A 133509-nucleotide genomic window follows, 5' to 3' on the forward strand; every position below is an offset into this window, starting at 1 on the left:
CCTTTTTCCCATTTAAACCCCATTTATGTTTTTTTGTTTTGGATGTGGTTTTTTCTTTGGCTACTGCGGTTATGCTTTCTTCTTTAACAAAATGAGAATTCATTGTATTATTCTTTGCCGTTATGGCGACTTGAATTCTATTAATGGAGTTTTATTTTGTTTTATTTTATTTCACGTATTAAGCTTTGAATGCAGGATTTGTCAGGATATGGCACTAAAGAGCTGAATCTTAAAGGAAAGATCGTGGTGCCCGGATTTATTGATTCTCACGTGCACTTGATCTCTGCAGGACTTCAGATTTTGAAATTTCACCTACTGATATTCTTTTCTTTGTGCCATTTTTTTTTCAAATGGCTTCACCTTCACTGAGCTGATATTGTGCACAGTAGAGACTAGAGATCATTCTTGACTGTTTTTAAATCCCGGTTGTAAATGAAGCACGGACACTTGGTATTGGGGGTTGTCCAAGTGTTGGACATGTGCTCAACACAGGCACTTCTCCGGCACGGCATTTGCGACGGCTGTCGAAAACTAAATGATTGTGGGTGAATTCCTTATCCTTATAGCCAGCATGCAAGCTCGTAGTCGTGCATCACTTTTTTGTAGCCAGTTGCTACTAGATAGAACAGATATCCTGGACAGAAACTTTGCTCGATCTTCATACATGATAGGGTATGGCAACATGGGATGATAATCAGTCAGTTGAGAACCCTTTAGTTTTATCATAGGTGTCGTTATTACTTATTAGCATGCTGGTGTTAAAACTATGACAGACTAAGATTTCAGTATTCTTACATGGCATTCCCTATAAGTTTCTTTATGAATGCCTATCTTTCACAAGCATTAACCATAGATAAAAGAAAAGGAATCTCATGCGATATCCCTTTCGTTGTCAAACATATCAATCATCTAGAAGTTTTCCCAAAACATGCCTATATTTTTACTTTTGAGAGGTAGTTTTTTTGCTTTTAACGTCCTAGTAAGGTAGTTTTATGTTTATGCTTTACTTAGTTTATAGGTGCGGAGGGTTAGGTGTTGTCCCTATTTGTTCATTGCTATCCATGACCATGGTCTATGTTGCAACTCTATGTTTTTGTTGAAGTGTCGTGTCTGAAACTCATGTCCAATACATGAAAATAGGGATATGACCACCAAAGATCAGAGGTGAAATTATGCACACAGTCCCTTTAAAAATTAGAAGTTAGTGGTCAAAAACATTTTGTCCCCCCTTAAAATGATAAAATTATGATTTAGTCCAAAAAGTTGTAAAGGTAGAAGCCAATACAGTGGTAAAATCTGACGATACCGGTGTAGTTATGTAATTGAATAAAGTTACTTCCCGTGTTTTTGCTTCTTACATGCTTTTGTCAATATCGTGTAACTTTCTCAATTGCCTTGTTCTTCTGAATAATTGTAGATGCCAAAAGGGGTTCATGGATACTGGGTGGTTGATGGAACAATGATCTTTGGGGAGGGGAACTGCCAGTGGCATCTTGGATAGACGAGGTCACAGCTGATAATCCTATAAGAAGCTGGAATTTGACTGAGAATATCTATTTATGTCAACATGAGGGTAATTTATATATCGAGCATGGTAATGATATCTTATTTTGCAGGTTTGGCTGACAAGGATGGATGGTCATATGGGCTTGGCTAATTCGGTGGCGCTAAAGTTGGCTGGAGTCACTAATTTATCAAAAGATCCGAATGGTGGTACAATTATGAGTACAGCTAATGGAGGTATGTGTATTTAGTTGCTTCTGGTTTCAGGGTTGATATTTCTTGGTGGAAGAAATACAACCGTTCCATAGCTAAACAAAATTGAAAATATAGTCTAAATCTATGTTGCTCTTACTCTTCAATTTTCTCTAAATAAATGAGCTTGACCGGGTTTTCTCCTTTTTGATTATGATTTCAGAATGAGCATGCCCAGCATTTGACCCCGGGCACAGCGGCTAGATTGTTGCATCAGTACAGGTTTTAATTCTTTTTGGCACTCCGTTTATATTTTCGTGATTCATGCTAAGACACTGCTAATAAAATGTGAACGTATCTTTGTCCGGATTTTTAACTCCAGGGGTGAATTCATGTCTGAACCATGAATTCGGAATTCCATCTCCTCTTTTGCATTCTGTTCTATCGTTTACTAAAAACTTGAAATTATCGTTGCATCCAATGTGATGGTGATCTTAGTTACTTAGATACTCTTATATTATTCTACTGGAAATGATTTCAGTTTGATGATACTTGGATGTTGTTATTGCCAACAGCCCGATCACTTGCTCGATGATGAAGATGCAGCGATCAGAAAGCTTGGGGTGGATAGGGCTCAAAAGGGATCTTATCGTTTCCGCTCACTTCTATCAAGCAATGCATTGTTGGCTCTAGGTTCTGACTGGCCTGTGAGCATCATCTTCTGGTTAATATTTGTTTATCGTCTTTACTTGTGTTACTTGGACTCTTCATTTCCCTAAAGTCTCTGGTTAACTTAACATCTATGTCCGAAACATATTCGGACATGTGTAAAGCATATGAGATTCTTTAAACATATGGGAAAAGCTCAAAACAATCGAGCAGGCCCATGTCGGACACATATATCGACAATCATCCAAACTCCGGGTAACATATTTTTCTACGCCTTCTCGAGACCTCATTTATTGTTGTTACTCCGGGTTACAAGTGCTTATCCTTTGCGTGCCATAAGAACAGCAATGAAAAGAATTCCTCCTGGCTGGGGAAATGCTTGGATTCCGTCCGAACGCCTTTCACTGAACGACGCCTTAATCGGGTAAGCAACATTAGAACTACATTTTCTCCGAGTCTTCGATGCGTACTTATTCGTTCTCGACATATAAACGCTTGCTGCATGCTGCTTGTACCATAATCTCTAGGAAGTAACCATACATTCCTTGATAAAAAAAATCATTTGAGCTTTCGAATTGAACTGTTAAAAACTTAAAATCATTGTTCTCAATAGCATTCCTATGCTTCTCTTCGGATTTTGCATCGGCTTTTCATCGAAGCACGTTTACTTTATCATGATTTGCTTCTATCTGCACTGGCTTTAAATTTCTATACCTGGAATTGGTGTTGGATATATATGGATATATGATTGTCACAAGTATGCTTGATTTTTTCCCTATATTTGAGGATCATACCTCCATATCCATGTCCGAAATGTACCGAACACTGACGCGGATATCGGACATGGGTGCTTTTGAGAAAACGAAATCCCCCGGTCTTCGTTCCAATGCTTTTAGCAGATGCTTTTCCTGGTTTCATCATGACAGGCACACGATTTCAGCTGCTCGAGCATGCTTTCTCGAGAACGAAATGGGATCTCTATACAACGGAAAATTCTCTGATTTCGTCGTACTGTCAACCGATTCGTGGGACGACTTTGCTACTGAAGGATCTGCATCGGTTAATGCAACATATCTTGGTGGTGTCCAAGCCTATCCATGAAAGCTTTTGATCTTAAAACTGTCGGACTATATCCCAGAAGGTTCATGTTGTGGACTCTTGGAATAGAAGTCATGTTAGCTTTTCTGATAAAAAGTTTTGGGTAAATTATACGTTCATAGTTTGGGATGAAATTACAATGTTCAAATATTTAAGGATTAATTTAAAATGAGTCATAGTTTGAGGATTTAATTGGAATGTTTAAAAGTTTAAGGATTAATTTGAAATGAGTGTCATAGTTTGGGGATATATGATGCAATTGGCTATTAAAATTTTAATAATCCAGTGCCTAAAATGAAAGGGTCTCTATAATTCAACGACTAATGTAAATAAATAATTAATCACTCTAGACACTCCTGGTTCTATAATTAATTAATTAAGTACAAAAATAAATAAATAAATTTGATTATTAATCACTCTAGACACTCCTGGTTCTCGTCGCCATTAACGAAGCAACGATGAGTTCATCTTGTTCACTAACGATTCTCAATCCTTTTCCTCCTAAATCCTCCAAGATTCATTGAATCACGTCATTATCTCCGCCGTCTTACCTCCATCTCGTCCGCTGTGGTCGATCCTTTCCGGGCTTTGCTGCTGCTTCCACCGATTTCGACTTCGCCTTGAAAGATGCCCTTGAATCTTCTGGAATCGATACCTCTCACGCTAGAGTACTCCTCCTCCTCCTCCTTTTCTACTGTAAAGAGGAAACTATTGTTTGCATTTCGGAATGTAGTTGGAGAAATGTTAGAATTAGTTTAATCTAATGGATTTTGAGTAGTTTCCCATGGAAATTTCTTTTTAAAACTCAGTTGATTGCTTCTAATCAATGTTAAATGAACTTTATTCATCCTCTATGTCATTGTTTTGGTTTTTTTATCATCTGCCAAGAATTGATAAAGTTACGGCTGACTCTCAATTTGATTAGGAATGGAAACTCTCGATTTGAATGTTATAGTTTTGATTCTTGTGGAGGATAGAGGTTTTGATTTAGGTCTTTATGCCCCACTTAGAGTCACACATATACGAGAACGAACAACATGATAGGTTAAGCTCAATGATGTTTGAATGATATATCAAGTTTGATATAGTTAATTGTTTAAAGTTTATATCTAAAATGTTTTCTTCTGAATGATCTTTGAGCAGGAAGGGCTTCATTTAACAAATTAAAGAATTATCCAATATCGAGAGGGAAACAAGTATTAGTATAAATAGAGGCGTTGATCTCTGGAAAACTGCTCTTTACATAGCAGCGGAGGATGATTCTCTCGTTTCGCGTTCTTCTATTCCTTTGCCGGTGGATGCTTTTCTCGAAAGATTGGACGATCTTTCCATGGGCTACTGCTCTCACTATAATTCGTTATACAGGTCGTAACGGGAGAATTTTTTGGAGAGCATAGAGAAATATTTGTATGTCGGAAAGGTATTTGTAAGATTTTTTTTGTTTGCTAATAACTTAATGTCTTACCAAATGGTAAATGCCATTTTCAAGTCTATGGAGCATATAAAGAAAAAATGGCTGTCCCTTGTTCCCATATGTAATGAGGTAAGGGGAGGTAAGATAGTAGATAAGAGCAGCTTCCGTAAAAGACCTCTGAATTATGCAATGCCCTCCGTGGGACTTGATCCCACGACCTCAAGGTTAAAAACATTATGCTCTATCAACTGAGCCGGATGTTTATTTATTAACTGTTCATGTGACCGTCTGTTTTTCTAACTGGTTAATCCAATAACTTCTTCGCAGGGCTTTTGGAGATCTATAACCAAGAACCAAGCAGAGCCACGAGCCCTCTATCTTCACTCTTTATGAAGGACAGCCTTTCTATCTTATCATTTTTTATTTACTTCTGAATGACATACCCTTTTATGGGAAATTTTTTCTGTTAGTTAATCTTTACGGTTTGAGAAGATTTTGATGCATCGTTCAGGTTCTGCTTTAATGCTATCGCTCATACACAGTGAGATCCTGAAAATGTTTCAAATGTGGGGCCTTTTGGATTTTGATGTAGAGATTTTCTTTCCTCGTGATAATGATGGTCTTCCGAGAGCCTATGATAAGCAAAAGAGCAAAGATCTGATCAGCCCCACATATTGACAGTACAAATGTTATTGGAAGAGGTGATTTTTATACTCTTGCCCTTTGATTTCTTACATTTTTATACATTAAATCTTATCTAAGTGAAGTTAAAGAAAAACTTACACTTGATGCTTACAATAAGTTATGACCATTTCTCTGTTTTTCGTTCTTTTTGCTTTTTTTAATTTACTCTCATGCTGGGACAAGTGGAACATGAGTTGAAAACAAGAAACTGATCACCTAAAATGACTGCTAATTGTTTGATTAATTATAACCTCTCTCTTTTGCTGTTCTTTTTCTCCTGTCTCATGAGAAGCTAATGATGATATTTTAGATTCCAACTACATTCAAGTGATGCCATAACGGTTTTAAGTTTTGCCATGTTGCTTCGAGTTTTCATGTTCCATAAAATATCCGTGTCCAATACTTGTATCCAACACATTTGCATATGGATATGATGATATGTTTCCCCAAATATTGTTTTTATCTGTACTTTTGAAGTCTTTGGTTGTATTTTCACATTCGATTTCTTGTAGTGCCTATCTGCTTGCATCCGCAAAGGCTGCTCAACATAGGCTAGAGTGGGATGTTTGGACCAGAGTACGTTTTGGGGATATGAGACGTGCTTTGTCTGGTAATATACATTAAAGCATGATTGTCTAGAGGTGGGAAAAGTTAACCTGATTTTGATCCGAAGGAAATGAGAGATTACAGCATTCTCCTCTACCATTGTGGATTGTATGATCAATCTCTGAAATACCTCAAGTTGTACCAAGACGCAAAGGTAAGTTTCAGAGTGTGATGTAAATATCCGCCTTTGATTCGAACTTTTACAGACTATGATAGAGAAGTTTTATAAACTATTGCAGAGCTCTTCCCCGCAAGGACGGTCCACAAAGTCAATTAGCATCCTGGAAGAGGAGGCTGTTCAGAAATTACTCGTGCGTCTGAATCTCATTACAATGGAGAATGGTTGGTCCCAACGTCATGTCCGGAATTTTCTTGGCAACAGCTCCGAGCCATGGTAACGCATTAATACTTGCTTTTCCGTTTGTGTCCGAAAGTTTAACTTATATCTTGTACGAGTTGAATGAGGGACACTATGTTCACCAATCCAGAAAGGGGTGTGATAGATCTCTAAACCGATCCTATCACAAGGCTAAACTCAGGGATTTAAATAACGGCCGTAGTTATGTGACATTATCGACTTTCTCGGTCTTGGATAGTCACCGCAATTGACCACGATTTGTTACATCTATATGATGAATCTGGTATTACAGAATTAACATATGTATGCCATTGGAAAAAATTAGTTTGAGAGTATTGTATTGCCTTATTTGTTTTTTTAGCAAGAATATAAAATTACAATATTTGGTTAGAGGAATATAAAGATTACTTGAATGCATATTTTTTTAATTATCTTTGTGATATATGTTTTTTTATAAAAAAAAGTTAAATTTTAATATTAAATTGTAAATATTTGAATGAAAATTTATAGAAATATTTTAATCATTACATTATTTGATAAAAAAAGCCTTTAATATATAATTAATTAGTATATTAAACTTATATTTTTTAAATGATTTTTATAAATATCATATTTATTTATGTAAAATATAAAATAATCTGAAAATGAATAAATTTTCAATTTATAAGATCTACTTTTTAGTAACTTAAAGTAAGATATTATTTTAAATAATTACATTTTTACAATAATATTATTTTTCTTCTCATAAAATTAAAAATGATTAATATATTGAATAATAAAAATATAAAATAATTCTAAATAATCAAATTTATTAATATTTTACTAATTAAACTCTTAGTATATTATTATTATGTTTATAATTTTTCGTAAATTACAAAAAATAAGAATCGAGTATGATCACTATAAAAAGAATTTATTATAGGGGTGTTATTGTCCAAAGTTGTTGGAATTGTCTAATATCTAAGAATTTTGAGGTAATGACATTCCCACCATTTTAAATAATTTTTTTATTGAATCATTAGTTAACACACGATTAACGCTTCAAAATAGAAGTTTTTTTAACCTAAAATGGTCATTTTGATCCTATTTTTTTCATTTTGACCCTCAACATTTCTCTTTGGGACAAAAATAAATGAAAATCATTAGTTAACACATGATTAACGGTCTAAAATATGAGATTTTTTAACCTAAAATTAAATGATGAGGTCGAAAATGCCTCGAAAAAAAGAATAAGTAACAAAGTGATTATTCTATCAAATGTTAGGAGCCTTTTTATTCTAAAATGAAACGTTGAGAGCAAAAAAGGCTAAAAAATGACCATTTTGATAAATGTTGGGGGCTAATTTTGATACTAATAAAAAAGGCTAATTTTATTTATTTATTTAAACATGCATTGTATTTTATCTTTATTATTATTTTTTTTTACTGCCGGAGGTCTTCCACGGAAGTTGCTCTCAACTTGGCGTTGGGGGACAGCCTACTACCCTACCTCCCCCTTACCCCATTGCATATGAGAATAGAGTTTTGTTGTTGTTGTTGTGATTTGTACCTATAATACATGAGATTTGAGGATAAAATCCCACATTCTTTTGTCTATTTGTTGTTTGTTTGTGTTTGCTTATCATTTTAGCGAACGGACACGAACAAGCTACATTTTTTAACAAATGAACACGAACAATAAATTTTGTTCATTTAGTACTTTGTGCTCGTCGATTAAAGTTAAAGGAATGAACATGAATATATATCCGTTCGTGTTTGTTTACAGACCTACTTAGTTTTCTCATCGGTTAATCTTTAAAATATTTATAATAATTATTCATATATAAAAAATATATTTTATAAATTTTAAAAATAATAAAAGGGAGTTCACCCCTTCAAAAATCTTAGCAAAAGCAAAAGTAAGAATAAAAGTGATTAATTACTTTACCCTTACATTTTAGGAAAGCACAATACTTCAATAAAGAAATTATTTTTTAATAATTTATCATATCAAGATTTTAATTTTTGCATATATACCTTATTTTCCAGGAATTTTGGTAAGATAGCTTCCTCTTAATCTTGTCATTTTTCACTTAAATATTATAACCTTGTAATTTATTTTCTAAAATCATATAATTGTGCTTATATTTATTACTATTTTTTGTTAATTACTCATCAAGATATTCGTAATTATAATTTATATGTATAAAATTATGGAGAAGCCATTGAATTTTTTTAAAAGTGTTATGAATTCTAGCAAAAGGTTTTAGGGTTGTTCTTGCAAATAAGCAAAGCACAATGCTTTAACCAAAGAGAAGAGTAAATCTTTAGGATACTTTAGTTTATCAAAGTTTAGCTTTCAATTCAAGTCACTCTTGTTTGTACCTTACTTGCCAAGATTAATGTTAGAAATACTTTTTTTTTAAAGAAATTCCTATTTATTGTTAGAACAACAAGTCATAATTCATTTCCATCTCATTCATTACTCACAGAACACAAATGGAGATGGAGAAGAAGAGAGAGATTAAGCATCTTTTTCACGAGCATCCCTTGGTGTTTGTGGAAGATCAAAGCAATGAAGGTGAGAAAGCTTACTGCTCAGCCTGTGGGGATGTGATTTCAGATCCATGCTTTAGTTGTGCACCCTGCAATTATCACCTTCATCAGTGCCCTCGCACCCCAGACAATTTCCAGTCACCCTCTCCATCCCCAGCATAGATATGGTCTTTTTCTTCGAGAAAGGCCACATCCTGGTAATCGGGTATATGGTTGTGCATTATGCAAGGAGAAACGCAACATGTTCTTTTATGAATGTAATGGTTGTTACTTTTCCCTTGACATCAAATGTGCTAATTTGTCTTCTTCATTTAGTAAGGTCAACCAAGAGCCCAAACATGACTTCCACCCACATCCATTGACCTTCATTCAAAGTACCAAAGATAAACTCAAAAGCTTGTATTGCTCTTGCTGCCATGAACCCTTAGTTGGTCCATTATATAGTTGTGATTATTGTCCTCTCATCTTTCATAAGACATGCATTGATGGATCCAATAAATTTAAACACCCTTCCCATCGCATACACCCTATTTTTCTCGAGTCTAAAGAGGATTTTCTCTTTTGCAAACTATGCCGAAACGAACATTTTGGATTCTTTTATTGTTGTTCTCTTTGCGATTTTAAGATCAATAATTTTTGTGCTCGGCCTAAGCTCATTGTTGAAGATAAAAGCCGCCATCAGCACCCATTTACCTTATATTGGAGACAAGGCTCATTCATTTGTGATGCATGTGACACTGAGGGGAACTATATGTCTTATATATGTTCGACATGCAGCATCACAGTCCATAAAGATTGCATTTCACTCCCACGCATTATCAAATTTTCACGACATGATCACTGCCTTTTTCACAAATATTTTCTTGAAATTCAAGAGCTTACAAGAAAAAGATTGTAAGATTTGTTTCAATGAAATGAATCTTGAGCGTGGGAGTTACTCTTGTGTGAAGTCCGGTTGCAATTACATTGTTCACGTGAATTGTGCCTTGGAGGATGACAGATTTTACGAGGTGGTTGAGCGAGAAAGCCAATGCGAGGAGCTCTATGGAAGTTCAGCTGAGTCTACGCAGTCTTCCATCACTCGCGTTGTTGAGGTGAGTGAAGATGGGGAAGCCACAAAGATTGAACATTTCAGCCATGAAGGTCATTGCTTGGTGTTAGCAGACAAGATGGAGGAGGAAACTGATAGAAGATGTGATGGGTGCATGCTACCTGTCTCAACTCTGTTTTATTATTGTTCTGAATCAGAATGCCATTTCTATCTCCACAAAAACTGTGCCGAGCTGCCAAGAGCAAAGCGTCATTGGATTGATCGATATACTGCCAATCTCGACTCCACAAGCTTCATGTGGTGTTCCTTATGTCGTCGATATTGTAGCGGTTTCTTCTACGAAATGGGAGGATTAGGCGTTTGCTTAAGGTGTGCTGAAGTACCTGACGTGATTGAATTTCGAGGACACGAGCACTTTCTGTTTTATGATTTCAAATGCAGGGAGCGATGCAATGGTTGTGGCGCTGACCCAGGCCGATATGTTGCATTCAGATGTGGAAAGTGCAGTTTTACTTTGGATTTCGCATGCTTATCATTACCACAATCAGTTGTTCACAAAATTGATGAACATCAGCTAAACCTCACCTATCACGATGATAATGATTATTCAAAGCATCTTCGTTGTGATATATGTGAAGGAAAAAGAGACCGGAGCCTCTGGTATTATTGTTGTTCGATCTGTGATACTTCTGCTCATCCCGATTGTATTCTTGGAGAAGCTCCATTTCTCAAGGATGGGATCATATTGCCTCCTTATTCTTGGCACATACATCGTCATGATGTTCAGTTTCATAGGAAGGCTGAGGACTACCCTAACTGCTCTTCATGCCGTCAGCGTTGCCGAAGAGAAAATTCTCAAGTGTACTGAGTCTGCGTGCAACTATATTGTTCACTTCAAATGTTGGTGGCTTTGATTCTAAAATGTCTGCAGCGTAAGTTCTTCAGATAATTATAGAGCCATTGCTATGGTTGATTGCTGAGATGGTGTTGTCTTATTTGCATCCATTGACATTAACTTCAATGGTGTTGATGATTGTAGATGTGTTTGGCTCAAAATGGAAGGTTTAGAGGAATTCAAAGGATTTCGCATTGGAAAACTTTGAGTGAGCTTTATCTATGAGTGTTATTAGTGTGTGATTAATGGATTTGTGGGATTATGTTTCAATGTAATGATTCCCAGTGTTATTATTGTGTGATTATGTTTCCATGTAATGATTCCCAGTGTTATTATTGTGTGATTATGTTTGAATGTCAATTTAAGAATATTTCTTACACAGTTTTTATTACACTTTCAACCAACAAAGTAATTTATAAATGAATGTTAATGATGGGCACAACATACTAAAGGGTAAATTACACATTTAGTACTATACTAAAGGATAAATTACACATTTAGTACTTAAACTATCAATTTTAGTTTGTTTTAGGATATAAACTTATTTTTTTAAAATTATACCTAACGTTTAATTTTTGTTTCATTTTAGTATCACACTGTTAAAAACTTAACTCGTTTAGTACCCAAACTATCAAATTTACTCCGTTTTAGTACCTAAACTATTAATTTTTTTTTCAAAAGTTAGCGTTAAATTTTGAACGTGATATTAAAATGAAACAAAAACCTAAACTTTAGGTATGGTTTCAAGAAATTAAAAATTTAGGTACTTAAAAAAACTAAAATTGATCTTTTAAATACTAAACGTGTAATCTACACATATATAAAATATATGGATCAAATAATAAACATATATGTATATATCTATAACTCGAATAGAAAGTAGGGGTGAGCAAAACTTGACTCGACTCAAAAAATCAAATTTCTTTTTTTAATTTTGAGTTATTCGAGTCAACTCGAATTATCAATTCGGTTTTCGAGTTCAAGTTGATTTGAAATTTTGAAATTCCGATTTATTCAAAAACTTGAATTAGTATTTTGACTGTTTTACGATTTAGTCCTTGATATCATTATTCATTCAATTCCTCATTCATTTTAAGTTCATTTTTTGTCAAATTTGAACCACGTGCTCCTAAATCATCTCATAATACATATGCATTTTCAATGTTTTTCTTTAAAAATTGTACAGATACCATGTGATAACGTTGTATCATGACACCATGTATTGTAAATAAAAAAAAATCATTAATACTGAACAATCAAATAATCAAAATAATACTTAATTAGCATTTTTAATTGAAAACAATTGAATTTTCTAAACTAATTTGAAGACTTATTGTACCTTGTGGCTTCTACCTTAGAAAAAACTCATAATAAGGTGGGTAATATTTTTAATTTTAATGCTAATGGGAAGAATCTTGTAAAGCAAAATTTCCATTCAAAAAAGGAAAATGAATATTGTACTTTGAATTGAATGTGTGGATATGTATATATATATATATATATATATATATATATGAAAGGTGCATAGTAGGATTCAATACATGTATATGTAGGTATGATGCTTGTATGTGATATGTTAGTAGAAATTGTTCAAGCATGATTACGAGTTAGAGTTTTATTATATGTTTTATGCCTCACTAAGTCAACGACTTAGCGTGTGATTGTTTCACACGTAGGTTACAGAAGTGAGAAGAGTAAAGAGCTAAGAGGAGCTAAGAGGAGTAAAAAGCTCAATACAAGTATGTTTTATGCTCATCCAATTCATATTGTATAACATATGTCAATTGCATATGTTCACATGTCATCCATCATATCATATAAACATATATATAGATTTCATAAATCATTCTTAGTATTCACTTATCTTATATAACATAACAATTTAACTCTATTAACAAGACAGCACACTCCTTATCCTATCAGATCAGAAATATATATTTTTTTCTCACTTTGTGTTGGCATGTACACTTTTTAAAACACTTTCGACTTCGTTTTAAGCCTAGAATCGGCTAAACCGTAGCTCTGATACCATTAAATGTAACACCCCCAACCCGTATCCGATCCGTATACGAGTCCGAAGTGTCACATTGACTTTTCAAACATTTATTCGTATAAAATAGTGAGTAATTTAAAAACTTTGATAACATTTAACTTATTCAAAACGTTTACAAAATATATATCAGAGTTCATACAATTTATGTCTTTAGACTACATGCTAACTACACTCTATATACAGTACATATATTTTCTGATCTGATAATTGGGTAAGGAGAACTGACCTGTCTTGCTCCTCTTAGCTCTTTACTCTTCTCACTTCTGTAACCTACGTGTGAAACAATCACACGCTAAGTCGTTGACTTAGTGAGGCATAAAACATATAATAAAACTCTAACTCGTAATCATGCTTGAACAATTTCTACTAACATATCACATACAAGCATCATACCTACATATACATGTATTGAATCCTACTATGCACCTTTCATATATATATATATATATATACATCGTTTGTTTTCCATAAAAAATGCTTTGATGAGTTACCTGCTGAAATTCATCACCCTTCCCATCTAATACACTCTCTTTTTCTTGACTCGAATGTGACTGATTCCTTTTGCAAGCTATGCCAAAAGCAACATCCTGGATATTTTTATTATTGTTCTCTTTGTAATTTTAATATCAATATTATATGTGCTTGGCCGAGATCCATTGTTGAAGATAAAAGCCACCATCAACACTCATTCACATTATTTTGGAGAAGAAGTTCATTCATTTGTGATGCATGTAGTACCGAGGGGAACTATATGTCTTACATATGTTCGACATGCAGCATCACAGTCCATAAAGATTGCATTTCACTCCCACGCATTATCAAATTTTCACGACATGATCATTGTCTTTTTCACAAATATTTTCTTCAAACACGAGAGCTTACAAAGCAAGATTGCAAGATTTGTTTCAAAGAAGTGAAGTTTGAGCGTGGGAGTTACTCTTGTGTGAAGTCCGGTTGCAGTTACATCGTTCACGTGAATTGTGCCTTGGAGGATTACAGATTTTACGAGGTGGTTGAGCGAGAAAGCCGATGCGAGGAGCTCTATGGAAGTTCATCTAAGTCTACGCAGCCTTCCATCACTCGCGTTGTTGAGGTGAGTGAAGATGGGGAAGCCACAAAGATTGAACATTTCAGTCATGAAGGTCATTGCTTGGTGTTAGCAGACAAGATGGAGGAGGAAACTGATAGAAGATGTGATGGGTGCATGCTACCTGTCTCAACTCTGTTTTATTATTGTTCTGAATCAGAATGCCATTTCTATCTCCACAAAAACTGTGCCGAGCTGCCAGGAGTAAAGCGTCATTGGTTTCGTCGATATACTGCCGATCTGGACTCCAGAAGCTTCATGAGGTGTGCCTTGTGCAAACGACCTTGTAGCGGTTTCTTCTACGAAGTCGAAGGATATTTAGACGTTTGCTTAAGGTGTGCTGAAGTACCTGACGTGATTGAATTTCAAGGACACGAGCACTTGCTGTTTTATGATTTCAAATGCAGGGAGCGATGCAATGGTTGTGGCGCTGATCCAGGTGGAGAAGGTGCATTCAGATGTGGAAAGTGCAGTTTTACTTTGGATTTCAAATGCTTATCGTTACCGCATTCAGTTGTTCACAAAATTGATCAACATCAGCTAAACCTCACCTATCACGATGATAATGATTATTCAAAGCATCTTCATTGTGATATATGTGAAGTAAAAAGAGACCGGAGCCTCTGGTATTATTGTTGTTCGATCTGTGATACTTCTGCTCATCCCGATTGTATTCTTGGAGAATTTCCATTTCTCAAGGATGGGATCACATTGTCTCCTTATTATGGGTACAGACATTATCATGATGTTCAGTTTCTTAGGAAGGCTGAGGACTACCCTAACTGCTCTTCATGCCGTCAGCGTTGCCGAAGAGAAATTGTCAAGTGTACTGAGTCTACGTGCAACTATATTGCTCACTTCAAATGTTGCTGGCTTAGAATCTAAAATGTCGGCGGCGTAAGTTCTTCAGGTAATCATAGAGCCATTGTTATGGTTGATTGCTGAGATGGTGTTGTCTTATTTGCATCCATTGACATTAACTTCAATGGTGTTGATGATTGTAGATGTGTTTGGCTCAAAATGGAAGGTTTAGAGGAATTCAAAGGATTTCGCATTTCGTTCCTACTGCTTCGTGGGCTGGAAAACTTTGAGTGAGCTTTATCTATGAGTGTTATTAGTGTGTGATTAATGGATTTGTGTGATTATGATTCCGAGTGTTATTAGTGTGTGATTATATTTCAATGTAATGATTCCCAGTGTTATTATTGTGTGATTATGTTTCAATGTAATGATTCCCAGTGTTATTATTGTGTGATTATGTTTGAATGTCAATTTAAGAATATTTCTTACACAGTTTTTATTACACTTTCAACCCGAACATCAAAGTAATTTATAAATGAATGTTAATGATGGGCACAACATACTTAAGGGTAAATTACGTATTTAGTACCTAAACTATCAATTTTAGTTTGTTTTAGTATCTAAACTTATTTTTTTAAATCATACCTAACGTTTAATTTTTGTTTCATTTTAGTATCTCACTGTTAAAAACTTAACGTGTTTAGTACCCAAACTATAAAATTTACTCCGTTTTAGTATCTAAAATTTTAATTTTTATAAAATATATGGATCAAATAATAAACATACATGTATATATCTATAACTCGAATAGAAAGTAGGGGTGAGCCGGGAGCAAATCTTGACTCGACTCGAAAAAATCGAATTTCTTTTTTTTTAATTTTGAGTTATTCGAGTTAACTCGATTTATCAATTCGGTTTTCGAGATTGAGTCGATTTGAAATTTTGAAATTTCGAGTTACTCAAAAAACTGAAAAATTGAATTAGTATTTTGATTGTTTTACGATTTAATCCTTGATTTCATTATTCCTTCAATTCCTCCTTCATTTTAAGTTCATTTTTCATCAAATTTGAACCATGTGGTCTTAAACTATCATAGAATACATATGCATTTTCAATTCATCTTTTTTATTATATATATATAACAAATTATTTTTTTTTCAATTTAGTCCCTCAATTTTTCATGATTTCGTTTTTTCTTCATTTCATCATTTATTTTAAGTATGTTTTTACCAAATTTAAACAACATGCTCATATACCACAATAAAATACATATATAACTTCAGTTCTCACTTTTTTTACTAAAAATGTTCTCTCTCTTTTTATTTAGTCCCTTAACTTTACATTTTACTCAATTTGGTCTTTTCACTACAATTGTTCGCAAATTCTTTATTCCCATCAATTCATTGACTCCTATACTCTCATCAATATTTTTCCCTTAAAATACTTTCTTTTAAATATCATGGAATATCGGACGAGCCAGAATTATTTCCTTATTCGATAAGACACTAATTTTCCAAGTACACCCCCACTAGGACGAAGCCAATAGTTCCCAAGAATCGGTCTTAATTGGTGAAGGACACATGATGGTGCGTTGGGCTGGTGGCACTGACCTACACAAATTATCCATATCGTCGGGGCAATTTTGAAGCTGAGAAGGTGGCAATGGCATTGTTGTTTTAAAGCAGAAACGAATCTCCTTGAGGTATAGCTGCTTTATGCCTCTAATTGGCAGTAATGCCTCTAATTGGCATACTGCATGAGATTTGAGGATAGAATCCCACTTTCCTTTTTCACATTTTGTATTAAAGTGTCCATGTCATGTGCAGTATCTGATGGTTTTACTCCCAAAACTGCATGTTCAACAATGAAAACAAGGGTAAAATATAAGAAATACAGGGAATTTTTTTATTTAAGTCCCTAAACTATTTAATGGTTAAAATAAATACTTAATTTTATATGACGTGTCAACGTCTTATTGATCAAAAAAAATTCTAAATGAAAAACAATAGGACTTAAAATGATTAAATATAATAGTTTAAAGGCTTAGTTTGACCAAAAAAATAGTTTTAAGTACTTAAAGCAATATATATATATATATATATATATAATTTCAGTACTTATTTTTACTTTAGGCTTAATACAAAAATGAGTGTCTAAACTATACCCCAAATTGAATTTTCTAAACTAATTTAAAGACTTATTGTACCTTGTGGCTTCTACCTTAGAAAAAATCCATAAAAAGGTGGGTAATAAATGCTAACGAGAACAACTTGTAAAGCAAAATTTCCATTCAAAAGAGGAAAACGAATATTGTACTTTAAATTGAACTTAATTTCCAACATATTCACTTTGGTATTCATGGAATTCCATTCCATTTTTTATTATTTTATGATCCATCTTTATTCTTTTCTTTTTCAATTAAACTTTGGGTAAATTACAAATATTTTTAATTTATTCATTGAACTTAATATATTGGGTTTCTTTGGTCACTCACTTACTAAGTCGTTTTCTCACTAATGACGTTATAAATAGGTTTTTATATAAATACAAATTGATGTCATTTTTTAAAAATTTTATTTTCTTAAAAAATCATTTTGATGCTGTTATCTATTTAATGATGGGTGATTAAAAAATTAAGTATATTAAGTTTAGTAAAAAAAAAAATTATATTTTCAGTAAATAAAATAAGAGAGAATGTAAAATTTAGTGATAAGTTATCATTAACGTTAAACCCCACCATTGACATTGACTAGCTCCTCCATTAATTATAAATTTAAAACCCAAGTTTCAGGCACAGAGACTTCAATCAATCCCACCCTTTACTGCTGTAAGTTTCTCTCTCTAAGCAGCATATGGTGTAATTAAAAACTTGGTTTTTTTTTTAAGTTTTTCCCCATGTTTTATGGCTTATGCCATGCAAATGTCATTAAAGTATGAGCATGGGGTTTTCAAGCTCATAAGCTTTAAAATACTGCATATTCACTTCCCAAGTTGTTATCTTAAATCTGGGTTTTTCTTATTTACCCTGTTTGTGTGTTGAAAATCATTGCTTTGTTGTCAAAGTTTGACTTTTTCTCTATTTTTAATCAGAATTCTTGAAATTTTCATTTTTTTTGAATCGTTTGAATCGTGCTTAGTAAGCCCTTTAAATTGTAATCACCAGTGGCAAGCCTTTGTCTATTTTTTATTCACTTGTTTTCTGACAAAGTTGCCTGTAAGTGGGCTCTTTCAGCTCAATTTTGCCTGTTGTGTCCTATTTTTGACTTTCTGGTTTGGTTCTTGTTTGATCCTGGTATGTCTCCGACGGTTGCTTGATCTCATGTTTCGATTTCTTTTTCAGGTTCGATCCTTGTAGAAACAGTGCTTAATTTGCCAATTGCATTGGTCTTTTTTGATTGATTTTGAATGATTTTTGTTTGTTTGTATGGAAATAAGGATCCCCTTTTGTTGTTTTTCGATTTACATTTCGACAAGTCCCGAATTCGATCTTGAATTTTGTTATGCCTGTGAGCCTTTGATTCAGTTTTTCATCTCAGTAATTGATGTCAAAGTAGTAGTTCATGTTCTGATTGATTAAAACTTCTTGCTTGATTTTGATTTCTGGTGGATTACTCTTAATAGTTCACTTTGTTCGATTCTTGATCCGTGTCTAATTGGATTGCAGTAATTCTCCTGAAGCCGGTTTTCGAGTTTGCCTTGTCCTGTAAGTCAACCGGAACTTCGATCATTAACTGGTTCGGACTTTTGGGTGTATAGAACTCGTTTTAAAGCCGTTTCGTCCTCGTTTAAGTTTGATTACAACCATCGATGATACTGCAAAAGAACGTGGGAAGTCCTTCCCCGTTCCTTCTTATTGCATTAGCTCTCGGGTTTTCCTTCGCCACTTACAATCTGGTAACAATGGTAATGCACAATAGATCTCTTTTGGAACGGATAGTTGGCGACTCCAATGGTGGGATATTTTTTGATCCGGTCATCGAGATGCCCGAGAGTGTAAAGAAATCGAAGAGTGCCAAACTGCCTTTTCATGTTGCCTTAACAGCTACTGATGCTCCATACAGCAAGTGGCAGTGTCGGATCATGTACTATTGGTATAAGAAGCAGAAGGACTTGCCCAGGTCGGAGATGGAAGGGTTCAACCGTATTCTACACTCCGGGAGTCCTGACAACTTGATGGATGAGATTCCTACCGTTGTAGTTGATCCTCTTCCGGTAGGGCTCAGTCGGGTACGTTTTTCACATCACTATGTTCTTGGTTGGGGCTAGTCGTTTCTTCTTTTTTGTGTGTTTAAATGCTTAGAATAGTCTTGGACTTTTAGTTTAATTTGTTCGAGTCATCGGTCTAAACGAATTGAACTATTTGAACGGTTGGATTTAGAATTCTTGTTTAGTAATTTCGGATATTCCATTGATCATCGTTTCACTTCTCAGGGATACATCGTCTTGAATCGACCCTGGGCCTTTGTGCAATGGCTTGAAAAGGCTACAATCGAAGAAGAGTGAGTGCTTGCTTTTACATGTCATGATTTTGTTATCCATTTCATGGTACCTTGTCCGGCTTTACTTATGTTACTCGGATTCGAGTGTGAGTGCATTTTGTCTCTGTGAGTTTTCCCATGTATTTGGTGCTCGTCGGAAGTTAATGTCTCCGTATCTATGTGTCGGACATCAGTACTTTGAGAAAAACGAAAGTCGGAGCAATATTGGTATTTAAAGCATGCTCAGTCCGAATCGAAGTCCGTTTCATTAAATTCGAACTCGGTAAACAGTTTTTCAGCTTTTTAACTTACGATTCGATCTATTTTTCCGATTAAACTCCGTTTCTGACGTAATTTCTATTGCATTGTATCCGAAATATTTTGGGGCGTCGAATTCATGTTCGAGAGAAATCGAAAGGAGTCTAAATGGTTGATCGGTGTTTGATCCGGATTAGACTTCTTTGCCTCTACAGTATTTGATCTGGATTAGTCGTCTTTGCCTCTACAATATTTGATTCGTATTATTCGATCAATAAACCAGATAGCGGTTGTAATACGAAAAAAACTAATCTTAATAAAATTTTCTGTTTTTTGAGTTTGACAAATTAAACTTTCATAATTTGAGTTTTTGAAAAATTGATTAAACGAGGCTTAAACCCAAAAAAAAGTACTCAAATTATGTCTTTTTTTTTTTCTTTAGCTACCTAAATTATTGTTTGGTCAAACTAAGTCTTTAAACTATTATCTTTAGGAACAACATTGTTAGAATGCATCATTCTATGAGAAATATAAAATTACAATGTTTGGTTAGAGAAATATAAGATTATTTGAATGCATATTTCACTTAATTATTCTTGTAATATGTGTTTTTTTAATAAAAAAAGTTAAACTTTAATATTAAATTATAAATATTTGAATGAAAACTCATAGAAATATTTTAATAGTTATACTAGTCTAACTTTTGACAAAAAAAATACATTTAATATATAATTAGTATATTAAACTTATATTTTTTTAAAAATTCATAAGTATCATGTTTATTTATATAAAATATAATATAATATAAATAATATTATGGTCTCGAGTGGACAAAAATGTTATTTTTCAATGTATAAGATCTATATTTTAATTTTTTTCACCTCATAAAATTACATATAATTAATATATTGAATATTAAAAATATAAAATAATTTTAAATACTCAAATTTATTAATATTTTACTAAATTAAACTCTTTGTATGTTATTATCATGTTTATAATTTTGTGTAAAGTACAAAAGATAAGAATCAAGAATGACCATTATAAAAAGAATTTATTAGTTAAAGGTATTATTGTTTAAAGTGGTGAGAATTGTCTAATACCTAAGAATTTAAAAGTATGACATTCCCACCATTTTAAACCAAAAAGTGCAACTATTGAGAATAGATTATTCCATGATAATAATCTTTTTCATGAATCAAACGTGAGAATGCAATTCCGCAAAAAGATTATTTCCCTTAGTAATGATCTTTTCCTTGAATCAAATGCCCCTTAAGGTACAGTTGATTTGTGCCTATATTGCATGAGATTTGAGGATTAAATCCCGCTTTTTTTTAACATTTTCTAATAAATATTTAATTTAATGTGAAGTGTCAACATTTTATTGGTCGAAAAATATTTTTTTGAAAATAATAGGACTTTAAATGATTAAATATAATAGTTTAAAGAACTAGTTTGACCAAAAAATAGTTTAAGTACTTAAGCAAAAAGAATGCATAGTTTGAGTACTTATTTTTTACTTTAGGATTAATACAAAAATAAATGTCTAAACTATAACCTATATTGACTTTTGGCGTCTAAAAATTTTTTCGTTAAAAATAGATATCTAGCGTTTCCAATATTACACTTTTAGATGTATGATCTCGCCGACCATCGTGAAAATCACCGCAAAGGGTCGTCGGTGTTTTGGGTTCCCTTTTTTTTGGCAATTACGAAGGCTCTAGTTTTCATGCTTTACACGACCGCACCATTGAGTTCCTCACCCTGCTTCGATCAAAACCCAACAGGTGGTAACCTTTCGCCATCAAAGGTGGGGGAATGGGAGAGAGGGGATGACGCGAGAGGTTCGATTTTTTAAATTTTTTTAGCAAAATCAAATTTTTATTTAAAAAATAAAAAATAAATATAACGGTAAGTTTCTAAAAGTGTAACAAAGAAAACATTATACATCTATTTTTAACGAAAAAAATTTTAGACACTAAAAGTCAATTTGGGATATAATTTAGGCACTTATTTTGTATCAAAGGACTAACTTTTGATAGGCGAATGGTTCAACAAACAACACTATATAGTGTGAAGACCTTTTTGTAACTTCTAATAGTCGAGAGATATAATAAAGTAGTACCCTATAATCAAAGACATTTGTAAAGTACAAATGGTCAAAAACAGTGTGGGATTCTATCCTCAAATCTCATGCAGTATGCCAATTGAAGGCTCAACCCAACTATACCTGAGGGAGATTCGTTTATGCTTTAAAAGAGTAATGTCACCTTCTGTGCTTCAAGATTGTCACAACGATATGAATGATGTGTGCAGGCCAGTGCCACCTCTCCAGCGCCAAGTTTTGTTTCCTCTACCCAATACTATCAATGCTGCCCACAATGTCACTTGGGGATCTTTGGCTTCTGCCCAGTGGGGATGGAGTAATTGCCAATTAGTATGGCAACGGATAAGGAAATAATCGTGTAGTTTTAATCAGCGATTTAAATTATAGTTGCGATTGTATTTTCGATCGGGTTGCTTTTATGTAAGCATTTATGGTACTAGTCTTCTCTCTAGTGGGTTTGTGCCTAGTGCGAGTCGAAAATTAATACGATAACGAATAAACAAGTCCTCATTAACTTGAAATGTTCGCGTTATGTGTACAGGCTTTCCAAAGCATTGTATGGAATGAAAGTCTGTGGAAGTTCTTGATCCAAATGGGGTTCATGAGGGTAATGGTGACAAAATCTTATTTTACAGATGCGGAATTTTATATTAACGGGCGAATTTGAACTTTTAAAATTTAGGGGACGAAATTGGATTTTAAAAATGAGAGGACTAGTACGAGAAAAACATATATAATATTTTATTCAACGTGTTAATGTTTTGACCTTTGTGTCGATATTGCTTATATTTATAAACTTATCTTTGTCGTGCCAAAAAATTCTTTCATTCAACGTGCTAAAAACTACACGATTACGACACATGATAATACATAATACAGATCATGGAATATCGGATGTTGTCGAAAATATTCCCTTATTCAAAACATTACTAAAGGTGAATATTCGATTGAGTGCAATCGAGTCGAGTCAATATATATTTAAGTTAGTCGAGTTGACAAATCTTATTTTATGATTCAAACTTTATTTGAATATTTTTTCCGAGTCAAATTTAGTTTATAAAATTCGAGTTGAGTCAAGTTATTCGATTTTTTATTTAAATTTAATTATAAATATTTATATTGTTATGATACTAATTGATTTAAATTTAAACGGCTTTAAATAACCATATATATATATATATATATATATATATATATATATATATATATATATATATATATATATATATATATATCGTTACCACAATCAGTTGTTCACAAAATTGATGAACATCAGCTAAACCTCACCTATCACGATGATAATGATTATTCAAAGCATCTTCGTTGTGATATATGTGAAGGAAAAAGAGACCGGAGCCTCTGGTATTATTGTTGTTCGATCTGTGATACTTCTGCTCATCCCGATTGTATTCTTGGAGAATTTCCATTTCTCAAGGATGGGATCACATTGCCTTATTCTCATCACGGATATCATCATGGTGTTCGGTTTCTTAGGAAGGCTGAGGACTACCCTAACTGCTCCTCATGCGGTGAGCGTTGCCGAAGAGAAATTGTCAAGTGTACTGAGTCTACGTGCAACTATATTGCTCACTTCGAATGTTGGTGGCCTTGATTCTAAAATGTCTGAAGCGTAAGTTGTTCAGATAATTATAGAGCCATTGCTATGGTTGATTGCTGAGATGGTGTTGTCTTATTTGCATCCATTGACATTAACTTCAATGGTGTTGATGATTGTAGATGTGTTTGGCTCAAAATGGAAGGTTTAGAGGAATTCAAAGGATTTCGCATTTCGTTCCTACTGCTTCGAGGGCTGGAAAACTTTGAGTGAGCTTTATCTATGAGTGTTATTAGTGTGTGATTAATGGATTTGTGTGATTATGATTCCGAGTGTTATTAGTGTGTGATTATATTTCAATGTAATGATTCCCAGTGTTATTATTGTGTGATTATGTTTCAATGTAATGATTCCCAGTGTTATTATTGTGTGATTATGTTTCAATGTCAATTTAAGAATATTTCTTACACAGTTTTTATTACACATTCAACCCGCAAAGTAATTTATAAATGAATGTTAATGATGGGCACAACATACAAAAGGGTAAATTACACATTTAGTACTATACTAAAGGATAAATTACACATTTAGTACTTAAACTATCAATTTTAGTTTGTTTTAGGATATAAACTTATTTTTTTAAAATTATACCTAACGTTTAATTTTTGTTTCATTTTAGTATCATACTGTTAAAAACTTAACTCGTTTAGTACCCAAACTATCAAATTTACTCCGTTTTAGTACCTAAACTATTAATTTTTTTTTCAAAAGTTAACGTTAAATTTTGAACGTGATATTAAAATGAAACAAAAACCTAAACTTTAGGTATGGTTTCAAGAAATTAAAAATTTAGGTACTTAAAAAAACTAAAATTGATCTTTTAAATACTAAACGTGTAATCTACACATATATAAAATGTATAGATCAAATAATAAACATATATGTATATATCTATAACTCGAATAGAAAGTAGGGGTGAGCAAAACTTGACTCGACTCAAAAATCAAATTTCTTTTTATAATTTTGAGTTATTCGAGTCAACTAGAATTATCAATTCAGTTTTCGAGTTCAAGTTGATTTGAAATTTTGAAATTTCGATTTATTCAAAAACTTGAATTAGTATTTTGACTGTTTTACGATTTAGTCCTTGATATCATTATTCATTCAATTCCTCATTCATTTTAAGTTCATTTTTTATAAAATTTGAACCACGTGCTCCTAAATCATCTCATAATACATATGCATTTTCAATGTTTTTCTTTAAAAATTGTACAGATACCATGTGATAACGTTGTATCATGACACCATGTATTGTAAATAAAAAAAATCATTAATACTGAACAATCAAATAATCAAAATAATACTTAATTAGCATTTTTAATTGAAAACAATTGATTTTTCTAAACTAATTTGAAGACTTATTGTACCTTGTGGCTTCTACCTTAGAAAAAACTCATAATAAGGTGGGTAATATTTTTAATTTTAATGCTAATGGAAAGAATCTTGTAAAGCAAAATTTCCATTCAAAAAAGGAAAATGAATATTGTACTTTAAATTGAACTTAATTTCCAATAGATTCACTTTATTCTTTTCTTTTTCGATTAAACTTAGGGTAAATTACAAATTTGATATCTAAATTTTACTGTCTCTCCTATTTTACTTATTGTACTTTAATTTTTTTTTAATTTATTCACTGAACTTAATATATTAGGTTTCTTTGGCCACTTACTCACTCAGTCATTTTCTTACTAACGACGTTATAAATAGGTTTTTATGTAGATACAAAACGATGTCATTTTTGTGAAAATTTTATTTTCTTAAAAAAGTATCGTTTTGACGCTGTTAACTGTTTAATGATGGGTGACTAAAAAATTCAGTATATTAAGTTTAGTGAAAAATTAAAACTTTTAAAGTTCAGTGAATAAAATAAGATATAGTAAAATTTTGTGATGAAATTTGTAAGTTATCCTCAAAGTTAAACCCCACCATTGACATTGACTAGCTCCTCCATTAATTATAAATTTAAAACCCAAGTTTCAGGCACAGAGACTTCAATCAATCCCACCCTTTACTGCTGTAAGTTTCTCTCTCTAAGCAGCATATGGTGTAATTAAAAACTTGGGTTTTTTTTTTTAATGTTTTTCCCCCCATGTTTTATGGCTTATGCCATGCAAATGTCATTAAAGTATGAGCATGGGGTTTTCGAGCTCATAAGCTTTAAAATACTGCATATTCACTTCCCAAGTTGTTATCTTAAATCTGGGTTTTTTCTTATTTACCCTGTTTGTGTGTTGAAAATCATTGCTTTGCTGTCAAAGTTTGACTTTTTCTGCATTTTTAATCAGAATTCTTGAAATTTTCATTTTTTTTGAATCGTTTGAATCGTGCTTAGTAAGCCCTTTAAATTGTAATCACTAGTGGCAAGCCTTTGTCTATTTTTTATTCACTTGTTTTCTGACAAAGTTGCCTGTAAGTGGGCTCTTTCAGCTCAATTTTGCCTGTTGTGTCCTGTTTTTGACTTTCTGGTTTGGTTCTTGTTTGATCCTGCGATGGATGCTTGATCTCATGTTTCGATTTCTTTTTTCAGGTTCGATCCTTGTAGAAACAGTGCTTAATTTGCCAATTGCATTGGTCTTTTTTGATTGATTTTGAATGATTTTTGTTTGTTTGTATGGAAATAAGGATCCCCTTTTGTTGTTTTCCGATTTACATTTCGACAAGTCCCGAATTCGATCTTGAATTTTGTTATGCTTGTGAGCCTTTGATTCAGTTTTTCATCTCAGTAATTGATGTCAAAGTAGTAGTTCATATTCTGATTGATTAAAACTTCTTGCTTGATTTTGATTTCTGGTGGATTACTCTTAATAGTTCACTTTGTTCGATTCTTGATCCGTGTCTAATTGGATTGCAGTAATTCTCCTGAAGCCGGTTTTCGAGTTTGCCTTGTTCTGTAAGTCAACCGGAACTTCGATCATTAACTGGTTCGGACTTTTGGGTGTATAGAACTCGTTTTAAAGCCGTTTCGTCCTCGTTTAAGTTTGATTACAACCATCGATGATACTGCAAAAGAACGTGGGAAGTCCTCATAAAATTACATATAATTAATATATTGAATATTAAAAATATAAAATAATTTTAAATACTCAAATTTATTAATATTTTACTAAATTAAACTCTTTGTATGTTATTATCATGTTTATAATTTTGTGTAAAGTACAAAAGATAAGAATCAAGAATGATCATTATAAAAAGAATTCATTAGTTAAAGGTATTATTGTTCAAAGTGGTGAGAATTGTCTAATACCTAAGAATTTGAAAGTATGACATTCCCACCATTTTAAACCAAAAAGTGCAACTATTGAGAATAGATTATTCCATGATAATAATCTTTTTCATGAATCAAACGTGAGAATGCAATTCCGTAAAAAGATTATTTCCCTTAGTAATGATCTTTTCCTTGAATCAAATGCCCCTTAAGGTATAGTTGATTTGTGCCTATATTGCATGAGATTTGAGGATTAAATCCCGCTTTTTTTTTTAACATTTTCTAATAAATATTTAATTTAATGTGAAGTGTCAACATTTTATTGGTCGAAAAATATTTTTTTGAAAATAATAGTACTTTAAATGATTAAATATAATAGTTTAAAGAAGTAGTTAAGCACATAGTTTGAGTACTTATTTTTTACTTTAGGATTAATACTAAATGTCTAAACTATAACCTATATTGACTTTGGCGTCTAAAAATAAATGATATCTAGCGTTTCCAATATTACACTTTTAGATGTATGATCTCGCCGACCATCGTGAAAATCACCGCAAAGGGTCGTCGGTTTTTTGGCAATTACGAAGGCTCTAGTTTTCATGCTTTACACGACCGCACCATTGAGTTCCTCACCCTGCTTCGATCAAAACCCAACAGGTGGTAACCTTTCGCCATCAAAGGTGGGGGAATGGGAGAGAGGGGGATGACGCGAGAGGTTCGATTTTTTAAATTTTTTTAGCAAAATCAAATTTTTATTTAAAAAATAAAAAATAAATATAACGGTAAGTTTCTAAAAGTGTAACAAAGAAAACATTATACATCTATTTTTAACGAAAAAAATTTTAGACACTAAAAGTCAATTTGGGATATAATTTAGGCACTTATTTTTGTATCAAAAGGACTAACTTTTGATAGGCGAATGGTTCAACAAACAACACTGTATAGTGTGAAGACCTTTTTGTAACTTCTAATAGTCGAGAGATATAATAAAGTAGTACCCTATAATCAAAGACATTTGTAAAGTACAAATGGTCAAAAACAGTGTGGGATTCTATCCTCAAATCTCATGCAGTATGCCAATTGAAGGCTCAACCCAACTATACCTGAGGGAGATTCGTTTATGCTTTAAAAGAGTAATGTCACCTTCTGTGCTTCAAGATTGTCACAACGATATGAATGATGTGTGCAGGCCAGTGCCACCTCTCCAGCGCCAAGTTTTGTTTCCTCTACCCAATACTATCAATGCTGCCCACAATGTCACTTGGGGATCTTTGGCTTCTGCCCAGTGGGGATGGAGTAATTGCCAATTAGTATGGCAACGGATAAGGAAATAATCGTGTAGTTTTAATCAGCGATTTAAATTATAGTTGCGATTGTATTTTCGATCGGGTTGCTTTTATGTAAGCATTTCTGATACTAGTCTTCTCTCTAATGGGTTTGTGCCTAGTGCGAGTCGAAAATTAATACGATAACGAATAAACAAGTCCTCATTAACTTGAAATGTTCGCGTTATGTGAACAGGCTTTCCAAAGCATTGTATGGAATGAAAGTCTGTGGAAGTTCTTGATCCAAATGGGGTTCATGAGGGTAATGGTGACAAAATCTTATTTACTACAGATGCGGAATTTTATATTAACGGGCGAATTTGAACTTTTAAAATTTAGGGGACGAAATTGGATTTTAAAAGTGAGGGGACTAGTACGAGAAAAACATATATAATATTTTATTCAACGTGTTAATGTTTTGACCTTTGTGTCGATATTGCTTATATTTATAAACTTATCTTTGTCGTGCCAAAAAATTCTTTCATTCAATGTGCTAAAAACTACACGATTACGACACATGATAATACATAATACAGATCATGGAATATCGGATGTTGTCGAAAATATTCCCTTATTCAAAATATTACTAAAGGTGAGTATTCGATTGAGTGGAATCGAGTCGAGTCAATATATATTTAAGTTAGTCGAGTTGACAAATCTTATTTTATGATTCAAACTTTATTTGAATATTTTTTCCGAGTCAAATTTAGTTTATAAAATTCGAGTCGAGTCAAGTTATTCGATTTTTTATTTAAATTTAATTGTAAATATTTATATTGTTATGATACTAATTGATTTAAATTTAAACGGCTTTAAATAACCATATATGATATATGATATATATATATATATATATTCCTTCATATTTTTTCATATGTGATATATATATAACCTGCAAAATCAATAGACTCGAAAGATATTCTTTTTATTTTTTTATTATAGAGTTTTTAAACTCTTTTTTTTCCTCATCAGACGCTCCTCAAATATTTATAATAATTATTTATTTATTAAAATATGTTTTATATATTTTGAAGGGAAAAAAAAGAGAATGGTTATTTAAAGATCTTCGGTCATAGCAAAAGCAAAAGCAAAAGCAAAAGCTAAAGAGATTACCTTACCCTTACAATTAAGTAAAGCACATGACTTTAACAAAGAAAATATTCTTCAAGTAATTTAGCATACCAACCTTTCAATTTTCCTTTTCTTATAGTCCTTACTTGTTATGAAATTTGGTGAGACTTATTAACCACATATCAAATCTTATAACTAATCACTCACATCCCATCAAAAAAGAGTTAACTGTATTATGTGTCTCCAAAACTATAACTTTCATTTTAAATTGATCCTTAAACTTTAAAATATTCCAATTTCATCCCTAAACTATGACTCTCATTCTAAATTAGTCCTTACACTTTTGAACGTTCTAATTTCATCTATTATTCTCCTTCTAAATTAAGTTTGAGGACTAATTTAGAACGATAGTCATAGTTTAGTGATAAATTTAGAACATTTAAAAGTTTAGGGATGAGTTTAAAATAAGGGTTATGCTTTGAGTATATGTGATGCAATTAACTCAAAAAATATTCAATCACTTATACGTTACAATCTCGTAATTTATTTTTTTAAATATTTTTATTTTAAAATTTAATTTGTTAACTTCTTAATCTTTAATTATATTTCAAAAAACTTAATACGAAAATAAGTGTTCAAACTATACCGCTTTTCAAGAATAAGTGCCTAGACTATTTTTCGATACATCCAGGTGTTTAATTTTATAAATGCTACTATTTTAGGCCCCTCGACTATAACGGCCGTTATAAAACGACACATGTCACAATTTTAAAATTTTATTTTTCTTAAAAAATAAAAATATTGTTAAAAAATTTAAAAAGAACAACCCGCGTGCAATCCCCTTGATGGTTGGAGTAAATGAGACTAAAATAACAAATTTTAAGAGTTTGGGTTTTTTTTGGTATTTTAGGAGAAAAAATTGAGGCTTTTCAGAAATAAAATATTTTTATTTTTTTAAAATTAAATTTTAAAATTATTAGATTGTGACATTTGTCACTTAACGGACTTTTTTAATGGCCGTTACCTAAAGTGGTAACGTTTGTAATGTTAGGCACTTAGATGAGTCGAAAAATAAACTAATCACCTATTCGTGAAAAGCGGTATAGTTTGGGAACTTATTTTAGTATTAAGCCTTCAAAAAATGGTAGTAAATATATTGTAAAAAAACTTAATTTAATAAACAATTTTTTATATATCAATTGTTTTTATATATAATTTTCAATTTTTATCCTTCAAAAATTGCTGTCCATTTTTCCCATATGTATGGGGTAAGGGGATGTAAGATAGTACACTGTCCTCAACACCAGGTTGAGAGCAGCTTCTGTAGGAGACCTCCGAATTATGAAATGCCCTCCGTGGGACTCGATTCCACGACCTCAAGATTAAGAACCTTGTGCTCTAAAACCTTCAAAAAAAATGATAGTAAATAAATTAAATAGATATTTTTTTATTTTTTTACTAAGGGTTTTTCAAACCCTTAAATCTAATTCTTTAAAAAACGATTGGATTGTTTGAAGTGTCCAAAGTTCTAGCAAAAGGAAAAGGGTTAACCTTGCAAATAAGCAAAGCACAATGCTTTAACCAAAAGAGAGGAGTGAATTTTTAAGATGCTTTAACCAAAGTTTATCTTTCAGTTCAAGTCACTATTGTTTGTACCTTACTTGTATTAATGTTAAAATGCTTTATTCTTTCTTTCTTTTCTTTAATTGCTTTTTTGAAAGAAATTCTTAGTTATTGTTAGAACAACTAGTCATCATTCACTGCCTTCTCATGCTTCATTCATTACACAAAACACAAATGGAGAAGGAGAAGGAGAAGAAGAGAGAGATTCAACATCCTTTTCATGAGTATCCCTTGGTGTTTGTGGCAGAGCAAAGCAACATTTTTATGTCAGAAAGGTATTTGTGAGAGATTTTTTGTTTGCTGATAACTTAATGTCTTACCACATAGTTAATGCCGTTTTCAAGTCCATTGAGCTCATAAAGAAGTTGCTTATTTCTTAACTGTTAATGTGATCATCTGTTTTTCTAACTGGTTAATCCGATAACTTATTCGTAGGGCTTTCGGAGATCTATGACCAAGAACCCAGCAGAGCCACGAGCCCTTTATCTTCATTCGGTATGAAAGACAGCCTTTCTGTCATATCATTTTGTTTGCTCATAACATCTCTTTTGCTATTCTTTTTCTCCTATGTCTCATGAGAAGCTAATGATGCTATTTTAGATCCCAACTACATTCATGTGATGCCATAACTGTCATAAGTTTTGCCATTTTGCTTCATGTCCCATGCAATATCGTCGTCCAATGCTTGTTTCCAACACATAGATGCCTGTATAAGCTACCCTCTTTTAACCCAAACATTACCATTAGATCCCTGTATGAGCTACCATCTTTTAACCCACGGTAGGCAATTCATAACTCTGATTGCCGGAGGTCTTCCACGGAAACTGCTCTCAACCTAGCGTTGGGGGCAGCCTACTATCCTACCTCCCCTTATCCCATTACATATGGGAATAGGGTCAGCTAATTTTTATTACCATTAGACTATTCGATTTCTCGAAGTCTTCGTGTCCTATACCTATGTTCGACATATCTAGACATGATCTTAAGTCATGTCACGTCTCAATTATTTCAGAATTGGATCGAATAATTTGTCTTCTCTGTTTACGAGATTCGAAACCGAGACCTTGCTTAATTAGCACAAAGTTTCTTACTAAACTATGCTTAATGGATGGTATGGCTTGTAAAATGAATCATAACATTAGTGGCGTTATTAAGGGATTATTCTTATAATTATTCCTTTTTATTTTGTGAAAATTAAAGTAAAACAAGAAACAAATAAAAAAAACAACATTATTTCATGAATTTGATTTATTTTTGAATTAATAATTATTAATAAAAAATATATTTTATACAGTACTTAAATTATCACTTTTGTTCTATTTTAGTACCTAAACTTTCAATTTTTTCAAAATCACACCTAACATTTATTTTAGAACCCCGCCGTTAAAAATTTAGATACTAAAATGAAACAAAAAAAGGTAACAGCGGGGTATTAAAATGAAACAAAAAGTTAACGAAGGGTACTAAAATGAAATGAAAAGTAAATATTAGGTATGATTTTAAAAAATATTGAAAGTTTAGGTACTAAAACGGAACAAAAATGATAATGTAGGTACTAAACATGTAGTTTACCCTAAAAATTGATAGCCTGCCTCATAAAACTGGGGTTGGGAAAAGTCAACTAAAAGGGTAATATTGCCATTTTCTTCCACCTCCCATGCAAGCAACAAACGGTAAACGTGTTATCTATCTGTACGTCCATATTTAAAGTGTATCACCAAACAGAGCAAAAACCGGTGAAAAACAAAGAAGAAGAAGCATGAATCTTCCCATTGTCATTTCAGCTTCGATTTCCATTCTCCTTTCCATCGTCTTCTTTCCTCTGCCAAGCTCCGATTGTAACTAAAAACCCAACCTTTTTCCCTTCGTTTTTTTGATTCTTCTCATTTCCCACTTCTTTTTTACCATTCATCAACAGGTTACTCCTTAAAATCCTGATGCATAACCTTATTTTTTTTCTTTTTTTCCCGCAGATTGGCTGCAATGGAGAGCTTCTCTGATTCCATCGACTAAACTAGGTGCTGATTTGATAGTTAAAAATGGGGTCATTTTCACCAGCGACCCTTCTTTTCCTTTTGCCGATTCCATGGCCATTCGTGACGGTAGAATCCTTCGTGTTGGAAACTATTCCTCTCTTCAGGTTGTTTATCATTCTTTTTCCTTTTTCCCATTTAAACCCCATTTATGTATTTGTGTTTTGGATGTGGCTTTTTCTTTGGCTACTGCGGTTATGCTTTCTTCTTTAACAAAATGAGAATTCATTGTTTTATTCTTTGCCGTTATGGTTACTTGAATTCTATTAATGGAGTTTTATTTTGTTTTATTTTATTTCACGTATTAAGCTTTGATTGCAGGATTTGTCAGGATATGGCACTAAATAGCTGAATCTTGAAGGAAAGATCGTGGTGCCCGGATTTGTTGATTCTCACGTGCACTTGATCTCTGCAGGACTTCAGGTTTTGAAATTTCACCTACTGATGTTCTTTTCTTTTGTGCCATTTCTTTTTCAAATGGCTTCACCTTCACTGACACTAATTGGTATGGGGGGTGTCCAAGTGTTGGACATGTGCTCAACAGGCACTTCTCCGGCACGGCATTTGTGAGGGCTGTCGAAAAATAAATAAATAGAAATCAGACAGGAAAACTAGTCAAAGCACTCCTAGACATGCCTGAACATGCAATGAAGAATTATGGAATCAGCTATGAGTAATTATAATGCAACTACTAATTTTTTGTGGGTATTCTAGAGCCTTTTTATGTCATTTCAAATCTTTTACATCTCTATGTTCTCTTATTGTGCTCTAAGAATTTTTTGTTTAGAAAGCTCATCGTCATAGTGTTTCTTGGCGAGTTTTTTTATGTGTCAAATGATTGTGGGTGAATTCCTTATCCCTATAGCCAGCATGCAGGCTCGTAGTCGTGCATCACTTTTTTGTAGACAGTTGCTGCTAGATAGAACAGATATCCTGGACAGAAACTTTGCTCGATCTTCATACATGGTAGGGTATGGCAACATGGGATGATAATCAGTCACTTAGTTGAGAACCCTTTAGTTTTATTATAGGTGTCGTTATTACTTATTAGCATGCTGGTGTTAAAACTATGGCCGACTAAAAGTTCAGTATTCTTACATTACATGCCCCTCTAAGTGTCTTTATGAATGCCTATCTTTTTCAGGCATTAACCATAGATAAAAGAAAAGGGATCTCATACGATATCCCTTTCGCTGTCAAACATATCAATCATCTAGATGTTTTCCCAAAACATGCCTATATTTTTTACTTTTGAGAGGTAGTTGTTTTGCTTTTAACGCCCTAGTGAGAGTATCTGCTTTTGTTTCTTGTTGCAGTTGATATATACTTGAGAAAAATTGAGATTTTCTTGTGTAGGACAGATGGCAGGTGTACAGCTCGAAGGTGTAAGTCGTGAGAAGAGTGAAAGATGTTATGAAAATAAACCGAGTACAAGTAATTTCCCTATAACCAGATTAGTGAGAATGCGAAATAAAAGTGGAAAAATAATACCCGAAAATTGATAACGGAGTTCAGCCAATTGTGCTTACGTCTCCGGGCTGCTGCAGATCTTTTACTAAGAGAGAAAATTTACAGGTGTTTACAAAACACTCACTACTCACAAGAAAGCTCTCTAGTATAGGAAGAAAGAAATGTTTTGGGATGATTTTGAAGCTAAATGGGTAAGGGTATTTATAGTAGAAACTTAGGGACTAATCTTTGAAAATACCCTAAAGTGCAATGACTAAAGTGAATTTACCCATTCCTATTTTCAACAAACATCTACCAAAATTTTACCAAACTTTGAAAAACATTTTTCAAAGAAACATTTACCAACTTTGAAAAAAACATTTTCCAAGTTGGTTGCCAAACTTTGAAACTTTTAACAATCTCCCACTTGAAGACTTATTTTAATATGTCTTCACACCTCGATCAATGCAGCAGCATGTCTGGTCTTGTTATTCTAGCATGCCAACTGAAGTTGAACACACTTCAGTTTATCCGTAGTCACCGTCTTGTCAACATGTCTGCCGGATTTTGAGCTCCACTAATCTTTTCAAGTTTCAAAATCCCATCTTCCAGAAGAGACCGGATAAAATGATATCTCAATTGTATGTGCTTTGTCCTGGAATGAAAAGACGGATTCTTTGCTAGATGGATAGCACTTTGACTGTCGCAATACAAGATATTGTTTTCTTGTTTCTTGCCTAACTCTTCCAAGAAACTTTGGAGCCAAACCATCTCCTTGCTGGCTTCCGTAACAGCGACATATTCTGCTTCAGTTGTGGAGAGAGCAACTATCTTCTGTAGTTGAGAAACCCAACTCACTGCAGTTCCTCCTAGAGTATAGACATACCCTGTAGTGCTCCTTCTGATGTCGACATTTCCGGCTAAGTCAGCATCTACATAGCCTGTCAGTATCATATCTCCACCTTTGAAACAAAGTGCTTTGTTTGTGGTACCCCGAAGATATCTGAGGATCCATTTGACTGCTTCCCAGTGTACCTTGCCCGGATTATTCATGTACCTGCTAACAGCTCCCACTGCATGAGCAATATATCTGGTCTGGTACAAACCATGGCATACATTAGACTTCCAATTGCTGAGGCATACGGCACCTTCACCATGTGCACGTTCTTCCTCCGTCTTTGGTGATTGGTCTTGGAGAGTCTGAAATGAACACCTAAAGGTGTACTTACTGGTTTAGCATCTTGCATGTTGAACCTGGAGAGTACTTTGTTGATGTACTCAGCCTGTGATAACATCAAAGTCCCCGACTTTGTGTCTCTCTTGATCCTCATCCCAAGAATCTGCTTTGCAGCGCCCAGATCCTTCATAGCAAACTGCTTCGACAATTTTTGCTTCAAGTGTATAATCTCTTGCATGTCTGAGCCTGCAACGAGCATGTCATCAACGTACAATAATAAAATAATGAAGCTGTTGTCGAACCTCTTGATGTAGCAACAATGATCTGCTTGGCATCTGATAAAACCACTGCTACTCATGAAACTATCGAACTTCTTGTACCACTGTCTAGGAGCTTGTTTTAAACCATACAAGCTCTTTTTCAACCTGCATACCAGGTTTTTTTGTCTGCCTCTATGAAGCCTTCTGGCTGCCTCATATAGATTTCTTCCTCCAAATCACCATGAAGGAAAGCTGTCTTTACATCTAACTGCTCAAGATGTAAATTCTCTGCAGCTACAATTTTCAACACCAGTCTGATTGTAGACAATTTTACGACTGGAGAGAAAATTTCATTGTAGTCAATACCTTCTTTTTGCTGAAAGCCTTTGACAACCAATCTTGCTTTGTAGCGTTTGCTCCCATCGTGCTCTTCTTTGATCCTGTAAATCCACTTGTTGTGGAGCGCTTTCTTGCCTGGTGGTAATTCAGCTAATTCCCATGTCTGATTTGACATAAGCGAGTCCATCTCATCTTTCATGGAAAACTCCCACTTGACTGAATCCTCCACTTGCATTGCTTCATCATAGCACTCTGGTTCACCTTGTCAGTCAGCAACAAGTAGTGTAAAGAAGGAGAATACCGTTGGGTTGGTTTAGGAATTCTGGAGGAGCGTCTCAGTTCTGGTGTGCCTGGTTCTTCTTGAACTGCTTCAGGATTGATCTGAACATCATTTCCAGAAATCTCCTCGAACTCAGCAAATTCCTTTGTTTCAGCTTCGGTATTACTTGATTCTGCGGTTGACCTATCTTGTACATCACATTTTCATTGAAAATGACGTCTCTGCTTCTGATGATCTTCCGATTTTCATAGTCCCAAAACGGTAACCGAACTCATCACCGCCATAACAACAAAAGCACATTTGTTGGACTTAGCATCAAGCTTACTTCTTTCAGCAGAGTCTATGTGTACATAAGAAATACAACCAAAACACTCTTAAGTGTGAAAGGTTTATTTCTTTCTTGCTCCAAACTTCCTCTGGTATTCTGCCATCCAAAGGAACTGAGGGCCCACGGTTGATCAAGTAAGCTGCAGTGTTGATTGCTTCAGCCCATAGAAATTTGGGCAAGCCGGCATGTATCCTCATACTTCTGGCACGTTCATTCAGAGTTCTGTTCATGCGCTCTGCTACACCATTATGTTGCGGTGTCTTGGGAACTGTTGTCTCCATCTTGATCCCATTGTTTGCGCAGAAATCTCTGAATCTACTGTCTCTGTACTCTCCTCCATTGTCAGACCCAACCGCTTGACTTTCAAACCAGTCTCATTTTCCACCATGGCCTTCCATTTTCTGAAGATATCGAAGACTTCTGATTTCTTCTTCAGAAAATAAACCCACACCTTCCTTGTTGAATCATCGATGAAGGTGACATAATATAGTGAGCCTGCAAGAGATGGAACTGGGGATGGTCCCCATACATCAGTATGAACCAATTCTAACCTTTTTGTCTTGGGTGTCTTGCCAATCTTTGCAAAACTGACTTTCTTTTGTTTGCCAAAGATGCAATCCTCGCATAGTCCGACATCTACATTCTTTAGATCCGGCAGCTTCCCTTTGACAAAGTGTCTTCATCCCTTTCTCGCTCATATGGCCAAGCCTTTGGTGCCATAGGTTTGATTTTCCATCAGCATCTGCTATTGCAATGATATTCTCTAAATTTGAGGTTACATAGAGAGTACCAGTCTTCTTACCACGAGCAATGACGAGTGCTCCTTTGGTAATCTTCCATTCACAGCCTGAAAAGGTTGTGATATATCCTTCTCCATCAAGCTGTCCAACAGAAATCAGATTTCTTTTGAGGCCAGGAATATGTCTCACTCCTGTCAGCTTCCAGGTGGTCTGGTTTGGCAACTTTAGTCGGATGTCTCCTTTTCCGACGATCTTTAAGGTTTCATCATCAGCAAGATGAACCTTCCCAAAATCACCACTGACATAGTTCTCCATGATTTCTTGGCATGGGGTGGAGTGGAAAGATGCCCCTGAATCCAAGATCCATGATTCAATCGGACTGTTGACGCTTAGAATCATGGCATCACCTGTCTCCTCTGTCATGTTGGCAGATTCCTGTGCACCGGTATCTTTCTTCAGTGCTCGGCAATCTCTTTTAAAGTGACCTTTCTTGCCACAATTATAACAGGTAAAATCTTTCTTTCCCGTTCTAGATTTTTCCCGTCTGGATTTTGATCTGCCACGATTTGAATATCTTTCTGAAGTTCTTCCTCTAGACTCCGTGTGCAGGCTGATGAGGTTGATGCTTCACCCGATTCTCTCCGTCGAATTTCTTCACTCAGTACCAGATCCCGAACATCGTCGAATTTTAATTTGCTGTTTCCCGACGAACTGCTGACTGCTGTAACAGTAGCATTCCAACTGTCTGGTAGAGATGAAAGAGAATTAAAGCTCGAACTTCATCATCGAACTCAATTTCCACTGAACTCAACTGGGTTGTGATTGTTGAGTTCATTTAGGTGTTGTGCCACCGATGCCCCTTCCGTCATCCGCAAATTGAATAATCGCCTCATCAAATGAACTTTGTTTGAGGCCGATGGCTTCTCATACATACTGGAGAGAGCCGCCATAAGACCCGCCGTGGTCTTTTCCTTTGCTATGTTGAAAGCAACATTTCGGGACAACGTCAGTCGGATGACTCCGAGGGCTTGTCGGTCGAGAAGAGCCCAGTCTTCATTCTTCATGCCCTCTGGTTGCTTTCCTGAGAGAGGTTGATAAAGATTTTTCTGGTACAGAAAATCTTCAATCTGCATCTTCCAAAAGCCAAAGTCCGCACCATCGAACTTTTCAATTTTCACCTTCCCTTCGTCTGCAGCCATCGCTTCCACTCGAATCTGGCTTCTTTTGGATCGTTTCTGACAATTCTTGCGAACCACCGTGTATTAGAACACCACCGTCGACAAACTCGTATCGCCGACCGAAATTTCACTATTCACGAAATTCACTATTCACGTGAATAGTAATGAATAGTAACCTCGCAGAAAAATTGACAAAATTCACAACCAAAAGCTCTGATACCAGTTGTTAGGAAAATAAACCGAGTACAAGTAATTTCCCTATAACCAGATTAGTGAGAATGCGAAATAAAAGTGGAAAAATAATACCCGAAAATTGATAACGGAGTTCAGCCAATTGTGCTTACGTCTCCGGGCTGCTGCAGATCTTTACTAAGAGAAAATTTACAGGTGTTTACAAAACACTCACTACACACAAGAAAGCTCTCTAGTATAGGAAGAAAGAAATGTTTTGGGATGATTTTGAAGCTAAATGGGTAAGGGTATTTATAGTAGAAACTTAGGGACTAATCTTTGAAAATACCCTAAAGTGCAATGACTAAAGTGAATTTACCCATTCCTATTTTCAACAAACATCTACCAAAATTTTACCAAACTTTGAAAAACATTTTTCAAAGAAACATTTACCAAACTTTGAAAAAAACATTTTCCAAAGTTGGTTGCCAAACTTTGAAACTTTTAACAAAAGAAGCAGCACGAAGTATCTTCTTTCTCTTCAATTTATGTTTTTTTTTATGTTTCATTTGTTTCTGGTTAACCGCAAATATTTGTTTTTTGTTCCATTTAATCTGCATTAATGCCAAAAGTAAGCACTTAACCAAATTTATGAATAATTTTATGTTTATGCTTTAGTTTATAGGTGCGGAGGGCTAGGTTGTTTCCCTATTTGTTCATTGCTATCCAAATAGGCTAAAAGACTTGGAGAAAAGAAAAAAAATGAGCATACGTAGAGCAGACAATCACACTAAGTAACATGTGTAACTAAGCTAACAGGTTACAAACTTTATATTAAATTTTGTTCATGACTATGCAGAACCTACTGGTCTGCTGATTGACGATGCAACGGAGCTTATTCTTTCCTGGATTCCGGAGGTCTCTGGTGATGAAAGGAGGGAAGCCATGCTTAGAGCTAGCAGTTTTGCCTTGATTAGGGGTGTCACTGCAGTTGTTGATTTTGGGAGATATTTTCCTGGAGCACCAGTTGAGCATTCGTGGCAGGACTTTTCAGGTTTCACTTAAAATAATTTTCTGGGTCAATGAAAATATCAGATAAATGAACCAATTAATTATAGATATCCTATGTTGCTCTGACTCTTCGTTCCGCTTGAAGTACTCATATTTTACACCCATACCTAGCACTTATCCAGACATGGATATGTGAGATTAAAAAACCCTTCTGATATGTGGGAATCTTCGTTTGTACAGATGTGTATCAATGGGCTGATTCTTCAGGGAAGATGAAAATCAGAGTGTGCTTATTTTTTCCAATGGAGACCTGGTCGAGGTTATACGTATGACCTCTTGTCTGTTTCTCTCTTCAACATGTAACACATATATTTTACTTTGATTTCTAATTGCATTGAATGACTTCTACGTTACGTGTACGTATAATACTTTTTCTTGCCACCTTTGCCTTATTTTTGCCTTATTCTGTTTACTTTATGCTCAGATTTTCTTCCTTCTCCTTTTCGGTTTATTTATAAGATTTCTTTCGTATCAGAGTGTAATTCATAGGGCAGGCCGTGCTTTGAGTAATTGGATTTACTTTGGTGGGTTAAGCTTTTGCTGATGGCTCTCTCGGTTCGAATAGTGCTCTCTTCCATGAGGTGAGAACTTGTGCGTGCGACCTTCCGTAAATTGCAGATGTATGGTCCGAAATTCATGCATTTGTCTAGCACGAAATGTCTTTGGTAGTGTTACAGGCATGGAAATACGTAACGATTTTATCTTGTTTCTTATATTGTAGCTATATTTCGATGACCCTCACAATTTTGGTTTACAAGTTGTAGAATCCGAAAGTCTTTTGAACATGACAATGGCTTCAGACATGTCGGGGCTTCAGATTGCCAACGGTTAATAACACTCTTACTTTCTTAAGCGAACCTCTTTTATCTGTTATAGAAACTTACTTCGTGTTTAATTTATTTCAGGTTGCTATCCATGCTATAGGTGATAGAGCAAATGACTTGATCCTTGATATGTATGAATCTGTTGTCTCCAAAAATGGAAAAAGAGATCGGAGATTTAGGGTAACGGTCAAAATTTCGGGAGTTCTTCCTCCACCATGCATTCCTATGCTTCTCTTCGGATTTTGCATCGGCTTTTCATCGAAGAACGTTTACTTTATCATGATTTGCTTCTATCTGCACTGGCTTTAAATTTCTATACCTGGAATTGGTGTTGGATATATATGGATATATGATTGTCACAAGTATGCTTGATTTTTTTCCTATATTTGAGGATCATACCTCCATGTCCATGTCCTAAATGTACCAAACACCGACGCGGGTATCGGACATGGGTGCTTTTGAGAAAACGAAGTCCCCCGGTCTTCATTCCAAATTTCCAATGCTTTTAGCTGATGCTTTTCCTGGTTTCATCATAACAGGCACACGATTTCAGCTGTAACGAAATGGGATCTCTATCGACTGGAAAATTCGCTGATTTCGTCGTACTGTCAACCGATTCGTGGGACGACTTTGCTACCGAAGTATCTGCATCGGTTAATGCAACATATGTTGGTGGTGTCCAAGCCTATCCATGAAAGCTTTTGATCTTAAAACTGTCGGACTATTTCCCAGACGGTTTATGTTGTGGACTTTTGGAATAGAAGTCATGTTTGCTTTTCTGATAAAAAGTTTTGGGTAAGTTGTACGTTTAACACCTAAATTATCAGTTTTGACATGTCTTAAGGCATAAACTTTCATTTTTATTAAAATAATATTTAACATTTAGTTTTTATTTCATTTTAGTACCCTACTGGTGAAAACTTAATGAGTGTAATACCTAAACTATGAATTTTGGTCCGTTTTAATACTTAAACTTTTAATTTTTTAAAACTTACGTTAAATTTTGAATATGAGTACTAGAGTAAAACAAGAACTTTTAACAAAAACTTTTAACGTTCTGGTATTAAAATAAAATAAAAAACTAAGTTTATGTATAATTTTGAAAAAATTGAAAGTTTAGGTATTAAAATATACTCAAATTAATAGTTCAGGTACTCAACGAGTAATTTACCCAAAAAAATTTATACAAATAAAGGCTGAATGCCTAAAATGACCCCTATAGTTTAATGAAACTCTTTGATAAAAAAGATAAGATGAAAAATGTTACGTTAAATAAAAAAACAAAAAATACTTTTGATTTTCAAATCAATAATATATATATATATATATATATATATATATATATATATATATATATATATATATATATATATATATATATATATATATAACGACTATTAATGATTAATACATTTACAAAATACGAAATTAAAAAAAATGATCAAATTAAAATTTTAATTAATTGCATTATACTCCTCAATCTATGACCCTTATTTCAAATTGGTCTCTAAACTTTTAAACATTTCAATTTTATCCTTAAAATATGACTATCATTTTAAATTAGTCCTAAAACTTTTGAACATTTCATTTTCATCCCTAAATTGTGATATTCATTCTAAATTAGTCCCCAAACTTTTTGAATATTTCAATTTTATCCTAAATTATATGTATATACTAATCACATCTCTTGTTAATAAAATCATTAAATTAAGTTATATTATTATATGATTGGGGGGGAAATTAGGTTAAACTATGGTTTAAATGGATTATATATTTGGATGAATTTGGGGATGAAATTGTAATATCTAAAAGTCTAGGGACCAATTTAGAATGAGATTCATAGTTTGAGGATGAAATTGGAATGTTCAAAATTTTAAGGACTAATTTAAAATGAGAGTCATAGTTTGAGGACTTAATTGGAATTTTAAAAGTTTAAGGACTAATTTCAAATGAGGGTCATAGTTTGGGGATACATGATGCAATTAGCTCTTAAAAGTTTTAATAATCCAGTGCCTAAAATGAAAGGGTCCCTATACTTCAACGACTAATGTGTAGTTTAACCTATATAAAAAATATGTTACATATTTTGCAGATTCTATAATTAATTAAGTACAAAAATAAATAAATAAATTTGATTATTTCTCACTTTAGACAAACCTGGTTCTCGTCGCCATTAACGAAGCAACGATGAGTTCATCTTCTTCACTAACGATTCTCAATCCTTTTCCTCCTAAATCCTCCAAGATTCATTCAAACACGTCGTTATCTCCGCAGTCTTACCGCCGTCTCGTCCGCCGTGGTCGATCCTTTCCGGGCGCTGCTGCTGCTTCCACCGATTTCGACTTCGCCTTGCAAGATGCCCTTGAATCTTCTGGAATCGATACCTCTCACGCTAGAGTACTCCTCCTCCTCCTCCTTTTCTACTGTAAAGAGGAAACTATTGTATGCATTTCGAAATGTAGTTGGATAAATGTTAGAATTAGTTTAATCTAATGGATTTTGAGTAGTTTTCCATGGAAATTTCTTTTTAAAACTCAGTTGATTGCTTCTAATCAATGTTACATGAACTTTATTCATCCTCTATGTCATTGTTTTGGTTTTTTTATCATCTGCCAAGAGTTGATGAAGTTATGGCTGACTCTCAATTTGATTAGGAATGGAAACTCTCGATTTGAATGTTATAGTTTTAATTCTTGTGGAGGATAGAGGTTTTGATTTAGGTCTTTATGCCCCACTTAGTCACACATATATGAGAACGAACAACATGATAGGTTAAGCTAAATGATGTTTGAATGATATATCAAGTTTGATATAGTTAGTTGTTTAAAGTTTATATCTAAAATTGTTTTCTTCTGAATGATCTTTGAGCAGGAGGCCACGAAGGGTTTCGTTTCACAAATTAAAGAATTATCCAATATCGAGAGGGAAACAAGTATTAGTATAAATAGAGGCGTTGATCTCTGGAAAACTGCTCTTTACATAGCAGCGGAGGATGATTCTCTCGTTTCGCATTCTTCCGTTCCTTTGCCGGTGGATGCTTTTCTTGAAAGATTGGACGATCTTTCCATGGGCTACTGCTTTCACTATAATTTGTCATGCAGGTCGTAATGGGAGAATATTTTTGGAGAGCATAGAGAAATATTTGTATGTCAGAAAGGTGTTTGTAAGATTTTTTTATTTGCTCATAACTTAATGTCTTACCAAATGGTAAATGCCATTTTCAAGTCTATTGAGCATATAAAGTTGTTTATTTCTTAACTGTTATTGTGACCATCTGTTTTTCTAACTGGTTAATCCAATAACTTCTTCGTAGGGCTTTCGGAGATCTATGACCAAGAACCAAGCAGAGCCACGAGCCCTCTATCTTCACTCTGTATGAAAGACAGCCTTTCTCTCTTATCATTTTGTATTTACTTCTGAATGACATACCCTTTTATGTTGAATTTTTTCAGTTAGTTAATCTTTACAGTTTGAGCAGGTTTTGATGCATCGTTCAGGTTCTGCTTTAATGCTTTCGCTCATACACAGTGAGATCCTGAAAATGTTTCAAATGTGGGGCCTTTTGGAATTTGATATAGAGATTTCCTTTCCTCGTGATCATGATGGTCTTCCGAGAGCCTATGATAAGTAAAAGAGCAAAGAATCTGATCAGCCCCACATATTGACAGTACAAATGTTATCGGAAGAGGTGATGTTTATACTCTTGACCCTTTGATTTCTTACATTTTTATACATTAAATCTTATCTAAGTGAACTTAAAGAAAAACGGACACTTGATGCTTACAATAAGTTATGACCATTTCTCTGTATTTCGTTCTTTTCGCTTCTTTTAATTTACTCTCATGCTGGGACAAGTGGAACATGAGTTGAAAACAAGAAACTAATCACCTAAAATGATTGCTAATTGTTTGATTAATTATAACCGTTCTCTTTTGCTGTTCTTTTTCTCCTGTCTCATGAGAAGCTAATGATGCTATTTTAGATTCCAACTACATTCATGTGATGCTATAACGGTTGTAAGTTTTGCCATGTTGCTTCGAGTTTTCATGTTCCATAAAATATCCGTGTCCAATACTTGTATCCAACACATTTGGATATGGATATGATGATATGTTTCCCCAAATATATTTAAAAACTTGGGGAAAAAACTGAGTATAACTATCTCAGACTTAAACCTGTATCTGACACTTACCCCGAGTACAGGAAATGTAAGTAGTTTGGCTTAACCTCCTCCGGTTTATGTTCTTTACAAGAAATACATTGCATTTTCTATGTTCCCCCCCCCGGGTTTTTCTCAAATACTTCCATGATTGCAGGTTTTGAGTAATTTGAAGGCTGCTTTCTGGCCATTTCAACAAGATCATGCTGATAGTTTATTTTTAAGGGCAGCAGATGCAGCTAACTGTGTAGACAGCTTTAATTGAGTTATTTAGTTTGTGAAGTAGCTAATTGAGTTGAGAAAGTCTTCTTTACCTCTATAGTATCTAATTTGGATTAGCGATATATTAAATACCGATGGTAATACTAAAAGAACTAAACTAAATAAAATCTCAGTTTTTTGAGTTTGACAAATTAAATTTTCATAATTTTAATTTTTCAAAAATTGATTAAACAAGGCTTAAACCAAAAAACTACTTAAATTATGTCATTTTTTTGCTTTAAGTACCTAAACTATTTTTTGGTCAAACTAAGTTTTTAAACTATTATGAGGGTATTTGGTCCACGAAATGTAAGATTATCTTTGGAAATAATATTACTGAAACGTAAAATTAGTATGAGAATATAAAATTATAATGTTTGGTTAGAAGAATATAAAGATTATTTGAATGTATATTTTTCTTAATTATCTTTGTGATATATGTTTTTTTTTGGAATATTTTGGCCCTCAACATTTCACTTTGGGACAAAAATAAATGAAAATCATCAGTTAACACGCGATTAACGCTCCAAAATATGAGTTTTTTAACCTAAAATTAAACGTTGAGGGCGAAAATGCCTCGGATAAAAAAATAATAAGTAACAAAGTGATTATTCTATCAGATGGTAGGAGTCTTTTTGTCCTAAAATAAAACGTTGAGGGCCAAATATACTACAAAATGACCATTTTGATAAAAGTCAGGGGCTAATTTTGATATTATGCCTTCTTGAAAAAATTATTTTTGTTGGTAATGATCATAAAGAACCAAACGCCCTTTAAGTTATAGTTGGTTTGTGCCTATACTACATGAGATTTGAGGATAAAATCCCACATTCTTTTGCCTATTTGTTTGTTTGTGTTTGCTTATCATTTTAACGAACGAACACGAACAAGTTACATTCTTCAACAATTGAACACGAACAATAAATTTTGTCCATTTAATACTTTGTGTTCATTCGATTAAAGTTAAAGGAATGAACATGAATACATCCTCGTTCGTGTTTGTTTACAGACCTACTTATTTTTTCATCGGTTGATCTTTAAAATATTTATAATAATTATACATATATAAAAAAATATTTTATAAATTTTAAAAAAATAATAAAAGGGAGTCTGCTTCTTCAAAAATCTAAGCAAAAGCAAAAGTAAAAGTGAGAATAAAAGTGATTAATTACCTTACTCTTACATTTTAGGAAAGAACAATACTTCAATAAAGAAAGTATTTTTAAATAATTTAGCATATCAAGCTTTAATTTTTTTAATTTTTATTTTTGCATATATACCTTATTTTCCAAAAATTTTGGTAAGATAGCTTCCCCTTAATCTTGTCATTTTTCACTTATATATTATTGTAATTTATTTTCTAAAATCATATAATTGTGATTATATTTATTACTAAATTTTTTGTTAACTATTCTTCAAGATATTCATAATTATAATTTATGTATAAAATTATGGAGAAGCCATTGAATTTTTTAAAAGTGTTATGAGTTCTAGCAAAAGGAAAAGGGTTATCTTTGCAAATAAGCAAAGCACAATGCTTTAATCAAAGAAATTCATATTTATTGTTAGAACATCTAGTCATCATTCACTGCCATCTCATTCATTGCTCACAGAACACAAATGAAGATGGAGAAGAAGAGAGAGATTAATCATCCTTTTCATGAGCATCCCTTGGTGTTTGTGGAAGATCAAAGCAATGAAGGTGAGAAAGCTTACTGCTCAGCCTGTAGGGATGTGATTTCAGATCCATGCTTTAGTTGTGCACCCTATAATTATCACCTTCATAACAACTGTGCCCTCGCACCCCATACAATTTCCAATCACCCTCTCCATCCCCAGCACTCTGTTTTTTTTCTTCGAGAAAGGTCATATTCTGGTAATATTGTATATGGTTGTGCATTATGCAAGGAGAAACACAACATGTTCTTTTATGAATGTGCTGGTTGTTACTTTTCCCTTGACATCAAATGCGCTGATTTGTCTTCTTTATGTAGTAAGGTCAACCAAGAGTCCAAACATGACTTCCACCCACATCCATTGACCTTCATTCCAAGTCCCACGGATGAATTCAAAAGATTCAACTGCTTTTGGTGTCATCAACCATTAATAGATGCTTTTTACTTTTGTTTTCGATGCCTACCGTTTGTTTTCCATAAAAAATGCCTTGATGAGTTACCTGCTAAAATTCATCACCCTTCCCATCTAATACACTCTCTTTTTCTTGACTCTAATGTGACTGATTCCTTTTGCAAGCTATGCCAAAAGCAACATCCTGGATATTTTTATTATTGTTCTCTTTGTAATTTTAATATCAATATTATATGTGCTTGGCCGAGATCCATTGTTGAAGATAAAAGCCACCATCAACACTCATTCACATTATTTTGGAGAAGAAGTTCATTCATTTGTGATGCATGTAGTACCGAGGGACACTATATGTCTTACATATGTTCTACATGCAGCATCACAGTCCATAAAGATTGCATTTCACTCCCACGCATTATCAAATTTTCACGACATGATCATTGTCTTTTTCACAAATATTTTCTTCAAACACGAGAGCTTACAAAGCAAGATTGCAAGATTTGTTTCAAAGAAGTGAAGTTTGAGCGTGGGAGTTACTCTTGTGTGAAGTCCGGTTGCAGTTACATCGTTCACGTGAATTGTGCCTTGGAGGATAACAGATTTTACGAGGTGGTTGAGCGAGAAAGCCGATGCGAGGAGCTCTATGGAAGTTCATCTAAGTCTACGCAGCCTTCCATCACTCGCGTTGTTGAGGTGAGTGAAGATGGGGAAGCCACAAAGATTGAACATTTCAGCCACGAAGGTCATTGCTTGGTGTTAGCAGACAAGATGGAGGAGGAAACTGATAGAAGATGTGATGGGTGCATGCTACCTGTCTCAACTCTGTTTTATTATTGTTCTGAATCAGAATGCCATTTCTATCTCCACAAAAACTGTGCCGAGCTGCCAAGAGTAAAGCGTCATTGGTTTCGTCGATCTCCTGCCACTCTCGACTCCACAAGCTTGATGACGTGTGACTTGTGCAAACGACCTTGTAGCGGTTTCTTCTACGTTATCAGAGGACTCTGGGTTTGCTTAAGGTGTGCTGAAGTACCTGACGTGATTGAATTTCAAGGACACGAGCACTTGCTGTTTTATGATTTCAAATGCAGGGAGCGATGCAATGGTTGTGGCGCTGACCCAGGTGAAGAAGGTGCATTCAGATGTGGAAAGTGCAGTTTTACTTTGGATTTCAAATGCTTATCGTTACCACAATCAGTTGTTCACAAAATTGATGAACATCAGCTAAACCTCACCTATCACGATGATAATGATTATTCAAAGCATCTTCGTTGTGATATATGTGAAGGAAAAAGAGACCGGAGCCTCTGGTATTATTGTTGTTCGATCTGTGATACTTCTGCTCATCCCGATTGTATTCTTGGAGAATTTCCATTTCTCAAGGATGGGATAACATTGCCTTTTCATCGCGGACATCATCATGGTGTTCAGTTTCATAGGAAGGCTGAGGACTACCCTAACTGCTTGTTTTGCGGTCAGCGTTGCCGAAGAGAAATTGTCAAGTGTGCGGAGTCTACGTGCAACTATATTGCTCACTTCGAATGTTGGTGGCGTAGACTCTAAAATGTCTGCAGCGTAAGTTGTTCAGGTAATCATAGAGCCATTGTTATGGTTGATTGCTGAGATGGTGTTGTCTTATTTGCATCCATTGACATTAACTTCAATGGTGTTGATGATTGTAGATGTGTTTGGCTCAAAATGGAAGGTTTAGAGGAATTCAAAGGATTTCGCATCGGAAAACTTTGAGTGAGCTTTATCTATGAGTGTTATTAGTGTGTGATTAATGGATTTGTGTGATTATATTTCAATGTAATGATTCCCAGTGTTATTATTGTGTGATTATGTTTCAATGTAATGATTCCCAGTGTTATTATTGTGTGATTATGTTTCAATGTCAATTTAAGAATATTTCTTACACAGTTTTTATTACACTTTCAACCCGAACATCAAAGTAATTTATAAATGAATGTTAATGATGGGCACAACATACTTAAGGGTAAATTACGTATTTAGTACCTAAACTATCAATTTTAGTTTATTTTAGTATCTAAATTTATTTTTTTTAAATCATACCTAACGTTTAATTTTTGTTTCATTTTAGTATCTCACTGTTAAAAACTTAACGTGTTTAGTACCCAAACTATAAAATTTACTCCGTTTTAGTATCTAAAATTTTAATTTTTATAAAATATATGGATCAAATAATAAACATACATGTATATATCTATAACTCGAATAGAAAGTAGGGGTGAGCCGCGAGCAAATCTTGACTCGACTCGAAAAATCGAATTTCTTTTTTTTTTAATTTTGAGTTATTCGAGTTAACTCGATTTATCAATTCGGTTTTCGAGTTTGAGTCGATTTGAAATTTTGAAATTTCGAGTTACTCAAAAAACTGAAAAATTGAATTAGTATTTTGATTGTTTTACGATTTAATCCTTGATTTCATCATTCCTTCAATTCCTCCTTCATTTTAATTTCATTTTTCATCAAATTTGAACCATGTGGTCTTAAACTATCATAGAATACATATGCATTTTCAATTCATCTTTTATATATATATATAACAAATTATTTTTTTTCAATTTAGTCCCTCAATTTTTCATGATTTCGTTTTTTCTTCAGTTCATCATTTATTTTAAGTATGTTTTTACCAAATTTAAACAACATGCTCATATACCACAATAAAATACATATATAACTTCAGTTCTCACTTTTTTTTACTAAAAATGTTCTCTCTGTTTTTATTTAGTCCCTTAACTTTACATTTTACTCAATTTGGTCTTTTAACTACAATTGTTAGCAAATTCTTTATTCCCATCAATTCATTGACTCCTATACTCTCATCAATATTTTTCCCTCAAAATACTTCCTTTTAAATATCATGGAATATCGGACGTAGCCAGAATTATTTCCTTATTCCACTAGGACGAAGCCAATAGTTCCCAAGAATCTGTCTTAATTGGTGAAGGACACATGATGGTGCGTTGGGCTGGTGGCACTGACCTACACAAATTATCCATATCGTCGGGGCAATTTTGAAGCTGAGAAGGTGGCAATGGCATTGTTGTTTTAAAGCAGAAACGAATCTCCTTGAGGTATAGCTGCTTTATGCCTCTAATTGGCAGTAATGCCTCTAATTGGCATAATGCATGAGATTTGAGGATAGAATCCCACTTTCCTTTTCACATTTTGTATTAAAGTGTCCATGTCATGTGCAGTATCTGATGGTTTTACTCCCAAAACTGCATGTTCAACAATGAAAACAAGGGTAAAATATAAGAAATACATGGAATTTTTTTATTTAAGTCCCTGGACTATTTAATGGTTAAAATAAATAATTAATTTTATATGACGTGTCAACGTCTTATTGATCAAAAAAAATTCTAAATGAAAAACAATAGGACTTAAAATGATTAAATATAATAGTTTAAAGGCTTAGTTTGACCAAAAAAATAGTTTTAAGTACTTAAAGCAATATATATATATATATATATATAATTTCAGTACTTATTTTTACTTTAGGCTTAATACAAAAATGAGTGTCTAAACTATACCCCAAATTGAATTTTCTAAACTAATTTGAAGACTTATTGTACCTTGTGGCTTCTACCTTAGAAAAAATCCATAAAAAGGTGGGTAATATTTTTAATTTTAATGCTAACGGGAACAATCTTGTAAAGCAAAATTTCCATTCAAAAGAGGAAAACGAATATTGTACTTTAAATTGAACTTAATTTCCAACATATTCACTTTGGTATTCATGGAATTCCATTCCATTTTTTATTATTTTATGATCCATCTTTATTCTTTTCTTTTTCAATTAAACTTTGGGTAAATTACAAATATTTTTAATTTATTCATTGAACTTAATATATTGGGTTTCTTTGGTCACTCACTTACTAAGTCGTTTTCTCACTAATGACGTTATAAATAGATTTTTATATAAATACAAATTGATGTCATTTTTTAAAAATTTTATTTTCTTAAAAAATCATTTTGATGCTGTTAACTATTTAATGATGGGTGATTAAAAAATTAAGTATATTAAGTTTAGTAAAAAAAAATTTATATTTTCAGTAAATAAAATAAGAGAGAATGTAAAATTTAGTGATAAGTTATCATTAACGTTAAACCCCACCATTGACATTGACTAGCTCCTCCATTAATTATAAATTTAAAACCCAAGTTTCAGGCACAGAGACTTCAATCAATCGCTTCCTTTACTGCTGTAAGTTTCTCTCTCTAAGCAGCATATGGTGTAATTAAAAACTTGGGTTTTTTTTTAAGTTTTCCCCCCATGTTTTATGGCTTATGCCATGCAAATGTCATTAAAGTATGAGCATGGGGTTTTCGAGCTCATAAGCTTTAAAATACTGCATATTCACTTCCCAAGTTGTTATCTTAAATCTGGGTTTTTCTTATTTACCCTGTTTGTGTGTTGAAAATCATTGCTTTGTTGTCAAAGTTTGACTTTTTCTCTATTTTTAATCAGAATTCTTGAAAATTTCATTTTTTTTAATCGTTTGAATCGTGCTTAGTAATCCCTTTAAATTGTAATCACTAGTGGCAAGCCTTTGTCTATTTTTTATTCACTTGTTTTCTGACAAAGTTGCCTGTAAGTGGGCTCTTTCAGCTCAATTTTGCCTGTTGTGTCCTGTTTTTGACTTTCTGGTTTGGTTCTTGTTTGATCCTGGTATGTCTCCGACGTTTGCTTGATCTCAGGTTTCGATTTCTTTTTTCAGGTTCGATCCTTGTAGAAACAGTGCTTAATTTGCCAATTGCATTGGTCTTTTTTGACTGATTTTGATGAATTTGAATGATTTTTGTTTGTTTGTATGGAAATAAGGATCCCCTTTTGTTCTTTTTCGATGTACATTTCGACTAGTCCCGAATTCGATCTTGAATTTTGTTATGCCTGTGAGCCTTTGATTCAGTTTTTCATCTCAGTAATTGATGTCAAAGTAGTAGTTCATGTTCTGATTGTTTAAAACTTCTTGCTTGATTTTGATTTCTGGTGCATTAGTTATCGGGTTTTCTTTCGAGCGTGAGTGCATTTTGTCTCTGTAAGTTTTCCCACGTATTTGGTGCTCATCGTCAGTTAATGTCTCCTTATCTATGTGTCGGACATCAATACTTTGAGAAAAACGAACGTAGGAGCAATATTGGTATTTCACTAAATTTGAACCAGCTAAACTGTTTTTCAGCTTTTTATCTTATGATTCGATTTGTTTTTCCGATTAAATTCTGTTTCTGACGTAATTTCTGTTGCATTGTATCCGAGATATTTTGGGGCGTCGAATTTATGTTCGAGAGCGATCGAAAGGAGTCTAAATGGTCGATCGGTGTTTGATCGGTGATAGATATTATTTTAAATAATTATATTTTTACAATAATATTATTTTTTTCACCTCATAAAATCATAAATAATTAATATATTGAATATTAAAAATATAAAATAATTTTAAATACTCAAATTTATTAATATTTTACTAAATTAAACTCTTTGTATGTTATTATCATGTTTATAATTTTGAGTAAAGTACAAAATATAATTGAAGATACTAATTTTTTACCCATATTATTATTATTATTATTATTATTATTATTATTATTATCATTATTATTATTATTAAATATATATTAAATACATATATAAATAATTAATTACAGGCCCAATTACAACTGGACCGGCCTAGTTACAAACAAACCAGAACCGGTCCAGACCAACCAGAAACCCTAAACATTTGGGGGTTTCAATTAGGGTTTCCTAACCCTAATCCCAGTCGCCTCATCATCACAGCCGTTGGATCTGAGAGATCCAACGGTCCTCAGATATGCCAGAAGAAACCCTAGGGTATCATTACCCTAAGGCCACGCGGCGCCGCCCCAGTTTCCAATCACCGCTGCCGACACTCTTTCGCCGCCTCCGCCGCTGCCACGTCCCAAATGAAGACTCCAGAAGACCAGCTGCCCTCCACACGCCATGGCTACGGGGTGAGTCACCACTGGTAGTCCGGTGACTCACTGAGACCCCCTCTTCGGACCGGTACGATGGCCACACCGGTGGTGGCTATAAAAGCCACCACCTGAACCTGAAAAAAAAAGGAGGAAGAAGACAGAGAACACATACCAGAGATACAAAACCAAAAAAATATATATATACAAAATACTACCAACGATCTCAGTCAACATCCCACAACCAGCAACCAAAAACAGAAGAAAAAGGAGGAGAAAGACTTACCGAGGAAGCCAAACGCCGGATCTCACCAAAACCTTCGAAAAACCGAAGGTATTCTTTTTAGATTTGCTCCGATTGGGAGCCGTTTAACGGAAAAGAGCATCGGAACCGTCATTAGGACGGTCCGATCTACGTTTAGATGTAAAAAAAAAATTTTCCGGCCACCGAAGACGGTGGTTGACGGCGGACGAACGCCGACTGACGGCTGCCGGCCGGCTGGCTTCTCTCTGTTCTAGAGAGAAGCGAGAGAAAATTCTCTCTCTCAGAGAAGAGAGAGAAAGAAAAAAAAAATGAAATGAAGCTGGCCCTTCGGGCCAGCCGGTTTTGACCTTATATAGGCCTTCCCGAACGACGTCGTTTCGGGAAGGACTATGCGCGTAATTAGATAATAGTTAAACCCCGTCCGCTGTCCTCCTAATTTGTAATTTTTACATTCTAGTCACTAAATCGATTTTATAACACTTTTAATTCGGATCTTTAATTTTAATTTCTTTTATTTTAGTCCTTTATATTAAAATAATATATTTAGGATAAATAACAGATTTAATCCTTTAATTTTAATAAATAATATTTAATCCTTAGTTTATATTTTAATTTATTTTATTCTAATATCCGAATTTTAGATTATTTATTTTAGTCACTAAATTATCAAAAAAAGAAAAGAAAAAAAATAGCATGTTCAATCCCTGTAATTCTGATTAATTATGAATTAGGTTTTTCAATTTTAATTTCACTATATTTTAATCATTTATTTTATGTATTTTTTATTGCTTTTAAATATATAGTTAGAATTGTATTTTTTTACTTGTTTATATATTTAAATATTGTATAAATATATAATAAATAAATATTTATTTTAAATAAATTATTTTAATATTTAGTTTTCAATATCAAAGAAAAGGACAGTCTTAAAACAACTGGATGTCCTATTCTGATATTTTAAAATTAAAAAATTAAACAATATTATTTAAATTAATATTTATCAATATCAAAGAAAAGAGCTGTCTTAAGGCACCTAGAAGTTCTTTTCTGATATTTTTAGATAAATAAATATTTTATATAATTTTGAAATAATAGGATTATAAATTAAATATTTTTGAATTTTAAATTTTAATAATAGAGACAATTTATAATTAAAAAGTACCAATTTTGGGCGTTGTAGGGGTGCTAATCCTTCCCTAAACGTAACCGACCACGAACCCCTTTTTATTATTAAAAAGAATGAATTTTTGGTTATAAACGCAGATCAGTTCAATTTTTTAATTGATGTTTTCTTAAAACTCTTTTAAAAAATAATTTTTAGGTATTCGACCTACCTGATCCAAAAGGCCTATGGCGACTACCCAAATTATTTTCAAAACCATTTATTTATATAGATTTTCCCGCCAAAATAAATATTTCGTGCCCGGACGAAAACCGGTTACGACAGCTTGGCGACTCCGCTGGGGACTGGTCAAACTTTAAAATCAATTATAAATTGTCTCTATTAATTAAAAATTAAAAATTTATATATTTAATTTTTAATTTTTTCTTTTCAAAATTTTTATATTTTCATAATATTTATATGTTTTATTTTATTTGCAAGTATTTTATTTCATTATTTATTTCTCTGTCAAAGGTTTGAACATTTCTCCTCACACACAACACTTGCATTGCATTACATAAAGCTCTATAATTGAGTTGTCCCTTTTAAGTGGGAGTGAAAGCGACGTCTTCGTGAGAATTTATTCTCCGTGTCAGACCTAGCAAGTAACTTTCGGGGTTCATATGCTCTATGTCTTCGTGAGAATTTATTCTCCGTGTCAGGCATAGAGAAATGTATCCCCTCGAATTGAACTCGATCCACTTTAGTCTGTGATGGACTAGGATTAAGGGTTAGCAGCCTAAGGGGGCACTAACATGGACAATTCGAGTACCTTGACTCCTAGATCTGAAACCCTGCATATAAAAAACCTTAGAAACTCTTCCAATCCGAAGTCATGCCGAAATTTTGTCTAAAATAGGTGTACACATAGGAGAAATGAATTCTAAACTTTCTTGTTTATTTATTTCCGTTAATGATTAAATTACATGTATATTTAAATTATTTAAATTTAGAAAAAGCATGTTTAGATAAAAAAATATTTATGTAAATATTGAATTTTTTTTATGTAAACTAATTTATTTTCTTTTTGTGTGTTCTTTATTTTTCTGTTTGCATTGCATCATACAGGATAAAAGACATTGATCCTTGTGTTAATTGTCTCATTGGAAAGCCTTCATCTATGGATAAAAAGTGTTCAAATCAAGTAATTCTAAACTCAGAAGTAAGACAGTGGGCTGAGGATTTACAAAGACAAGAAGGAGACAGTCTGCAGGATGATTATGTATCTGACTTGGCCAGTTATGCTCCAGTTTCACTAAAAAGAAATGATATGCAAGATTTGCGAAGCATTTGGGAAAGTTGGGATTCAAACAAAAAATTGCAGTTTTATCAGACTTACGGAGACATCCCATATTTGCTCTATGTAGAAATTGATGATGAATTACTCAGAGCCCTAATTCAATTCTGGAATCCAGGGTACAATTGCTTTACTCTCAATAAAGAGGATTTGGTCCCTACTATTGAAGAATACACAACTTTGCTACATATAGATGGGGCTTTGGAGAATCGAATCTATTCAAAGTCAATTAAAACTCAACCCTTTCGAGTTAAATTAGCAAAGATTGCCGGGGTACGAGAAGAATAGGTGGCATCACGTACAAAACAAAAAGGCGAAAGCGAAGGCATTGCTTGGACCAACATTAGAGAACTTATTCAGAGCCATCCAGATATTAAAGTACGATTCGATTTATTTGCTCTGGGTATATATGGTATGGTCATCTTCCCAAAAGTATTGGGATATGTTGAAGTTGCAGTGGTAGATTTGTTTGAGCAGCTACCGAAAAAGATTAATCATGCTTCTGCAATTCTAGCAGAGACCTTCAGATCGTTAAATGCTTGTAGAAAGTTAGGAGGTGGACGATTCTCAGGGTGTACCCAGTTGTTATATGTTTGGATCCGTAGTCATTTCTGGAGGACAGAAAAAGTTTCATACCGACGCTTTAATACGGATTACTCACCATTAAAAGAATTTCTGGAGCAGGAATGGCCGAAAGAAATTAAGAAAGATATGTGGATTAATGCCTTTCGAAATCTGCAAAGCAATGACATTGTTTGGCGAGCCCCGTGGCAAATACAAAGGGAATTCATTTACAAATGTGGAGATTACAACTGGATAATGCTACTCGGATTATGGGGAGGAATTGGATATGCACCACTTCTGGTCATAAGACAGTATGAAGGTCGTCAATTTGTACCTGTCACTGTTGGATTACAGTCATCTGAATTCACATTCCACAGCAAAAATTATAAAAGAAGTATCATGGAAGCCGTTACAGCTTGGAAAACAACTTTTTGTATCCGAGCTAAAGCAGCAAAAGAAATGTTAACTCCTGATTATGAAGAATGGAGATCTGTCAGAAAAAATGAAAATATTCCTCTACCAGATCAAAATGAGGATATCTCTATGGAAGATCGCATTAAGGTGGTTCCGTCAGAGATTGAAATCTTGAGAGCTGAGTTTGAAGCAGAAAGAGAAGGCTGGTCGAAAGAATTAGAGCAAATGAGACAAGATAAAGCTATGTTGGGGTTTGACATTGACTTTCATTCATCACAATGTGCAATGTTGAGAAAAGATAAAGAAAAAGGTGAGGATGAGTACAGAGCCTTACAGAAAAATTACCAGGAGTTATATAAATCCCGGAAAGCATCAGGATCAAGCCAAGCAACAATACAGATGACCAGAGAATTGAACATCGAGAAAAGACGAGTTGAAGATCTGAAAGGAAAGAATAGTCGTCTACTTAAAAACCTTGAGAAATGAAAGCAAAAAATGGAAGATTTTGAGGTCGACAGAAGAGAGCGAATTATAAAACACAAGGCTGAGCATCGCGAGATCATGAATGAAATGCAAAGAGAAAGAGATCGAGCCAAAGATTTAGAAGAAATGAAGAATGACATCTTTAATAAATTTGAAGGTGAGAAAAATATCATGTTCAAGGGATTTGAATCTGAAATGAACCAGTTGATTGCTGAACTTGAAGTCAGAGGCCAAAAGATGGAAGAATCCAATGTTGAAAAAGAAAAATGGGAGCTGGAAAGAAAAAATTTCAACACCAGACTTGAGGTAGAGCAGGAAGTGGCTAGAAATTGGATGCGAAGATGCAGAAACAAAGATGTTCAGATCCAGAAGCTTAATCAAAGAACGCAAGAAGCACGAACAAAACTTGAAGAAGATCTGGATCAGTCTAGAAATAAAAACTCAGAGTTTAATGCTTACATTTTGCAACTTGAGGAATCGTTGTTTCAAGAAAAGGTTCGTCTAGGGCCTAATGATCTCAAAGAAAGTAATGAGGAAAATGCTTCACTGCGAATACGCATTAGAGATCTTGAAAAAATTCTGCACAATTGTCAAGTCAGAATCACTGAGTTAGAGCAAACTCTTGAAGGAACAAATGAACAATGGCAAAAGTCAACTGAGTTCTATGTTGAAAGAAGTGAAGAAAGAAGTAATATGGTGTTCGAGGCCATGGTACAAATGAGCGAAGTTGCTAGATATGTTGGGGAACTAGCTGTTGAAGCCAAAATAATTGAGCATCACGTTGATCCAGTTTCTAAGTGCGGAAAGAAGGTGTCATGGTTAATGAAAGAAATTATAGAGCTTAATAGGAAAGCTACGCCTTATCTGTAGTTCTGAACTATTATAAAGAAACTTTTGTATGCCGATGAAAGTTGTTCTATGACAGTTAACTTTTTGGGATCAATATCTTTTTTGCATACATACATTTTGCATACATTCATCATTCATTTCATAATTTTCTTTATGAATAATTTTATTTAATAAGATAAAATTCATTAATTAAAATTTGAGAAAATAATAATATTAAAAGATTTTTTAATCGCAGTTATTCTGGCCAAAAGAGAAATACAACATCACTACGGTACTAGACAAGCTACTAAGAGAATTATGGAGGATAAAATACAGCGTATTGAGGAACAACATCATAAAGAACAAGAAGAAATGAGAATGAAGCTGGAAAAAATTGAAGCCAGTATTGCAAATTCACAAGACAGTATGATGAAGAAAATAGAGGACATGTTTAAAAGGCAGGCTATCAGTGGAAAAATGCATGAAAATCCTGTATCTTTCGATCAAGAACCCATATATCCTCTAGGATTTTCACCAGAACCAATTTATCACTCTGGTACTACACCTATACAAATCAATGCTCGTACATCTGCATTACAAGAAGCCAAACTACATGAAGATCAACAAGTGAATCCTGCATCTTCAAGCAAAAATCCGCTTATATCAGATGTGAAAATAGGGGATCTTAATACTGATCATTTGATCCCGGATTTGAATGAGCTGAATGAGAAACAAAAAGTAAATGAAGAACTGACCAGACAGATCAAGAGCTTAGAAGAACGAATGAAATCCGTGGAAATAACAGAATCATTCTATGGGTTTGATGCTAGTGAGTTGAGTTTGGTTCCAGACCTAATCCTCCCCATCAAGTTCAAAGCTCCTGAATTTGATAAATATGACGGTACTACATGCCCTTCATCCCACATTACTATGTTTTGTCGAAGAATGGCAGGATATGTGAAGGACGAGAAATTGTTAATTCACTGCTTTCAGGATAGTTTGACAGGACCGGCTTTAAAATGGTATACTCAATTGACCAAAGCCAACATTAGATCCTGGAAAGATCTGGCTAAAGCATTCTTAGAGCAGTATCGCCACGTAACAGACATGGTTCCTGATAGATGGACTCTCCAAAATTTGGAGAAAAAGAATAATGAAACATTCAGACAGTATGCTCAAAGATGGCGTGATACAGCAGCCCAAGTTCAACCACCTTTGTCAGAAAAAGAGGCCACAGTAATATTTGTTCATACATTGAAGGCTCCTTATTTAAATCATCTAATGGGGAATGCAACCAGAAATTTCGCAGATTTGGTCATTTCTGGAGAACTCATTGAAAATGTTTTGAAAAGTGGCAAGATTGAGTCAAATGAAGGGTCCAGTTCCAAAAGACCTACGTACCGGAAAAGGAGAATGAAGTCAATAATGCCAATTCTTACAGCAAGGATTCATCGAAAAGTGTTACAATAACCCATCCAAGGGTTAAGAAAGAGGAAACAAACACTAATCGAGCAGATTCCAGAGGATCTCGAAAGGAAAATGAAAGGTTGTCTTTTACACCTTTACCAGTACCATACACTGAGATCTATGATTCACTGTTAAAAGCAGATGTCATACGGCCTTATCCTTTGGTTCCCATGCAACCACCATTCCCTCCTTGGTATGATACAAAGGCCCACTGTGTTTATCATGAAGGAATCACAGGTCATTCTATTGAAAACTGTTTGGCATTCAAAAGGGTGGTTCAAAATTTGATCAACACTGGGAAGTTGGAATTCAATACACCATCTGCATCAAATCATCCATTACCAAATCATGGAGATAAAAACGTGAATGCAATTCAGGAAGAGAACAGAAAGAAAGCAAAAACTGACATTTCTGAAATTAAATCTCCGTTTGTTTGGGTATTCCAACAACTCTCTTTAACCGGCATAATTCCACAACAATTCAGGCCAAAGCAGAATGAAGGCAAGAATTATTGTGAATATCATCAGGAGAAAGGGCATAAAATTCAACTATGTCCTGAGTTTAGGGATTTGGTGCAAAAATTGATGAACAATAGAGAAATAGAATTCTTTGAAGAAGAACCAGGAAAAAAAGAAGATGATGTTTGCTCATCAGAGGATTCTAAACCTAGTCAAAGAACAAATGATCCTGTGATCATTAATGTGAAATCATCTACGGTGATTAGTGCACCAATAAAGCCGAAAGTAGTTATCACCACTCCTCTACCATTTCCATACAAAGATACCCGCAGGGTACCTTGGAATTATACTACCAATGTTTCAATGGTAGGAGGATCTGTTTCTCTAGAAAAAACAGAAGAGAAAATACAGAGTTTGGATACAACATCGACGTCTGAAGCAGTGAGCGAAGTCGGTTTCTTTACAAGAAGTGGGAGATGTTACTCTCCCGAAACATCCAATGCTTCAGAACAAGTGAAAGCAAAAGGAAAAGCCATGGCAATACCTCAGAAAGTATTTGAGGATGAATCCCTTCCAGCATTTAATGAGCCTGTGACAGAAAAACAAGCTCAAGAATTTTTGAAATTCCTGAAACATAGTGAATATAGTGTGGTTGAACAACTACACAAACAACAAGCAAGAATTTCCATTCTTGATCTATTGATGAATTCAGAAGCACATAGAAATGCTTTGATGAAAATTCTCAATCAAACATTCATCCCTGAAGATATATCCCTCAATAAACTTGACAGAATTGTGGGACATATAGCCACTGACAATTACATAACATTCACAGATGATGAAATACCAGAAGGCGGAATGGGGTCGGTAAAAGCTTTGAACATCACGACACATTGTCATGGTCATGTGTTGCCAGGAGTATTGATTGACAATGGGTCCGCTCTCAATTTAATGCCTCTAGTCACACTTCAAAGAATGCCTCTGGATCAATCACACATGAAGAGTTATCAGAATGTAGTACGAGCATTTGATGGTACTCAAAAAGAAGTGCCTGGGAAAATGGAAATACCGTTGTTAATTGGCCCAGTCGTATACAATATTGACTTTGTGGTGATGGACATCCACCCTACATATAATTGTCTATTAGGGAGGCCATGGATTCATTCAGCAGGAGCCGTTCCTTCTTCATTACATCAGAAATTAAAATTTGTTGTTGATGGACAACTAATATGCGTAGGAGCTGAAGAAGAAATCATTGCGTCTATAACAAGCAATGTTCCATATATCGACACCAATGATGATGCTCTTGAATGCTCTTTCCGAGCTCTTGAATTTGTAAATGCAACCTTTATTGCAGAAGGAAGCAAAATTCCATATCCCAGATTGTCTGATTGCACAAAAATGACGGTACAACAAACTTTAGGCATCGGAGCTAAAGCTGGGAAAGGTCTAGGAAAGAATCTTCAAGGGATTTCAGTTCCTATCAGTATAAAGATGAAAAAAGACCGTTTTGGGCTGGGGTTTAAGCCCAATCTTCAGCAAAAGAACAAAGAGATGAAAAGAAGATGTGAAGACAGAAAGGCAAAATTGAAAGGGGGAGAAATCCTTTGGAAACACATGTCTTTCCCACAATTGAAAACTATATTCAGATCAGGGGGAACAATTAATGTAGAACAGCAGCTTGTTGAAGCCTTTAAAGAAGAAAAGTTGACGAAAGATCAAGACATAGTTGAAGAAGCTATGAACGGATTATTTATCAACATGATCATGAATGACAACAAGACTTGCAAATACTTGGATAAGATTCGCCCATGTTTTCCTGGAGAAACACTCAACAATTGGACCACTGAAGATCTTCCTATAGTTTTTAATATTAACGCAGAGTAATATTCAGAACTAATCTTTATGTTTAGCTCAAAAATATGAAAACTTTTTGTTATCTTGTAAAAGAAATTATGTTAAATATAAGAAATTTTCTTTAAAATTTTCATATGGCAATCATTCTTTATATTTTCTTACATTTTTACATTTATTTATTTCATAAATTTACTATATTCTTTCGGAAATATGTCCGACTTAAATTTGCAGGTGTCACTGTGTTAATAGCATGTGTATTCCTAAATTTAATCCAGTGATAAATTTAGAGCAGCCTATATGTCTGGAAGAAATCAATGGGTGTGAGAATGAACTAGAATGTGATGTTCCTACTGAACTATTAAGATTGGTAGAAAAAGAAGACAAACAAATTCTACCCCACAAAGAAGAGGTTGAGACTGTGAATTTGGGAACAAATGAAGAAATGAAAGAGGTGAAAATTGGTACTACTCTGACAATCCAGATAAAACAAGAATTGATAAATCTCCTTCAAGAGTTCAAAGATATTTTTGCCTGGTCTTATCAAGATATGCCTGGTTTAAGCACAGATATAGCGATACACAAGCTTCCAATCAATCCAGAATATAAATCGGTCCAACAAAAGCTCAGACGAATGAGGCCAGAAATGTTGTTGCAAATCAAAGAAGAAGTGATGAAACAGATCAATGCAGGTTTCCTACAGGCATCTAAATACCCAGAATGGGTAGCCAACATTGTGCCCGTACCAAAGAAGAATGGGAAGGTTCGAATGTGTGTGGATTACAGAGATCTCAACAAAGCTAGTCCAAAAGATAGTTTTCCATTACCCCACATAGACACATTGGTGGACAATACTGCAGGACATGCATGGTTTTCATTTATGGATGGATTTTCAGGATATAATCAGATAAAAATGAATCCTGAAGACATGGAAAAAACAACATTTATAACCATGTGGGGCACATTCTGTTATAAAGTGATGCCATTTGGATTGAAAAATGCAGGGGCAACGTATCAAAGAGCCATGGTAACTTTGTTTCATGACATGATGCACAAAGAGATTGAAGTATACGTAGATGACATGATTGCCAAATCCCGAACTGAAGAAGAACATATTCAAAATCTGAGAAAGCTTTTCCAGAGATTGAGGAAGTATCAATTAAAGCTCAACCCCGCAAAATGCACTTTTGGGGTAACTTCCGGGAAACTTTTGGGATTTTGGTCAGCAAAAAAGGAATCGAGATTGATCCAGATAAAGTAAAAGCAATTCAAGATCTTTCACCACCCAATACAAAAAAAGAAGTTCGAGGCTTTTTGGGGAGATTAAATTATATATCTCGGTTCATTTCTCAATTAACTGACAAATGTGATCCAATGTTCAAATTACTTCGAAAGAACAATCCTGAAGTCTGGAATGAAGAATGTCAAGAAGCTTTGGATATTATTAAGAAATACTTATCCAATGCCCCAATTTTAGTATCACCAATGCCTAATAGACCATTAATTCTCTACTTAACGGTTTTCGAAAATTCGATGGGATGTGTACTAGGACAACATGATGAATCTGGAAGAAAAGAAAAAGCTATTTATTATCTGAGTAAGAAATTTACTGATTGTGAAGTTCGATATCCCCCAATACAAAAATTATGTTGTGCTTTGGTGTGGACTACTCGAAGACTCAGACAATATATGCTATACCATACTACTTGGTTGATATCCAAACTTGATCCTTTGAAATTCTTAATGGAATCACCAGCTTTGACAGGCAGAATGGCTAGATGGCAGATGTTATTATCTGAGTTTGATATTATATGTCAATCAAAAAGCGATAAAAGGAAGTGTAATAGCTGATTTTCTGGCCAGTCGTGTATCAAATGATTATCAGCCTTTGAACTTCAATTTTCCCGATGAAGATTTGTTGTGCATATCCATGAATGAAGAAGCCAGAACAAATGATGAATTTGTAACTTGGAAGCTTTATTTTGACGGAGCATCTAATGCTTTGGGACGAGGAATCGGGGCAGTGTTAATTTCTCCCGAAAATGTTTATTATCCCTTTACAAGTAGACTGGAGTTCTTTTGCACTAATAATATGGCGGAATATGAAGCTTGTGTCATGGGATTGAAAGCAGCTATAGAAAGAAAATCAAATGTCTCAAAATATGGAGATTCATCTTTAGTGGTGTATCAATTGAGAGGAGAATGGGAAACAAAAGATCCTAAATTGTTGGAATATCGAAATTTTACCCTCGAATTAGTGAAAGAATTTGAGAGAGTTACATTCAATTATCTCCCTCGAGAAGAAAATCAAATGGCGGATGCTTTGGCTACATTAGCTGCTATGTTTCAGGCAACTAAGAAAGTTGATATGATGCCAATCAAAATGCAAGTTTATGAAATTCCTGCACATTGTTATAGTGTGGAAGAAGAGGTAGATGGTAAACCATGGTATCATGATATCCTGCAATATATCAAAAATCAAAGTTATCCACCAAATGCATCGAAAATTGATAAAAGAACCTTGCGAAGAATGGCTGTTGGATATTTTCTTGACGGAGAGATTATGTATAGAAGAAGCAATGATCAAATGCTATTGAGATGTTTAAATACCAGCGAAGCTCGAAACGTCATTGAAGAAGTACATAGTGGAATATGTGGAACACATGCAAATGGTCTTTCCATGGCCAGAAAAATAATGAGATATGGATACTATTGGGCTACCATGCACACAGATTGCATTGATTATGCAAGGAAATGTCATAAATGCCAGATATATGCAGACAAGATTCATGTACCCCCATCTTCTTTACATGTAATGACAGCACCCTGGCCATTTTCTATGTGGGGAATAGACGTCATTGGAGCAATCACACCAAAAGCATCGAATGGACATTGCTTCATCCTTGTGGCAATTGATTATTTTACCAAATGGGTTGAAGCTGCTTCATATACCAATATTAAGAGGTCCACAGTCTGCAAGTTCATAAAGAAAGAGATAGTTTGCCGATATGGCCTACCAGAAAGGATCATTACAGATAATGCTCTGAACCTGAACAACAAAATGATGACCGAACTTTGTACACAGTTTAAGATCAAACATGCAAACTCAGTGGCATATCGTCCAAAGATGAATGGGGCAGTTGAAGCAGCAAATAAGAACATCAAGAGAATCATTACAAAGACCACTGAAACTTACAAAGATTGGCACGAGAAGTTACATTTTGCTCTATACGCATACCGAACTACTGTTAGAACATCTACTGGGGCAACGCCTTTTTCTTTAGTCTACGGAATGGAAGCAGTCTTACCAATTGAAGTTGAGATTCCATCGCTTCGAATATTGAGAGAAACAAAATTGGATGAATCTGAATGGATCCAAGCTAGAGTTGATTAATTGAACCTTGTTAAGGAGAAAAGATTGAAAGCTATTTGCCATGGACAGATGTATCAGAAACGGATGATGAAGTCTCATGACAAAAAAGTACATCCAAGAGAATTCCAAGAGGGTGATCTAGTACTAAATTTTTTTTGCCTATACATAAGGATTTCCGTGGGAAATGGATGCCTAATTGGGAATGGCCATACGTTGCGAAAAAGGCCTTTTCCGGAGGAGCGTTGATCTTGGCAGAAATGGATGGAAAAATTCTGAGAAATCCAATAAACTCAGATTCTGTCAAGAAATATTATGCTTGAAGAAAAGAAAGAAAAAAAGAAAAAAAAAGAAAAAAAAAAAAAAAAAATGAAGGTAAAGGTGAAAACCCGCAAAGGGCATCTTGTAACCAAAGGGAGGATTTGAGTTGAAAACCTGAAAAGGCGGCTCAAATACAGGTTGATATTAGGCATCTGGCAATTGAACTCTCTTAAGATTTTGACAGTTTGGAAGAAACTTCACATCTACAAGCATTTCGACAACGTTTGAGATCTTCCAGACAAAAGCTTACATCATTTCTCTAAATTGTATCAACTTGATTAATTTAGAAATACTTATGCTTATAATTTGTTGAGACATTTGAATTTTTATTATTCTTATGCTTGCCAGAACTTTGGATATAATTCTATCTATTTCAAGTTCAATTTATTGAGATTCAATTATTTGTAGAAATTCAATTTATTTTTATATGAATTAACATAATTTTGAAATAATTTAAAGATTTCTGAATATCCTTTATGTTAATACTTTTAAATACATGGAATACAAAGTAAGCCAATCATCACCATCTTAAAGCCATGAACATTAAGATTGTTACACGGGATGCTACCGACAACAAGGTTGAATTTGACAAATCTACTCATCAATTGCTCTAACCGATCACCATTCAGTTCTTGCACATCTGTTTTTAAAGATATACTAAGATAGTAGAAGGCAATCCTTGCAGCATTGATTCCAGCAAAAAGAAACAAGACATTGATATCACTGGGAAACATATCTCTATACAGATCCTTGTGTATGGTTTTAAGAAACCTAGAAGCATTTCCACCTCATCAGGTTCAAGTGAAGCAACTTTATTCCTTCCAACCCATACTAGATTCCATTTTCAGCACTCATCAAGAACATAATTCTGAATACTCAAAGGTGTCTCATTGTCAAAAGTTTCAAGAGCCTTACAGATCATTTCTGTCAATTTGGCACTTCCTGTACATGTTTATAAACAGTTCAACTTTGTTCTTGGATCCCATGAAAGCCATCATTTCTTTGTCAATGGAAAAGCATCAGCACATGGAGGAAGCAGAATAAGAGAAAATCTGTTATTAATTGGCAGAATTATGAATATAGCCCTTTTCAGTGTAGTAGCATGAAATGCTTCGAATCTACAAATTTTGGCTCTACATCGAATAAGCACTGTGATATCCTAGTCCAAACATTAACTGAAAGAGACTCAATAGCATCTTCTGGAAGTGTTCTTTGAGTTATCTGATCTGGTTGGACAGAACCAATCATTGAGTTTAGAAGATGAATTTGCCAATAGCATCTTCTGGAAGTGTTCTTTGAGTTATCTGATCTGGTTGGACAGAACCAATCATTGAGTTTAGAAGATGAATTTGCCAATAGCATCTTCTGGAAGTGTTCTTTGAGTTATCTGATCTGGTTGGACAGAACCAATCATTGAGTTTAGAAGATGAATTTGCCAATAGCATCTTCTGGAAGTGTTCTTTGAGTTATCTGATCTGGTTGGACAGAACCAATCATTGAGTTTAGAAGATGAATTTGCCAATAGCATCTTCTGGAAGTGTTCTTTGAGTTATCTGATCTGGTTGGACAGAACCAATCATTGAGTTTAGAAGATGAATTTGCCAATAGCATCTTCTGGAAGTGTTCTTTGAGTTATCTGATCTGGTTGGACAGAACCAATCATTGAGTTTAGAAGATGAATTTGCCAATAGCATCTTCTGGAAGTGTTCTTTGAGTTATCTGATCTGGTTGGACAGAACCAATCATTGAGTTTAGAAGACGAATTTGCCAATAGCATCTTCTGGAAGTGTTCTTTGAGTTATCTGATCTGGTTGGACAGAACCAATCATTGAGTTTATAAGATGAATTTGCCAATAGCATCTTCTGGAAGTGTTCTTTGAGTTATCTGATCTGGTTGGACAGAACCAATCATTGAATTTAGAAGATAAATTTGCCAATAGCATCTTCTGGAAGTGTTCTTTGAGTTAGCTAATCTGGTTGGGCAGACCAATCATTGAATTTGGAAGATGAATTTGCTCATAGTAAAAATAAGGATACTCAATAGCATCTTCTGGAAGTGTTCTTTGAGTTATCTGATCTGGTTTGGTAGGAACTACAGAACCAATCATTGGAATTAAAAGATGAACTGCATGATCGTCTTCATTAAGAAGTTTCTTTTCAAGCTTCTTTTGCTTATCCCTTTCCCAAAAATCATAGCATAAGTTTCGTCTTTGCTTGTAACTGGGATTATCACATAATGGCTTCCCATCTTTTACCGGAAGAAGTGCGTCAGCATTTTTAGTCATTTGAACAGCACATATAAAATCTATCAATTTTGCAATTGATGAATTTGGACCACACATCTCTACATGGCTATTGAAGCTTCAGCCTTTGAGAATCCCATTTTTGTCAAGTATAACAGTTTATTCTCCTCATCAGAATTCAAGATTTCTCGGTATTAGAAGAACTATCGATATCTGTGAAATCATCTTAAAAGGTCACTTCATAACCAGATGAGTTGTTATCAGAATCAACATGTTGCCTGAATGCAAGCTTTTCAAGAGCCTATACTATTGAGTTTTATTCTCAAGAGATGTTTGTGACATTATATCTACATTGGTCAAAGATGATAGATTCTTTCATTTGAAGAAGAAAGATCTATTGGGTTTTTACAATTGAAGAAATACTCAATTCACCAATCTGAAATCAAATAACTCAACATTCATGCATCATATTTTAGGTGTTTACAAAAATAGGTGCATTTTCATTCATTTTCATCTATGTTGAATTTTTAACAGGAATTTCAAAGATTTTAGCAAAGATTCAAATCCATCACTTGATGGATCAACATTGCCAGAGAAGTTCATAATGAGAAGAACTCATCTGAAGAAGGAAGAAGAAGTTCATAATAAAAAGAACTTGTTCAACTTTTTGTTTGAATTCATCATTTGATGGATCAACATTGCCAGGTAGAGTTCATAATGAGAAGAACTCGTCATCTGAAGAAGGAAGAAGAAATTCATAATGAGAAGAATTTGTTCAACCTTTTGCTCAAATCTATCACTTGATGGAGCAGCTTTTCCAGAGAAGTTCATAATGAGAAGAACTCATCTGAAGAAGGAAGAAGAAGTTCATAATGAGAAGAACTTGTTCAACCTTTTGTCTGAATTCATCATTTGATGGATCAATATTGCCAGAGAAGGTTCATAATGAGAAGAACTCATCTGAAGAAGGAAGAAGAAGTTCATAATGAGAATAATTTGTTCAACCTTTTGTCCGAATTCATCACATGATGGATTATTTTTGCCAGAGAAGGTTCATAAACTCATATGAAGAAGGAAGAAGAAGTTCATAATGAGAAGAATTTGTTCAACCTTTTGTTTGAATTCATCATCTGAAGAATGAAGAAGAAGTTCATAATGAGAAGAATTTGTTCAACCTTTTGTCTGAATTCATCACTTGATGGATTATTTTTGCCAGAGAAAGTTCATAATGAGAAGAACTCATATGAAGAAGGAAGAAGAAGTTCATAATGAGAAGAATTTGTTCAACCTTTTTGATCAAATCTATTACTTGATGAGTTATTTTTTTCAGAGAAAGTTCATAATGAGAAGAACTCATCTGAAGAAAGAAGAGAAAGTTCATAATGAGAAGAACTCATCAAAAGCTTATTCAACCTTTTGAATGACTCTATCACAGAAAAAAAGGAGGTCATCATCATCCCCAGCAGAAAGTTCATAATAAGAAGAACTCATCTGGAGAGAGAGAAGAATTTATTCAATATCTCCATTATGATCAAATGAAGCCAAATGGATAAAAAAATTTATTATCTTTTCATCTTTGCCCTATTCTTGTTAACACAAGAATGAGCAAAGAGGGGCAGCTGAAGATACTAATTTTTTACCCATATTATTATTATTATTATTATTATTATTATCATTATTATTATTATTAAATATATATTAAATACATATATAAATAATTAATTACAGGCCCAATTACAACTGGACCGGCCCAGTTACAAACAAACCAGAACCGGTCCAGACCAACCAGAAACCCTAAACATTTGGGGGTTTCAGTTAGGGTTTCCTAACCCTAATCCCAGCCGCCTCATCATCACAGCCGTTGGATCTGAGAGATCCAACGGTCCTCAGATATGCCAGAAGAAACCCTAGGGTATCATTACCCTAGGGCCACGCGGCGCCGCCCCAGTTTCCAATCACCGCTGCCGACACTCTTTCGCCGCCTCCGCCGCTGCCACGTCCCAAATAAAGACTCCAGAAGACCAGCTGCCCTCCACACGCCATGGCTACGGGGTGAGTCACCACTGGTAGTCCGGTGACTCACCGAGACCCCCTCTTCGGACCGGTACGATGGCCACACCGGTGGTGGCTATAAAAGCCACCACCTGAACCTGAAAAAAAAAAGGAGGAAGAAGACAGAGAACACATACCAGAGATACAAAACCAAAAAAATATATATATACAAAATACTACCAACGATCTCAGTCAACATCCCACAACCAGCAACCAAAAACAGAAGAAAAAGGAGGAGAAAGACTTACCGAGGAAGCCAAACGCCGGATCTCACCAAAACCTTCGAAAAACCGAAGGTATTCTTTTTAGATTTGCTCCGATTGGGAGCCGTTTAACGGAAAAGAGCATCGGAACCGTCATTAGGACGGTCCGATCTACGTTTAGATGTAAAAAAAAAAATTCCGGCCACCGAAGACGGTGGCCGGCGGCGGTGGTTGACGGTGGACGAACGTCGACTGACGACTGCCGGCCGACTGGCTTCTCTCTGTTCTAGAGAGAAGCGAGAGAAAATTCTCTCTCTCAGAGAAGAGAGAGAGAAAGAAAAAAAAATGAAATGAAGCTGGCCCTTCGGGCCAGCCGGTTTTGACCTTATATAGGCCTTCCCGAACGACGTCGTTTCGGGAAGGACTATGCGCGTAATTAGACAATAGTTAAACCCCGTCCGCCGTCCTCCTAATTTGTAATTTTTACATTCTAGTCACTAAATCGATTTTATAATACTTTTAATTCGGATCTTTAATTTTAATTTCTTTTATTTTAGTCCTTTATATTAAAATAATATATTTAGGATAAATAACAGATTTAATCCTTTAATTTTAATAAATAATATTTTAATCCTTAGTTTATATTTTTAATTTATTTTATTCTAATATCCGAATTTTAGATTATTTTATTTTAGTCACTATATTATCAAAAAAAAAATAGCATGTTCAATCCCTGTAATTCTGATTAATTATGAATTAGGTTTTTCAATTTTAATTTCACTATATTTTAATCATTTATTTTATGTATTTTTTATTGCTTTTAAATATATAGTTAGAATTGTATTTTTTTACTTGTTTATATATTTAAATATTGTATAAATATATAATAAATAAATATTTATTTTAAATAAATTATTTTAATATTTAGTTTTCAATAACAAAGAAAAGGACAGTCTTAAAACAACTGGATGTCCTATTCTGATATTTTAAAATTAAAAAATTAAACAATATTATTTAAATTAATATTTATCAATATCAAAGAAAAGAGCTGTCTTAAGGCACCTAGAAGTTCTTTTCTGATATTTTTAGATAAATAAATATTTTTATATAATTTTGAAATAATAGGATTATAAATTAAATATATTTTTGAATTTTTAAATTTTAATAATAGAGACAATTTATAATTAAAAAGTACCAATTTTGGGCGTTGTAGGAGTGCTAATCCTTCCCTAAACGTAACCGACCACGAACCCCTTTTATTATTAAAAGAATGAATTTTTGGTTATAAACGCAGATCAGTTCAATTTTTTAATTGATGTTTTCTTAAAACTCTTTTAAAAAATAATTTTTAGGTATTCGACCTACCTGATCCAAAAGGCCGATGGCGACTCCCCAAATTATTTTCAAAACCATTTATTTATATAGATTTTCCCGCCAAAATAAATATTTCGTGCCCGGACGAAAACCGGTTACGACAATAATAATCAAGAATGATCATTATAAAAAGAATTCATTAATTTAAGGGTATTATTGTTCAAAGTGGTGAGAATTGTCTAATACCTAAGCATTTGAAAGTAGACATTCCCACCATTTTAAACCAAAAAGTGCAACTATTGGGAATAGATTGTTTCATGATAATAATCTTTTTCATGAATCAAACGTGAGAATACAATTCCGTAAAAAGATTATTTCCCCTAGTAATGATCTTTTCCTTGAATCAAATGCCCCTTAAGGTATAGTTGATTTGTGCCTATATTGCATGAGATTTGAGGATTAAATCTCGTTTTTTTTAACATTTTCTAATAAATATTTAATAAATATTTAATTTAATGTGAAGTATCAACATTTTATTGGTCGAAAAATATTTTTTTGAAAATAATAGGACTTTAAATGATTAAATATAATAGTTTAAAGACCTAGTTTGACAAAAAAATAGTTTAAGTACTTAAGCAAAAAGAATGCATAGTTTGAGTACTTATTTTTTACTTTAGGATTAATACAAAAATAAATGTCTAAACTATAACCTATATTGACTTTTGGCGTCTAAAAAATTTTTCGTTAAAAATAGATATCTAACGTTTCCAATATTACACTTTTAGATGTATGATCTCGCCGACTATCGTGAAAATCCAGCGCCAAGTTTTGTTTCCTCTACCCAATACTATCAATTCTACCCACAATGTCACTTGGGGATCTTTGGCTTCTGCCCAGTGGGGATGGAGTAATTGCCAATTATTATGGCAACGTATAAGGAAATAATCGTGTAGTTTTAATCAGCGATTTAAATTATAGTTGCGATTGTATTTTTGATCGGGTTACTTTTATGTAAGCATTTCTGATACTAGTCTTCTCTCTAATGGGTTTGTGCCTAGTGCGAGTCGAAAATTAATACGATAACGAATAAACAAGTCCTCATTAACTTGAAATGTTCGCGTTATGTGAACAGGCTTTCCAAAGCATTGTATGGAATGAAAGTCTGTGGAAGTTCTTGATCCAAATGGGGTTCATGAGGGTAATGGTGACAAAATCTTATTTACTATAAGTGACAGATGCGGAATTTTATATTAACGGGCGAATTTAAACATATATAATCTTTTATTCAACGTGTTAATGTTTTGACCTTTGTGTCGATCAGGGGCGGACCTCCATGGAGCCCGGGGTATCCCGGGCAACCCCTCATCCAGGGGTGAACCTCCATAGTGCCCGGGGTATCCCAAGCAACCCTTCCACAAGTGTCACCCCTCAAAAGTCACCCCTGGGGCTCTTGCAACCCCTGACGAAGGCTCTTGGGTCCGCCTCTGGTGTCGATATTGCTTATATTTATAAACTTATCTTTGTCGTGCCAAAAAATTCTTTCATTCAACGTGCTAAAAACTACACGATTACGACACATGATAATACATAATACAGATCATGGAATATCGGATGTTGTCGAAAATATTCCCTTATTCAAAACATTACTAAAGGTGAATATTCGATTGAGTGCAATCGAGTCGAGTCAATATATATTTAAGTTAGTCGAGTTGACAAATCTTATTTTGTGATTCAAACTTTATTTGAATATTTTTTCCGAGTCAAATCTAGTTTATAAAATTCGAGTCGAGTCAAGTTATTCGATTTTTTATTTAAATTTAATTATAAATATTTATATTGTTATGATACTAATTGATTTAAATTTAAACGGCTTTAAATAACCATATATGATATGTGATACATTTATATATATATATATATATATATATATATATATATATTCCTTCGTATTTTTCATATGTGATATATATAACCTACAAAATCAAGAGACTCGAAAGATATTCTTTTATTTTTTATTATAGAGTTTTTAAACCCTTTTTTTCCTCATCAGACGCTCCTCAAATATTTATAATAATTATTTATTTATTAAAATATGTTTTATATATTTTGAAGGGAAAAAAAAGAGAATGGTTATTTAAAGATCTTCGGTCATAGCAAAAACAAAAGCAAAAGCTAAAGAGATTACCTTACCCTTACAATTAAGTAAAGCACATGACTTTAACAAAGAAAATATTCTTCAAGTAATTTAGCATACCAACCTTTCAATTTTCCTTTTCTTATAGTCCTTACTTGTTATGAAATTTGGTGAGACTTATTAACCACATATCAAATCTTATAACTAATCACTTACATCCCATCAAAAAAGAGTTAACTGTATTATGTGTCTCCAAAACTATAACTTTCATTTTAAATTGAACCTTAAACTTTAAAATATTCCAATTTCATCCCTAAACTATGACTCTCATTCTAAATTAGTCCTTACACTTTCGAACGTTCTAATTTTCTAAATTAAGTTTGAGGACTAATTTAGAACGATAATCATAGTTTAGTGATAAAATTAGAACATTTAAAATTTTAGGGATGAGTTTAAAATATGATCCTTTGAGTATATGTGATGCAATTAACTCAAAAAATATTTTTTCACTTATACGTTACAATATCGTAATTTATGTGTTCTTAAATTTTAACTCAATTTTAGAGTTATTAGTAAAGCACATGACTTTAACAAAGAAAATATTCTTCAAGTAATTTAGCATACCAACCTTTCAATTTTCCTTTTCTTATAGTCCTTACTTGTTATGAAATTTGGTGAGACTTATTAACCACATATCAAATCTTATAACTAATCACTTACATCCCATCAAAAAAGAGTTAATTGTATTATGTGTCTCCAAAACTATAACTTTCATTTTAAATTGATCCTTAAACTTTAAAATATTCCAATTTCATCCCTAAACTATGACTCTCATTCTAAATTAGTCCTTACACTTTTGAACGTTCTAATTTCATCTATTATTCTCCTTCTAAATTAAGTTTGAGGACTAATTTAGAACGATAATCATAGTTTAGTGATAAAATTAGAACATTTAAAATTTTAGGGATGAGTTTAAAATATGATCCTTTGAGTATATGTGATGCAATTAACTCAAAAAATATTCTTTCACTTATACGTTACAATCTCGTAATTTATTTTAAAACAAACATTTTTATTTTAAAATTTTAATTTTTTAACTTCTTAAATCTCTAATTATATTTCAAAAAAAGTCTTAATACGAAAATAAGTGTTTAAACTATAATGCTTTTCAAGAATAGGTGCCTAGACTATTTTTCGATACATCCAGATGTTTAACTTTATAAATGCTACTATTTTAGGCCCGTCGACTATAACGGCCGTTCTAAAACCCCATTAAGTGACACATATTACAATTTTAAAATTTTATTTTTCTTAAAAAATAAAAATATTGTTAAAAATTAAAAAAAAAACAACCAGCGTGCGATCCCCCTGCTGGTTGGAGTAAATGGGACTAAAATAAAAAATTTTAAGAGTTTGAGTTTTTTTTTGCTATTTTAGGAAAAATTTGAGGCTTTTTCAGAAATTAAATATTTTTAATATTTTTAATATTTTTTAAATTACTAGATTGTGACAATTGTCACTTAACGAGCTTTTTTAACGGCTTTTAGAACCGAGACACCTAAAGTGGCAACGTTTGTAATGTTAGACACTTGGATAAGTCGAAAAATAAATTAACCACCTATTCGGGAGAAGCGCATATGAAGACTGCATATGAGAACTGTTTAACTATGTATTTATTTATTTATACATGCATTGCATTGCATTTCATCTTTATTTTTAATTTTCTAAATGTCGGAGGTCTTCCACGGAAGCTGCTCTCAACCTGGTGTTGGGGGCAGCCTACTACCCTACCTCCCCCTAACCCCCATTGCATATGGGAATAGGGTTTTGTTGTTGTTGTTGTAATTATTTTTTATATATAAATTTTTTTAAAAAAACTTAATATCAATTGTTTTTTTTGGTATAAAACCTTCAAAAAAATGGAGTAAATAAATTAAATAGATATTTTTATTTTTTTACTAAGGGTTTTTTAAACCGTTAAACCTTGCAAATAAGCAAAGAACAATGCTTTAACCAAAGAGAGGAGTGAACTTTTAAGATGCTTTAACCAATGTTTATCTTTCAGTTCAAGTCACTCTGGTTTGTACCTTACTTGCTAGCATTAATGTTAAAATGCTTTATTCTTTCTTTCTTTTCTTTAATTGCTTTTTTGCAAGAAATTCTTAGTTTTAATGTTAAAATGATTGCTAATTGTTTGATTTATTAAAACCTTTCTCTTTTGCTATTCTTTTTATCCTATGTCTCATGAGAAGCTAATGATGTTATTTTAGATCCCAACTAGATTCATGTGATGCCATAACTGTCATAAGTTTTGCCATTTTGCTTCATGTCCCATGCAATATCATTGTCCAATACTTTTCCAACACATAGATCCCTGTATGAGCTACCCTCTTTTAACCCAAACATTACCATTAGACTATTTGATTTCTCGAAGTCTCTGTGTCCTATACCTTTGTTCGACATATCTAGATATGATCTTAAGCCATGTCACGTCTCAATTATTTCAGAATCGGTTCGAATAATCTGTCTTCTCTATTTACGAGATTCGAAACCGAGACCTTGCTTAATTAGCACAAAGTTTCTTACTAAACTATGCTTAATGGATGGTATGGCTTGTAAAATGGAATCATAACATTAGTGGCGTTATTAAGGGATTATTCTTATAATTATTCCTTTTTATTTTGGGAAAATTAAATTAAAACAAAACAAAAATAAAAAAAACAATATTATTTCATGAATTTGATTTATATTTGAATTAAGAATTATTAATAAAAAATATATTTTATACAGTACTAAAATTATCACTTTTGTTCTATTTTAGTACCTAAACTTTCAATTTTTTCAAAATCATACCTAACGTTTACTTTTTGTTTTATTTTAGTACCCCGCCGTTAAAAATTTAGGTACTAAAATGAAACAAAAAAAGTAACAGCGGGGTATTAAAATGAAACAAAACGTTAACGACGGGTACTAAAATAAAACAAAAAGTAAACATTAGGTATGGTTTTGAAAAAGTTGAAAATTTAGGTACTAAAACGGAATAAAAGTGATAGTTTAGGTACTAAACATGTAGTTTACCCTAAAAAATTGATAGCCTGCCCATATAAAACTTGGGTTGGAAAAAGTCAACTAAAAGGGTAATATTGCCATTTTCTTCCACCTCCCAACTCCCATGCAAGCAACAAACGGTAAACGTGTTATCTATCTGTACGCCCATATTTAAATGACATCACCAAACAGAGCAAAAACCGGTGAAAAACAAAGAAGAAGCATGAATCTTCCCATTGTCATTTCAGCTTCGATTGCCATTCTCCTTTCCATCGTCTTCTTCCCTCTGCCAAGCTCCAATTGTAACTAAAAACCCAACCTTTTTCCCTTCTTTTTTGTGATTCTTCTCATTTCCCACTTCCTTTTTTACCATTCATCAACGGGTTACTCCTTAAAATCCTGATGCATAACCTTCTTTTTTTCCCGCAGATTGGCTGCAATGGAGAGCTTCTCTGATTCCATCGACTAAACTAGGTGCTGATTTGATAGTTAAAAAAGGGGTCATTTTCACCAGCGACCCTTCTTTTCCTTTTGCCGATTCCATGGCCATTCGTGACGGTAGAATCCTTCGTGTTGGAAACTATTCCTCACTTCAGGTTGTTTATCTTTCTTTTTCCTTTTTCCCATTGTCGCAACCGTCTTTCGGTTTGGGCCCCGGAATTGGGCTTCGACTTGATTAATTGATTAGGGAGTCGCCACCGATCATTTATTTAAAAATAAATGGGTTGATCGGATACCTTATTTCTTACCTGATCTGCGTCTTTCCAAAAATATGTCGGGCTCGGGAGTCGGTTACGGTCAAGGAAGGATTAGCACCCTTGAACCGCCCTTTCGGTACTACGTAATTTCCAGTTGTCTTAATTAAGAACATTGTAATTTTAAATTAAAAGGTAAAAATAACGATCCAAAACTTACCTATGTTCGATTGAAAATGTACCCTTAAAGAGTTGAGAAACATGTTAGATATAAAAAATAAAGAAAATAAATAAATAAATTTAACCAAAAAAAAAGAAATAAAATAAAATAAAATAATAAATAAATAAATAAATGATAAATAAGAATGATAATAATAATAAAAAATGATATTAAAAAATAATAAGTAATAGGAAGTAAATGAAAAAAACGATAATAAGAATGAAATATATATATAATACCATAATAATAATAATAACAGAATATATAATATAACGTAATTAAATAATAAAAAGTAAATAAATAAATAGAATTAAAGTAATTGATTTCAACAGGGGGTTAATTGAAAATGGAAATAAATCAAGTGGCCAAATTAAAAGGAAATTAGGGGTTTAAATGCTCCTTGAAATCGACGAGGGACCAAAAAGGAAGTTTACCCTATTTTAAAGCAAATCACATGGATTCTGGCGTATGTATGGGTATTATTTAACTCAAAAAAAAAATTTAAAAGCTTTCATTTCCCTTCTCTTCATCAAACGCCCCTCCTTCTTCTCTCCCTTTTCTCTGGTTCGTTCTTGAGATTCAAGAACAGGCCCCTGTGGTTCTTCAAGAACCCAGTATCCGGCCACCGCGTTCCGCCTCGCAGGCCACTGTGAACGGCGCCGGCCGCCTTCATCGGTGGCGAAAATGAGAAAAAAAAACCTTTATTTTTTTTTGAAAGATCCTTGAGCCCTTGTTTCGAAAATCATAATAGTTTCCCAAGAAAAATCGGCCTTGGAGGCTAGATCTATGAAAACAGATCTCAAAAGCGCCTTGGTTCATCGGCCAAAAAAACATTTTCTTTTGTTTTTGAACAAATCATAGAGGAATACTAACATGCAAAGGCGAAAGATCAACAAAAAAGGTAAAAAAAAATGCTACCTTTATTTCTTTTTGAACTGGTTACAAAGTAAAACTTCGAATCTGTTGTATCTCCCCTGATCTCTCGTAGTATATCGTGTGTATTTATGTGTGTCTGTGTGTAAAGAAAAAAAAATCCCCCTTTCTGTGTTGATTACATGCGTTATTTATAGCCTAGGATTTGCTAAGCATTTGAGTCCTATTCTAACTTGGTTGCCTTCGTGGGTTGTTGGTGTTGTCGGACGTTTCGGGATCATTGCGTGTGACCGTGAAACTCGGACATTGGTGATGGTTATTGACCGAGGGATTCGATCGTGGGATTCCTGGACGTGGACTGCTGACCATGCGATGCTAGGGTGAGATGGAAAGCTGCTAAGACATCAGGAACCCTAATCGGCCTTAGGGTTTGTTACTGGATTGAACACAAGTGGGTCGTTGTATACTTATTTGGTTCTGTAAAATAAAAAGGAAAGTATAAATATATATATTATTATATAATATATTCATTATATGATATGGTCGAAATCAAACGTCTACAGCTGCCCCTCTTTGTTCATTGTTGTGTAACGAAAATAGAGCAAAGATTAAGAGACGCAAATTTCGGCCGTATCGAATACTCTCTGTCGTAGAGTTAAAATTCAATATTGAAACTGGTTTAAATCACAAAATGACTCCCTCGTCGTGAGGTTTAGTTGAACTGGAAACTTCTGAGCACGATATCCCTCGTCGTGAAGTTGAAATCGAACTCAAAGCTTTTAGCAAGTGGCTCCTGAATTGTCTTCTGGCTCAAGATACTTCGTCGTGAAGGTGAAACTTGACCTGAAGACTTTGGTGTTGATGCGTTACAGATGACTCATTCGTCGTGAAGTTGGGTCAATCTGTTTGTGAAATTGGAATCGTACAGGGCCCCTTCGTCGGGAAGTTGAGCCTGAGAATTGGATATCCTTCGCCATGAAATTGAAATCCAAATATTGTTCCGAGTCCAATATCCTCCGCTGTGAAGTTGAAATTGGTTCTGGAACTGGGAAATCGTCGGTTGACAGTCAGCGGCCCCTTCGTCGTGAAGTTGAACTTATACTGTCTCGAGTCCAATATCCTTCGTTGTGAAGTTGAAATTGGCTCTGAAATTGAGAAATGTTTGTTGACAACCAGCGGTCCCTTCGTCGTGAAGTTGAACTTGCGTTGTCTGGAGTCCAATATCCTTCGTTGTGAAGTTGAAATTGGCTCTGAAATTGAGAAACGTTTGTTGACAACCAGCGGTCCCTTCGTCGTGAAGTTGAACTTGCGTTGTCTGGAGTCCAATATCCTTCGTTGTGAAGTTGAAATTGGCTCTGAAATTGAGAAACGTTTGTTGACAACCAGCGGTCCCTTCGTCGTGAAGTTGAACTTGCGTTGTCTGGAGTCCAATATCCTTCGTTGTGAAGTTGAAATTGACTCTGGAATTGAGAAATGTTTGTTGACAACCAGCGGTCCCTTCGTCGTGAAGTTGAACTTGCGTTGTCTGGAGTCCAATATCCTTCGTTGTGAAGTTGAAATTGACTCTGGAATTGAGAAATGTTTGTTGACAACCAGCGGTCCCTTCGTCGTGAAGTTGAACTTGCGTTGTCTGGAGTCCAATATCCTTCGTTGTGAAGTTGAAATTGGCTTTGGGTAAAACCTGCAAAGATGTGCATATATGCGATGGTATGGATGTCATGCTCTTAGGTATGCCTAAAAATGTATGGGCAACATATGTTATTCTGGGCTCTGGAGAGAAATCTTGATTTCCGGTGGCCTGTCGTTGTTGACTCTTGATTTTGAAAGCTTGAAGTTCCGATCTCTGATCTTGAATTCTTCAAATGTCTGAATCTGATGTGCACATTCTGGGTTTTTTTTTTGGAGATGCTCCTCAACCATCTCAAGCATGTGCATGAGCCTTGACCGGCTTCTGGGTACCTGTACTTTTCAATGAATCTTTGTATAGTAATATGCGATTATCTTTCATAAAAAATAAATAAACCATTAGGTTTAAATCTAATTCAAGATGCTCGAAAGGAATTGGAGGAAAGATGGTCTTTATTCATAAGGGAGGAGAAGAACAAATAATACATGGCAAACATTCTAGAAGACGAATACACAATGATGTGTAAATGAATGTCTTAGATCCCGATAACGTGGGCACTTCTGAGCTGAAAAGCCGTTTGGTGACTTTGAATGCAGCCTTTGCCAAAGGATCTTTGAAAATGCGACAACGTTTGGGAGGGTGCAACATTTCTCCGATTTGTTGAGTTCGTAGAAGATTCATGTGCCGGGATGTTTCCACCGTTAATATCCAAATCGCCCTTTCCGGGTTTTCAACTTGGACCCATCCTTGGTTGCAAGACGCCCTTTGCGGGTTTTCATCTTGAACCCACCTTATTTTCTCTTATTTTTTTCCTCTTTTTCTTTTTTCAATTTAGGGCGCCCTTTCGGGTTTTCACCCTAAACGTTCTTCTCTTTTTGTTTTTTTTGTTTTTTTGTTGTTTTTTTGTTTTTTTTGTTTTTTTTTCAACTTAGGACGCCCTCTCGGGTTTTCATCCTAAGCGAAGTATTTCTTGACTGCGTCCGAGTTAATGGGATGTGGCAGCTCAGGTCCGTCCATTCCAGCCAGGATAAGGGCTCCTCCGGAGAAAGCCTTCTTCACGACATAAGGTCCTTCCCAATTTGGCGTCCATTTTCCTCGGAAATCTTTCTGGACTGGCCAAATTCTTTTTAGCACTAGATCCCCTTCACGGAATATTCTCGGGCGCACCTTTTTTTCATGTGCTCGGATCATTCGTTTCTGATAGATTTGACCATGATGAATGGCTTTCAATCTTTTTTCATCTATCAGATTAAGCTGATCACATCTGGATTGTGCCCACTCTGCATCATCCAGTTTGACTTCTGACAAGACCCTGAGAGACGGAATCTCGACTTCAATGGGTAGCACTGCTTCCATTCCATAGGCTAGTGAAAATGGAGTTGCCCCAGTCGAAGTTCGTACCGAGGTTCGATAAGCGAACAAAGCAAAGGCAACTTCTCATGCCAGTCTTTGTAAGTTTCAGTTGTTTTTTCCACTATCTTCTTAATATTTTGTTTGCTGCTTCTACTGCTCCGTTCATCTTTGGTCTGTAAGCAGTGGAATTGTGATGTTTTATGTTGAACTGTTCGCAGGCAGCACTCATCATCTTGTTGTTCAAGTTTGTTGCGATATCGGTGATAATCCTTTCAGGTAGACCATACCGACATATAATTTCTTTCTTCAGAAACTTGCAAATAGTGGATTGAGTGACACTGGCATATAACGCAGCCTCTACCCATTTCGTGAAATAGTCAATTGCTACGAGAATGAAACGGTGACCATTCGAAGCCTTCGGATGGATTTGCCCGATAACGTCCATGCCCCACACAGAGAAAGGCCATGGTGACGTCATTACATGAAGCGGATGGGGCGGAACATTTATCTTGTCTCCATAAATCTGACATTTATGACATCTCCTAGCATAGTTGATGCAATCACTTTCCAGTGTGGACCAAAAATATCTGCATCTCATTATTTGTCTTGACATCATATGCCCATTTGCATGTGCTCCACAAACTCCATCATGTACTTCTTCCACTATCATTTTTGCCTCTTCAGCATCGACGCACCTTAACAGAACTTGGTTATGGCTTTTCTTGTATAAAACCTCTCTGTCAAGGACATATCCAGCTGCCAACCTTCTAAGGGTTCTCTTCTCGATTTCAGTGGTTTTTTCTGGATAACTCCGATGCTTGATATACTGCAGAATGTCGTAGTACCAAGGCTTAGTGTCTTTCACTTCTTCAATTTGGTAACAATGAGCTGGGTACTCATACGACTGCATGTTAATTGGCATCATTTCAGACTCCCCGCCAGCCTTGAATATGGCTGCCAAGGTAGCTAGAGCGTCAGCCATTTGATTTTCTTCTCTAGGCACGTAGTGGAAGGTGACTTCGTCGAACTCTTCGAGCAGATCCAACACTAGTTTTCGGTACTCTAACAGCTTTATATCCTTGGTTTCCCACTTTCCTCGGAGCTGATAGATTACTAAGGCTGAGTCTCCATACACCCGTAAAGTCTTTATATTTTGCCCCAGTGCAGCCCGAATTCCCAAGACACAGGCTTCATATTCTGCCATGTTATTGGTACAATCAAAGTTCAGTCTGCTGGTAAATGGGTAGTGACTCCCTTCTGGGGAGACTAGAATTGCCCCGATGCCATGTCCTAGTGCATTTGATGCCCCATCGAAGTGCATTCTCCAGGAACCGTCCGTTGAAATGCTTGCTTCCTCTAAAGATATGGCCATTAAGTCCTCGTCTGGGAAATCAAAGTCCAGCGGCTCATAGCTCTCATCAGTTCTGCTTGCCAAAAAATCGGATATGGCGCTGCCTTTTACCGCTTTTTGGCTTACGTATTCGATGTCAAATTCAGACAAAAGCATCTGTCATCGGGCTAACCTTCCGGATAGAGCAGGTACACCCATCATGTATTTTAGTGGGTCTAACTTGGAAATCAGCCAAGTGGTGTGATACAACATGTATTGTCGAAGTCTTTTTGTAGCCCATACCAGGGCACAACAAACCTTCTCAATAGGAGGATATCGGACCTCGCAATCGGTGAACTTCTTGCTTAAGTAGTAGATGGCTCTTTCCTTCTTCCCAGACTCGTCGTGTTGACCCAGAACACACCCCATGGAGTTCTCGAATATGGAGAGATACAAAAACAGAGGTTTTCCTGGGATAGGGGACATCAGGACAGGAGTGTGAGACAAGTACTCTTTTACCTTCTTAAATGCAATTTGACAGTTTTTATCCCATGCTCCAGGGCTATTCTTTCGGAGGAGACGAAAGATGGGGTCACATTTGTCGGTTAACTGAGAGATGAACCGAGCTATGTAGTTTAGTCTGCCCAGAAAACCTCGGACTTCTTTTTGGGTTCGTGGTGGAGGTAGATTCTGGATAGCCTTAACCTTATCAGGATCGACCTGTATGCCTCTCCTGCTGACTATAAAGCCTAGTAGTTTTCCAGATGTTACCCCGAAGGTACACTTGCTAGGGTTTAGTCTCAGTTGGAACTTTCTCAATCTCTGGAAGAGCTTCCTCAGATTCTTGACATGTTCACTCTCGGTCTGTGCCTTGACAATCATGTCGTCGACATAAACCTCGATTTCTTTGTGCATCATGTCGTGGAACAGGGTCACCATAGCTCTCTGATATGTTGCTCCAGCATTCTTTAATCCGAAAGGCATCACTTTGTAACAGAAAGTTCCCCACATTGTGACGAAAGTGGTCTTCTCCATGTCTTCGGGATGCATCTTGATCTGATTGTACCCCGAAAATCCATCCATGAATGAAAAGTAGGCGTTCCCGGCCGTATTGTCCACCAGAGTGTCTATGTGTGGCAGAGGAAAGTTTTCCTTGGGACTGGCCTTATTAAGGTCCCGGTAATCGACACACATGCGTACTTTCCCGTCCTTCTTCGGCACAGGCACTATGTTGGCCACCCACTCAGGGTATTTGGCCACTTGGAGAAAACCGGCATCAAATTGCTTCTTGACTTCTTCCTTGATCTTAAGGAGCATTTCTGGCCGCATTCTTCTCAGTTTTTGCTGCACAGGTTTGAATTCTGGTTTGATTGGCAGTTTGTGAACTACCATATCTGTGTCTAGTCCCTGCATGTCTTGATACGACCAAGCAAACACATCTTCGTACTCCTGAAGTAAGGCTATCAGGTTTTTTCTTGCTTCAGTCGAAAGAGTTGTGCCGATTTTAACCTCCTTTCGATCTTCCTCAGTGCCCAAATTTAAGATTTCGATCGCCTCCTCATGTGGCAGTATTTGATTTTCTTCTTTTTCTATCATTCTCAACAATTCGGTAGGCAAGTTGTACTCTTCTTCATTATCGCATTCTTCAAATTCCCCAAGACAAATGGTTGATTCAAAATCCACCTCCGGATCAGGGTCATTAGTGCCCACATTATCGTTATCTGGGAACCTGAAAGGAGGAAGATGTGTATGTGTGAGAGGATAATATCCCACACGGAATGGTCAAGAACTAACTTTGAGAGTAACTGGAAATGAAGTACTGGAATGAAGGAGATAGATAATGAATAAAAGAAAAATTTGTTTGCCATGGAAAAGAAAAATGCATCATTTATTAAACTTAAACAAAACATTTATTCACCCTTACAAAAGATCACCTATTGCCCCGGGTATAGGCAAATAGGGATAGTTCGAATATTACTCTGAAAGATTCTTGTAAACCACAGGTAGTTCTTCCACCGACCAACTGCTAGGCACGAACCCATGTGGCAGAAGGCATATCCCGGATCTATCTCCGTTGTCAACATCTTCTGTGGTCACGGCATTAACGTTCAGATCTTCCAGAGCCGTTTCTAACTCGGATATGGTGGTCTCAAACACATAACCACCTGACTTGAATGTTCTGAAAAGCGGCGGGAATGTCATGGGCTTCCATTGAAATTCGTTCCCAGTCAATCTGGCCAATCTTCTCTCCCGGTTCTTTTGGATCTCCTTTCTCTTTTCATGATAACTGGGCTGAAAACCGAGCCCAAATTGGTCTAGTTTTGGGATAGGATGGGCAGGATTGATCATTCCTTGCAAATATTTCCCAAAACCTCTCCCGGTTCTGGCACCTTGGCCTAGGGTTTGCTTGATCTCCATCCTTGTACATTTGGAGAGTCGAGATCTTGGGATTCTCTTTCCTTCCGCCACAAATGTGGCATTCACAAACTCCAAAGAGCGGAACGAACATTCTACTGCTTCCTCGTCTACTTCGATGTATGGAGCCTCCGTGGTCACGCTTGCCACGATATCTTCCTCAGCGTTGATAGTTACTAAGGCTCCGTCAATAACAAATTTAACCTTTTGGTGCAACGTGGAGGGTACTGCACCTGCTTGATGAATCTATGGCCTTCCCAAAAGACAGCTATAAGACGGCATGATATCCATCACAAGGAACTCAACATCATAGGTGGCTGGTCCGATGGTCAATGGTACCTCGATCTTTCCGATTACCTCTCTTTTGGTCCCATCAAATGCTCGGACCACATTCTGACAAGTTCTTATATGAGAGGTATCGATTGGTAGCCTCTTCAATGTAATTGAAGGCGTCACGTTCAGGGCTGAACCATTATCGATTAAGACACTTGGTAAAGCGTGCCTCTTACAGTAGGTAGTAATGTGTAACGCCTTTGTTCGGCCTCTTCCTCCGGATAAAATCTCATCATCTGAAAACGAGATGAGATTATCAGCTTGAATATTGTTCACCAGTCGATCCGCTGACTGGTATGTCTTGTGGTACGAATGTTTGATTAAGGACATTCAACAGCGCTTCTCGGTGTGCTTCCGAACTTAAAAATAGTGCTAGCATTGAAGTACGTGTAGGTAAGTTGTGGAGCTGTTCTACAATGTTGTACTCGCTGTGCTTCAAGATCTTGAGGAACTCTTTAGCTTCTTCCTCCTTTATAGGTTCATTGACAACTAGTACATCTCCTTTGAACGGCTCCAGTGGTCTTTGCCCCACTTTACTATTACCTCCTCCGGAAGTACTCACCTGACACTCGTACTTCCATGGCACTTGCCGATTGTCCTTATATTGAAAAGGCCGAGGTGCGGAGATGACCACCTTGGCTGGTGTTGTCACTGTCATGCTTGTCTTAGGGGTAATTATCAAAGGACTACCCCTACCAAATTTTCTATCTGATGATTCTCTGGTGGCACAAACATCTGCTTCCAAAGAATCTTGAATTTCTTCGTAAAACTCCAGCTCTTTCTGGTTCATCATGAGTTGGACTAACGATCTGAACTCTGGGCAATCTTGTACTTTATGTCCTTCTTCGTTGTGGTAACAACAATGGTTACCATCTTCATTTTCTGTCGTATCTGGATATGGTGCAAGAAGCCCTGCCATCACCATTTGGCTCCATACCCGAGCCAAAGGAGATTTGACCTCTGAAACACTCAATTTAACTTTCCTGCCCCCTTCGGTAGTAACGGCATTGATTCCTGTCTCCTGATGATTAGGCAAGGGATTCTGGGCGACGTTTGGTGCTCCGGAGTTGAAAGTGATCCAATTCTTGTTACGCATTCATTGCACAAGTCTCTTGAATGCGAGATAACTTTCAATCGAATGCCCCTGCACACCGCCATGGTATTCGCAGTGGGCGCTCTCGTCATACCATTTCGGGTAAGGGGGATTTATTGGATTCATAGGATAAGGTGACACTGCATGAGTGTCGAAGAGCTGTTGGTATAATTCTTTATACGTCATGGGAATGGGGTCAAACTGCTCCCTTTCCCTTTATCTTCTTGGTTCTCTCTGGTTCTGTCTAGAAGTACCGGATGGTACAGCTGCTGTGGAATTTGAGCTTGAGATCGTAACCCCCTTGTTGACGTTGTAGGTGTTCACATTGTTGATCTCTCGCTCCTTGTTTTTCATGGGAGGCTTTTTACTGGAGTCTCCTCCCTCAATCTTTCCTTGTTTAATGGCCAACTCGATCATTTCGCCGGCCATGACTAAATCTGAAAAACTCCCCGACGTGATTGCTACCAAATGCCCGAAGTAAGGTGTCCTCAGGGTCTGTACAAACAGCTTTCTAGTTTCCTTTTCATCCAAGGGTGGATGAACTTGCACAGATAAATCCCTCCATCTCTGTGCGTACTGTCGGAAACTCTCATTGTGTTTCTTCTCTAGGCTTTGTAACATGACCCGGTCTAGTCTCATATCGTTGATATGCTTATACTGCTCCAAGAAAGACTTGGCTAAGTTTTTCCACGTCTTGATATGAGTCCTGCTAAGCTGGTTGTACCACCGAATAGCTGAACCGGACAGGCTCTCTTGAAAACAATGGATCAGGAGTTGGTCATTTCCGCCATATCCTGTCATCTTTCGACAGAACATAGTAATATGGGCTGAAGGGCAACTGTTCCCGTCGAACTTCTCAAACTCAGGAACTTTAAACTTTGGTGGAAGCACCAAGTCTGGAACTAGGCTCAGCTCCATTGCGTCCACTCCATAATAATCATGGTCTCCCTGGACCATCTTTATTTGATCTTCTAATATTTTTATCTTTTCTTCCATCTTTTTAGCTTTATCTTCCTCATCAAAGTCTGGGACATGATAATCATCCGGATGATCATCAGGGACGATTGTAGAAGTTTGCATCTTCGCAGCAGGTGCAACTTTCGCTTTGGTAACGAATGAGTCCCCGGGTAGTGCGGCTTTCCCTTTAGTAGCAGATGCGTCCCCGGGTAATATTCCGGGTGAGATAACCACTTGCGGGGTTGGTGGTATGGCCACTCCCTCGGAAGAAATGCCCCCTGATGCACTAGCTTGCTGTAAACCCGACAACTTGGCTACGATTTGGTCGACCAAGGACTCCTGATTTTTCTTGATGGACTCAAGAGTACTTTCACTGTTCTGAGCCATCTTATCTTCTAGTTCCTTTTGAAGTCTTGCCATGTGCTCTTCGATCTTCTCCATTCTGGCTTCCATTTGTCTCTTTTTCGCTCGAGTATTGTGCGGGTGATGTGTATCTGATGCTTGTGGTGGTAAGCTCGGTGTCTGAGACATGTTCTGTTAGTTAATACGAATGTAAAAACATGGAAAAAAATATAAAATAAACAGACATGAAATATAAAATGCAAGAAATGTAATACATGATGTATGCAATTGGAGGCATTGATCCAGAAAAGTGCTCATTATTATAAATAACCCTTGTTCAGACAAAAATGTCTTATCTTTTAAGAGACATAAAAACAAATTAAAGGTACATTCGGACTAAATCCTCTAAACCTCGAACAGCTTCCAGTAGGTTGACAAGTCTTCTGCCTTCATCCGACACTGGTTGAATGCCTTGTCGAACCACACCAGCTTCCTTTGCTAGGCCGTGAAGATGACGGGCTGCCTTTTGCACTTGATCCAGGAAATCTCGGATGGTTGCGTCTCGGGCCCTCACCCTTCGTTGTGCTTGCTCCCAACGGAAACGCCATTGTAATCCTCCGTCGAAAGGCACTATCTGAAGCTCGTTTGCTTGCCTCTTGAACCCATCTACAATAGCTTCTAACTCAGCTATTGTCCTTCCATCTTTCTCATGTTGTTTTTCTAAGTCAGCTATCCGAACTCTCAAGCGCTGGTTCTGATATTGACTATCTGCCAAGCGTCTTTGGGCAGTCTTCATCTGTTCCTTCCAAGCTTTCTCATCAGGCCCCTCAAACTTCCTTTTCAGGCTATGAGCTTCGTCTTTCCAGTATTCAGAGGTTACCTTCAACTTGGAGTTATCCTTGACCTTATCTTGATACCCCTTTCTCAAGTCTTCGAGCTCAAAACGGACTCTTTTTTGTTCTTTTTCTAGTTTTTCTGCCCGATCTTTCTGAGAGTCAGCATCAAGCTTCCACTGATAACGTTCAGCTTCAAGTTCCTTTATTCTTTGCTTCAGCTCATTATTCACGGCTTCAAACTCGGTCTTGGCTATCTCGAGTTCAGAAGGGACATGCCTGAGATGTTCTTCCATGGTCCGGGTGTCATCACAGTCTGGAACCGGGATACTGTCATTCTTTCTCAATCTTCGCCACTCCACGTAATCCGGAGTGAGCATGCTTCTGGCAGCTACAACATCCATCCGGAATACTTTCCTCCACGAATCGGTTGCTTCTTTGATCATCTTCTTATAGCTGTCGCCGTGATACTCAAACTCTGACCTAGCTAACCCGCATGTTGCTGGGACAAACTGACGTGCTCCATATTGTCTAAGTGCTAATAGCGGAGCATACCCGACTGCTCCCCAAAGTCCAAGTAAGGTCACAGTGTCGGAGTCACCACATCGAAAAAGAACATCACTGAGGAATAACCAAGGGGCTCTCCAGACGATATCTCGGTCTTGAAGATGCGTAAAGACCTTCATCCATTTTTCTTTCGAAGCGCCTTCATGCCATTTTAAGGTAATAAATTCACCTAGAGGTGAATAGGTGGTGCTGAAACGGCGGTAGGCAACCCCGTCAGTCTTCCCGAAGTGGCTGTGAATCCAGACCTGAAGGAGCTGAATGCACCCGGTGAATCTTCCTCCGCCAGTTCTTCGACAATGGTTGAGCGATCGAAAGGTCTCGGCCAAGATGGCTGGTGCTGGGTTAACTCGTTTAGAAAGTTGCTCAAATAGTTCCACCACGGCAGCGTCAATGCACCCCAAAGCTTTTCGAAAAGATAATCAAATCGTACAGACCCAGTGCAAAAAGGTCTATAGTCTTCCACTCATCAGGGTGGTTTTTCATTAGTTGCTTTATGTGGATCCATTCAATTCCTTCTCCACTGCCTCTACGCTGAGTCCGATCGATTACCCATTTCTCATCTACTCCTGCAACTTTGGCCAGTGCATTCTTGAAGGGCTGGCTTTTGATGTGTTTAATGTAGGCTCGCTCAAGCTTGATGCTTTCACAATGCAGCAGTGTAGTGTATTCTTCGATGGTAGGCACCATGTCCTCTTGGTTAAAAGTGAAGCAACTATATCCCGGGTTCCAGAATTGGACCATGGCTCTGATTAAGGGCTCATCAGTTTTAACATGAAGCAAGAGTGCAATGTCACCGTACCGTTGGCTGAACTTCTGTCTCCGATCATTCTTCCAACTATCCCAGATATCTCGAAGCTCTTGTACATTGTTTTTGTTTTAGGCTGATAGGGGTGTAGCGAACCAACTCTGACACATAGCTTCCTTGAAGATTGTCTCTCTTTTCACTTTGAGTCTTCTCGGACCATAGTCGTGCCTCAGCGTTTTCAATCTCTTGTATTACGACACCTTTGTCCATAAATTCAGATTATTTGAGTTTTAATAAACACCTTTTTAGGGATCAATGGCCTTTTGTTATGATGCAAATGCTAAAAACAAACACAAAGGCAAAAAGGTTAGTAAAATAGAAATAGATAAAAATAAATAAAAATAAATGGTAAATGAAAAAACATAAAAAATAAAAAGGTTAGGAAAGAAATGTCCTAGGTTTTGGAATGTGGTTTTGGGGTAGGCTCTATTTATTCAAAGCCTCCCGGTTTGGGTTCTAAAAACGGTACTCGAGTTCTCCTTGCTGGCGCCCCCTTGGACCGACCAGACCCTTAGTCCGAAACCCATCACAGGCTTGTGTGGACTAAGTTAAACTCGAGAGGACACATTCCCTTATGCCCATACGGAGAATAAATTCACACGAAGGCATAAGGTATATGAATCCCGAAGGCTACTTGCTAGGCCCATACGGTGAATAAATTCACACGAAGGCGTCGCTTTCACCCCCACTTAAAACGGGTTCGGAGCTCGGGTATAGAGCCTTTGGATGAAAAATCTTTAAGGGCTGAAATCATTATAAAACGGTCAGTACAACTATTTACTCGAAAATATAATCAAAAGTAAGTAATAAGGATCGAAATGTTACCTTAAAATTTAAACTTACCTTTTCATTAAAAAGACAACTGGAAATTACCTTAGCCTGACTCACTTACGTCCCCAGCGGAGTCGCCAAGCTGTCGCAACCGTCTTTCGGTTTGGGCCCCGGAATTGGGCTTCGACTTGATTAATTGATTAGGGAGTCGCCACCGATCATTTATTTAAAAATAAATGGGTTGATCGGATACCTTATTTCTTACCTGATCTGCGTCTTTCCAAAAATATGTCGGGCTCGGGAGTCGGTTACGGTCAAGGAAGGATTAGCACCCTTGAACCGCCCTTTCGGTACTACGTAATTTCCAGTTGTCTTAATTAAGAACATTGTAATTTTAAATTAAAAGGTAAAAATAACGATCCAAAACTTACCTATGTTCGATTGAAAATGTACCCTTAAAGAGTTGAGAAACATGTTAGATATAAAAATAAAGAAAATAAATAAATTTAACCAAAAAAAAGAAATAAAATAAAATAAAATAAAATAATTAATAAATAAATAAATGATAAATAAGAATGATAATAATAATAAAAAATGATATTAAAAAATAATAAGTAATAGGAAGTAAATGAAAAAAACGATAATAAGAATGAAATATATATATAATACCATAATAATAATAATAACAGAATATATAATATAACGTAATTAAATAATAAAAAGTAAATAAATAAATAGAATTAAAGTAATTGAATTCAACAGGGGTTAATTGAAAATGGAAATAAATCAAGTGGCCAAATTAAAAGGAAATTAGGGGTTTAAATGCTCCTTGAAATCGACGAGCGACCAAAAAGGAAGTTTACCCTATTTTAAAGCAAAACACATGGATTCTGGCGTATGTATGGGTATTATTTAACTCAAAAAAAAATTTAAAAGCTTTCATTTCCCTTCTCTTCATCAAACGCCCCTCCTTCTTCTCTCCCTTTTCTCTGGTTCGTTCTTGAGATTCAAGAACAGGCCCCTGTGGTTCTTCAAGAACCCAGTATCCGGCCACCGCGTTCCGCCTCGCAGGCCACCGTGAACGGCGCCGGCCGCCTTCATCGGTGGCGAAAATGAGAAAAAAAAACCTTTATTTTTTTTTGAAAGATCCTTGAGCCCTTGTTTCGAAAATCATAATAGTTTCCCAAGAAAAATCGGCCTTGGAGGCTAGATCTATGAAAACAGATCTCAAAAGCGCCTTGGTTCATCGGCCAAAAAAACGTTTTCTTTTGTTTTTGAACAAATCATAGAGGAATACTAACATGCAAAGGCGAAAGATCAACAAAAAAGGTAAAAAAATGCTACCTTTATTTCTTTTTGAACTGGTTACAAAGTAAAACTTCGAATCTGTTGTATCTCCCCTGATCTCTCGTAGTATATCGTGTGTATTTATGTGTGTCTGTGTGTAAAGAAAAAAAAATCCCCCTTTCTGTGTTGATTACATGCGTTATTTATAGCCTAGGATTTGCTAAGCATTTGAGTCCTATTCTAACTTGGTTGCCTTCGTGGGTTGTTGGTGTTGTCGGACGTTTCGGGATCATTGCGTGTGACCGTGAAACTCGGACATTGGTGATGGTTATTGACCGAGGGATTCGGTCGTGGGATTCCTGGACGTGGACTGCTGACCATGCGATGCTAGGGTGAGATGGAAAGCTGCTGAGACATCAGGAACCCTAATCAGCCTTAGGGTTTGTTACTGGATTGAACACAAGTGGGCCGTTGTATACTTATTTGGTTCTGTAAAATAAAAAGAAAAGTATAAATATATATATTATTATATAATATATTCATTATATGATATGGTCGAAATCAAACGTCTACACCCATTTAAACCCCATTTATGTATTTGTGTTTTGGATGTGGTTTTTTCTTTGGCTACTGCGGTTATGCTTTCTTCTTTAACAAAATGAGAATTCGTTGTATTATTCTTTGCCGTTATGGCGACTTGAATTCTATTAATGGAGTTTTATTTTGTTTTATTTTATTTCACGTATTAAGCTTTGAATGCAGGATTTGTCAGGATATGGCACTAAAGAGCTGAATCTTAAAGGAAAGAACGTGGTGCCCGGATTTATTGATTCTCACGTGCACTTGATCTCTGCAGGACTTCAGATTTTGAAATTTCACCTACTGATATTCTTTTCTTTGTGCCATTTCTTTTTCAAATGGCTTCACCTTCACTGAGCTGATATTGTGCACAGTAGAGACTAGAGATCATTCTTGACTGTTTTTAAATCCCGGTTGTAAATGAAGCACGGACACTTGGTATTGGGGGTTGTCCAAGTGTTGGACATGTGCTCAACACAGGCACTTCTCCGGCACGGCATTTGCGACGGCTGTCGAAAACTAAATGATTGTGGGTGAATTCCTTATCCTTATAGCCAGCATGCAAGCTCGTAGTCGTGCATCACTTTTTTGTAGCCAGTTGCTACTAGATAGAACAGATATCCTGGACAGAAACTTTGCTCGATCTTCATACATGGTAGGGTATGGCAACATGGGATGATAATCAGTCAGTTGAGAACCCTTTAGTTTTATCATAGGTGTCGTTATTACTTATTAGCATGCTGGTGTTAAAACTATGGCAGACTAAGATTTCAGTATTCTTACATGGCATTCCCTATAAGTTTCTTTATGAATGCCTATCTTTCACAAGCATTAACCATAGATAAAAGAAAAGGAATCTCATGCGATATCCCTTTCGTTGTCAAACATATCAATCATCTAGAAGTTTTCCCAAAACATGCCTATATTTTTTACTTTTGAGAGGTAGTTTTTTTGCTTTTAACGTCCTAGTAAGGTAGTTTTATGTTTATGCTTTACTTAGTTTATAGGTGCGGAGGGTTAGGTGTTGTCCCTATTTGTTCATTGCTATCCATGACCATGGTCTATGTTGCAACTCTATGTTTTTGTTGAAGTGTCGTGTCTGAAACTCATGTCCAATACATGAAAATAGGGATATGACCACCAAAGATCAGAGGTGAAATTATGCACACAGTCCCTTTAAAAATTAGAAGTTAGTGGTCAAAAACATTTTGCCCCCCCTTAAAATGATAAATTATGATTTAGTCCAAAAAGTTGTAAAGGTAGAAGCCAATACAGTGGTAAAATCTGACGATACCGGTGTAGTTATGTAATTGAATAAAGTTACTTCCCGTGTTTTTGCTTCTTACATGCTTTTGTCAATATCGTGTAACTTTCTCAATTGCCTTGTTCTTCTGAATAATTGTAGATGCCAAAAGGGGTTCATGGATACTGGGTGGTTGATGGAACAATGATCTTTGGGGAGGGGAACTGCCAGTGGCATCTTGGATAGACGAGGTCACAGCTGATAATCCTATAAGAAGCTGGAATTTGACTGAGAATATCTATTTATGTCAACATGAGGGTAATTTATATATCGAGCATGGTAATGATATCTTATTTTGCAGGTTTGGCTGACAAGGATGGATGGTCATATGTGCTTGGCTAATTCGGTGGCGCTAAAGTTGGCTGGAGTCACTAATTTATCAAAAGATCCGAATGGTGGTACAATTATGAGTACAGCTAATGGAGGTATGTGTATTTAGTTGCTTCTGGTTTCAGGGTTGATATTTCTTGGTGGAAGAAATACAACCGTTCCATAGCTAAACAAAAATTGAAAATATAGTCTAAATCTATGTTGCTCTTACTCTTCAATTTTCTCTAAATAAATGAGCTTGACCGGGTTTTCTCCTTTTTGATTATGATTTCAGAATGAGCATGCCCAGCATTTGACCCCGGGCACAGCGGCTAGATTGTTGCATCAGTACAGGTTTTAATTCTTTTTGGCACTCCGTTTATATTTTCGTGATTCATGCTAAGACACTGCTAATAAATGTGAACGTATCTTTGTCCGGATTTTTAACTCCAGGGTGAATTCATGTCTGAACCATGAATTCGGAATTCCATCTCCTCTTTTGCATTCTGTTCTATCGTTTACTAAAAACTTGAAATTATCGTTGCATCCAATGTGATGGTGATCTTAGTTACTTAGATACTCTTATATTATTCTACTGGAAATGATTTCAGTTTGATGATACTTGGATGTTGTTATTGCCAACAGCCCGATCACTTGCTCGATGATGAAGATGCGGCGATCAGAAAGCTTGGGGTGGATAGGGCTCAAAAGGGATCTTATCGTTTCCGCTCACTTCTATCAAGCAATGCATTGTTGGCTCTAGGTTCTGACTGGCCTGTGAGCATCATCTTCTGGTTAATATTTGTTTCTCGTCTTTACCTATGTTACTTGGACTCTTCATTTCCCTAAAGTCTGTGGTTAACTTAACATATATGTCCGAAACATATTCGGACATGTTTAAAGCGGATGAGATTCTTTAAACATATGGAAAAACCTCAAAACAATCGAGCAGGCCCATGTCGGACACATATATCGACAATCATCCAAACTCCGGGTAACATATTTTTCTACGCCTTCTCGAGACCTCATTTATTGTTGTTACTCCAGGTTACAAGTGCTTATCCTTTGCGTGCCATAAGAACAGCAATGAAAAGAATTCCTCCTGGCTGGGGAAATGCTTGGATTCCGTCCGAACGCCTTTCACTGAACGACGCCTTAATCGGGTAAGCAACATTAGAACTACATTTTCTCCGAGTCTTCGATGCGTACTTATTCGTTCTCGACATATAAACGCTTGCTGCATGCTGCTTGTACCATAATCTCTAGGAAGTAACCATACATTCCTTGATAAAAAAAATCATTTGAGCTTTCGAATTGAACTGTTAAAAACTTAAAATCATTGTTCTCAATAGCATTCCTATGCTTCTCTTCGGATTTTGCATCGGCTTTTCATCGAAGCACGTTTACTTTATCATGATTTGCTTCTATCTGCACTGGCTTTAAATTTCTATACCTGGAATTGGTGTTGGATATATATGGATATATGATTGTCACAAGTATGCTTGATTTTTTCCTATATTTGAGGATCATACCTCCATATCCTCCATGTCCGAAATGTACCGAACACTGACGCGGGTATCGGACATGGGCGCTTTTGAGAAAACGAAATCCCCCGGTCTTCGTTCCAATGCTTTTAGCAGATGCTTTTCCTGGTTTCATCATGACAGGCACACGATTTCAGCTGCTCGAGCATGCTTTCTCGAGAACGAAATGGGATCTCTATAGAACGGAAAATTCTCTGATTTCGTCGTACTGTCAACCGATTCGTGGGACGACTTTGCTACCGAAGGATCTGCATCGGTTAATGCAACATATCTTGGTGGTGTCCAAGCCTATCCATGAAAGCTTTTGATCTTAAAACTGTCGGACTATATCCCAGACGATTCATGTTGTGGACTCTTGGAATAGAAGTTATGTTTGCTTTTCTAATAAAAAGTTTTGGGTAAATTATACGTTTAGTACTATCAGTTTTGACCCGTTTTAGTGCATAAACTTTTATTTTTGTCAAAATCATATATAACTTTTAGTTTTTATTTTATTTTAGTATCCTACTGTTAAAAACTTAATGCGTGTAGTATCTAAACTATCAATTTTGATCCGTTTTAGTACTTAAACTTTTAATTTTTTTCAAAACTTACGTTAAATCTTGAACATGAGTACTAAAATGAAACAAAAACTTTTAACAAAAACTATTAACGGTATGGTATTAAAATAAAACAAAAAACTAATCTTAGGTATGATTTTGAAAAAATTGAAAGTTTAAGTATTAAAATAGACTAAGAATAATAGTTTAGGTACTCAACGAGTAATTTACCCAAAAGTTTTTTTATTACAAATAAAGGCTTAATGCCTAAAATGACCCCTATAGTTTAGTGAAATTCTTTGATAAAAAAGATAAGATGAAAAAAATGTTACGTTAAATAAAAAAAATAAAAAATACTTTTTGATTTTGAAATCAATAATATATATATATATAATGATTAATACATTTACAAAAGACGAAATTAAAAAAATGATCAAATTAAAATTTGAATTAATTGCATTATACTCCTCAATCTATGACCCTTATTTTAAATTGGTCTCTAAACTTTTAAACATTTCAATTTCATCGTTAAAATATGGCTATCATTTTAAATTAGTTCCTAAACTTTTAAACATTTCATTTTCATCCCCAAATTGTGATCTTCATTCTAAATTAGTCCTCAAGCTTTTTGAATATTTCAATTTTATCCTAAATTATATGTATATACTAATCACATCTTTTGTTAATAAAATCATTAGACCAAGTTATATTATTATATGCTTGGAAAAAATTTAGTTTAAACTATGATTGAAATGGATTACATATTTGGATGAATTTGGGGATGAAATTGGAAGATCTAAAAGTATAGGGACTAATTTAGAATGATTCATAGTTTGGGGATAAAATTGGAATGTTAAAAAATTTAAGGACTAATTTAGAATGAGAGTCATAGTTTAAGGATGTAATTGGAATGTTTAAAAGTTTAAGGACTAATTTGAAATGAGAGTCATAGTTTGGGGATATATGATGCAGTTAACTCTTAAATGTTTTAATAATCAAGTGCCTAAAATGAAAGGGTCCCTATATCTTTTAATTAAGTACAAAAAATAAATAAATAAGTTTGATTCACTAACGAAGCATCGATGAGTTCATCTTCTTCACTAACGATTCTCAATCCTTTTCCTCCTAAATCCTCCAAGATTCATTCAAACACGTCGTTATCTCCGCCGTCTTACCTCTATCTCGTCCGCTGTGGTCGATCCTTTCCGGGCGCTGCTTCTGCTTCCACCGATTTCGACTTCGCCTTGCAAGATGCCCTTGAATCTTCTGGAATCGATACCTCTCACGCTAGAGTACTCCTCCTCCTCCCCCTTCTCCTTTTCTACTGTAAAGAGGAAACTATTTTATGCATTTCGGAATGTAGTTGGAGAAATGTTAGAATTAGTTTAATCTAATGGATTTTGAGTAGTTTTCCATGGAAATTTCTTTCTAAAACTCAGTTGATTGCTTCTAATCAATGTTAAACGAACTTTATTCATCTTCTATGTCATTGTTTTGGTTTTTTTTATCATCTGCCAAGAATTGATAAAGTTATGGCTGACTCTCAATTTGATTGGGAATGGAAACTCTCGATTTGAATGTTATAGTTTTGATTCTTGTGGAGGATAGAGGTTTTGACTTAGGTCTTTATGCCCCACTTAGAGTCACATATATACGAGAACGAACAACATGATAGGTTAAGCTCAATGATGTTTGAATGATATATCAAGTTTGATATAGTTAGTTGTTTAAAGTTTATATCTAAAATGTTTTCTTCTGCATGATCTTTGAGCAGGAGGCCAGGAAGGGTTTCGTTTCACAAATTAAAGAATTATCCAATATCAAGAGGGAAACAAGTATTAGTATAAATAGAGGCGTTGATCTCTGGAAAACTGCTCTTTACATAGCAGCAGAGGATGACTCTCTCGTTTCGCATTCTTCCTTTCCTTTGCCGGTGGATGCTTTTCTCGAAAGATTGGACGATCTTTCCATGGGCTACTGCTCTCACTATAATTTGTCATGCAGGTCGTAACGGGAGAATTTTTTGGAGAGCATAGAGAAGTATTTGTATGTCAGAAAGGTATTTGTAAGATTTTTTTGTTTGCTCATAACTTAATGTCTTACCAAATGGTAAATGCCATTTTCAAGTCTATTGAGCATATAAAGAAGTTGTTTATTTCTTAACTGTTAATGTGACCATCTGTTTTTCTAGCTGGTTAATCCAATAACTTCTTCGTAGGGCTTTCGGAGATCTATGACCAAGAACCAAGCAGAGCCACGAGCCCTCTATCTTCACTCTGTATGAAAGGAAGCCTTTCTATCTTATCATTTTGTATGTACTTCTGAATGACATACCCTTTTATGCGGGATTTTTTCTGTTAGTTAATCTTTACGGTTTGAGCAGGTTTTGACGCATCGTTCAGGTTCTGCTTTAATGCTTTCGCTCATACACAGTGAGATCCTGAAAATTTAAACAAGGCTTAAAACAAAAAATTACTTAAATTATGTCATTTTTTTTTGCTTTAACTACCTAAACTTTTTTTTGGTCAAACTAAGTCTTTAATTATTATGGGGGTGCTTGGTCCATGAAATATAAGATTATCTTTGGAAATAACATTACGTAAAATTAGTATGAGAATATTGTATTACCTTGTTTGCTTTGTTTAGCATATTAAACTTTAATATTAAATTGTAAATATTTGAATGAAAATTCATAGAAATATTTTAATCATTATACTATTTGAGGAAAAAAAAACAGTTTGATGCAAAGCTTTTAATTTTAGCATATCAAGCTTTTAATTTTTTTAATTTTTATTTTTGCATATATACCTTATTTTCACTTATATATTATTGTAATTTATTACTAAATTTTTTGTTAATTACTCTTCAAGATATTCATAATTATAATTTATACGTATAAAATTATGGAGAAGCTATTGAAAATTTTTAATTGTTATGAGTTCTAGCAAAAGGAAAAGGGTTGTTCTTGCAAATAAGCAAAGCACAATGCTTTGACCAAAGAGAAGAGTGAGTCTTTAGGATACTTTAGCTTTCAATTCAAGTCACTCTTGTTTGTACCTTACTTGCCAAGATTAATGTTAGAAATACTTTTTTTTTTAAGAAATTCCTATTTATTGTTAGAACAAGAAGTCATCATTCACTGCCATCTCATTCATTACTCACAGAACACAAATGGAGATGGAGAAGAAGAGATATTAAGCATCCTTTTCATGAGCATCCCTTGGTGTTTGTGGAAGATCAAAGCACTGAAGGTGAGAAAGCTTACTGCTCAGCCTGTGGGGATGTGATTTCAGATCCATACTTTAGTTGTCCACCCTGCAATTATCACCTTCATCTCAACTGTGCCCTCGCACCCGAGAGAATTTCCAGTCACCCTCTCCATCCCAAGCACTCTGATTTTTTTCTTCGAGAAAGGCCATATCCTGGTGATGAGGTATATGGTTGTGAATTATGCAAGGAGAAACGCAACATGTTCTTTTATGAATGTCGTAATTGTTACTTTTCCCTTGACATCAAATGCGCTGATTTGTCTTCTTCATTTAGTAAAGTCAACCAAGAGTCCAAACATGACTTCCACCCACATCCATTGACCTTCATTCCAAGTCCCATGGATGAATTCAAAAGATTCAACTGCTTTTGGTGTCATCAACCATTAATAGATGCTTTTTACTTTTGTTTTCAATGCCCATCGTTTGTTTTCCATAAAAAATGCTTTGATGAGTTACCTGCTAAAATTCATCACCCTTCCCATCTAATACACTCTCTTTTTCTTGACTCTAATGTGACTGATTCCTTTTGCAAGCTATGCCAAAAGCAACATCCTGGATATTTTTATTATTGTTCTCTTTGTAATTTTAATATCAATATTATATGTGTTTGGCCGAGATCCATTGTTGAAGTTAAAAGCCACCATCAACACTCATTCACATTATTTTGGAGAAGAAGTCAATTCATTTGTGATGCATGTAGTACTGAGGGGAACTATATGTCTTATACATGTTCTACATGCAGCATCACAGTCCACAAAGATTGCATTTCACTCCCACGTATTATCAAATTTTCACGACATGATCATTGTCTTTCTCACAAATATTTTCTTGAAACACAAGATCTTACAAAGCAAGATTGTAAGATTTGCTTCAATGAAGTGAAGCTTGACCGTGGGAGTTACTCTTGTGTGAAGTCTGGTTGCAAGTACATTGTTCACGTTAATTGTGCCTTGGAGGATGACAGATTTTACGAGGTGGTTGAGCGAGAAAGCCAATGCGAGGAGCTCTATGGAAGTTCAGCTGAGTCTACGCAGTCTTCCATCACTCGCGTTGTTGAGGTGAGCGAAGATGGGGAAGCCACAAAGATTGAACATTTCAGCCATGAAGGTCATTGCATGGTGTTAGCAGACAAGATGGAGGAGGAAACTGATAGAAGATGTGATGGGTGCATGCTACCTGTCTCAACTCTGTTTTATTATTGTTCTGAATCAGAATGCCATTTCTATCTCCACAAAAACTGTGCCGAGCTGCCAAGAGTAAAGCGTCATTGGTTTCGTCGATCTCCTGCCACTCTCGACTCCACAAGCTTCGGGCGGTGTGACTTGTGCAAACGACCTTGTAGCGGTTTCTTCTACGTTATCAGAGGATTCTACATTTGTTTAAGGTGTGCTGAAGTACCTGACGTGATTGAATTTCAAGGACACGAGCACTTGTTGTTTTATGATATCAAATGCAGGGAGCGATGCAATGGTTGTGGCGCTGACCCAGGTGAAGAAGGTGCATTCAGATGTGGAAAGTGCAGTTTTGCTTTGGATTTCAAATGCTTATCATTACCACAATCAGCTGTTCACAAAATTGATCAACACCAGCTGAACCTCACCTATCACGATGATAATGATTATTCAAAGCATCTTCATTGTGATATATGTGAAGTAAAAAGAGACCCGAGCCTCTGGTATTATTGTTGTTCCATCTGTGATACTTCTGCTCATCCCGATTGTATTCTTGGAGAATTTCCATTTCTCAAGGATGGGATCACATTGCCTTATTCTTTTCACGGACATCATCATGATGTTCAGTTTCATAGGACGGCTGAGGACTACCCTAACTGCTCCTCATGCGGTCAGCGTTGCCGAAGAGAAATTCTCAAGTGTACTGAGTCTACGTGCAACTATATTGCTCACTTCGAATTTCGTTGGCCTATACTCATCTAAAATGTTCGGGTAAGTTGTTCAGGTAATCATAGAGCCATTGTTATGGTTGATTGCTGAGATGGCATTGTCTTATTTGCATCCATTGACATTAACTTCAATGGTGTTGATGATTGTAGATGTGTTTGGCTCAAAATGGAAGGTTTAGAGGTGTTACAGAATTCAAAGGATTTCGCATTTCGTTCCTACTGCTTCGAGGGCTGGAAAACTTTGAGTGAGCTTTATCTATGAGTGTTATTAGTGTGTGATTAATGGATTTGTGTGATTATGTTTCAATGTCAATTTATTTGGATTTGTATGATTTGATTTGAATGTCAATTTAAGAATATTTCTTACACAGTTTTTATTACACATTCAACCCGCAAAGTAATTTATAAATGAATGTTAATGTTGGGCACAACATACTTAAGGGTAAATTATGTATTTAGTACCTAAACTATCAATTTTAGTTTGTTTTAGTATCTAAACTTATTTGTTTTAAATTATACCTAACGTTGAATTTTTGTTTCATTTTAGTATCTCACTGTTAAAAACTTAACGTGTTTAGTACCCAAACTATAAAATTTACTCCGTTTTAGTATTTAAACTTTTAATTTTTATAAAATATATGGATCAAATAATAAACATATATGTATATATCTATAACTCGAATAGAAAGTAGGGGTGAGCAAAACTTGACTCGACTCGAAAATCAAATTTCTTTTTATAATTTTGAGTTATTCGAGTCAACTCGAATTATCAATTCAGTTTTCGAGTTCAAGTTGATTTGAAATTTTGAAATTTCGATTTATTCAAAAACTTGAATTAGTATTTTGACTGTTTTACGATTTAGTCCTTGATATCATTATTCATTCAATTCCTCATTCATTTTAAGTTCATTTTTTGTCAAATTTGAACCACGTGCTCCTAAATCATCTCATAATACATATGCATTTTCAATGTTTTACTTTAAAAATTGTACAGATACCATGTGATAACGTTGTATCATGACACCATGTATTGTAAATAAAAAAAATCATTAATACTGAACAATCAAATAATCAAAATAATACTTAATTAGCATTTTTAATTGAAAACAATTGATATTTCTAAACTAATTTGAAGACTTATTGTACCTTGTGGCTTCTGGGAAGAATCTTGTAAAGCAAAATTTTCCATTCAAAAAAGGAAAATGAATATTGTACTTTAAATTGAACTTAATTTCCAATAGATTCACTTTATTCTTTTCTTTTTCGATTAAACTTAGGGTAAATTACAAATTTGATATCTAAATTTTACTGTCTCTCTTATTTCACTTATTGTACTTTAATTTTTTTTTAATTTCTTCACTGAACTTAATATATTGGGTTTCTTTGGCCACTTACTCACTCAGTCATTTTATTACTAACGACGTTATAAATAGGTTTTTATGTAGATACAAAACGATGTCATTTTTGTGAAAATTTTATTTTCTTAAAAAAATATTGTTTTGACGCTGTTAACTGTTTAATGATGGGTGACTAAAAAATTCAGTATATTAAGTTTAGTGAAAAATTAAAACTTTTAAAGTTCAGTGAGTAAAATGAGAGAGAGAGTAAAATTTAGTGATGAAATTTATAAATTATCCTCAAAATTAAACCCCACCATTGACATTGACTAGCTCCTCCATTAATTATAAATTTAAAACCCCAAGTTTCAGGCACAGAGACTTCAATCAATCCCACCCTTTACTGCTGTAAGTTTCTCTCTCTAAGCAGCATATGGTGTAATTAAAAACTTGGGTTTTTTTTAAAGTTTTTTCCCCATGTTTTATGGCTTATGCCATGCAAATGTCATTAAAGTATGAGCATGGGGTTTTTGAGCTCATAAGCTTTAAAATACAGCATATTCACTTCCCAAGTTGTTATCTTAAATCTGGGTTTTTCTTATTTACCCTGTTTGTGTGTTGAAAATCATTGCTTTGCTGTCAAAGTTTGACTTTTTCTGTATTTTTAATCAGAATTCTTGAAATTTTCATTTTTTTTTTGAATCGTTTGAATCGTTTTGAATGATTTTTGTTTGTTTGTATGGAAATAAGGATCCCCTTTTGTTGTTTTTCGATTTACATTTCGACTAGTCCCGAATTCGATCTTGAATTTTGTTATGCCTGTGAGCCTTTGATTCAGTTTTTCATCTCAGTAATTGATGTCAAAGTTGTAGTTCATATTCTGATTGATTAAAACTTCTTGCTTGATTTTGATTTCTGGTGCATTAGTTATCGGGTTTTCTTTCGAGTGTGAGTGCATTTTGTCTCTGTAAGTTTTCCCACGTATTTGGTGCTCATCGTCAGTTAATGTCTCCTTATCTATGTGTCGGACATCAATACTTTGAGAAAAACGAACGTAGGAGCAATATTGGTATTTCACTAAATTTGAACCAGCTAAACTGTTTTTCAGCTTTTTATCTTATGATTCGATTTGTTTTTCCGATTAAATTCCGTTTCTGACGTAATTTCTATTGCATTGTATCCGAGATATTTTGGGGCGTCGAATTTATGTTCGAGAGCGATCGAAAGGAGTCTAAATGAGCGATTTAAATTATAGTTGCGATTGTATTTTCGATCGCGTTGCTTTTATGTAAGCATTTCTGATACTAATCTTCTCTCTAATGGGTTTGTTCCTAGTGTGAGTCAAAAATTAATACGATAACGAATAAACAAGTCCTCATTAACTTGAAATGTTCGCGTTATGTGAACAGGCTTTCCAAAGCATTGTATGGAATGAAAGTCTGTGGAAGTTCTTGATCCAAATAGGGTTCATGAGGGCAATGGTGACAAAATCTTATTTACTATCAGTGACAGATGCGGAATTTTATATTAACGGGCGAATTTAAACTTGTTAGGTATGGCTCATAAATATACCAGTAAAGAGGACAGGAGATGGAGCGGAGTGAGCGAAGCGAACATCAACTGTTCCTATTATAAATAGAGATGTAACCTAGACCTAAAATCATTGAATAAAACTTCTAGCGCCGCCTAGGCACCGAGGACGTAAGCACATTGTCGAACCTCGTAAAATTCTCGTGTTCTTTCGATTTCTTTACCCGTTTTCGTCAACAATTGGTATCAGATGTCAGCAGCAAAATTCGAAGTCGCGAAATTCGATGGTCAGGGTAACTTCGGATTATGGCAAACGAGGGTGAATGATCTATTGGCGCAGCAATGGATATTGAAGGCTTTGCGACCTACAAAGCCGGCGTCGATGGATGAGGAAGATTGGGAAGAATTGCAGCAGCGAGCTGCAGGAACCATACGATTATGCTTGGCGGACGAGGTCATGTATCACGTCATGCATCTATCGTCTCCAGATGAAATTTGGAGGAAGTTGGAAAGTCAGTTTATGTCCACATCCTTAACGACAAAACTGTATCTGAAGCAGCGGCTGTATGGGCTGAAGATGCAGGGCGATCACGATTTGGCGCAACACGTGAATGTCTTCAATCAAATCTTTTCTGATCTGGCTCGGCTTGATGTGAAAATTGAGGATGAAGACAGAGCGATGATTCTGTTGTGTTCGTTGCCTCCCTCTTACGAACACATGGTGACTACTCTTACATATGGGAAAGAGACTATCAACGTTGAGGAGATTACTGCAGCCTTGTTGGCTCACAACCAGCGGAAGCAGAATGCAGGGGAAAGCTCTCAAGCCGATAGCTTATATGTCAAGGGTAATCGAGATCATGGACGGAAGCCAGAGAAGGCAGGGTCTGGGAAGCGGAATTCCAGATCCAAATCCAGGGATAAGAAGACGATTCACTGTTACAAGTGCAAGGAGGCGGGACATATGAAGTGAGACTGTCCGAAGTTGAAAAAGCAGACTGATGAGAAGCGTGATGGCTCATCCAAGTCTGTGAACGTGGTCGAGGATGATACTTCTGATTGCAGTGAGGGTGATATGCTTTCTATTTCAACGACACAATTGACGGATGCTTGGATTCTTGATTCTGGATGTTCTTATCACATCACGCCAAATAGGGAATGGTTTTCGACATACAGGCCGGTTAATTCTGGTTCGGTTTATTTGGGTGATGATCGATGTTGCAATATTATTGGTATTGGTGATGTCAGAATTAAGATGCACGATGGCTCCGTTCGGACGTTGAGTGGTGTTCGACATATCCCAGACTTGAAGAAGAATTTGAATTCCTTGGGCACTTTGCACAAGAATGGTTTTATCCCTAAGGCTGACGAGGATAGGGAAACCATTCGGATTGTTAAATGAGCATTGACTGTGATGAAAGGCAAGATGACTGCAGGGAATATCTACAGATTGTTAGGGAGTACCGTTGCAGGTGGAGTTTACTCTGTTGAGTCCTGTGATGATACGACAAAATTGTGGCATATGCGCCTTGCTCATCTTAGTGAACGTGGTATGGCAGAATTACACAAGAGAAACTTGTTACATGGTGTCAAAAGCTGTAAGCTCGATTTTTGCAAGTATTGTGTTCTTGGTAACAGACTAAAGTCCGTTTCAAGACTGCGAAGCACACAACTCAAGGGATTCTTTATTATGTGCATTCTGATGTATGGGGGCCTTCCACGACATCGTCTTTGGGTGGATCTAGGTACTATGTTACTTTTATTGATGATTTTTCACAGAAAGTTTGGGTGTATTTTTTGAAACAGAAATCTGAAGTTTTTGAGAAGTTCAAGCTGTGGAAAGCTGAGGTAGAAAACCAAACAGGACGAAAAATCAAGTGTTTGCGGTCTGACAATGGTACGGAGTACACAGATTCACAGTTCCTACAATTCTGTAAGGAGCATGGGATTCAGAGGCATTTTACAGTGCGCAAGACACCACAACAGAATGGTGTTGCGGAACGAATGAACAGGTCGTTGAATGAAAGAGCCAGATGTTTGCGGTTGAATGCGGGGCTTCCCAAACACTTCTAGGCTGAGGCTGTTAACATGGCGTGTTACCTTATCAACAGATCGCCAAGGGCATCTCTGGCTGGGAAAGTTGCAGAAGAGGTATGGACTGGTCATGATGTTAGTTTTGATAACTTACGGATTTTGGTTGTCCTGCTTATGTGCATGTACCAGCTGATGAGAGATCCAAACTTGATGCAAAATCGAATGAGTGCATTTTTCTGGGTTACAAGAAAGGTGTCAAAGGATTCAAGTTCTGGGATCCAGTTGCAAAGAAAGTTGTGATTAGTAGAGATGTCGTTTTTGATGAACAATCCATGTTGCACCAGAAGCAAGACATGACAGTGGTAGATTTCGAGCAGTTTCCAGTTGAGAAACTAGAAACTTCTCAACCGACTTCTGGTGGTTCCACTACGGATGATTTGCAGGATTATAGTCTCGCCAGAGACAGGGTGGGACGGACGAATATAAAGCCTCCGAACAGATTGGGTTTTGAAGACTTGGTATCTTTTGCACTTACTGTTAGCAGTGATGATCCAGTTACTTTTCATGATGCCGTTACTAGTCAGGAAAAATACAAGTGGATGGCAGCCATGGTTGAGGAGATGGAGTCTTTGAATCACAATCGCACATGGGAGTTAGTTCCCCTTCCTGAGGGTAAGAAGCCGATTGGTTGCAAATGGGTGTATAAGAAGAAACCAGCAGTAACAGAAAAAGATGGGGAGAAGTTCAAGGCTCGTTTGGCAGCGAAGGGTTTTTCACAGCAGAAAGGAGTGATTATGATGAAATCTTTTCTCCTGTGGTCAGACATACTTCAATCCGAGCAGTACTTGCATTGGTGGCTAGTTGGGATTTGCATTTAGAGCAGATAGATGTTAAAACTACTTTTTTGCATGGTGATTTAGAGGAGCAGATCTACATGCGGCAACCTGAAGGTTTCACTCAACCTGGAAACGAGCATTTAGTTTGCAGATTGAAGAAATCTTTGTACGGGTTGAAACAGTCTCCGAGACAGTGGTATAAACGGTTTGACTCCTATATGATCAAGATTGGCTACAACCGATGTGAGTATGATTGTTGTGTCTATGTTAAGAGCCTTGATGATGGTTCTTTTATTTTTCTATTACTGTATGTTGATGATATGTTGATTGCTGCGAAGAACATGGATGATGTTTTTGGTTTGAAAACTTTATTGAGTCAGGAATTTGATATGAAAGATTTAGGTGCTGCAAAGAAAATTCTTGGAATGGAAATTTATAGGGACAGAGACTCAAGGAAACTGCGGCTATCTCAACGGGGTTATGTTGAGAAAATGCTAGAAAGGTTTGCGATGAACAGCGCGAAACCAGTTAGCACTCCATTGGCGAATCACTTTAAGCTCTCATCAGAACAGTGCCCTAAGACAGATAAGGAAGCTGAAGATATGGCAAAGGTTCCGTATTCTAATGCTGTTGGCTGCTTGATGTATGCGATGGTATGTACTCGTCCTGATTTAACTCATGTTGTTAGTCAAGTTTGTAAGTACATGTCTAAAACTGGTAAGCAACATTGGGAAGCAGTCAAGTGAATCTTTCGATACTTAAAGGGTACTGTGGGACATGGAATTATTTTTGGCAGTCAGCGGGATAATCCTTTGGTTGTAGGATATGTGGATTCAAATTATGCAGGTGACTTAGATAATAGAAGATCTACGACATGGTATGTGTTTACTCTTGGTGGAGGGCCTATTTGTTGGAAGTCTACTGTTCAATCTATCGTGGCACTATCTACAACTGAAGCTGAATACATGGCAGCGGCTGAAGATGCAAAAGAAGCTTTATGGTTTACTGGTTTAGTGAAGGAGTTGGGTGTTCAACAAGGTGGAGTTCAGTTGCTTTGTGATAATCAAAGTGCTATTCACTTGGCTAAGAATCAGGTGTATCGTGCTAGAACTAAACATATTGATGTAAGGTTCCACAATATCAGAGAGTTGGTTGCATATGGAGAGGTTTTGTTTCAGAAGGTACATACTGATGAGAATGCCGCTGATATGTTCACCAAGCCAGTTACGACAGACAAGTTCAAGCATTGCTTGGACTTGTTGAATGTTTCGAGTTGTTAAAAAAGCAAGGTAACCCAACCCACATTGAAGTTTCCAAGGGGCAGGATATTCGCCAAGGTGGAGATTTGTTAGGCATGGCTCATAAATATACCAGTAAAGAGGACAGGAGATGGAGTGGAGTGAGCGAAGCGAACATCAACTGTCCTTACAAAGAAAGTCTCGTTGTGGGGTTACGAATTATGTGTGTTGGGGGTATGGGGGCGCAGCCCCCGCGGTACGGTACAGGGTTGATTTTGTAATTATGTACCAGGGTTTTCTATTATAAATAGAGATGTAACCTAGACCTAAAATAATTGAATAAAACTTCTAGCGCCGCCTAGGCACCGAGGACGTAAGCACATTGTCGAACCTCGTAAAATTCTCGTGTTCTTTCGTTTTCTTTACCCGTTTTCGTCAACAAAACTTTTAAAATTTAGGGGACAAAATTGAATTTAAAAAATGAGGGGACTAGTACGAGAAAAACATATATAATCTTTTATTCAACGTGTTAATGTTTTGACCTTTGTGTCGATCAGGGGCGGACCTCCATGGAGCCCGGGGTATCCCGGGCAACCCCTCATCCATGGGTAAACCTCCATAGTGCCCGGGGTATCCCAAGCAACCCCTCCACAAGTGTCACCCCTCAAAAGTCACCCATGGGGCTCTTGCAAACCCTGACGAAGGCTCTTGGGTCCGCCTCTGGTGTCGATATTGCTTATATTTATAAACTTATCTTTGTCGTGCCAAAAAATTCTTTCATTCAACGTGCTAAAAACTACACGATTACGACACATGATAATACATAATACAAATCATGGAATATCGGATGTTGTCGAAAATATTCCCTTATTCAAAACATTACTAAAGGTGAATATTCGATTGAGTGCAATCGAGTCGAGTCAATATATATTTAAGTTAGTCGAGTTGACAAATCTTATTTTATGATTCAAACTTTATTTGAATATTTTTTCCGAGTCAAATTTAGTTTATAAAATTCGAGTCGAGTCAAGTTATTCGATTTTTTATTTAAATTTAATTATAAATATTTATATTGTTATGATACTAATTGATTTAAATTTAAACGGCTTTAAATAACCATATATGATATGTGATATATATATATATATATTCCTTCATATTTTTTCATATGTGATATATATATAACCTGCAAAATCAAGAGACTCGAAAGATATTCTTTTTATTTTTTTATTATTGAGTTTTTAAACCCTTTTTTTCCTCATCAGACGCTCCTCAAATATTTATAATAATTATTTATTTATTAAAATATGTTTTATATATTTTGAAGGGAAAAACAAGAGAATGGTTATTTAAAGATCTTCGGTCATAGCAAAAGCAAAAGCAAAAGAGATTACCTTACCCTTACAATTAAGTAAAGCACATGACTTTAACAAAGAAAATATTCTTCAAGTAATTTAGCATACCAACCTTTCAATTTTCCTTTTCTTATAGTCCTTGTTATGAAATTTGGTGAGACTTATTAACCACATATCAAATCTTATAACTAATCACTTACACCCCATCAAAAAAGAGTTAACTGTATTATGTGTCTCCAAAACTATAACTTTCATTTTAAATTGATCCTTAAACTTTAAAATATTCCAATTTCATCCCTAAACTATGACTCTCATTCTAAATTAGTCCTTACACTTTTGAACGTTCTAATTTCATCTATTATTCTCCTTCTAAATTAAGTTTGAGGACTAATTTAGAACGATAGTCATAGTTTAGTGATAAATTTAGAACATTTAAAAGTTAGGGATGAGTTTAAAATAAGGGTTATGCTTTGAGTGTATGTGATGCAATTAACTCAAAAAATATTCAATCACTTATACGTTACAATCTCGTAATTTATTTTTTTAAATATTTTTATTTTAAAATTTTAATTTGTTAACTTCTTAAATCTTTAATTATATTTCAAAAAATACTTAATACGAAAATAAGTGTTCAAACTATACCGCTTTTCAAGAATAGGTGCCTAGACTATTTTTCGATACATCCAGGTGTTTAACTTTATAAATGCTACTATTTTAGACCCCTCGACTATAACGGCCGTTATAAAACGACACATGTCACAATTTTAAAATTTTATTTTTCTTTAAAAATAAAAATATTGTTAAAAAATTTAAAAAGAACAACCCGCGTGCAATCCCCTTGATGGTTGGAGTAAATGAGACTAAAATAACAAATTTTAAGAGTTTGGGTTTTTTTGGTATTTTAGGAGAAAAAAATTGAGGCTTTTCAGAAATAAAATATTTTTATTTTTTTAAAATTAAATTTTAAAATTATTAGATTGTGACATTTGTCACTTAACGGACTTTTTTAATGGCCGTTATAACAGATACACCTAAAGTGGTAACGTTTGTAATGTTAGACACTTAGATGAGTCGAAAAATAAATTAATCACCTATTCGTGAAAAGCGGTATAGTTTGGGAACTTATTTTATTATTAAGCCTTCAAAAAATGGTAGTAAATATATTTGTAAAAAAAACTTAATTTAATAAACAATTTTTTATATATCAATTGTTTTTTATATATAATTTTTTTAAAAACTTAATATCAATTTTTTTGGTATAAAACCTTCAAAAATTGCTGTCCCTTTTTTCCCATATGTATGGGGTAAGGGGATGTAAGATAGTAGACTGTCCCCAACACCAGGTTGAGAGCAGCTTCTGTAGGAGACCTCCGAATTATGAAATGCCCTCCGTGAGACTCGATTCTACGACCTCAAGATTAAGAACCTTGTGCTCTAAAACCTTCAAAAAAATGATAGTAAATAAATTAAATAGATATTTTTTTATTTTTTACTAAGGGTTTTTCAAACCCTTAAATCTAATTCTTTAAAAAACGATTGGATTGTTTGAAGTGTCCAAAGTTCTAGCAAAAGGAAAAGGGTTAACCTTGCAAATAAGCAAAGCACAATGCTTTAACCAAAAGAGAGGAGTGAATTTTTAAGATGTTTTAACCAAAGTTTATCTTTCAGTTCAAGTTACTATTGTTTGTACCTTACTTGTATTAATGTTAAAATGCTTTATTCTTTCTTTCTTTTCTTTAATTGCTTTTTTGCAAGAAATTCTTAGTTATTGTTAGAACAACTAGTCATCATTCACTGCCTTCTCATTCATTACTCACAAAACACAAATGGAGAAGGAGAAGGAGAAGAAGAGAGAGATTCAACATCCTTTTCATGAGTATCCCTTGGTGTTTGTGGCAGAGCAAAGCAACATTTTTATGTCAGAAAGGTATTTGTGAGAGATTTTTTGTTTGCTCATAGCTTAATGTCTTACCACATAGTTAATGCCGTTTTCAAGTCCATTGAGCACATAAAGAAGATGCTTATTTCTTAACTGTTAATGTGACCATCTGTTTTTCTAACTGGTTAATCCGATAACTTCTTCGTAGGGCTTTCGAAGATCTATGGCCAAGAACCCAGCAGAGCCACGAGCCCTTTATCTTCATTCGGTATGAAAGACAACCTTTCTGTCTTATCATTTTGTATTTACTTCTGAATGACATACCCTTTTATGGGGAATTTTTTCTGTTTGTTAATCCTTTCGGTTTGAGCAGGTCTTGACGCATCGTTCAGGTCTAGTTTTAATGCTTTCGCTCATACACAGTGTGATGCCATAACTGTCATAAGTTTTACCATTTTGCTTCATGTTCCATGCAATATCATTGTCCAATACTTGTTTCCAACACATATATCCCTGTATGAGCTACCCTCTTTTAACCCAAACATTACCATTAGACTATTCGATTTCTCGAAGTCTTCGTGTCCTATACCTTTGTTCGACATATCTAGACATGATCTTAAGCCATATCACGTCTCAATTATTTCAGAATCGGATCAACTGTCTTCTCTGTTTACGAGATTCGAAACCGAGACCTTGCTTAATTAGCACAAAGTTTCTTACTAAACTATGCTTAATGGATGGTATGGCTTGTAAAATGAATCATAACATTAGTGGCGTTATTAAGGGATTATTCTTATAATTATTCCCTTTTATTTTGTGAAATTAAAGTAAAACAAAAAACAAATAATAATAATATTATTATTTCATGAATTTGATTTATATTTGAATTAAGAATTATTAATAAAAATATATTTTATACAATACTTAAATTATCACTTTTGTTCTATTTTAGTACTTAAACTTTCAATTTTTTTAAAATCATACCTAACGTTTATTTTTGGTTTTATTTTATTACCTCACCGTTAAAAAATTAGGTACTAAAATGAAACAAAAAAGGTAACAGTGGGGTATTAAAATGAAACAAAAAGTTAACAATGGGTACTAAAATAAAATAAAAAGTAAACATTAGGTATGGTTTTCAAAAAATTGAAAGTTTAGGTACTAAAACAGAATAAAAGTGATAGTTTAGGTACTAAACATGTAGTTTACCCTAAAAAATGATAGCCTGCCCCCATATAAAACTGGGTTGGGAAAAGTCAACTAAAAGGGTAATATTGCCATTTTCTTCCATCTCCCATGCAAGCAACAAACGGTAAACGTGTTGTCTATCTGTACGCCCATATTTAAATGACATCACCAAACAGAGCAAAAACCGGTGAAAAACAAAGAAGAAGCATGAATCTTCCCATTGTCATTTCAGCTTCGATTGCCATTCTCCTTTCCATCGTCTTCTTCCCTCTGCCAAGCTCCAATTGTAACTAAAAATCCAACTTTTTCCCTTCTTTTTTCTCATTCTTCTCATTTTCCACTTCCTTTTTTACCATTCATCAACTGGTTACTCCTTAAAATCCTGATGCATAACCTTCTTTTTTTCTTTTTTTCCCGCAGATTGGCTGCAATGGAGAGCTTCTCTTATTCCATCGACTAAACTAGGTGCTGATTTGATAGTTAAAAATGGGGTCATTTTCACCAGCGACCCTTCTTTTCCTTTTGCCGATTCCATGGCCATTCGTGACGGTAGAATCCTTCGTATTGGAAGCTATTCCTCTCTTCAGGTTGTTTATCTTTCTTTTTCCTTTTTCCCATTTAAACCCCATTTATGTATTTGTGTTTTGGATGTGGTTTTTTCTTTGGCTACTGCGGTTATGCTTTCTTCTTTAACAAAATGAGAATTCAATGTGTTATTCTTTGCCGTTATGGCGACTTTAATTCTATTAATGGAGTTTTATTTTGTTTTATTTTATTTCAGGTATTAAGCTTTGAATGCAGTATTTGTCAGGATATGGCACTAAAGAGCTGAATCTTGAAGGAAAGATCGTGGTGCTCGGATTTATTGATTCTCACGTGCACTTGATCTCTGCAGGACTTCAGATTTTGAAATTTCACCTACTGATATTCTTTTCTTTGTGCCATTTCTTTTTCAAATGGCTTCACCTTCACTGAGCTGATATTGTGCACAGTAGAGACTAGAGATCATTCTTGACTGTTTTTAAATCCCGGTTGTAAATGAAGCACGGACACTTGGAATGGGGGGTTGTCTAAGTGTTGGACATGTGCTCAACACAGGCACTTCTCCGGCACGGCATTTGCGAGGGCTGTTGAAAACTAAATGATTGTGGGTGAATTCCTTATCCTTATAGCCAGCATGCAAGCTCGTAGTCGTGCATCACTATTTTGTAGCCAGTTGCTACAAGATAGAACAGATATCCTGGACAGAAACTTTGCTCGATCTTCATACATGGTAGGGTATGGCAACATGGGATGATAATCAGTCAGTTGAGAACCCTTTAGTTTTATCATAGGTGTCGTTATTACTTATTAGCATGCTGGTATTAAAACTATGGCAGACTAAGAGTTCAGTATTCTTACATGGCATGCCCCTCTAAGTTTCTTCTTTCTCAGACATTAACCATATATAAAAGAAAAGGGATCTCATACGATATCCCTTTCGTTGTCAAACATATCAATCATCTAGATGTTTTCCCAAAACATGCCTATATTTTTTTACTTTTGAGAGGTAGTTTTTTGCTTTTAACGTCCTAGTGAGAGTTTCTGCTTTAGTTTCCTGTTGCAGTTGATATATACTTGAGCAAAATTGAGATCTTCTTGTGTAGGACAGATGGCAGGTGTACAGCTCGAAGGTGTAAATCAGAAAAACGAAGTCGTGAGAAGAGTGAAAGAAGCAGCACGAAGTATCTTCTTTCTCTTCAATTTATGTTTTTTTTTTATGTTTCAATTGTTTCTGGTTAACCGCAAATATTTGTTTTTTGTTCCATTTAATCTGCATTAATGCCAAAAGTAAGCACTTAACCAAATTTCTGAATAGTTTTATGTTTATGCTTTACTTAGTTTATAGGTGCAGAGAGTTAAGAGTTGTCCCTATTTGTTCATTGCTATCCATGACCATGGTCTATGTTGCAACTCTATGTTTTTGTTGAAGTGTCGTGTCTGAAACTCATGTCCAATACATGAAAATAAGAATATGACCACCAAAGATCAGAGGTGAATCTAGGAGGGGGGTAGAAGGGGACATGGTCCCTTCTAAATTGGTAAAATTATGCACACAGTCCCTTTAAAAATTAGAAGTTAGTGGTAAAAAACATTTTGCCCCCCCTTAAAATGATAAAATTATGATTTAGTCCAAAAAATTGTAAAGTTAGAAGCCAATACAGTGGTAAAATCTGACCATACAGGTGTAGTTATATAATTGAAAAAAGTTACTTCCCATGTTTTTGCTTCTTACATGCTTTTGTCAATCTCATGTAACTTTCTCACTTGCCTTGTTCTTCTGAATAATTGTAGATGCCAAAAGGGGTTCATGGATTCTGGGTGGTGGATGAAACAATGATCTTTGGGGAGGGGAACTGCCAGTGGCATCTTGGATAGACGAGGTCACAGCTGATAATCTTGCAAGAAGCTGAAATTTGACTGAGAATATCTATTTATGTCGACATGAGGGTAATTTATATATAGAGCATGGTAATGATGTCTTATTTTGCAGGTTTGGCTGACAAGTATGGATGGTCATATGGGCTTGGCTAATTCGGTGGCGCCAAAGTTGGCTGGAGTCACTAATTTATCAAAAGATCCGAATGGTGGTACAATTATGAGAACAGCTAATGAAGGTATGTGTATTTAGTTGCTTCTGGTTTCAGGGTTGATATTGCTTGGTGGAACAAATACAACCGCTCCCCTCTTGATAGCTAAACAAAAATTGAAAATATAGTCTAAATCTATGTTGCTCTTACTCTTCAATTTTCTCTAAATAAATGTGTCCGTCGTATAGCAAGACACGGGTATAGGAATATGACCCTCTAAGGACACTCCAAGTACATGGAAAAATTTCAAGAAAAATTAAACATACCGGTGTCTGACATATACCCTTATTTGGCACTCATACCTGAATCCAAGGAACATAGGTTTAATGCCCATTTCTTATATCTTATTATCAAAAATAAGGTTTGGCTCTTTTCCTCAACAGATTTCGTTCTGCTTCTCCATGTATGAATGAAGTCTCTGCTGTCTGTTTTTCCTGACTGTCTATATTCTACATAAGCACTTTCTGTAATTTGTTTTCCTTACTTTTTTGCATTGTAGAATCTGAAACTTAGATACACACTGTTTTGAAGAGATGTACTGTTTTTGCAGGCATACTTTTAGTCAAATAAATCCTAGTATGTCGTACTATTTCAGGGAATTTTAGGCTTACAGGTGCCCCCATATGTGTTTGTAGTTTGATCGTGTATGCAATGTCAAGCTATGAATTCCTAGGTTCTTTTTTGATGTAACCTACGTTACTCCGACTTATTTTTTCTTGAAATATCTTTGTCTCTCTCATGTTTGATGCATATTAGACACGGATATGGTGATTGATCCTCCAAATAGGCTAAAAGACTTGGAGAAAAGAAAAAAAATGAACATACGTATAGCAGACACTCCCACTAAGTAACATGTGTAACTAAGCTAACAGGATACAAACTTGTTGCTTATATTAAATTTTGTTCATGACTATGCAGAACCTACTGGTCTGCTGATTGACGATGCAACGGAGCTTATTCTTTCCTGGATTCCGGAGGTCTCTGGTGATGAAAGGAGGGAAGCCATGCTTAGAGCTAGCAGTTTTGCCTTGATTAGGGGTGTCACTGCAGTTGTTGATTTTGGGAGATATTTTCCTGGAGCACCAGTTGAGCATTCGTGGCAGGACTTTTCAGGTTTCACTTAAAATAATTTTCTGGGTCAATGAAAATATCAGATAAATGAACCAATTAATTATAGATATCCTATGTTGCTCGGACTCTTCGTTCCGCTTGAAGTACTCTTATTTTACACCCATACCTAGCACTTATCCAGACATGGATATGTGAGATTAAAAAACCCTTCTGATATGTGGGAATCTTCGTTTGTACAGATGTGTATCAATGGGCTGATTCTTCAGGGAAGATGAAAATCAGAGTGTGCTTATTTTTTCCAATGCAGACCTGGTCGAGGTTATACGTATGACCTCTTGTCTGTTTCCCTCTTCAACATGTAACACATATATTTTACTTTGATTTCTAATTGCATTGAATGACTTCTACGTTACGTGTACGTATACATACTTTTTCTTGCCACCTCTTTGCCTTATTTTTGCCTTATTCTGTTTTACTTTATGCTCAGATTTTCTTCCTTCTCCTTTTCGGTTTATTTATAAGATTTCTTTCGTATCAGAGTGTAATTCATAGGGCAGGCCGTGCTTTGAGTAATTGGATTTACTTTGGTGGTGTTAAAGCTTTTGCTGATAGCTCTCTCGGTTCGAATAGTGCTCTCTTCCATGAGGTGAGAACTTGTGCGTGCGACCTTCGGTAAATTGCAGATGTATGGTCCGAAATTCATGCATTTGTCTAGCACGAAATGTCTTTGGTAGTGTTACAGGCATGGAAATACGTAACGATTTTATCTTGTTTCTTATATTGTAGCTATATTTCGATGACCCTCACAATTTTGGTTTACAAGTTGTAGAATCCGAAAGTCTTTTGAACATGACAATGGCTTCAGACATGTCGGGGCTTCAGGTTGCCAACGGTTAATAACACTCTTACTTTCTTGAGCGAGCCTCTTTTATCTGTTATAGAAACTTACTTCGTGTTTAATTTATTTCAGGTTGCTATCCATGCTATAGGTGATAGAGCAAATGACTTGATCCTTGATATGTATGAATCTGTTGTCTCCAAAAATGGAAAAAGAGATCGGAGATTTAGGGTAACGGTCAAAATTTCGGGAGTTCTTCCTCCACCATGCATGTCCATGCACACAATTTCAGCTTGACCGGGTTTTCTCCTTTTTGATTATGATTTCAGATTGAGCATGCCCTGCATTTGACCCCGGGCACAGCGGCTGCATTTGGCCCCGGGCACAGCGGCTGCATTTATTTCAGTACAGCTTGATTCTTTTTGAGCATGCACACTCTTACTTTCATGATTTGCTTCTATCTGCACTGGCTTTAAATTTCTATACCTGGAATTGGTGTTGGATATATATGGATATATGATTGTCACAAGTATGCTTGATTTTTTTCCTATATTTGAGGATCATACCTCCATATCCATGTCCGAAATGTACCGAACACTGACGCGGGTATCGGACATGGGTGCTTTTGAGAAAACGAAATCCCCCGGTCTTCGTTCCAATGCTTTTAGCAGATGCTTTTCCTGGTTTCATCATGACAGGCACACGATTTCAGCTGCTGGAGCATGCTTTCTCGAGAACGAAATGGGATCTCTATAGAACGGAAAATTCTCTGATTTCATCGTACTGTCAACCGATTCGTGGGACGACTTTGCTACCGAAGGATCTGCATCGGTTAATGCAACATATCTTGGTGGTGTCCAAGCCTATCCATGAAAGCTTTTGATCTTAAAATTGTCGGACTATATCCCAGAAGGTTCATGTTGTGGACTCTTGGAATAGAAGTCATGTTAGCTTTTCTGATAAAAAGTTTTGGGTAAATTATACGTTCATAGGGGATGAAATTACAATGTTCAAATATTTAAGGATTAATTTAAAATGAGAGTCATAGTTTGAGGATTTAATTGGAATGTTTAAAAGTTTAAGGACTAATTTGAAATGAGAGTCATAGTTTGGGGATATATGATGCAATTGGTTATTAAAATTTTAATAATCCAGTGCCTAAAATGAAAGGGTCTCTATAATTCAAGGACTAATGTGTAGTTTAACCTATATAAAAATATCTGTTGGATATTTTGCAGATTCTATAATTAATTAAGTACAAAAATAGATAAATAAATTTGATTATTAATCACTTTAGACACTCCTGGTTCTCGTCGCCATTAACGAAGCAACGATGAGTTCATCTTGTTCACTAACGATTCTCAATCCTTTTCCTCCTAAATCCTCCAAGATTCATTGAATCACGTCATTATCTCCGCCGTCTTACCTCCGTCTCGTCCGCTGTGGTCGATCCTTTCCGGGCTCTGCTGCTGCTTCCACCGATTTCGACTTCGCCTTGCAAGATGCCCTTGAATCTTCTGGAATCGATACCTCTCACGCTAGAGTACTCCTCCTCCTCCTCCTTTTCTACTGTAAAGAGGAAACTATTGTTTGCATTTCGGAATGTAGTTGGAGAAATGTTAGAATTAGTTTAATCTAATGGATTTTTGTCCGTTTTAATACTTAAACTTTTAATTTTTTAAAACTTACGTTAAATTTTGAATACGAGTACTAGAGTAAAACAAGAACTTTTAACAAAAACTTTTAACGTTCTGGTATTAAAATAAAATAAAAAACTAAGTTTATGTATAATTTTGAAAAAATTGAAAGTTTAGGTATTAAAATATACTCAAATTAATAGTTCAGGTACTCAACGAGTAATTTACCCAATATATATATATATATATATATATATATATATATATATACGACTATTAATGATTAATACATTTACAAAATACGAAATTTAAAAAAATGATCAAATTAAAATTTTAATTAATTGCATTATACTCCTCAATCTATTATCCTTATTTCAAATTGGTCTCTAAACTTTTAAACATTTCAATTTATCCTTAAAATATGACTATCATTTTAAATTAGTTCTTAAACTTTTGAACATTTCATTTTCATCCCTAAATTGTGATATTCATTCCAAATTAGTCCCCAACCTTTTTGAATATTTCAATTTTATCCTCAATTATATGTATATACTAATCACATCTCTTGTTAATAAAATCATTAAACCAAGTTATATTATTATATGATTGGGGGGGAAATTAGGTTAAACTATGGTTTAAATGGATTACATATTTGGATGAATTTGGGGATGAAATTGTAATATCTAAAAGTCTAGGGACCAATTTAGAATGAGATTCATATTTTGGGGATGAAATTGGAATGTTCAAAATTTTAAGGACTAATTTAAAATGAGAGTCATAGTTTGAGGACTTAATTGGAATTTTAAAAGTTTAAGGACTAATTTCAAATGATGGTCATAGTTTGGGGATACATGATGCAATTAGCTCTTAAAAGTTTTAATAATCCAGTGCCTAAAATGAAAGGGTCCCTATACTTCAACGACTAATGTGTAGTTTAACCTATATAAAAATATATGTTACATATTTTGCAGATTCTATAATTAATTAAGTACAAAAATAAATAAATAAATTTGATTATTTATCACTTTAGACACTCCTGGTTCTCGTCGCCATTAACGAAGCAACGATGAGTTCATCTTCTTCACTAACGATTCTCAATCCTTTTCCTCCTAAATCCTCCAAGATTCATTCAAACACGTCGTTATCTCCGCCGTCTTACCGCCGTCTCGTCCGCCGATTTCGACTTCGCCTTGCAAGATGCCCTTGAATCTTCTGGAATCGATACCTCTCACGCTAGAGTACTCCTCCTCCTCCTTTTCTACTGTAAAGAGGAAACTATTGTATGCATTTCGGAATGTAGTTGGATAAATGCTAGAATTAATTTAATCTAATGGATTTTGAGTAGTTTTCCATGGAAATTTCTTTTTAAAACTCAGTTGATTGCTTCTAATCAATGTTACATGAACTTTATTCATCCTCTATGTCATTGTTTTGGTTTTTTTATCATCTGCCAAGAGTTGATAAAGTTATGGCTGACTCTCAATTTGATTAGGAATGGAAACTCTCGATTTGAATGTTATAGTTTTAATTCTTGTGGAGGATAGAGGTTTTGATTTAGGTCTTTATGCCCCACTTAGTCACACATATACGAGAACGAACAACATGATAGGTTAAGCTCAATGATGTTTGAATGATATATCAAGTTTGATATAGTTAGTTGTTTAAAGTTTATATCTAAAATGTTTTCTTCTGAATGATCTTTGAGCAGGAGGCCACGAAGGGTTTCGTTTCACAAATTAAAGAATTATCCAATATGGAGAGGGAAACAAGTATTAGTATAAATAGAGGCGTTGATCTCTGGAAAACTGCTCTTTACATAGCAGCGGAGGATGATTCTCTCGTTTCGCATTCTTCCGTTCCTTTGCCGGTGGATGCTTTTCTTGAAAGATTGGACGATCTTTCCATGGGCTACTGCTTTCACTATAATTTGTCATGCAGGTCGTAATGGGAGAATATTTTTGGAGAGCATAGAGAAATATTTGTACGTCAGAAAGGTGTTTGTAAGATTTTTTATTTGCTCATAACTTAATGTCTTACCAAATGGTAAATGCCATTTTCAAGTCTATTGAGCATATAAAGTTGTTTATTTCTTAACTGTTCATGTGACCGTCTGTTTTTCTAACTGGTTAATCCAATAACTTCTTCGCAGGGCTTTTGGAGATCTATGACCAAGAACCAAGCAGAGCCACGAGCCCTCTATCTTCACTCTGTATGAAGGACAGCCTTTCTATCTTATCATTTTTTATTTACTTCTGAATGACATACCCTTTTATGGGGAATTTTTTCTGTTAGTTAATCTTTACGGTTTGAGAAGATTTTGATGCATCGTTCAGGTTCTGCTTTAATGCTATCGCTCATACACAGTGAGATCCTGAAAATGTTTCAAATGTGGGGCCTTTTGGATTTTGATGTAGAGATTTTCTTTCCTCGTGATCATGATGGTCTTCCGAGAGCCTATGATAAGCAAAAGAGCAAAGATCTGATCAGCCCCACATATTGACAGTACAAATGTTATTGGAAGAGGTGATTTTTATACTCTTGCCCTTTGATTTCTTACATTTTTATACATTAAATCTTATCTAAGTGAAGTTAAAGAAAAACTTACACTTGATGCTTACAATAACTTATGACCATTTCTCTGTTTTTCGTTCTTTTTGCTTTTTTTAATTTACTCTCATGCTGGGACAAGTGGAACATGAGTTGAAAACAAGAAACTGATCACCTAAAATGACTGCTAATTGTTTGATTAATTATAACCTCTCTTTGCTGTTCGTTTTCTCCTGTCTCATGAGAAGCTAATGATGATATTTTAGATTCCAACTACATTCAAGTGATGCCATAAAGGTTTTAAGTTTTGCCATGTTGCTTCGAGTTTTCATGTTCCATAAAATATCCGTGTCCAATACTTGTATCCAACACATTTGCATATGGATATGATGATATGTTTCCCCAAATATTGTTTTTATCTGTACTTTTGAAGTCTTTGGTTGTATTTTCACATTCGATTTCTTGTAGTGCCTATCAGCTTGCATCCGCAAAGGCTGCTCAACATAGGCTAGAGTGGGATGCTTGGACCAGAGTACGTTTTGGGGATATGAGACGTGCTTTGTCTGGTAATATACATTAAAGCATGATTGTCTAGAGGTGGGAAAAGTTAACCTGATTTTGATCCGAAGGAAATGAGAGATTACAGCATTCTCCTCTACCATTGTGGATTGTATGATCAATCTCTGAAATACCTCAAGTTGTACCAAGACGCAAAGGTAAGTTTCAGAGTGTGATGTAAATATCCGTCTTTGATTCGAACTTTTACAGACTATGATAGAGAAGTTTTATAAACTATTGCAGAGCTCTTCCCCGCAAAGACGGTCCACAAACTCAATTAGCATCCTGGAAGAGGAGGCTGTTCAGAAATTACTCGTGCGTCTGAATCTCATTTCAATGGAGAATGGTTGGTCCCAACGTCATGTCCGGAATTTTCTTGGCAACAGCTCCGAGCCATGGTAACGCATTAATACTTGCTTTTCCGTTTGTGTCCGAAAGTTTAACTTATATCTTGTACGAGTTGAATGAGGGACACTATGTTCACCAATCCAGAAAGGGGTGTGATAGATCTCTAAACCGATCCTATCACAAGGCTAAACTCAGGGATTTAAATAACGGCCGTAGTTATGTGACATTATCGACTTTCTCGGTCTTGGATAGTCACCGCAATTGACCACGATTTGTTACATCTATATGATGAATCTGGTATTACAGAATTAACATATGTATGCCATTGGAAAAAATTAGTTTGAGAGTATTGTATTGCCTTATTTGTTTTTTTAGCAAGAATATAAAATTACAATATTTGGTTAGAGGAATATAAAGATTACTTGAATGCATATTTTTCTTAATTATCTTTGTGATATATGTTATTTTATAAAAAAAGTTAAATTTTAATATTAAATTGTAAATATTTGAATGAAAATTTATAGAAATATTTTAATCATTACATTATTTGAGAAAAAAAAACCTATAATATATAATTAGTATATTAAACTTATATTTTTAAATAATTTTTATAAATATCATATTTATTTATGTAAAATATAAAATAATATGAAAATGAATAAATTTTCAATTTATAAGATCTACTTTTTAGTAACTTAAAGTAAGATATTATTTTTAAATAATTACATTTTTACAATAATATTATTTTTCTTCTCATAAAATTAAAAATGATTAATATATTGAATAATAAAATTATAAAATAATTCTAAATAATCAAATTTATTAATATTTTACTAATTAAACTCTTAGTATATTATTATTATGTTTATAATTTTTCGTAAATTACAAAAAATAAGAATCGAGTATGATCACTATAAAAAGAATTTATTATAGGGGTGTTATTGTCCAAAGTTGTTGGAATTGTCTAATATCTAAGAATTTTGAGGTAATGACATTCCCACCATTTTAAATAATTTTTTTTTATTGAATCATTAGTTAACACACGATTAACGCTCCAAAATATAAGTTTTTTTTAACCTAAAATGGTCATTTTGATCATATTTTTTTCATTTTGACCCTCAACATTTCTCTTTGGGACAAAAATAAATGAAAATCATTAGTTAACACATGATTAACGGTCCAAAATATGAGATTTTTTAACCTAAAATTAAATGATGAGGTCGAAAATGCCTCGAAAAAAAGAATAAGTAACAAAGTGATTATTCTATCAAATGTTAGGAGCCTTTTTATTCTAAAATGAAACGTTGAGAGCAAAAAAGGCTAAAAAATGACCATTTTGATAAATGTTGGGGGCTAATTTTGATACTAATAAAAAAGGCTAATTTTATTTATTTATTTAAACATGCATTGTATTTTATCTTTATTTTTTTATTATTTTTTTATTTTTTATTTTTTTTTTACTGCCGGAGGTCTTCCACGGAAGCTGCTCTCAACTTGGCGTTGGGGGACAGCCTACTACCCTACCTCCCCCTTACCCCATTGCATATGAGAATAGAGTTTTGTTGTTGTTGTGATTTGTACCTATAATACATGAGATTTGAGGATAAAATCCCACATTCTTTTGTCTATTTGTTGTTTGTTTGTGTTTGCTTATCATTTTAGCGAACGGACACGAACAAGCTACATTTTTTAACAAATGAACACGAACAATAAATTTTGTTCATTTAGTACTTTGTGCTCGTCGATTAAAGTTAAAGGAATGAACATGAATATATACCCGTTCGTGTTTGTTTACAGACCTACTTAGTTTTCTCATCGGTTAATCTTTAAAATATTTATAATAATTATTCATATATAAAAAATATATTTTATAAATTTTAAAAATAATAAAAGGGAGTTCACCCCTTCAAAAATCTTAGCAAAAGCAAAAGTAAGAATAAAGTGATTAATTACTTTACCCTTACATTTTAGGAAAGCACAATACTTCAATAAAGAAATTATTTTTTAATAATTTATCATATCAAGATTTTAATTTTGCATATATACCTTATTTCCAGGAATTTTGGTAAGATAGCTTCCTCTTAATCTTGTCATTTTTCACTTAAATATTATAACCTTGTAATTTATTTTCTAAAATCATATAATTGTGATTATATTTATTACTATTTTTTGTTAATTACTCATCAAGATATTCGTAATTATAATTTATATGTATAAAATTATGGAGAAGCCATTGAATTTTTTTAAAAGTGTTATGAATTCTAGCAAAAGGTTTTAGGGTTGTTCTTGCAAATAAGCAAAGCACAATGCTTTAACCAAAGAGAAGAGTGAATCTTTAGGATACTTTAGCTTTCAATTCAAGTCACTCTTGTTTGTACCTTACTTGCCAAGATTAATGTTAAAATACTTTTTTTTAAAGAAATTCCTATTTATTGTTTGAAGAACTAGTCATCATTCACTGCCATCTCATTCATTACTCGGCGAACACAAATGGAGATGGAGAAGAAGAGAGAGATTAAGCATCTTTTTCACGAGCATCCCTTGGTGTTTGTGGAAGATCAAAGCAATGAAGGTGAGAAAGCTTACTGCTCAGCTGTGGGGATGTGATTTCAGATCCATGCTTTAGTTGTGCACCCTGCAATTATCACCTTCATCACAACTGTGCCCTCGCACCCCAGACAATTTCCAGTCACCCTCTCCATCCCCAGCACAGATATGGTCTTTTTCTTCGAGAAAGGCCACATCCTGGTAATCGGGTATATGACTTGATCCTTGATATGTATGAATCTGTTGTCTCCAAAAATGGAAAAAGAGATCGGAGATTCAGGGTAACGGTCAAAATTTCGGGAGTTCTTCCTCCACCATGCATTCCTATGCTTCTCTTCGGATTTTGCATCGGCTTTTCATCGAAGCACGTTTACTTTATCATGATTTGCTTCTATCTGCACTGGCTTTAAATTTCTATACCTGGAATTGGTGTTGGATATATATGGATATATGATTGTCACAAGTATGCTTGATTTTGAGGATCATGCCTCCATATCCATGTCCGAAATGTACCAAACACCGACGCGGGTATCGGACATGGGTGCTTTTGAGAAAACGAAGTCCCCCGGTCTTCATTCCAAATTTCCAATGCTTTTAGCTGATGCTTTTCCTGGTTTCATCATAACAGGCACACGATTTCAGCTGTAACGAAGTGGGATCTCTATCGACTGGAAAATTCGCTGATTTCGTCGTACTGTCAACCGATTCGTGGGACGACTTTGCTACCGAAGTATCTGCATCGGTTAATGCAACATATGTTGGTGGTGTCCAAGCCTATCCATGAAAGCTTTTGATCTTAAAACTGTCGGACTATTTCCCGGACGGTTTATGTTGTGGACTCTTGGAATAGAAGTCATGTTTGCTTTTCTGATAAAAAGTTTTGGGTAAGTTGTACGTTTAACACCTAAATTATCAGTTTTGACATGTCTTAAGGCATAAACTTTCATTTTTATTAAAATCATATTTAACATTTAGTTTTTATTTTATTTCAGTACCCTACCGGTGAAAACTTAATGCGTGTAATACCTAAACTATGAATTTTTGTCCGTTTTAATACTTAAACTTTTAATTTTTTAAAACTTACGTTAAATTTTGAATACGAGTACTAGAGTAAAACAAGAACTTTTAACAAAAACTTTTAACGTTCTGGTATTAAAATAAAATAAAAAACTAAGTTTATGTATAATTTTGAAAAAATTGAAAGTTTAGGTATTAAAATATACTCAAATTAATAGTTCAGGTACTCAACGAGTAATTTACCCAATATATATATATATATATATATATATATATATATATATATATAACGACTATTAATGATTAATACATTTACAAAATACGAAATTTAAAAAAATGATCAAATTAAAATTTTAATTAATTGCATTATACTCCTCAATCTATTATCCTTATTTCAAATTGGTCTCTAAACTTTTAAACATTTCAATTTTATCCTTAAAATATGACTATCATTTTAAATTAGTTCTTAAACTTTTGAACATTTCATTTTCATCCCTAAATTGTGATATTCATTCCAAATTAGTCCCCAACCTTTTTGAATATTTCAATTTTATCCTCAATTATATGTATATACTAATCACATCTCTTGTTAATAAAATCATTAAACCAAGTTATATTATTATATGATTGGGGGGGAAATTAGGTTAAACTATGGTTTAAATGGATTACATATTTGGATGAATTTGGGGATGAAATTGTAATATCTAAAAGTCTAGGGACCAATTTAGAATGAGATTCATATTTTGGGGATGAAATTGGAATGTTCAAAATTTTAAGGACTAATTTAAAATGAGAGTCATAGTTTGAGGACTTAATTGGAATTTTAAAAGTTTAAGGACTAATTTCAAATGATGGTCATAGTTTGGGGATACATGATGCAATTAGCTCTTAAAAGTTTTAATAATCCAGTGCCTAAAATGAAAGGGTCCCTATACTTCAACGACTAATGTGTAGTTTAACCTATATAAAAATATATGTTACATATTTTGCAGATTCTATAATTAATTAAGTACAAAAATAAATAAATAAATTTGATTATTTATCACTTTAGACACTCCTGGTTCTCGTCGCCATTAACGAAGCAACGATGAGTTCATCTTCTTCACTAACGATTCTCAATCCTTTTCCTCCTAAATCCTCCAAGATTCATTCAAACACGTCGTTATCTCCGCCGTCTTACCGCCGTCTCGTCCGCCGTGGTCGATCCTTTCCTGGCGCTGCTGCTGCTTCCACCGATTTCGACTTCGCCTTGCAAGATGCCCTTGAATCTTCTGGAATCGATACCTCTCACGCTAGAGTACTCCTCCTCCTCCTTTTCTACTGTAAAGAGGAAACTATTGTATGCATTTCGGAATGTAGTTGGATAAATGCTAGAATTAGTTTAATCTAATGGATTTTGAGTAGTTTTCCATGGAAATTTCTTTTTAAAACTCAGTTGATTGCTTCTAATCAATGTTACATGAACTTTATTCATCCTCTATGTCATTGTTTTGGTTTTTTTTATCATCTGCCAAGAGTTGATAAAGTTATGGCTGACTCTCAATTTGATTAGGAATGGAAACTCTCGATTTGAATGTTATAGTTTTAATTCTTGTGGAGGATAGAGGTTTTGATTTAGGTCTTTATGCCCCACTTAGTCACACATATACGAGAACGAACAACATGATAGGTTAAGCTCAATGATGTTTGAATGATATATCAAGTTTGATATAGTTAGTTGTTTAAAGTTTATATCTAAAATGTTTTCTTCTGAATGATCTTTGAGCAGGAGGCCACGAAGGGTTTCGTTTCACAAATTAAAGAATTATCCAATATGGAGAGGGAAACAAGTATTAGTATAAATAGAGGCGTTGATCTCTGGAAAACTGCTCTTTACATAGCAGCGGAGGATGATTCTCTCGTTTCGCATTCTTCCGTTCCTTTGCCGGTGGATGCTTTTCTTGAAAGATTGGACGATCTTTCCATGGGCTACTGCTTTCACTATAATTTGTCATGCAGGTCGTAATGGGAGAATATTTTTGGAGAGCATAGAGAAATATTTGTACGTCAGAAAGGTGTTTGTAAGATTTTTTTATTTGCTCATAACTTAATGTCTTACCAAATGGTAAATGCCATTTTCAAGTCTATTGAGCATATAAAGTTGTTTATTTCTTAACTGTTCATGTGACCGTCTGTTTTTCTAACTGGTTAATCCAATAACTTCTTCGCAGGGCTTTTGGAGATCTATGACCAAGAACCAAGCAGAGCCACGAGCCCTCTATCTTCACTCTGTATGAAGGACAGCCTTTCTATCTTATCATTTTTTATTTACTTCTGAATGACATACCCTTTTATGGGGAATTTTTTCTGTTAGTTAATCTTTACGGTTTGAGAAGATTTTGATGCATCGTTCAGGTTCTGCTTTAATGCTATCGCTCATACACAGTGAGATCCTGAAAATGTTTCAAATGTGGGGCCTTTTGGATTTTGATGTAGAGATTTTCTTTCCTCGTGATCATGATGGTCTTCCGAGAGCCTATGATAAGCAAAAGAGCAAAGATCTGATCAGCCCCACATATTGACAGTACAAATGTTATTGGAAGAGGTGATTTTTATACTCTTGCCCTTTGATTTCTTACATTTTTATACATTAAATCTTATCTAAGTGAAGTTAAAGAAAAACTTACACTTGATGCTTACAATAACTTATGACCATTTCTCTGTTTTTCGTTCTTTTTGCTTTTTTTAATTTACTCTCATGCTGGGACAAGTGGAACATGAGTTGAAAACAAGAAACTGATCACCTAAAATGACTGCTAATTGTTTGATTAATTATAACCTCTCTTTTGCTGTTCGTTTTCTCCTGTCTCATGAGAAGCTAATGATGATATTTTAGATTCCAACTACATTCAAGTGATGCCATAAAGGTTTTAAGTTTTGCCATGTTGCTTCGAGTTTTCATGTTCCATAAAATATCCGTGTCCAATACTTGTATCCAACACATTTGCATATGGATATGATGATATGTTTCCCCAAATATTGTTTTTATCTGTACTTTTGAAGTCTTTGGTTGTATTTTCACATTCGATTTCTTGTAGTGCCTATCAGCTTGCATCCGCAAAGGCTGCTCAACATAGGCTAGAGTGGGATGCTTGGACCAGAGTACGTTTTGGGGATATGAGACGTGCTTTGTCTGGTAATATACATTAAAGCATGATTGTCTAGAGGTGGGAAAAGTTAACCTGATTTTGATCCGAAGGAAATGAGAGATTACAGCATTCTCCTACCATTGTGGATTGTATGATCAATCTCTGAAATACCTCAAGTTGTACCAAGACGCAAAGGTAAGTTTCAGAGTGTGATGTAAATATCCGTCTTTGATTCGAACTTTTACAGACTATGATAGAGAAGTTTTATAAACTATTGCAGAGCTCTTCCCCGCAAAGACGGTCCACAAACTCAATTAGCATCCTGGAAGAGGAGGCTGTTCAGAAATTACTCGTGCGTCTGAATCTCATTTCAATGGAGAATGGTTGGTCCCAACGTCATGTCCGGAATTTTCTTGGCAACAGCTCCGAGCCATGGTAACGCATTAATACTTGCTTTTCCGTTTGTGTCCGAAAGTTTAACTTATATCTTGTACGAGTTGAATGAGGGACACTATGTTCACCAATCCAGAAAGGGGTGTGATAGATCTCTAAACCGATCCTATCACAAGGCTAAACTCAGGGATTTAAATAACGGCCGTAGTTATGTGACATTATCGACTTTCTCGGTCTTGGATAGTCACCGCAATTGACCACGATTTGTTACATCTATATGATGAATCTGGTATTACAGAATTAACATATGTATGCCATTGGAAAAAATTAGTTTGAGAGTATTGTATTGCCTTATTTGTTTTTTTAGCAAGAATATAAAATTACAATATTTGGTTAGAGGAATATAAAGATTACTTGAATGCATATTTTTCTTAATTATCTTTGTGATATATGTTATTTTATAAAAAAGTTAAATTTAATATTAAATTGTAAATATTTGAATGAAAATTTATAGAAATATTTTAATCATTACATTATTTGAGAAAAAAAACCTATAATATATATTAGTATATTAAACTTATATTTTTAAATAATTTTTATAAATATCATATTTATTTATGTAAAATAAAATAATATGAAATGAATAAATTTTCAATTTATAAGATCTACTTTTTAGTAACTTAAAGTAAGATATTATTTTAAATAATTACATTTTTACAATAATATTATTTTTCTTCTCATAAAATTAAAAATGATTAATATATTGAATAATAAAATTATAAAATAATTCTAAATAATCAAATTTATTAATATTTTACTAATTAAACTCTTAGTATATTATTATTTTTAATTTTTCGTAAATTACAAAAAATAAGAATCGAGTATGATCACTATAAAAAGAATTTATTATAGGGGTGTTATTGTCCAAAGTTGTTGGAATTGTCTAATATCTAAGAATTTTGAGGTAATGACATTCCCACCATTTTAAATAATTTTTTTTATTGAATCATTAGTTAACACACGATTAACGCTCCAAAATATAAGTTTTTTTTAACCTAAAATGGTCATTTTGATCATATTTTTTTCATTTTGACCCTCAACATTTCTCTTTGGGACAAAAATAAATGAAAATCATTAGTTAACACATGATTAACGGTCCAAAATATGAGATTTTTTAACCTAAAATTAAATGATGAGGTCGAAAATGCCTCGAAAAAAAGAATAAGTAACAAAGTGATTATTCTATCAAATGTTAGGAGCCTTTTTATTCTAAAATGAAACGTTGAGAGCAAAAAAGGCTAAAAAATGACCATTTTGATAAATGTTGGGGGCTAATTTTGATACTAATAAAAAAGGCTAATTTTATTTATTTATTTAAACATGCATTGTATTTTATCTTTATTTTTTTATTATTTTTTTATTTTTTATTTTTTTTTACTGCCGGAGGTCTTCCACGGAAGCTGCTCTCAACTTGGCGTTGGGGGACAGCCTACTACCCTACCTCCCCCTTACCCCATTGCATATGAGAATAGAGTTTTGTTGTTGTTGTTGTGATTTGTACCTATAATACATGAGATTTGAGGATAAAATCCCACATTCTTTTGTCTATTTGTTGTTTGTTTGTGTTTGCTTATCATTTTAGCGAACGGACACGAACAAGCTACATTTTTTAACAAATGAACACGAACAATAAATTTTGTTCATTTAGTACTTTGTGCTCGTCGATTAAAGTTAAAGGAATGAACATGAATATATACCCGTTCGTGTTTGTTTACAGACCTACTTAGTTTTCTCATCGGTTAATCTTTAAAATATTTATAATAATTATTCATATATAAAAAATATATATTTTATAAATTTTAAAAATAATAAAAGGGAGTTCACCCCTTCAAAAATCTTAGCAAAAGCAAAAGTAAGAATAAAAGTGATTAATTACTTTACCCTTACATTTTAGGAAAGCACAATACTTCAATAAAGAAATTATTTTTTAATAATTTATCATATCAAGATTTTAATTTTTGCATATATACCTTATTTTCCAGGAATTTTGGTAAGATAGCTTCCTCTTAATCTTGTCATTTTTCACTTAAATATTATAACCTTGTAATTTATTTTCTAAAATCATCATATAATTGTGATTATATTTATTACTATTTTTTGTTAATTACTCATCAAGATATTCGTAATTATAATTTATATGTATAAAATTATGGAGAAGCCATTGAATTTTTTTAAAAGTGTTATGAATTCTAGCAAAAGGTTTTAGGGTTGTTCTTGCAAATAAGCAAAGCACAATGCTTTAACCAAAGAGAAGAGTGAATCTTTAGGATACTTTAGCTTTCAATTCAAGTCACTCTTGTTTGTACCTTACTTGCCAAGATTAATGTTAAAATACTTTTTTTTAAAGAAATTCCTATTTATTGTTTGAAGAACTAGTCATCATTCACTGCCATCTCATTCATTACTCGGCGAACACAAATGGAGATGGAGAAGAAGAGAGAGATTAAGCATCTTTTTCACGAGCATCCCTTGGTGTTTGTGGAAGATCAAAGCAATGAAGGTGAGAAAGCTTACTGCTCAGCCTGTGGGGATGTGATTTCAGATCCATGCTTTAGTTGTGCACCCTGCAATTATCACCTTCATCACAACTGTGCCCTCGCACCCCAGACAATTTCCAGTCACCCTCTCCATCCCCAGCACAGATATGGTCTTTTTCTTCGAGAAAGGCCACATCCTGGTAATCGGGTATATGACTTGATCCTTGATATGTATGAATCTGTTGTCTCCAAAAATGGAAAAAGAGATCGGAGATTCAGGGTAACGGTCAAAATTTCGGGAGTTCTTCCTCCACCATGCATTCCTATGCTTCTCTTCGGATTTTGCATCGGCTTTTCATCGAAGCACGTTTACTTTATCATGATTTGCTTCTATCTGCACTGGCTTTAAATTTCTATACCTGGAATTGGTGTTGGATATATATGGATATATGATTGTCACAAGTATGCTTGATTTTGAGGATCATGCCTCCATATCCATGTCCGAAATGTACCAAACACCGACGCGGGTATCGGACATGGGTGCTTTTGAGAAAACGAAGTCCCCCGGTCTTCATTCCAAATTTCCAATGCTTTTAGCTGATGCTTTTCCTGGTTTCATCATAACAGGCACACGATTTCAGCTGTAACGAAGTGGGATCTCTATCGACTGGAAAATTCGCTGATTTCGTCGTACTGTCAACCGATTCGTGGGACGACTTTGCTACCGAAGTATCTGCATCGGTTAATGCAACATATGTTGGTGGTGTCCAAGCCTATCCATGAAAGCTTTTGATCTTAAAACTGTCGGACTATTTCCCGGACGGTTTATGTTGTGGACTCTTGGAATAGAAGTCATGTTTGCTTTCTGATAAAAAGTTTTGGGTAAGTTGTACGTTTAACACCTAAATTATCAGTTTTGACATGTCTTAAGGCATAAACTTTCATTTTTATTAAAATCATATTTAACATTTAGTTTTTATTTTATTTCAGTACCCTACCGGTGAAAACTTAATGCGTGTAATACCTAAACTATGAATTTTTGTCCGTTTTAATACTTAAACTTTTAATTTTTTAAAACTTACGTTAAATTTTGAATACGAGTACTAGAGTAAAACAAGAACTTTTAACAAAAACTTTTAACGTTCTGGTATTAAAATAAATAAAAAACTAAGTTTATGTATAATTTTGAAAAAATTGAAAGTTTAGGTATTAAAATATACTCAAATTAATAGTTCAGGTACTCAACGAGTAATTTACCCAATATATATATATATATATATATATATATATATATATATATATATAACGACTATTAATGATTAATACATTTACAAAATACGAAATTTAAAAAAAATGATCAAATTAAAATTTTAATTAATTGCATTATACTCCTCAATCTATTATCCTTATTTCAAATTGGTCTCTAAACTTTTAAACATTTCAATTTTATCCTTAAAATATGACTATCATTTTAAATTAGTTCTTAAACTTTTGAACAT

At 34.8% G+C, this 133509-nt stretch overlaps 4 protein-coding genes, 4 long non-coding RNA genes and 1 pseudogene across 8 annotated transcripts; all 9 read left to right on the plus strand.

The window, feature by feature from the left end:
• Positions 1–1623: 1623 nt before the first annotated feature.
• LOC120205061 lies at positions 1624–95553 on the plus strand (annotated as a pseudogene).
• LOC120205102 (hydroxyproline O-arabinosyltransferase RDN2-like) lies at positions 17909–19638 on the plus strand. Its single transcript, XM_039205039.1, has 3 exons — positions 17909–18286; positions 18611–19173; positions 19378–19638. Exons 2-3 carry the CDS (start codon positions 18754–18756, stop codon positions 19447–19449), a joined length of 492 nt encoding a protein of 163 aa, XP_039060970.1. The 5' UTR covers positions 17909–18286; positions 18611–18753; the 3' UTR covers positions 19450–19638.
• Positions 32595–34045, plus strand: LOC120205106. Its single transcript, XR_005524001.1, has 3 exons — positions 32595–32768; positions 32983–33084; positions 34023–34045. It is a non-coding gene; the product is annotated as an uncharacterized LOC120205106 (long non-coding RNA).
• On the plus strand, positions 43805–44919 carry LOC120205107. The gene is made up of 3 exons (XR_005524002.1): positions 43805–43851; positions 43957–44166; positions 44795–44919. It is a non-coding gene; the product is annotated as an uncharacterized LOC120205107 (long non-coding RNA).
• Positions 76711–92939, plus strand: LOC120205109. The gene is made up of 3 exons (XR_005524004.1): positions 76711–76720; positions 76848–77014; positions 92682–92939. It is a non-coding gene; the product is annotated as an uncharacterized LOC120205109 (long non-coding RNA).
• Positions 95554–97272: 1719 nt separating the features above from the next.
• Positions 97273–111839, plus strand: LOC120205103. Its single transcript, XM_039205040.1, has 3 exons — positions 97273–97485; positions 97968–98252; positions 111780–111839. The coding sequence occupies exons 1-2, from the start codon at positions 97276–97278 to the stop codon at positions 98202–98204; spliced, it is 447 nt and encodes a 148-aa protein (XP_039060971.1). The 5' UTR covers positions 97273–97275; the 3' UTR covers positions 98205–98252; positions 111780–111839.
• On the plus strand, positions 98427–101396 carry LOC120205062. Its single transcript, XM_039205005.1, has 3 exons — positions 98427–98471; positions 98577–98625; positions 99358–101396. The coding sequence occupies exons 1-3, from the start codon at positions 98427–98429 to the stop codon at positions 101394–101396; spliced, it is 2133 nt and encodes a 710-aa protein (XP_039060936.1).
• Positions 111840–113035: 1196 nt separating the features above from the next.
• On the plus strand, positions 113036–113802 carry LOC120205108. The gene is made up of 3 exons (XR_005524003.1): positions 113036–113045; positions 113180–113346; positions 113561–113802. It is a non-coding gene; the product is annotated as an uncharacterized LOC120205108 (long non-coding RNA).
• Positions 113803–115187: 1385 nt separating this feature from the next.
• Positions 115188–120880, plus strand: LOC120205063 (protein LONG AFTER FAR-RED 3-like). The gene is made up of 11 exons (XM_039205006.1): positions 115188–115200; positions 115293–115416; positions 116308–116502; positions 116700–116785; positions 116999–117106; positions 117247–117342; positions 117431–117529; positions 117628–117703; positions 117997–118129; positions 120059–120215; positions 120644–120880. Exons 2-11 carry the CDS (start codon positions 115308–115310, stop codon positions 120878–120880), a joined length of 1296 nt encoding a protein of 431 aa, XP_039060937.1. The 5' UTR covers positions 115188–115200; positions 115293–115307.
• The last annotated feature ends 12629 nt before the right edge of the window (positions 120881–133509 follow it).

This window comes from Hibiscus syriacus, unplaced genomic scaffold, assembly GCF_006381635.1.
Source record: "Hibiscus syriacus cultivar Baekdansim isolate YM2019G1 unplaced genomic scaffold, ASM638163v2 tig00012104_pilon, whole genome shotgun sequence".
In the NCBI taxonomy this organism is placed as follows: domain Eukaryota; kingdom Viridiplantae; phylum Streptophyta; class Magnoliopsida; order Malvales; family Malvaceae; genus Hibiscus; species Hibiscus syriacus.

What these genes read in the sequence shown, in the direction of transcription:
- LOC120205102 (XM_039205039.1), top strand. Translation starts at nt 18,754, where the DNA reads ATGATACTGCAAAAGAACGTGGGAAGTCCTTCCCCGTTCCTTCTTATT. An exon ending in TTCCGGTAGGGCTCAGTCGG is followed by an intron (nt 19,174 to 19,377) that starts GTACGTTTTTCA and finishes TTCACTTCTCAG; the next exon opens with GGATACATCGTCTTGAATCG.
- LOC120205103 (XM_039205040.1), top strand. Translation starts at nt 97,276, where the DNA reads ATGAGTTCATCTTCTTCACTAACGATTCTCAATCCTTTTCCTCCTAAA. An exon ending in TCGATACCTCTCACGCTAGA is followed by an intron (nt 97,486 to 97,967) that starts GTACTCCTCCTC and finishes ATCTTTGAGCAG; the next exon opens with GAGGCCAGGAAGGGTTTCGT.
- LOC120205062 (XM_039205005.1), top strand. Translation starts at nt 98,427, where the DNA reads ATGACCAAGAACCAAGCAGAGCCACGAGCCCTCTATCTTCACTCT. An exon ending in GAGCCCTCTATCTTCACTCT is followed by an intron (nt 98,472 to 98,576) that starts GTATGAAAGGAA and finishes CGGTTTGAGCAG; the next exon opens with GTTTTGACGCATCGTTCAGG. An exon ending in AATGCTTTCGCTCATACACA is followed by an intron (nt 98,626 to 99,357) that starts GTGAGATCCTGA and finishes CATTACTCACAG; the next exon opens with AACACAAATGGAGATGGAGA.
- LOC120205063 (XM_039205006.1), top strand. Translation starts at nt 115,308, where the DNA reads ATGGATGGTCATATGGGCTTGGCTAATTCGGTGGCGCCAAAGTTGGCT. An exon ending in TATGAGAACAGCTAATGAAG is followed by an intron (nt 115,417 to 116,307) that starts GTATGTGTATTT and finishes ATGACTATGCAG; the next exon opens with AACCTACTGGTCTGCTGATT. An exon ending in ACTGTAAAGAGGAAACTATT is followed by an intron (nt 120,216 to 120,643) that starts GTATGCATTTCG and finishes ATCTTTGAGCAG; the next exon opens with GAGGCCACGAAGGGTTTCGT.